Below are 144,179 nucleotides of genomic sequence, written 5' to 3'. Positions count from 1 at the left end.
TTAACAAATCTTTTTCAAGGCTCTTGAGCTCTCATAGAAGCGTTTTAAAGAGGATGAGTATACACAGGCTGCACATGTAGAAACTGCATGCTCTGAGTCGAAAATCTATCGCTCTATGAATCAACCTCATATTTTTTTTTTCAATTTAGTAAGAATAAGCGCGTCCACTCTCTGCTCCAATAGATCACCTCCTGTTCATTTGTGCTGTGCAATTTGTCTTCTCTTAGAAAGCTTAGGACACACTTGTATGAATTTATAAGGGTCCTGTACCATGACTTGGTAATATTAATATTTCTTGCTTGGGTCAGAGAGTTAGAGTGCATGCAAAAGGGGCCAACAATGGCATTCCAGATAAAGTCAGATTTGGAGGGGTACTAGATTTACAGTCACATTATTTCATTCCTTGTAATATTCTTGTAATATACTTAAGAATGCATTTCCAAATTGGAAGGAATCTTGCTTTTGTTTTGCTATAACAACACATGCTAATAAAGCAAAGTGATACTGATGCATCTCTAATATAAAGCAAGAATCATTTGAGTTTTATATTCAAGTAGACATTTTGCTCATGAGACATTAATTTCTGTTTCAGCATATGTCATCTAGCCATGAACGGTGGAAGGTGCTGTGTTTTATAAACCTGTAGACAGTCCAGATTCAGAATTAAGAGTACAAGGCTTATCTCTCTTTGAGAATATACTCTGAAAGCTAAACATCTAGGTTTATTAATTCTTACTGTACTAATATGACTAGTACTCTCTACCTACAGATGCACGGACTGTATTTCATGTGTAGAAACGACACCCATTGTCTAACATTACAGTAGTCAGACAGCCTTGAGGTGGGATCAAATTAGAGATGTGCGGCAGGCACTTTTCGTGTTTTGTGTTTCTGTTTTGGTTCTGGTTCCATACTCGTGTTTTGGATCTGGATGATTTTTGAAAAAACAAACAAACAAACAAACAAACATAAAAACAGCTAAAATCACAGAATTTGGGGGTAATTTTGATCCTATGGTATTATTAACCTCAATAACATTCATTTCCACTCATTTCTAGTCTATTCTGAACACCTCACTCCTCACAATATTGTTTTTAGGCCAAAAGGTTGCAACGAGGTTGCTGGATGACTAAGCTAAGCGACTCAAGTGGACAACACAAACACCTGGCCCATCTAGGAGTGGCACTGCAGTTGCAGACAGGTTTGCACTTAAAAAAAAACTATTCCCCAAACAGCACATCATGCAAAGAATTAAAAGAGGTGCAATGAGGTAACTGTATGACTAAACTAAGCGACACAAACGTGCGACACAAACACCTGGCCCATCTAGGAGTGGCACTGCAATCCCACTGCACTAATGGCGGATACCGGACGCACGTCTAATACCAGCATAGTTGTTATGGCCTCAGTTATCCGCTTTGCCACAGGGTGACTGCTGTCATATTTCATCTTCCTCGCAAAGGACTGTTGGACAGTCAATTGCTTAGTTGAAGTAGTTCAAGTGGGCTTCCGACTTCCGCTCTGGAATGATGATCGACTCCCAGCAGCAACAACAGCAGTGGCAGCAGCAGTAGGAGGAAGTGGTTCTTGATCTTTTTCTATTTCATCCTCCAAATTTTTGTTCTCCATTATTTTTCTGGAGTTATATAACAATATGTGGTACAGGAGAGCGTACCTCTACACGTCACAGTGCAAACCCTGTATAAATTATTTGGATTAAATATTAATAACCCCTTTATTTGGAGTAACTAATATACAGCACAGGTCAGCACCACTGAACTTATATGGCAGCACCAGTGGACTGGACTTATATGGCAGCACCATTGGACTGGACTTATACGGGAGTACCACTGGACATATACGGTAGTACCACTGGAATTATATGGCAGTACCACTAGACATATACGACAGTATCACTGGACTGGATTTATATGGCAGTATCACTGGACTTATATGCCAGCAGAGGACACCACCACTGTGACTGGACTGATGCAGCACAACACAGTGTCACGGATACTAGGCTTCCCTGTGTGTGCGTGCGCAGGAGGTTCATGAAATGAGGTATACGAAGACAAAAGGAAAGTATATAGATTTATAAATGCAAAATAACAGGATCCATAGGCATAAACTGTATTATCACAGATAAGAGACCAGGCATGTAAGCAAGTAGCTGTGAACATGCAGGATACCAGAGTGCTGGGAGAATGCAGGCCAGCTACTCTGTTACTTGTAGTTACCAAGAGTAGACCATTAGTGAAGAGCTGGGACAAAGCAGGTCAGCTATGCAGGATAGCAGGGTACTGGGAGAATGCAGATCAGCTATGCAGGATAGCAGGGTACTGGGAGATAGCAGGTCAGTTATACAGGTTACCTGAGTACTGGGAGAATGCAGGCCAGCTATGCAGGATAGCAGAGTACTGGGAGAATGCAGGCCAGCTACTCAGTAGTCCATTAATGATGAGCTGAGAGAATGCAGGGCAGCTATGCAGGATAGCAGAATACTGGGAGAATGCAGGTCAGCTATGCAGGTTACCTGAGTACTGGGAGAATGCAGGCCAGCTACTCAATAGTCCATTAACGATGAACTGAGAGAATGCAGGTTACCTGAGTACTGCGAGAATGCAGGCCAGCTACTCAGTACATTAATGATGAGCTGAGAGAATGCAGGTCAGCTATGCAGGATAGCAAAGTACTGGGAGAATGCAGGCCAGCTACTCAGTAGTCCATTAATGATGAGCTGAGAGAATGCAGGTCAGCTATGCAGGATAGCAGAATACTGGGAGAATGCAGGTCAGCGATGCAGGTTACCTGAGTACTGGGAGAATGCAGGCCAGCTACTCAATAGTCCATTAACGATGAACTGAGAGAATGCAGGTTACCTGAGTACTGCGAGAATGCAGGCCAGCTACTCAGTACATTAATGATGAGCTGAGAGAATGCAGGTCAGCTATGCAGGATAACAGAGTACTGGGAGAATGCAGGTCAGCTATGCAGGTTACCTGAGTACTGGGAGAATGCAGGCCAGCTACTCAGTAGTCCATTAATGATGAGCTGAGAGAATGCAGGTCAGCTATGCAGGATAGCAGAGTACTGGGAGAATGCAGGTCAGCTATGCAGGATAGCAGAGTACTGGGAGAATGCAGGTCAGCTATGCAGGTTACCTGAGTACTGGGAGAATGCAGGTCAGCTATGCAGGTTACCTGAGTACTGGGAGAATGCAGGCCAGCTACTCAGTAGTCCATTAACGATGAGCTGAGAGATTGCAGCTTCAAAGGTAGACTTGATGAACTGGCATAGGAGTGCCAAATGAGAACATTTTTATCTGGAGCTGTCCAAATAAGAGTACTCCATAAGGAAAGTAGGAATGATGGCATAGGGCCCCATATAAAAATGAGATACAACCCCTTTATTATTCGATAAAGGGGTTATGTCCTCCTTCAGTATTTAACAACCGATGTTTGTCACTGTATCCGTTATGCCATCTATAGACGGCGACAGGGATACGGCCCCTATTGTCGGTAATGGGGACTCAGCAATAGCCTTTCCGGCTTGTGCAAAGCATTCCAAGCATTACTGAGACCCTCTCGGCGGGGCTGGGTGAAATGGTCATGCGCATGGCAGTGATAGGCTGTCTGCAACAGAGCAAAGGATGTCACCGAGGAGGGGGGCGTTGCTGGCCCTTGCCGGAGAGATAAGTAATGTTAAATACCAATGGCATATTTATTAGTATCACAGTGATACTAAATTAAATATGCTACTGGAAATAAGCATTGTTATTAAATGGGGCAATTTTTGTGATTTCTTAATGATTCCCATTTATTTCATATACTGTATATTAAATAGTTTGTCATTTAGTGAATGGTAAGAATCCAATCACAAACGACTAAGCTTGTGGTGGCTCAGACGTCATGAAACATAAAAGAAAAAAGATTGCTATATTTTTATTGTATACTCTTCAACATAATAACGTATTAATCAAAAAATTTAACTTTGTTCCAAATAAATAATTCTTGTTTTCTATTTGCAAGACAGTTTTACCAAATTTTTCTATATGCAAGACAGATTTACCAAAATTAAGCAAAATATTAAAACAAAAAAAAGTTTGGAAAAACAAGAGAGCTATGCACACTGAATTCCTGAGTCATATACATCTTTATCCATGAGCTTAGATTGTTACCGACAATCATCATCATCATCATCATCATATGTAACCACTTCCACCATCAGCCTGAACTTGGAAAATGTGCACCTGGAAATAAGCATATGTCCGCTTCCGTCAAACACTGCATAGCCCACAATTGTTTACATGCTCTCACTAAAATTGCTTAGGTAATATCGTAAATAATAAACTTCTTCTTCCATGGCTATAAGTGTAGATTTGAGTGAAATGTGTACAACTTGCATGACCAATTAGTTGCGTACACTTATTTCTGCAGCATGCGCAGTGTGACAAAAAAACATAGATGTGCTCAGCAAACAGGTGTACGTTCTTTTCTGCTTCAGCACATTCTAAAGCTTGGTACACACTTGTCCAATCCTCAGGAGATTCAACTACTGACCAACTAGTTGGTCCAACATTGGATAACTGTGTACCCTCCGCCGCCGACCGACTTGTTCACCCGATCTTGGCTGCCTGTCAGATCTCCTGGTTTGTACACATGCTTAAAAACCAGGAGACCCAACTGCCGTCTGGCCGACCAATATTGTAGTGTGTAGATGGCTGAGACTGGAGCTAGCAACATACTGTATCTCCAGTCCCAGCAGCTCAACACACCATCAGCGTGGCAACACGGCCTAATCCAGAAGGATCCCAGCACAATTCAATAATGGCACCATAAGCTGGCAGTGCCATTTTTAAATTTAAAGAAAATGTCTGTGGTGAGCCAATCACAGTTATCCATGTCATCGTCCTGCCAGCTAATATTAGCCAGAACGAGGCAGCAGCTGTCAGTCCGACAGTGACGTAGGAGCAAGAAAGAGCTCCTGAAGATGTCACAAGCCCTGGCGAGATGGCAGTCATGCAAAGACCTTACAGACCACCACCTCCCAGGTGGAGGTGCAGGAAGATGACACTGAAAAATCCTGGGGAGGTGCGGCAGTAGTTTTTACAAATAGCTGACCACCAGGTGAACAAGACACCGGAAAGTCATGGGTAAGTGGCAGCCATGAAAAAAAGATTGTAGGTCGTCACCCCCCAGGTGAAGGTGCGGGAAGATGTAGGAAAGTCCTTGGGAGATGGCGGACATTCAAAAGAGCTTACAGACCACAGCCCTCCAGGTGAAGATATGGGAAGAAGACACCAGAAAGTCCTGGCGAGGCATTGGCCATGCAAAATTAGCTTAGAGGATGCCACCCCCAAGTGAAGGTGCTATCTAATAAACTATTATAACATTAAGTGTCCTGATTTTACTCAGCTTGGTGCTGGTTATTGGAAAAAAAGGGGGAACTCCACGCTGGTTTTTCCCTCTAATTTCCATTTTACCAGATTAGACTCAGAGGTCCAGGGCTGGTTATTGATTTTTTGGGAGAGACTCAACTTTTTTTTTTTTTATATGAGAAACAACCCCTAATTATTAAAATCCCATCTCCATCCCCCAGCCATAATGATGTTAATAGCTCTAACCCCCCCCCCCCCCCCCCCTTCAACATTGTCATCAATAAATTCCTTCCCTTTCCCAACCAAATTATCATTAGAAAATTCCCCCTCCTCCCAGATTTTCTATTTTTAGCAGACTATTTCAGCAGACGCAGATTGGAGGTCTGCTGAAAAATTGGACAAGTACAAATGGATTGGATGTAGAATCTGCAACCAGGTCTACAGCAAGATTGTATAAACAGTTTTTCTCCTGAGAACTGGACAAGTGTATACCAAGTTTTACGCTTATAATTATCCATTTATTCATCTACACTATGTGCTTGTGTTCACATATACATAGCGTCTTATGTAGCGTTGACTGTATCCGTGTTATTTTGTGTAAGGTAAACATTTCCATGCCATGCCTGTGCACCAATGGCGCACACTGGGGTGTCCAGAGTAAACAGAAACCACCCCCAGGCAACTGATTTTTTCCCTCTACACTTCCCACATACAGGAAGCAGAACCAATTTGGCTAGCTCCATTCCCTTTGCCATATCCCTCATCTTGCAACATATTTATTTATAGGAACCCACCTGTCATATCCTGCATTTGCTGCTGTGCATCTTCTGCTTGCAACTACAGTAGTTAAAGAGAAGGAAAAAGAAAGACTCTGTGTTGGGGCACACTTAAATGAAAAATATTAAAACTTAACTTTTAATTACGTCAAGTAAAATGAGATTCATACACAGAAAAACACAAAAACTTAAAAGGTTTCCACCTCCACATTCAGTATGTTGTTCAATATTATTAAAACATTATGTTCTAGAAAATCCCCAGAACATAGCCATAAGAGTGTGCCAAGGCGAAAGTATTAAAAATTAAAATGAAAACACAGTGGATATCCAGAAGGAGATACGTATTAAACTATAGGCACACTTACAATCATATAGACCTTGTAATTGTCAAATATAAGGTGCTTCTTAGTCCAAAACATGGATATCCAACAGGTGTATGTTAATATAAATATAAGGGAACAGAGGTAAATATATGGTAATAAGGACTATATTAATGTCCAATAAGTAGTACCCTCCATTCCAAAATCCCTGGTATAAATAGGATGGCTGCCTATGAGTCTGAAAAACACTGGATATGGGGTTAGTGCTTATTTTTGTGGACAGAGAAAGGTGCAGGTAAGGTCAAAGGTTTCTCCAGCACTTCTGCTTTTTGTCTTTAGTGGAAAGTGTAATTACTGCACCCAATATTCCCTAGTGGTCCCCCATCTAGGTACTGATCAGGCTTCTCACTGCTTTGCTTCCAAGATCAAACGAGATTGGGCGTGGCCAGTGAAATATGTGCCCCAACATAGAGTCTTATTTTCCCTTCTCTTTAACATTGTTTACCACTGACTCTGGGAACACCACCAACTATTAATACTCTAAGACCCCTTCTGGATCTTCTATTCACCTTCATACCGTTGGTCTTTAGAGCCATATATAATAAATAGAGCTCTTTCATAAGATTATTTATTCCTGTGCGGTACCAAACCAAATCTTCTCCATGCAACTACAGTAGTAGCAGACTTACCGCTAGGCAAATAAATAGCTGCTTAGGGCCCAGTGGGTCTCAGGGGGCCTGCTGTTGGCGGGACCTATCAATTAACTGTTTTAATCATTTTAACATGTAGCTTCCTCCTGCCGCCCCTATCTCTGCCTGGAATACCATTGGGATACAGAGGCGTTTCTAGAGAGGAAGGGACCTGTGTGCTGACTCCGTGTGTGGGCCCCCTCCTCTCTTGTAGCCATCACCGCTGCTGTTAGCGCCCTCAGCACTGACACTCTGGCACAGTGCCATAGTCTACAGCGCATGCGCAGGACTCCAAAAAAATGGCAGCCGCAACATTTTTCCGGAGTCCTGCGCATGCGCTGTAGACTCTGGCACTGTACCAGAGTCTCTAGTGCTCAGTGCGCTAGTAGCGGCGGTGACGGCTACGGGAGAGGAGGGGGCCCACACACAGTCACCGATGGACGCCGGAAAGGTGAGTATAGAAGAAATGGGTGCAGTGCACCCATTATAGATATGCCAGTGTTAGTACCAACAGGGCAAGCACATGCTATTTATTGTCGCAATGCTATCAAACATCCATGTAAGTCAAATTTTGCCCTACTTTATTTAACATATTGTTTTACATATTGTTTTACAGAAATGGAACATGCTTTTCCTGAATTGTGACAGGTAATGTGTTTCATAACTGGGTCTTATGTTCATGGCAGCCCAGCTTGATTATTCATTTAAATCTTCTGTATCAATTTACTTGCAATTACATAATCAAGGGTTTCTTACACAAATACTCCAGCTGCAGAGGAGGTCCCACAGCCCCCAGCCACAGAGGTGTGAGGGGAAGTGGAGCAGGCCTCCTCCATTCTTCTATCTCTAAATTTGGAGGTGGTAGAGGACGAGCTAGCTGTGTTCACCCAGCAAGGTAATTACTGTATATTTACTATCATGGTCTTTGTCAGTGTTATGAATGTGATTGTATATGTGCTGCATACAGTATGTGCAGCAGGCTCCTTTTTCTATGGAACCCAAAACACACCCTGCCATCTTCCCTTCCTTGCCATGGTCTCCATCTTTTTCAAAATCATGTTATATGTTCTGTTATATGTTCAAAAATAGTGTTGTGATATAGATATATATATATATATATATATACACTATATATATATATATATATATATATACATACATACATACATACACATATATATGTATATATATATTTATTTATTTTTAATTTATTTATTGTTATTTTTTAGAAAGGGTCAATTTTGTTTTCAATTATATGATGAAATAAAGGTTTAATATATATATATATATATATATATATATATATATATATATATATATATAGTATATCTCTCTCTGAGAGAGAGATTACAGATATTTAATGGCAGATCCTGTAGTTCATATTGGCTCTCATTCAGCATCAGTTGCAGTTTTGCTAAAAAAAAAAAAGCAAACTGCAACTGCAATCGGTCGCATGCTGGGAGCCGCCCAGCACAGGGAAAGGCTGCCTAGCATGCCAATTGCGGCCAGCGATGTGATCACAATGATGCTCCCAGTAGATATGCCCCCAGTTAGCAGATATGACCCCAGTAGATATGCCCTCAGTCAGTAGTTATGTCCACACTAGATATGCCCCAAGTCAGTAGATATGCCCCCAGTAGATATGCCCCCTATAGTTATGCCCCAATAGATATGCCCCCTCTAGTAGCCCCGCTTACACACATACAAACACAAACAAAAAAACACAATACTCGCCAGCCCCGCTCCTGCTTCTGGACTGCTGCCCTCTGCCGGGCCACTTGCTCCTCGGAACTATGGAAGACACGTCATGACATCTCTCCCATAGTGCACAGCCGCGCACTGCAGAGCCGGAAGCTGGAGCTCAGGAGTGAGCTCCTGCCTCCGACTGTAACACAATCTCAGCGGGTGCTCTGCATCTCACTGCACGCCGGGCATCTCCCTCAGGTGAGTCGGAGATGGCAGTACTGGTTCCGTCTCCAAATGGAACTGACGGAAGGCAGTTCCGGCCAGTGCTGGATGACTTTAACCTCTCCCCCCCCCCTTCCCCCAACATTTCAGCACATTTTATCTCACATGCAGATTCTCCCCTAGCACATTCTATCCCTCACACAGCTCTGCCCACCAGGACATTTTATCCCACACAGAGATCCCCCCACCACATTTTATTTCACATGCAGATCCCCCAAGCACATATTATACCGCACACAGATTCCCCCCCAGAACATTTTATCCCACACACAGATCCCCCCCAAGCACATATTACACCGCACACAGACCCCTTCAGCACATTCCCCCAGCACATATTATACCACACACAGATTCCCCCCAGCACATATTATACTGCACACAGATTCCGCAAGCACATTTCCCCCCTCCCAGCACATATTATACCACACGCAGATCCCCCCCAGAACATTTTATCCCAAACACGGATCCACCGAGCACATATTATACCGCACACAGACCCCCCCAGCACAAATTATACCACACACATATCCCCCACAGCACATTTCCCCCCAGCACATATTATACCGCACACAGATCCCCCCCAGCACATTTCCCCCACCAGCACATATTATACCGCACACAGATCCCCCAGCACATATTATACCGCACACAGATCCCCCCAACCGAGCAGATTTTATCCCCCCCAGCACATCCCTAGCTCTGAGCACATCTTCCTTCGTCCACTCACCACCATATGCAGCTCTTTTCACTGTCAGTGTGGGTCCTCCTGTCTCTGACAGCTCCTCTTCATTATGTGGCAGGAGAGACCGACCATGCAGTGAAGGCACCACATCGTCTCATTCCCGCAGCCCGCGGCCAGCAGGGGGACTAAGTAGGCCTATCTAGTGCTGCCAGCCCGCCCCTTTTTTTAATGTTGGCGGCACATAGCGCTCCCTGAACAATGTCTAGTGGCCGGGTAAGGTGGGCTGGAGGTGGTGGAACTGGTTCCGCCTACCAATGCAACTGACGGAACGCAGTTCCACTCAGTTCCGGCCTACTTTAACCCCTGTATATACCACTGTCTATATATATATATATATATATATATATATGTATTTATTTAATTTTTGCCACTATTTATATATATCAAACACACACACTTTGCACATACATACTAGAGATGAGCGGGTTCGGTTTCTCTGAATCCGAACCCGCCAGAACTTCATGTTTTTTTTCACGAGTCCGAGCGACTCGGATCTTCCCGCCTTGCTCGGTTAACCCGAGCGCGCCCGAACGTCATCATGACGCTGTCGGATTCTCGCGAGGCTCGGATTCTATCGCGAGACTCGGATTCTATATAAGGAGCCGCGCGTCGCCGCCATTTTCACACGTGCATTGAGATTGATAGGGAGAGGACGTGGCTGGCGTCCTCTCCGTTTAGACACTTGATTTACTAATTTTGGGGAGCATTAGGAGTACTCAGTAGTGTACAGTGCAGAGTTTTGCTGATAGTGACCAGTGACCACCACTTTTATTTATAATCCGTTCTCTGCCTGAAAAAAGCGATACACAGCACACAGTGACTCAGTCACATACATACCATATCTGTGTGCACTGCTCAGGCTCAGGCCAGTGTGCTGCATCATCTATATATATTATATATCTGTCTGACTGCTCAGCTCACACAGCTTATAATTGTGGGGGAGACTGGGGAGCACTACTGCAGTGCCAGTTATAGGTTATAGCAGGAGCCAGGAGTACATAATATTATATTAAAATTAAACAGTGCACACTTTTGCTGCAGGAGTGCCACTGCCAGTGTGACTAGTGACTAGTGACCTGACCACCAGTATATAATATTAGTAGTATACTATCTCTTTATCAACCAGTCTATATTAGCAGCAGACACAGTACAGTGCGGTAGTTCACGGCTGTGGCTACCTCTGTGTCGGCACTCGGCAGCCCGTCCATAATTGTATATACCAGTGACCTAACCGTGGTTTTTTTTTCTTTCTTTATACATACATACTAGTTACGAGTATACTATCTCTTTATCAACCAGTCTATATATTAGCAGCAGACACAGTACAGTGCGGTAGTTCACGGCTGTGGCTACCTCTGTGTCGGCACTCGGCAGCCCGTCCATAATTGTATATACCAGTGACCTAACCGTGGTTTTTTTTTCTTTCTTTATACATACATACTAGTTACGAGTATACTATCTCTTTATCAACCAGTCTATATATTAGCAGCAGACACAGTACAGTGCGGTAGTTCACGGCTGTGGCTACCTCTGTGTCGGCACTCGGCAGCCCGTCCATAATTGTATATACCAGTGACCTAACCGTGGTTTTTTTTTCTTTCTTTATACATACATACTAGTTACGAGTATACTATCTCTTTATCAACCAGTCTATATATTAGCAGCAGACACAGTACAGTGCGGTAGTTCACGGCTGTGGCTACCTCTGTGTCGGCACTCGGCAGCCCGTCCATAATTGTATATACCACCTAACCGTGGTTTTTTTTTCTTTCTTTATACATACATACTAGTTACGAGTATACTATCTCTTTATCAACCAGTCTATATATTAGCAGCAGACACAGTACAGTGCGGTAGTTCACGGCTGTGGCTACCTCTGTGTCGGCACTCCGCAGCCCGTCCATAATTGTATATACCAGTGACCTAACCGTGGTTTTTTTTTCTTTCTTTATACATACATACTAGTTACGAGTATACTATCTCTTTATCAACCAGTCTATATATTAGCAGCAGACACAGTACAGTGCGGTAGTTCACGGCTGTGGCTACCTCTGTGTCGGCACTCGGCAGCCCGTCCATAATTGTATATACCACCTAACCGTGGTTTTTTTTTCTTTCTTTATACATACATACTAGTTACGAGTATACTATCTCTTTATCAACCAGTCTATATATTAGCAGCAGACACAGTACAGTGCGGTAGTTCACGGCTGTGGCTACCTCTGTGTCGGCACTCGGCAGCCCGTCCATAATTGTATATACCACCTAACCGTGGTTTTTTTTTCTTTCTTTATACATACATACTAGTTACGAGTATACTATCTCTTTATCAACCAGTCTATATATTAGCAGCAGACACAGTACAGTGCGGTAGTTCACGGCTGTGGCTACCTCTGTGTCGGCACTCGGCAGCCCGTCCATAATTGTATATACCACCTAACCGTGGTTTTTTTTTCTTTCTTTATACATACATACTAGTTACGAGTATACTATCTCTTTTTCTTTGCGTCATGTGCTGTTTGGGGAGGGTTTTTTGGAAGGGACATCCTACGTGACACTGCAGTGCCACTCCTAAATGGGCCCGGTGTTTGTGTCGGCCACTACGGTCGCTAATCTTACTCACACAGCTACCTCATTGCGCCTCTTTTTTTCTTTGCGTCATGTGCTGTTTGGGGAGGGTTTTTTGGAAGGGACATCCTACGTGACACTGCAGTGCCACTCCTAGATGGGCCCGGTGTTTGTGTCGGCCACTAGGGTCGCTAATCTTACTCACACAGCTACCTCATTGCGCCTCTTTTTTTCTTTGCGTCATGTGCTGTTTGGGGAGGGTTTTTTGGAAGGGACATCCTGCGTGACACTGCAGTGCCACTCCTAGATGGGCCCGGTGTTTGTGTCGGCCACTAGGGTCGCTAATCTTACTCACACAGCTACCTCATTGCGCCTCTTTTTTTCTTTGCGTCATGTGCTGTTTGGGGAGGGTTTTTTGGAAGGGACATCCTGCGTGACACTGCAGTGCCACTCCTAGATGGGCCCGGTGTTTGTGTCGGCCACTAGGGTCGCTTATCTTACTCACACAGCGACCTCGGTGCAAATTTTAGGACTAAAAATAATATTGTGAGGTGTGAGGTATTCAGAATAGACTGAAAATGAGTGTAAATTATGGTTTTTGAGGTTAATAATACTTTGGGATCAAAATGACCCCCAAATTCTATGATTTAAGCTGTTTTTTAGTGTTTTTGGAAAAAAACACCCGAATCCAAAACACACCCGAATCCGACAAAAATAATTCGGTGAGGTTTTGCCAAAACGCGTTCGAACCCAAAACACGGCCGCGGAACCGAACCCAAAACCAAAACACAAAACCCGAAAAATTTCAGGCGCTCATCTCTAATACATACATACTAACATGCTTAACATTCTGCATACATACTATAAATATCCTATAATACAAACATAGATACATACATACACAAGCAGACATACCCAGGGCTGTAAAGAGGAGACTGGCTGCCACGCTACTGTAAGAAGCCGATGGAGCTCAGTCCCATGTGCAGGGAGCTCAGCAGATGAGAACTCCCTGCAGTAGTAACAGTAGCTGTGATCGGTAGTGGTCGCAATCGTGGTTTGGATTGAAACGGAAGACAAAGCTGTCTCTGTCTATAGAAAAACAATTTGGCCCATCGGGGTGGGGGTGCGGGATTCTGGGTAAACCCCTCTTGCGTGCGCTACTGAGAATGCACGTAGAATGCAACAGATGACATTGCTGGCAGTGGAGTAAGCACACTGGCTCTATACATGTAGCAGTATAGCGGTATGGAGCAGTGGCTTCTATAAGGCTATCTCTTATGTAAATATTGCTGGAGACTCTTAGGGGCACATTCTTCTAGCATGGAGGACAAACGTACTCTGGGGTCCTAACACTGGACAGCGACAGCATAGGGCTTTTTATTTTAATTGATTTGCCTGTTTATCAGTATTTAATTTCACTAGATATTATTATGACATACAGTATATATGGAAATGTAGTCTTGTCCCTTATGGTGCAGAACTGTTTAAAAAGTGTATAATTAAAGTACACAGGTACCCAAATGTATGCCAGACAACCTGTAGTTTTAAGGATCATCATGCAACCCTTTCATAGCCGTCAAGAGTCTAGGTTGCTGGGGCATTTTATATACACATGAGGGCAAGGTTATGCCCCTTTGTAATAGTCCCCGATTACCTTAGGACCACACAAGAAGACTGGAGCACATTATTAAATTCTAGCCAGGAGCCCCAACATTCTTAGGGGCTCTGACACATATCAACAGATGTAGACACACTAAGCTTTGCACGATGTGTATGCATCATGGCATAGCTGGTGCTACTATTGTGCCCCACGACTAGGACGCGCACGTGTATACGCACAAGCATTTCCATAGGAATTAATGGAGCGATCGCTGCCTGCGAATAGTCGCAGCCTGGTGTATCATGCAGCAAGCCGCAATGCAGCATGTCGCATCACGGCAAAGAGGAACATGACTACATATGAAAATCACCAGAGTGGGGAGTACTGTGAGATACGTGAACAGAGGCTTCTATGTGACATAATGGTAAGTGGGGGCATTACACTGTATTTAAAACTTTTGTGGTGCTGCGAGTATTTACACATTATTTTTTATAATAACATTGCCAGTATATCATATAGACAATTGTATTGATAAGGGTAACTAGTGCAGGACTGGGGCATAAAGGGCCCACCAGGGGAAATCCAGTGGTAGGGGCCCATGTGTAGTGGTGTGGCCAGTCTCCACAGAGGTTTGGATAACCATTTGAGAGTGCATGGTCTGGGCCCAGGGTTGGACTGGCCCACAGGGATACAGGGGAAACCACCGGTGGGCCCCACTGCCTGAGGGCCCACTCCGTCCTCTATGGATCAGTTTCCAGACTGTGCACATGTATTATACATGGTAGATATGTTGCATTACACTGCACAAGACAATTGTGTATTTCAATCCTCCGTGGAGGCTGGCCACACCCACTTTGTAGGCTGGCCACACCCCTAAGTATGGGCCCCTATTACTGCATTCCACCTGTGGGCCCTTCATGCCCCAGTCTGACATGTCTGGGCCCGTTTATAAGTATATATAGTAAATACTGATAGCGCATGCAATGTACCAGATTAATAACAACAATGCACTCTAGAAAATACACCACAGTCCTGTGCAGTATAAGAATTATACTATAATATATGTATTATGTATAATTCAAGTGCACAGCCTGGAACCTGATCCTTAGAAGAAGAGGCAGTGGGGCCCACCGGGGGTTTCCTCTATACCCCTGTGGGCCAGTCCAACCCTGGGGGTAACTACAAGTTAGCTGGCCCTGGTCTCCCACAAACCTTAATCTGGCCCTGTATACTCAGGTAAGGTATGAGATTGATAAAAAGAGTAACTGTAGCTCTGGTTTGATTAATAGAAAGAAAATACATATATTTATAGAGTATAGTATATATAGGTTTTTGCAACTAACTTTATAAACTTAACATGGAAGTGCTATACAAAATATGGATTTAAATGTATTATTTAATACATGAAACACAAATAAACATTTTAATGTACAGTACATCATTAATGTATGTCATTCTGTTTATAATTTTATAGCTTTAGATGTTTAGATAAAAAATGGGGATAACGTTATGTCATGAAATGACTGAGAATATATTTGATTAGAAAACGTATGGCGCTTCCTGCCTTTAGCCGACAGTCTGTGTGCATGGATGTCAATGTGCTTCTCAGTTGCACAACATGCACAGTATAATATGCATCTTTGTGTCCTAAACCGATTGTTAAGTGGCTAGAGACATGTGCTGTAGGACCTGGTAAAGTGTGGGGAACCTTACTTAGCTAGGAAATCTGCTTGTCTACATTAACGGACTTTGTGACCCCCTTCTGAATACTTATGACACACAATAATAGCTGTATAACCTAGTATAATTGCACCATAAAAAGCTCTGTTTCTATAGATGATCTATGAAAACAAGATTTTTTTAAACATTTTATTGCAACGTATACTTTATTAGTTTAATGTTATAGAAGTATCTTTAATAGTTTCTTGTCAGGTTGACATCAAATGTTTTTATTATAAATGTACAAGCCATGCAGTTATTTTTCATAAGCTGCTTCTATAACCTGGCACTGTCTAGCACTAATGTGATTACTAGAGAGTTAAACACATACAGCATCCTAATTCTAAATTAGCCTTATTTAAATAAAATCAGCACGGCGAAAAGCTGAACTTGCTAACCTTGGGTTCTTTCGGTTTTCAAAGGTGATGCATTTGACAGCAGATCTCTTTGAATAGAAACTAGAAAGCAAAATTACTCTTAGAAGAGAACTCTGTGCATCTGACAGACAGTAAACGCCAGGGCAAAAAAAGCTTCTCGCAATTATAATTACCCTGCGTAAATAGAGAGAAAAATCCATAAGTGCTGGACAGTTTGAGTTAATCTGGAAAAAACTTAAAGTCAGTGTACTGTAGCTTCCAGTTCAGCTCTAAAACAATTAGCAGAACATGCACTAATGGTCTAATTCAGCTAAAAACATTACTTGCAGGAGTGACACATTCAACCCTTTAATTAAGTGATTGTAATTGCAATTACTGATGGTACACTAAACAAATATTCAGGTCCTCATAGGTCATACTGCAGAACCAAGTGGAAAAAAACACATCATCGACCTGAGTCGTATGTCTTACATGTAAACTGTGTTTATATTTGTGCCATGGATAAAATGTGGATAAAGAAGTTGAATAAAAGAATATTAAACTCATCCTGACAGAACAATAACATCTATAAACATTAAAACTTCTGTTGTAATTAAAGCTGGGCATATACACTATACAATTATCTGGCAGATAATGTGACAGATCCGGCTGGTTGGAATAAAAATCTAGTAATGGATGAGATTAAATGGCAATCGACCATTTTCTCCCAAACACTGGAAAACAGACAAAAAGTGTCAGTCCCACAAATTGGTTAAAATACGGATTTAACTAATTTTCATTATCGTGTGATAACACATGGAATCTGGAATAAGAATCCGTACCCATATGTTATCGCGGTTCTGAGGACTGTTTATCGGGCATAATCCCCGATAAGTGCCAGGTATCAGGGCTAAATCAAGTAGCTGAGGTAACTTACTGCAAATTGAATACCGGACTCAGACTGTACAATGTAGAAACTGAAATTGAAGCATAAAACATCTACAATAGGGCAATTCCACTGGTAACAGAATCACCTTTCCACAGTGAGAAACTCTATACAGCTGCCACCACTAATGTGAACAAAACATCATAACCTAACAGCCCACAATGAACCCCATATAAAATACTATCAAAATATCTTAAATGCTAGATTGGGGGATATTTAATTAGCCACAATGTTCACCTGCTAACTGCTGCACCAAAGCAATTAAATTAGCAGGGATTTCCCCACATGTGAATGCCTGATGGCGGACAAGTCCATGAGAAAATGTCAAAATCAGGTGTTTGCACACAGGAAAAACCCATTGATTCAACAGTTTACGTGGAAACAGTGGGTGTTCCACAGCTGAAAAATTGGCCTTTTCTGGTGCTGCGGGGATTGTAGACGGCAACTAACTGCAGGGTTTGAATATACCCAGTATTCTTGATAAATCAGTCTACTTTCGAAGTCGCAAATGGAATCACCATTCAAGAGACACGTTACTAAGGGTCCAATTTATCACAATTTATACTTATTAGCAAACATAATTAAAAAAAAATAATGGTGTGAGGCTGATTGCCTTCAGTTAGGCTCTGGATTTGTCACTGGGGGGGAAAAGCTCAGATGTGACCACTGTGTGCAGTTTTGTTAAAATTCTACTATAGTCTTAGGTCTTTCGCCAAATATAACTCACCTACCATCAAGTATCTAAGACTGTGTTTAGTGTCAAAAGTCTACTATACTGTAGCATAGCATTTAGAAGAACATTTTTAATTTATTATTCCTTACTGTATGTAACTTTGCAAGTTAGTTGCTCTGTGTTAAGCAGACATATGTGTATCGACCATTGTCACGTCGACCATATAAACCTATTGACCTTTTGAACCTGTCGACCTTTTCCAGTATTGACATATCATATGTTAACCTTTTGTCCATGTTGACCTTTTGTCCATATCCGCCTTGTGTGTGTCAACTATATGGGGTCAACCTAATGACTGTTGACCTAACGTATGTAAAACTACAGTCCAGATCCCATAACATTTCTGCATTTATATTTTATGGGTTTTATTTCTCCCATTTTATTTATTAGTTCGGATCACATCTAATCAGATCAAGTTATCTTCTGAAGATAATGTTATGACATGGATAGCCAATGAAGGGACAAGTCCTAAAACATAATAAAAAAAACAAGAAAACATGTTGACCATTTTTGTGTTGACCATAGTCTTCAGAAAAAGTATAACACAACTGCTCTGTATGTATGTATATTTAAGCAGCTCAGCATAGTGAAAGAATCTATTAAAATTAAATAACGAGCGCTATAACATCTAAATGACTGTATAAAATATAAATGTAAGGTCAACCTTATGACTGTAGATAGGGAAGCCATCAGGGGAGGACTGTGGGGACTGGTGTCCCGGGCCCTTTCAGAAAGGGGGTCCATCCCTTGCTCCTACCGCCACAACCTCTAGAGCAGCACCTTTCTGTGAATCAGGTGAAGGCTGATGCACAGGGAGGACTTCTTAAATCAAGCCTTATCTGCACATCAGCTCTCTGTAAACTATTCCTGTAGGTCCGTAATACTCCACCTATATGTCACAATGTATGACATCACATAGGTGTGGAGCAGTGGGGAGGGAGGGGCCCTGTCTATTTTGTCAGGCCCGGGCACCATAATTGCTGATGGCAGCCCTGACTGCAGAGCTAATGAATGTAGATCTCCCATATCTCACCCACATTTTATTGCCATGTAATTCTATAAAAATGAAAGAATTAACAATAATTGAAATAATACATTAAAGTTAGGCACATATGCTGTTCAATAATGTCAAAAAAGATTTCACTGGTTACATACATAGTAACATAGTAACATCGTTTTTGAGGTTGAAGAAAAACAATTTGTCCATCGAGTTCAACCTATTAGTCTTAAAATATTGCACTATAGGAGATCACTAAATTTTAACTTTGGGGAATGTTTAACTGTTATGTCCATTCCTCTATTTTTTATAGTTATTTTATTTTATTATTAAAGTGCATTATTTACCCACCATAACCCTGAATATCCTTATCCATTAGGAATTTATCTAGCCCACTCTTAAAAGTAGTGGCCGAGTCCGCCATTACTACTTTCTCAGGCAGGGAATTCCAAGTACGTATTCTCCTTACTGTGAAAAAAACCTTCCATCTCAGAGTGCTAAATTTATTTTCCTCTAACCTATGCGGGTGTCCCCGTGTCCTTTGTGGTGATCTTACCAAAAACAAATCCCCCGCTAGTTCTGTGTATTGACCCCTTATATATTTCTAAATATTAATCATGTCCCCTCTTAATCTCATCTTTTCAGTGTAAACATGCAAAGCCTTTCCTCATATTCTAACGTCTCTATCCCCTTAATCAATTTGGTTGCCCATCTTTAAACCTTTTCTAGTTCTAGGATATCCTTTTTACAGTATGGTGCACATAGTTGTGCACAGTATTCGAGATTTGGCCGCACCATTGATTTGTACAATGGGAGTATAACACTCTCATCCTTTGCATCAATTCCACGCTTTATGCATGCTAATACCTTGTTTGCCTTTTTTGCTGCATTGCTACTTTGGGTACTACTGCTAAGTTTGTTGTCAATGTGAACACTAAATCATGTTCCAGTACAGAATCCCCTAATTCTCCCCATTTACCAAAGTGCATTACCTTACATTTGTCTATGTTGAACCGCATTCTCCATTTTGCTGCCCATGTTTCTACTCTAAATAAGTTGTTCTGTAGAGAATATACAGAGTGCTCGGTTTAGTGGTAAACAGCAGTAAGAGGAAATGTTTTATGTAGGAGCACAGTGGTAATGCAGTGGTTACCAGCAGTACTGTAGTATCAAACACATGGTAATAGCAGGTATCTGGGAGTCGTACCTCAGGAGATAAGTACAGTATGTCTACACAGCAACACTGTAGCTCTACATTGTCAAAATGACTGCAGTCTGCACATGTGCAGTTGCACATCAGGTCGGAGGTCACGCTTCCCTACAGGCTATGGGTCATATTGCTCAGCATGTTTTAGTACATGGACAGAGGCAGCGCAGAGTGCCTGTCCTTCAACAGCAATATTTATTATATTTTATTTATCTGACATCCCAAGGCTGTAGCACCATATATAGGGATGAAATGTATGGGTGGCAATAATCCTATGGGTTAGATTTTTAGTATGGACTAATCTACTGTATAATATAATCTGTAACATTAGTGATGTTATAGATTATGTACTAGATATGCTTTTACTACAACTCTGGTTTACCCTTATATATTGTTGTACTTTTGTAGTTTAAAGTAGTAATTCTTTACTGACCAGCAGCCATGTCCTGGCTTCATTACAGTTCAGAGTTAGTACAATAACAAAAGAACATTTGGGAGTAAATGAACAAGTAAAGCATGGGGATGCAGCCAGGATCCCGGCAGTCAGAATACCAACAGTGGGATCTTGATGGTTTGAATCCTAAGGTATCCCAAAGGTACTGTAAGTACTGGCCTTGAGGTTAGGGTTGGGCACTAGGGGGAGGTTAAAGTTAGGCTGCGGAGAAGGGTTAGGCTGCTGGAGGTGAAGGTTAGGGTTAGGCTGCGGGAGGGGGGAAATTTGGGCTGTCGGAGGTGTGGGTTAATGGTAGGGTAAAAATGCTTATCACGATCTGTCGGGATAACACTGTCAGTATTCTGTCTGCCAGGATTTTATATTCAATCCAAAGCATGTGAGTGTCTGAACAACTATAATGTGATTTGGGTGCATATAAAAAAAAAACAAATTAGTCCGCAGAAGAAAATGCTGAAAGCTTCCAACTAAACACAGGATCGCTAAACACTAAACAGATCCTCATAGGTGAGAAGTTAAACCACCTGTACTGACCAACTTTCATTTTCAGACCTTCTCAAATACAACATTTACAGACAAAATGCTTGGTGACATAAAAAAGGTTAATGAAATAAAAACAAAAAGAAAACAAATAGCATTTCCTATTTTAAATATTCATATCATAATCTAGATACCCCAATATCACAATATTAATGCTACAAGCCTAACTAAACTTATTTTAACCCTCCGTTTGCCAAAGGGACTGTAACACTTATTTTGCAAAAACAACAGCTACAAATGCAAATGTGTTATGTTGCTAATCACTTACATGTGGTTGTAGGTTCAACATATGCAGAGACTTGGAAGTGTCCTTTTAATTCCCTGCTGTCAGGTGTTGTAACATAACAGCTTTGTTTAAGAATTCCTTTCCTGCTGGTAACCTTGTTACACCCCAGAGGTATCTGACAGTGTATAATTACCCCACCTGTTCCACAGTTCTTCCATAATTCCACAATGCTTTTCATACACGCTCTCAGGATTTCCTTCTGTGAGAACTACTGCACCCACAATACTCTTTCAATACACATTACCAGTTTTGGAATATCCCTATTTGTTCCAGAAATTAATTTTCTATAATATATAAACATTCTTAAATTGTTGTTATTGTTTTGTTCACTGCAGAATGAATCCGATAAATTCATTGTAGAATGAAGGAATGCCTTTATACAAAGCAGTATTATATTAATAAAAATTATACATTTGGAAAATAAAACTAAAATAGTAAGGGAAATCTCAAATTAATGATAGAGTTATTAGGTAAGATACTTTAGATTGCAGAAATTAATTAAAATAAATATATTCCTAACCATGTTATATTTTATCTTATCATTAAAATGTACATAATTCCAAATACATACACTATATCCAGCCAGCCTTGGAAAAGTCTACAAATTATTCCGACTGGCACCAATGGGCCAGTGTGTCAGCCTCAAGTGTTGTGCCCTTTAAATATTTCTGCCATCAAAAGAAAATCAGTAACGTCCTTTACTCTATGTATTTTACATTCTGCTTTAGAACTACATGTCCCAGCATGCTCTTCATACTATGGATTTATAGATTAAGGATTTGAATACAATCACATACCTCTTACTAGCAGGGATGGCTTCAAATTTTATTGGTACAAAGGGTCATGGTCAAGTGTGTGCAGAGGTGCCCTTAGGGGGTTTCCTGTTGCCCAGAAGCCCCCCATGTGGGTGTTGAAAATGAATTTATTTCTCCTCTGTCATGCAGGAGCTCTACCCCTTTCAGAATGGGAGGGGTGGGATATGTGCTTGAAGTAGCAAAACAGACCAATCTTGTGCCAAGTGTTTCCTCTACTGTATGTCAGTGAGTCTATCCCCCAGCACTGCCAGCGTGTCTGTCTGTCCTCTTAGTGAGTCTGTATACAAGCTCTGTAAGTGTTTCTGTATATCCTCTCAGTGTCTGTCTCTCCTCTCAATGCTGCTTGTGCTTCTGTCCTCTTTTTTGATTGCTACTTGTAACCCTATATCATGTGTGTGTAATGTACACACAGTGGCGTCAGAAGGGGGGTGCGGTCCGCTCCCGGGTGACACCCGCCGAGGGGTGACACCAAAATGCTGGCTCCTGCACAGTGACAGGAGCCGAGTTCTGCACTGTTATATGATGTGCAGCACTCAGCTCCTGTCACTGTGTAGGATCCAGCACTGCGGGGACAGCACTCCCCGGGAGTCAGCCCTCATCTCCCACATCCCCCAAGTGACAAAAAAACCGGGTGTCGGGATGTGATCCCCCACACCTTCCCGCAAAGCCCGCCCCTTTTTTGGTCCTTCAATGGACTAAAAATGGGTGCCACCAGAGATGCCCCGCCCATCTAATTAAGCCCCACCCATTCACACAAAGCCCCTCCCCTTTTCGGGGCTGCATCGGGTGTTAAGGAGGTGAGTGACGCCTCTGTGTACACACTTGTAGCTATAGCTGAAGATCAATTGCTTGCAGTGTGTTGTGTATACACACTACCCGATCCATCGGGACTGACATCACAAATTGGGTAGCTATTTACATGCACCCGCCCAGTTGTGCTGTCAATCACCGCCGGCTGCTGCATCATGTGTATGGACGGTTAGCTAACTGCCCTTACACACAGCACAGTGCGCCATATATCGTTAACATATATTGGCCGTCAGCTGTGCTGCAGAGCCGACGCGATATGTCTGTGAACGATGGTGTTCACAGACATATCGCTCGTACACACTGACCGACGGACCTGCGATATATCGGCTGTTCAATAGAACGCCCAATACAGTATATCGGCCAGTGTGTACACACCTTTAGTTTCCCACTGCAATCTATTTAGTGTACATTGACTGCAAATGAACATTGAACAAAACATAAATAGAAAATGATCAAGTTTTTTGCATTCAAATCAATGCACACATTGGTCACTATCCCTTTAAAAGATTGAATGGAAATATGTTTTATTGCAAATATCAATTGATATGCAGCAATAAAGCATTTCCATGCTATATTTTAAAGGGGAAGTGACCAATGATTGAGTAGAATGTAAAAAAAACCCTATCATTTCTATTTATGTGTTTTTAATTTCATTGTACATGGTGAGGGCGACTTTTAGTTATTATTAATAACACTGACATTTACTAAATTTCATATGAATTAAATATTATAAATGGCTGTTAAAGGGGAATTGTCATCATCATTTATAATATCATTTAAAAATAAATAGCATACTTTGCTTTATTAGAAAACTTGATTTGGATTTGAAGCTAATTATGTATTTTTCCATTGAACTAAATGGCATAATTCTATTATATATATTTCCACATAACATTTAAAAAAAACCTGTGTTTTTATAATAGCTTTCCTTGAAGGAGGATTGGCATTCACAGAGTAAGAATACTGTACATGCAGCAACATTATTAAACAATGCAGCATGTTAATGGGAAGTCCTGGTGCTTTTCATGAACCATTGCTGTAGGGTAGTAATTGTTTTTAATGAATAAGGGTTGCCAGGAGCCGATGACGAACAGAGAACGAGTTATCTTTGATCCTCTATTACAAATAGGTGCTTGTATTTTCTATACTTCTATCATTACGTTTACATCACAAGGACATTCTGAAAATGTATTTAGAATTCAATAAGTGTGTTTACAGGCTGAGGAAAAAGACTCAATCATTCTTATTCTTCTATTGTGTTAGAGTAGTACCAATTCACCCCTAACACTTCGTCTGCTTATTGCATGGTTGACATCAGTTCAGCATTTAGTATGTTACAAGGTGGCTTATGTGTGAGATGCATTAACCTCCAACATGACTTCAAAAACAGCCTTTTAATGCTGAGCTAAAGAGTGATAAAATTGGATGCATAGTGAGCTAGAACTTCTACAGATCTGTTAATGACCTTTAAACCAGCTCTTTTATGTGAGATTGATGATCATTCTGCAGTCCTTTAGAAATAAAAGCGAATCTGGTGATATCCTTGAAAAGCATAGTTGTAAAGAGAAAAGATTAAATTAATAATAGTAATTTTGCATTGAATGAAACATTAAGCTATTAGACATTATGGTTTAGCCATCTGTTAGCCCTTTTACAATTATTTCATGTGGTAAATTTATCAAGCTTTGACTTTATAAAATTGCAGATTTTTTGTGTGTTTTGGGGGGGTTACAAAGTCCTGTTATATTTAATTTAAAAAAAGCCTGCAAATCACTGCAAGATCTGCATTCTAAAAGTTGATGCACTGCAAATCGATATCCTCATTTTCTACAAGCAAAAATCCAAACAGCACATTAACCTGCAACCTGCAGCATCAAGAATACTGTGTAAATCGACTGCCTTGATTTGAAACTGTCACCACTTTGACATCAGAGGTCATATGACAGCCAGCATAACTAAACCACTGCACACCTGTCCCCATAGGAGAGCAGGGTGATGACAGCAGTGAGGGCAGCAAAGCACCATGGGACAACCAACATCAGACATAGGGGGAGATGTATCAAGCCTTGGAGAGAGATAAAGTGGAGTATTTGCCCAAAGTACCCAATCAGTTTATAACTGTCAATGAAATGACTATTAGTTTTAGGCAACTACTTGACTTTATCTCTCTCCAAGGCTTGATATAGCTCATCTTGAGTGAGAATATGCTAAGCCACACCCATGGCAATTTGTGATATTACCCCCCTCTTAGGGGTTGTCTCTGTAGGTGATTAAGAAAATAATAATAGTTGAAAAATTGCATAAGTCGAGAAGCATAAATGCGGAGGCTTTAATCAAATAATTCTCTTCATATTTAAAGCCCTTCCAATCAGCAAGAAAATGGAGAGTCCTCTTGTAGTACCTGGGATCCAGGAGTAGTTTCACCTGAAATTCTGTTATTATTGCACCATAACTGTAGAAGGAGGACTACCAGCAGAAGAAAAAACATTTAACTACTGTATGAGTGGTTTGAGTAAGGACATGTGAAATGTCACGTGGAAACATTTAATATTTTCCTGTTTTAGAATGTTTACAAGATGCCTGAAGAATTTTTTATGACCTTATTTTAATTGCAGAAAAGTTTTGTATTTCTGTCATTATTGATATTTTGGAAGAATTGGACGGTAGGCATATTGCATATGAAAGGTGAAGATTAAGTAAACTCATAATAATGATCATTATGGGCGAACTCTTTCCATGGGAATAAGTCCACCCAGTTGTTTTGTCTCGATTTGCTGAGACACAAATTTTAAAGATGGTATACAGAACCTGGTTACTCATTTGACTAGGGGTCAAAGGCTAAGGAAAAATTTAGCTAGATGATAATTATTCTACAGAAGTCACGCCAAAATGTAGAAACAAATTGTACTCCTTAGTCCTAAACAATTTCCTGTGAAAAACACGAGTCTCTTTAAAAATGTAAACCACTAGGTGGTGGAAGGCTTTTTGATGGAACAATATATATGTATGTCTTAGAAATATAAGTTCAAATAATGTTTAAGTACCGATGGCAAGGTAAAGGTATAAAGTAAATGGCAATATGTGAAAAGGGACACACAGTCATCTGTCAAGGAGTTTTGTGTGAGTTTTGTGTGTTTTGCAGATTGAAAAGACGGAGATGTAATTTCACATTGTGTGCCTCCTTTTCTATTTTTTGTTTCTTATGAATTTCACGTTGGAGATTGATTTGAATTGAAAAAGAACCATTGTAGAGATTGGATCCGAAAGAAATTCAAATTATCACCAGTTCGTCGAGATCTCATGTGATGTATATTTAATCATTTTCTCTACCTTGTTTTAAGTATTTAGTATCGCCTTTGATTTCCCCTCAACGACCTTTATTTCCTATTATTGCATGCGGTTTGAGATTGGGCAGACCACAAGAGGAGTGAAATTGGGCTGACACTTTAAACCGCACCAGAATACACACACTATATTTGTTTTAGGAGATGTAACATACATCTGCATGTGTAGAATATCAACAATAGTAGTGGGATAGGAAATTCAAGGATTTGTTTTGCCAACATGTCCAATAATTGAATAGATAAGAGCCCATAGAAGTAATTTTGCGCATAAGTCTGGTGTAACAAAATACCTTTCTGCAGGAGGTTCACAACAGGCAGAAATTATGAATACAACATTGGGGGTACATTTACTAAAGTGTGGATTTTAAGAAGAGGAGATTTTGCCTATAGCAACCAATCAGATTCTAGCTATCATTTGTTTAGTACCTTCTAGAAGATAATAGCTAGAATGTATTTGGTTGCTATGGGCAACATCTACACTTCTAAAAACCTGCACTTTAGTCAATATTCCCCTTAGGGTTGAGAATGGGCTTAATCTTAGTAACTGGCTCTGGATCTCAAGAGTCAAATGATAAAACCAAAGCATCTGTTTTTTATTCTTGTTCTTGGGATGATGGGTTAAATGTACTAAATTTGTCAATTAAATTGAATTGAATGAAGGAAAGAGAAAAAATGTCCTTGCATGGAATTACGCATTGTACAATTTGAAGAAACAAGATTTTTATGGCCAGCGACTAGGTGTACAATCCCCTCAAGTAAAAATCACCTCTCTTCAAGTGCTAGTTTTATAATTAGGAGCAATTTGTCCCAAATGCAGTAATTCTTTTCTGCTGCTTGGATATTCCAGGAAAAAATATCATGGATGATATTTGATTAATATTTTTGGGACATACTGTAACTACTCCAGCAGTGACTGCAGGCGTTCCAGGGAAACTGCCGGAGTGGCTGGGCGAACGCTGGCCGGGTGTGTGATGTCAAATCTGGAACTGAATAGTCTGAAGTGATCGCAAGCGCTGAGTAGGTTTTGAGCTACTCTGAAACTACACAAAAAAATTTGTAGCCGGTCTGCGATACAACCGTTCGCACTTCTGCTAAGCTAAAATACACTCCCCATTGGGCGGCGGCATAGCGTTTGCAAGGCTGCTAAAACTAGCTAGTGAGCGATCAACTCGGAATGACCCCCGTTGTGTCTTGGTTATACAGTACCAACTAAGTATATGCAAGAGATAAGAATGGTCCATGCAATGTGGTGCTAAGCAGTGACTGGTACATTTTTTAAATGGATTAACATTTGGCAGCAAACACCCAGTTTATGGTATCCTTTTTACAAGCCTAAGTCACAGAGATTCAGTCTCTCCCAGGGCCAAGAGGACTGATTTCAAAATGGTGCCTGCTGTATATATATGATTGAAGCATTTGATGACAAATGATAGGACTCCTTGGAAAGGAATTGAACTACCTCTGAAGTTAAGAAGACGATGATGCATCTGTATTTCGTGATCACATAGACAAAAGATGAGTAATACTCTAATTGTTATTTGTTTGTTTCTTTGTAGTGTTTGTTCATTTATAATCAGTCAACCAGGGACGTGCAGTCAGGGGAGGCAGGGGAGGCAGTGCCTCCCCTGTCATTAATGATTAAGATAATACAAAGAAGATGCATATGACACATATTCTGTGTCATATGTATCTTCTTAATATTATTCTTTACAATGCTCCTCTTTTTATGTGTTTGGGAGGCACCGATCGTGGTGCCTCCCGTTGTCACTGGGGACAGTATGGGGAGCGGGGGGCGGGCACGGGCGGGGACTAGCCATGGGCTGTAAAAGCCCATTGAAAATATATGGGAAAGCGGCACCATTAGTGGTGACGCTTTCATACAGGGATGTGCTTTCAACCTATGAAAGCACGTCCCTGTCAGTGAGGCCACAGTGATTGGCCAGCGGATCCGTCACTGGATCCGCTGTCAATCACTGTGTGGGCGACGCTGGCGGAGGAGGTGCGGGCGGCTGGATGCGGCGATGGTGCGGGCGGCGGGATGCGGCGGTGGTGCGGGCGGCGGTGGAGCAGGCGGCGGGTTGCGGCAGCATTGCGGTGGCGGAAAATTACCTTGATCCTGCAGAGTTTGGCAGCGGAGCGGTTCCAGTTTCAAAAATGGCGCCTCAGCGTCATTTTTGAAATTCAAGATGGCCGCCGCGAGCCAATCACGGCTCGCCGCATCATCGCCCCGCCCCCTCCGGCTGACTTATATAAGTCAGCGCGAGGCGGAGGAGAGTCAGTCCGACGGCGGAGGAGGAGCAGTGAAGAGCTCCTGAAGAAAGAAGACGGCCGGAAGTCCTGGCTGGGCGACGGCTATGCAAAAGAGCTTAGCAGCCGCCGCCCACCAGGTGAAGACGCTGGAAGCCCTGGGGGGGTGGCGCCCCCCAGGTGAAGACGCCGGAAGCCCTGGGAAGGCGGTGGCCACGCAAAAGAGCTTAAAGGCCGCCGCCCCCAGGTGAAGACCCAGTTTAATAAAGCTTATTTTCAAGACGTGTGGCGTTTTATTTTAATATTTTCTTTACAGGTGGACTATAGGTGCCAGCGGGCCCTTTATGTCCGGGCATGCTGGCACTTGTGGTTCTCCAAGTGCCAGCATGCTGGGGCAGGCTTGCTGGGACCTGTAGGCTACCTGTAAAGAACAATATTACTATTCTTTGCAGGTGGACTACAGGTGCCAGCAGGCCCTTTATGTCCGGGCATGCTGGCACTTGTGGTTCTCCAAGTGCCAGCATGCTGGGGCAGGCTTGCTGGGACCTGTAGGCCCCCTGTAAAGAACAATATTAACACACAATGAACCCCGCACCCACCGCCACCAGGGGTGCGGGGCATAGCACTGGGCTATCAGCCCAGTGCTGGTTATTGCTCGGGAGGGGGGACCCCATTTTTATTTTTTGGGGTTCCCACTTTCCGAGGAATTCCAACCCTGGGCTGACTGGCTGGGGGGGCAGATTAATGTTATGGCAGGGGGACCCCATACTGAGTGTCTCCCCTGCTATGGCATTACTCCCCCTGGCTGGTTCTGCCTAGTGCTGGTTTCCCTGATGTGTTGGGGGAAAAAACTTTTTTTTTTTTCGGGGGGGGGGGGGGGGGTCAGGGGGGCTTGTTAGCTGCCAGTGCCTCCCCAACCAGTGACCTCACCGCACGTCACTGCAGTCAACCTGTGTCAAACTACTGTATTTCCTTTGTTCAGAGGAATGAAAAACCCACACAATACATATACATATACTGTAATGCAGAAACGTTCATATACACTATGTATAAAGAAACTATCTGTGGTTCTGATGTCATCACTTCAGTGTGCATTGGGTAAAGTTGTTTGTCATAATGAAAAATACTTTCATTTTCTGGAGCTATAGGGGCCCATTTATCAACAAATGATAAAACTCATCGTGAATGATTAAACTAATTTTGAGTGCTAAAACTTGTTGCTATGATAAATGGTGCTCCAACCAATCAGCTCCCCGCTGTCACTTTCAAACACATGATAGTTAGGATCTGTTCACAATAGGGCCTAATTCAGACCTGATCGCTAGGCTGCGTTTTTGTACAGCGGGCGATCAGGTCTAAACTGCGCATGTGTATGCACCGCAATGTGCAGCACATCACATGGATACAAAGCGGATCGCCGATCAGCGATGGGTTTGTGCGAAGGATCCATTCACACGGGCGATCGCAAGGAGATTGACAGGAAGAAGGCGTTTGTGGGTGTCAACTGACTGTTTTCTGGGAGTGTTTGGAAGAACGCAGGTGTGTTCATGCATTTGCAGGGAGGGTTCCTGACGTCAATTCCGGTCCCTGATAGGCTGATGTGATCGCAGAGGTTGAGTAAATCCTGGGCTACTCAGAGACTGCACAAGATCTGTTTGTACAGCTCTGCTACACATGCGTTCGCACACTTGCAAAGCAAAATTACACTCCCCTGTGGGCGGCGACTATGCAAAAGCAGGACTGCAAAAAAAACCTAGCGAGTGAACAGGTCTGAATTAGCCCTATAGTTAGATGCTTATTGGCTAGAGACCATTTATCATTCACAACACGTTTTATCACTTGTTGATAAATGGGCCCCATTATGTCACCTTGTATTTTTTTGACCTGTATACAACCAGGCAGCCTGCGACACTGTTGACTTCTAATAACCCTATACTAGTATACAGGAATTATCCCAAATATTGTGGTCTATTTATGCAGCAGTGAAAAAGCCCTTTATCATTCTCCCACTGAGATAACAGGGCTTTTTACTGTTTCGTCCCATTCAGAGAAGGAACTAACAAGGAGAATTTTAAGATTTCTCCAGCGGTACCCCTGATTAGTGTACAGATTGCTTCCCCATGCATTAGTATTGGGTAAGCAATTCAGACAGGATAAAAAAGCTCAGCTCTCTGTTTCACTTCTCAAAAAAAAAAAATTTGACATCTGTGGATGGTATAATGAATCTCCTGAGGGGAGAAAGCAGTGAGGACTGCCTCCTCCCCATCCTCTCCACCCCCTCCAGTGACACCAGACAATCAGAAATGCCCAGGGAGAAAGTTGCAAGAAAAAATATTTGGCCACTCGCAATAAAAGTTTGCCCAGAATACACGAGACAGCTTTGTAACTGCTTGCACTGTGCCCTGTATCTTCAGTGGTGCAGAGAGGGAGGAGAGGGTACTAATTACCTGGGTCCAAGTCTGATGGAGGGGCTCAGTGGGGGCCCAGGTTCCACCCCCCCCCCCTCCCCCAACCTTACCTGGAAGAAGCAGCTCTAAAGGTGAATGGCCACATGTAATTAGGCCACCCCCTCTGAAAAGTCCCTGAGTCCAGTCAGGCTCTCTACTGCCCTGCATATCCCAGTTCTGTTAGTGCCCGCACTGTGCCCCATATCCCAGCTCCAGAACTGCCTGCACAATGCCCAGTATCCCAGCTCTGTAACTGCCTGCACTGTGCCCCATATCCCAGCTCTGGAACTGCCTGCACTGTGCCCTTTATCCCAGCTCTGTAACTGCCTGCACTGTTCTCCATATCCCAGCTCTGTAACTGCCTGCACTGTGCCCCATATCCCAGCTCTGTAACTGCCTGCACTGTGCCCCATATCCCAGCTCTGGAACTGCCTGCACTGTGCCCTTTATCCCAGCTCTGTAACTGCCTGCACTGTGCCCATATCCCAGCTCTGTAACTGCCTGCACTGTGCCCATATCCCAGCTCTGTAACTGCCTGCACTGTGCCCATATCCCAGCTCTGTAACTGCCTGCACTGTGCCCATATCCCAGCTCTGTAACTGCCTGCACTGTGCCCCATATCCCAGCTCTGTAACTGCCTGCACTGTGCCCCATATCCCAGCTCTGTAACTGCCTGCACTGTGCCCCATATCCCAGCTCTGTAACTGCCTGCACTGTGCCCCATATCCCAGCTCTGGAACTGCCTGCACTGTGCCCTTTATCCCAGCTCTGTAACTGCCTGCACTGTGCCCATATCCTAGCTCTGGAACTGCCTGCACAATTCCCAGTATCCCAGCTTTGGAACTGCCTGCACAATGCCCAGTATCCCAGCTCTGGAACTGCCTGCACAATGCCCATATCCCAGCTCTGTAACTGCCTGCACTGTGCCCCATATCCCAGCTCTGTAACTGCCTGCACTGTGCCCCATATCCCAGCTCTGTAACTGCCTGCACTGTGCCCCATATCCCAGCTCTTTAACTGCCTGCACTGTGCCCTTTATCCCAGCTCTGCAACTGCCTGCACTGTGCCCCATATCCCAGCTCTGCAACTGCCTGCACTGTGCCCCATATCCCAGCTCTGAAACTGCCTGCACAATGCCCAGTATCCCAGCTTTGGAACTGCCTGCACAATGCCCAGTATCCCAGCTCTGGAACTGCCTGCACAATGCCCAGTATCCCAGCTCTGGAACTGCCTGCACAATGCCCAGTATCCCAGCTCTGGAACTGCCGACACTGTGCCCCAAATCCCAGCTCTTTAACTGCCTGCACTGTGCCCCATATCCCAGCTCTGAAACTGCCTGCACAATACCCAGTATCCCAGCTCTGCAACTGCCTGCACTGTGCCCAATGTCCCAGCTCTGTAATAGCCTGCATTGTGCTCCTTATCCCAGCTCTGGAAGTGACTGCACTGTGCCCTGTATCCTAGTTATGTAAGTGCTTGCACCGTGCCCGTATCCCAGTTCTGTAAGTGCCCACACTGTGCCCCATATCTCCTGACCTATCCATCCATACTGTGTAAGTAGATTATACATATAAGTACACTATGGGTTTTATTTTCTTTAAAAGTAAAGGTACATACTGTACCACACTGCAGTATGTACTTACTGATTTGCCCTTGCAGGTAGTGTCGTAAAAATAACCTCCTCTCCATCAATATTCATACTAAATACCAAATTGAGCAGTAAATAATAACTTGCCATAAATGTCTAAATTTAATTTGGTCCATATATAGCATACGTTTCCATTCCAATGCTGTTTCTAATTTCCTATACCTGCGCTAACAACTCCACAGGAAGATGACACCATGCAAATAACAAACTCTTATTTCCCATATGAAGCTTCAAATGCTACAGAAAATGTTACTTAAATAATTTCAATATCAATAGAATGGAAATTAAACATAAATATTAAATTTAATTACTCTTGTTTTGCTTATGTTGAGCTGAAACATTACAGCAATTCATTGAAAACTTTTCCCACTGTTTTCCTAGGCCAAATGATGCTCTGCGTGATGCCTGAATTAATTCCAATTACATTACCATAAAGTTCTATTTACTGTAACACTGTTGTGATTCCTGGTGTTTATAAATTGTGGAAGAGCACCTGACACTTCAGAGATATTCTGTTATCTGTGAAACACAAGGGAGAGTGCACCTGATATTCTGAGCCCGCTCTTCCACTTATTGAACGTTTGGTTCGAATGAATAACACACACAAAACGGAACTTCAAAAGCAGAACTTCGAGGAGGAAAGCAAAACTTCACTTTACAATCTGTATAACCTTCAAAAACACTTTCAGATAAATAAAATAATTAAATAGCAGAAATAGCATATATTGCTGATGATACAATTTAAGCTTCACCATTCATTTTTTATTTTCATTTAAAATTGTCCATTTGCCTGTAATGTATTCTACAGCCTGACATTTTAAGTGAAGTCACCTATCAATTTCCTCCACTTTTACTAACACACAAAAGAATATTCACACCGTTATATAAAGTACACACAGGTATAGCTTAATGGGTCCATAATTCCGGGATAATCCTCTCTGATCTGGGAAGTCATCATATTATTACAGTGTGACACGGTATGCCAAAGTGTCCTTACTGTGCACCTTGCAGATATACTTTCACTTTATTATTTGGCTCAGAATGAACAGATCACTGGCCAAAACTTCTGCTCACGCAACAGCTTAGGCATTTACAGATGTGTCCTCCTCATACATCTTTGTTGAAAAGGACTGCATGGCCTGGCCACGGTCACGCCATTGCAGTCCTTTGTTCTGTTAAAATTTGCGGGTGCGTGCGCCACCCGTGAATGCCGATGAGGAAACCACATACAGGTTGAGTATCCCATATCCAAATATCCGAAATACGGAATATTCCGAAATACGGACTTTTTTTGAGTGAGAGTGAGATAGTGAAACCTTTGTTTTCTGATGGCTCAATGTACACAACCTTTGTTTAATACACAAAGTTATTAAAAATATTGTATTAAATGACCTTCAGGCTGTGTATATAAGGTGTATATGAAACATAAATGAATTGTGTGAATGTACACACACTTTGTTTAATGCACAAAGTTATAAAAAATATTGGCTAAAATGACCTTCAGGCTGTGTGTATAAGGTGTATATGTAATATAAACACATTCTGTACTTAGACTTGGGTCCCATCGCCATGATATATCATTATGGTATGCAATTATTCCAAAATACGGAAAAATCCCATATCCAAAATACCTCCGGTCCCAAGCATTTTGGATAAGGGATATTCAACCTGTATAACCGTGGGTAACAAGAGCATACCTGCCCACTACCCGTGCCCATACACTGTGGCAGAGTCCCCCTTCATATGTAGTGTAGCAGGAGTGTCTTACTCCCGCTGCCTGAATACACACACTGATTCTCTGCATACTTGCGCGTGTGCTTGCATACGTGTGTACCCGCAAACGCCATGTTGTGCATATGTTTTGCAGGCAAAAATGTATAAGGACACATCTGTATAGTAGAGGAAAGGAAGGACACAGAGACGGATTCAGAGGTGGGCACATGTGTCTGAGCCGCACTGCGGATGTGTCCTGACGGTTACCACCGGGGGGGTCACAGAACGTGTTTGGATGCAGAGAAGTAGAATGTGAATTGGCATCCCTGGGAAGTAACAGGGAGGTGGCTACTCAGGAGCGGGCATGCCGTGGCCTGTGACTGCATACAAAGACACAGTCGCCGGCAGCAATGTTTAGACAGACATTCTCAGCAATGTCACCATTTGCACTCAAATATTTAGTAAAGATTTAGAGGGCATACATCATTAAAGATCTTTCAAGAACATGGTGCACAAAATTATATCTTTTTTTTTTTAACTATTCTTATTTTATAAAGAAAAGACTCAGGTACTTTTCCTCAAACTGGAAGACTATCATTAGTTCTTTATGTGCAAACTGTTTTATGAATTGCAAAATTTATGGTTTCCTAGGACAATATTACAAATGTACAAATTAAGGGGCACTCCCATTCCCAGTTACAAATCAATGATCACATTTAGGGGCACATTCAATTGTGCGCTTGTTTTTGGAAAAACTGCAACCGTGGATTTTCCTTTTTAATTGCAGGAAAGAAAATAAGATGCAATGATTTCCATAGAAAGTCTGAGTTTCATAAAGTCAATTTTTTGAAAAAATCAACGGAATTTGCTCTGGCACCCTTGCAGCACGACCCTCCCCCCCCCCCCCCCCCCCCCCCCCAAGGACTAATTAAGCAATTGGAAGTTTCCAATTAGTATCATTAGTCAGTAAATACTCCGCTTCTGAAGCTGTGTCTTCTTCCTCCGACATTGGGATCCGGTCCTCTGCAGCATCAGTGTGTGTGTGTGTGTAAGTATGCGTGTGTGTAAGTATGTGTGAGTGTGTGTGTGTGTGTGTGTGTGTGTGTGTGACCCAACCCCCCCCCCCCATTTCAGCAGCGGGGAGAGCTACATCTCCCAGCAGCCACCTCCCCCTCCCAGCAGCCCTCTCACCAGTGAGAATATGGAGGGGAGATCACATGGAGACCGCCGGAGATCACCACACCGGTAAGTACCTTTTTTGTTTTCTCGCACTGCAGGGTTTTCTAAGCAGACAACCCCACGTGCATTGTTTTTTTTTAATTGCATACTGCGGGTTAAAGATGAGTGGGTTCGGTTTTACTCGGATTTACTCAGTTCTCAAAACGGCATCTTATTGGCTCACGGATGTCACGTGTTTTGGATATCCAGTAAGAAAATTCCAGATAAAACCAAACTGGCGTTAATTCTGGCATTACATCCTAACCCGCTCATCTCTACTGTGGGTATTGGGAGCACAAATACACTTGGTAATTCAAACAAAATTGAGCGCGGGTACCTCAAGGTTTTTGTGTGGGTAAAACCTTGCGCCCAATTTAATTCCCCCTTAGTCTATAAATTTACTTACAATGATTTTGTCTATGACAATATATTTGTTTTGTTATCTTGATCTTAAATTGCATTATAAGTATTTCTATTGGCTATATCTAACCCCTTGGCTGCAGAGGACTAGTGATTCTAGTCCTCGCATAGACAAAAACAGGGGCTGATTCTGAATTTCTGTTCACGGATGCAAATGGCGAGAATTTGTATGGAGTGCACGCACAAATGTGAATTTACGCATTTTTGTCTAAGGACCCTACTCAGCTTCAGTTGCAGTTTTGCTAAATTAGCAAAACTGCAACTGAAGCTGAGTACAGTAGGTTCCTCAGGCAAAAATGCGTAATTTAGCAAAATTGCAACTGCTAGCAGTCAAATGCTGGGTGCCGACCCAACACAGGGAAAAGCCAACCAGCATGCAAATAGCCACCAGCGATGCGATGCAATTCAATTTGACCCTGCAAAACATGGTTAGCGTCATGCCTGCGCAGCCTAGCTGTGAAGGCAGGCGCACCACCACCATGTTTTGCTTCACAGCAACCGCGTCTGGCATCATGTGGCCACCCCGAAAAATGTCTTGGACCCACCACAATGCCTCCGCAATGCCGCATCGATGCCCCCAACTGTCCCCAACCTCCCCGCAAACGCCTCTGCCTGTCAATCAGGTAGAGACGTTCTCGCAGAACAAGCCCTGCACATGCACACTGACCAGAATGCTATTGAACAAAGCCCAATGTCAGTCCTATTTTGAGTGAGACACAACTTGGCAGGATCTGTCTTTCCATGAACTGGGTGGTGACAATGCAATCGCTCTTGAAGAAATTAGAGATGTGCAGTTAAGTTTTTCAGAAATCCAAACCCGCCCGAATATTATGAATCTGAACAGAACAATAATCTAGTCCGCATCTCCAGAGAAGACTCGAACCAAACTGAGCCCCAGTTTTGATCTTTCTGCGGTTCAGAATTCGGATTTTAAGTCCGGGTTTTGGATTTAGTTTGGATTTGCACTTGAAAGAGGGGACATCCACATAAAAGCTAATGTCTGGTTATCACACTGTATTACAGAAAAATAATGTAGTCCAGGCATGGGGAAGATCTCTAGCAATAATTAAGGGGCACCCATTTTCAAAATAGGTGTCCACTCTTAAATAATGGGTCCCCTTAGTCAGGGTCGGACTGGCCCACAGGGGTACAGGGAAAAACCCCTGTGGACCCTGTCCAGGGACGTGCAGTGAGCTAAATTGCTCAGGAGGCACTGGCTTGCACCAGAGCCAGATTTACACGCAATATATGAGCCAAAGGGTACATGGGGGCATCATACACAGGTGCAGCAGTATAAACTCCTGGAAATTTTGTGCGTTTTAATTAGAGATGTGCTGAAAAGATAAGCAGGTGAGGCACTGCCTCACCCGCCATAGACTTTTTACTCCACAGTTTTGGCTATAGAAATGATTAGAATAATGCAAAGAAGATATTTCAAACATATTCTTTGTATTTTTCATATACTTTATACAGTAAAAACTCTGGCACAAACGAAAGTATGACAGGAAAGTCTCTCCCTCACGCCACCGCACGTCACTGGGCCCTACTGCCTGGGGCCCCCACCTCCTCCTCTAGGGAAGAGGTTCCAGACTGTGCACTTGAGTTATACATTATGCATACTGTATTATAATGCACAGGACTATGGTGTATTTTTTATCATGCATTGCTGTTATTAATCTGCTACGTTATCATGCATGCACTAGCAACATTGACTGTACAGTATACTGTATATATCAAGTGTATATATATATCAAGGGCCCCAGCCCATGCAGTCTCCAATGGTTATGTAAACCAATGTGGCGTCTGGCCACACCCCTAAGCATGGGACCCTACCACTGCATTTCCCCAATGAGCCCTTCATACCGCAGTCCGACACTGATGAGAGCACCCTGCTTTTGAGATAGTGTAGTCTCCTCTTTCAAAAGATGTGCCCCTTAGTAGTAATTGGGCCTGATTCAGATGTTGATGTAATGCCGATGTTTATACAGTTGAGCAATTATTTGCTCAAAAAAGTTCTGAAAACTCCCACGGCACATGCAATCCCCTGAGTCTACTCAGAAATCACTGTTGCATACGGAGTCGCTGGCATAAGAACTGGAGCCAAAAAAAAACCATGGCTGGGATGTAGTTTGCAGATATATAGAACATTGGCTATGCTGCACAGCCAACATAATATGTCTTTGAACAACGTTGTTGACAGACATATTGGGTATACACATACAACAACCGGTTTGCGATATATCGGTTGTTCAATCAAATGTCCAATATATTGCCCAGTGCGTACCCAGCTTTCGCTATCCCATAGGTATAGTTCAGTATGTACTGCCATTTATTGTATGCATTCAGTGCACATGAATAAATGCAGTTATGTCCTGACTTTTATAAACACATATAACGAGTGTCACAAAACTGATAACATCTGAAGCTGATAATTGATGAAATTATCCTTATCCACTTTCCTTTCACAAAAGCTCTTATCTGTAGTTTAAACATATTATTGCATACACTGCACTTAACTCATGTGCAACACTCATTGCTTGGCTGCCCTTTAATTGCTTGCTGGAATAAATATGGGCTGTTAACCGATTATGGGGCATTATGGAGCTCCTGTATTTTACTATACAGGATAAATAGCTAATATTGTAGCATTCATTTTGGTAGAAAAATTTAAATCGTGAAGTTTTAATCTGCTTAGATTGTGAAAGAGTCCCTTTTTTTTTTTAGGTCTCATAAATGGATAATATAAAAGACTACTCAGTGTAATACAAAATCTGGAAGTAGAGTATTTGCAAAAGACTAGTATGAACGAAAAACACTATGGCTATGGTGACTGGGACCCACACAACCACCAGAGGACTTCTCAATACATTCCATTTGTATATTTTCACACAGCCGCTACGTACACATTTACAGGTGCGGCAGCATTAGCGTACATCTCTTATTCAGGTCCTTAATTGCTTTCTGACACAGTAGTTATTCTTGCTCAAAAGTAAGTGGGCTTTCCGTCTCATTGTGTTGGGATTATGGGATTGACACCTACTAAGTGTGGATTTTAAACAGTCTCGTAGGAGGCTATTCAAATGTTATTGCCCCCTGATCACCCATCTAAAGTGACAGGAGATCACAGGGAGCGATATACAATTGATGTCCCCTATTGCGCTGATCGCGCCCATAAGTGTTGGGTTTTGCTGTGTAAAGCAACTAAACCCGACTAAACTAATGGGCACGATCTGGAAAAGAGTAATTTGGGTGCCCAAACGGATGACTTTTCACACATTTCAGCTCGCCACCCCTCGGCGGGTGCGAGCTGAAATGTAAACACCGGCAGCCGAAAGGAGCTATATTACTGTAGAATAGCTCTGTTTGACGCTATCTAGTGGCTGCGGGTAGGAATACGATTTGAATTCTGCCCTTATTACCCGAGTAATTTTTTTCAGCCTGTTTCAGTTAACTCCTACAAACCACATAGCCTGATCCTGCAGAAGCCATATCTGCTCTCTGAGGGTGCTGCATTCCATTTGGCATTGCTCACCCCACCCGCCACCCTGATGCTTCCTTACTTAGCAAGTCCAATTGGGATCAGCTTTCTCTAGTTAATAATCTGTTAGTGGGGCACATGGCTGTGTCATCAGAGACAAGTACAGTACCACACTGCCAGTATAATATTAACATGTAGAAGCAGGGTTGGACTGGCCCACCGGAGTACAGGGAAAAAACCCCAGTGGCCACTACTGCCTGGGGGCCCACCCCTTCTTCTAGGAATCAGGTTCAAGTCTGTGCACTTCAATTATACATTATACCTATGTTACATTAAACTGCACAGGACCATGGTGTATTTTTTACAGTGCACTGCTGTTATTAATCTGGTATATTGTGTATGCACTAGCAGTATTAACACTCTATTTATATATATTTATAAAGGCACCAGACCCCACACTCTGTAATGGTTAGCAAGCCTCTGTGGTGGCTAGCCACACCCCCTCTGGAGGCTGGCCACACCTCTAAGAATGAGCCCCTACCACTGCATTGCCCAAGTGGACCCTTCATAGCACAGTCTGGCACTGTGTAGGAACAAGATCACTCTTTGTAAGGTTGTCACAGGGATATTAAAACAATGGGGGCAGGAGGCATCAAGCATTGCATGTTGCAGGCGATTACATCCTGCCACTCTCCACATGCATATTGGTGTTTATTAACACCATATGCAAAAATATTTTAGCAAAGGAGAGCTGGTAAGAGCTGTCCTTTGCGATGTCGAATCTTTAGAACCTGGGAGTCCATCTGCGTAGGCGTCATATGAGGCATGCACCATAGGAGTACTGGAAGGTATCCGATTGGATCCCTTTCACGTGGAATTGAGAAGGGAAGCCTATAGGTTTCTATAGGGTAACACCATCTAAAGTTAGCGTTGCCCACTGGATCCAAGCCTCGGAATCTATCGCATTTTAGTGCCTAAAACCTCAGAAGACTGCATTTTCAGAGCTTTCACCGCATTTGGCAATGTCGCCCTGGATGAGTGACATAATTTCTCATCCACTGATTTTAATGCCTCAGTTTGTAAATGGCAACTGGTGTGTCTGTGTGACTGTGGTGGAGAAATTAGATTACTCCACTGAGAAAGGACCAAAATAATGTTTACTGTAATTTACTGTATGTTCTTGCTGTCACACCATCTATGTAAAAATTTCATGAAAATGGTTTAATAATCAGTGTGAGAACGTTATGTAGCACATTAATATTTACACTATAATCTGAAATTCATAATCAGATTGTGCTTTATATCTAATGAGAAATAAGTTTAAAAAGACTTTACACAATCATAAAATATACACCTCATATATATAATACAGAACACATCCAACTTCTCAATTCACCTTTGTGCCTGCCTGGCTATCAAACTTGTGATGCATTAATATGAGTAATATTACTTATTTTTCCGGGAAGTTGATTAAAATTCACCAGTAATATTGCTTGGAACAGATGTCCCTTTTATATATATATAAAAAACTCACTTGTCCTTTAAAAAGAGGTACAGGTTAACAGCGCTAGAGTACATTAGCTTGAGTACCAGGGAGGACCTTGTGCATAAAACGATGTAAGGCAATAATAAATTTCAGTGTATCATTGGAAGAAAGAATTTCAAGAAACGCCATGTCTTTCCCTTAAATTACTTTTTCATTACTTACTAATCCAATTTTGCTTTGCTCTTAATAGGGTTGGAATGGAATACCTGCTGCATAGATGGACATCCAAATGGAACCCAGCCAGATTAAGAAAATCTTTAAGAGTTCATATATTCATAAGTTTTATACTTATGCTTCTTAACACTTTCATGCGTGTACTTGAATATTCTCCATGAAGTAGCCACTCTGCTTCAGGAGTACACTGACATACAAAGATGTCAATTTAACATGATAGTGAAGAAATGTAGCTTGACAGTTAGTAATAAATAAATGCTTTACACAATATAATGCAATAAAATGTTATAGACGAGAGAATGAGAATTGTGTCTTGACAGTATTATGAATAATTGTGAATGTCTCATTTTCCATATAAAATGTAAGGAAATACAAACTGTTGCCTTCTGAGAAGAGTAACTGGAAATGCTTCTGAGTCTCATTAAGTTGCATCTCCATATTGCCCTAAATGGACTCCACTTACACTAGCATGCCAGGTTCTGTCTCTCCTTGACACAATTCTAAGGTATGCCAAATCTAGACAGAGATGCATTTTGGAACACATGCATAGTACAGAAAGTACACCACAAAAATGTGCATACCTGTCTGACCATCCCAAAGGAAGAACCGCCAGCGCGTCACAGACAGATGCAGTTTACCATAATCCACCACAGCCCACTGCACTTAGCAATGTAGCGGGGAGGGCCCACCGGCACATCCAAGCCCAAGCTAGCCACAGCCCTCACAGCCCACTGCACTGAGCATTGGTGCGGGAAGGGTCGGCTATCGCTGCCCAGCCACAGCACAATACAGCAGCCGGTGGCACAGTGCAACACCCAGCAGTAAGGACTGGAATCTGGCTGGGAGTCTTTATTCTGATATACTGTATTGGAATTTATACCAATTCTTCAATATTTTATTTTTAACTACTCAAAATAAATCCATAAATACAGAAGACGTCACCGTTAGATTACCACCACCCTGCCAGCACCACCCTGCTGTTTACCGGCCAACAGCCACTTGGCAGTAGGACCGAGCAGCTCTCTATGGATGCAAGACCTTAGACATTCACTTTACCATCACCCCGTGACGCTGACAGGAAGAGAGGTGTATGGCAGATGGCTGGTCCCGGCGACTGTGCGCGGCGGGACGGCGACGGGCGCGGCTATGGAGGAGCTCGGATCCGAGAGAATTCGGGTTCCTCCAGTCAGCACCCAGGAATTCAAACCCGGCGCCAACCGCGAGCCGGATTGGCGTCCAATAGAAAGCCGCCGCGGCGAGCCAATCATCGCTCGTCACGGCGGACCAATGAGAGCCCGCCGCATCATAGCTATGCCTCTTCCCAGCATCTTTTATTAGGCGCTGAGCACTGGCGGAGCTCAGTCGAGCGCCGGAGAGGGAGCAGTGAAGAGCTCCAGAAGACGGAGAAGATCCAACAGTGACAGAAGACGCGGTGGTGGCGAGAGAAGATCCGGCAGCGGGAGAAGACCCAACAGCAGAAGTGGTGGCGGCCGAGAGGACAGAAGAGGCGGAGCCCGGCGGCGGAGGACCGGCGGAGGGTGCTGCAGTGTGTGGGAAGCAAAAGAGCTGACAAAGCTCCCCACTGCAGCCTCTCCCACTGATCCGGGTAGGCGGCCTTGGGCCCTCACCTCTTTCTTTAAGTCCCCATAGACCACCGGGTTGCCAGGCATTAGGCCTGTGGGCACAGACAGGCAATAGACCTGAGCACTAGTTAGGAGTAGGGGGCCACCATCTTTTATATAGTAATCTTGGCATTAGGCCAAGATTACTTTTCTTTTGTTAGGCAGGCACTAGGCCTGTGGTGCAATACAGGCTCTAGGCCTGAGAGGTAGATAGGAGTACGGGACACATTTATATCAGTAATCTTGGCACTAGGCCAAGGTTACACATCCTCTGCTAGGCAGGCATTAGGCCTGATGGGCAAATACAGGCACTAGGCCTGCGGGTAAGCTAGGAGAATTAAGTTTCTGGTAGTGATCTTGGCATTAGGCCAAGACTACTGTTGCTCAGGTAGGCGGGCACTAGGCCCGTGGGTGATCACAGGCATTAGGCCTGAGCCTCCAATAGAGGGCACTAGGCCCATGAGTGTATAGCAGTGCTCCACCCTCACAAGTGGGAAAGCCCATACAGTACAGTCCCCTCTCCGGCAGGGTCCCCGCAGCAAGTGGGCTGTGAGGCAGCTTGCTCAAGGCCTGTTGCTGGTTGGGTGTGAAGGGCTGGCTGGCCCTCACTTCTGTACTCTGTTTGGTATTGGGGAGGCTGAGGAGAGTTGGTCCAGCCCCACACGCCCTACCATCCCGTGAACCTAAAGTGGACGGCTGTCCACGACAGAGAGCTAGTTTGCGTAGGCGTTTATTAGTCGGAATGAAGTGGCTAGACCATTCACCAAACCAGACACAAAGGTAACTCATACTGTACTTTGTTATACATTATTACTGTTGTCGCCTTGTATGTATATGTTCTGTTAGTTGGAGGCAGGTGTAGCAGTTTGTCCAAGTTATATTTGTTGTTTAGACTCAGTTTGTAGTAAAATAGGCCAGGTTAGTTGTTAGCCTATTTACTAGTTTGTAGGGAGGCTGCTGTCATTTTCTCTCCAGGAGCAGAGACCCGCAACAGGCAAGGTGACAAGAGTGGCTGTGTGAGCATTCCCCTCTCTGTGTGTCTTGGTCCACATTGGGCGCCACTTCACGAGACTTCGCTAGTAGTGCGCCAGTACCAACAGGTGATGATTGGGCGGCTGAGGCCCTAGGGCCAGTGATGACATTCACCTAACCGGTGAAAGTCGCTGCCACCACTGTTGTGTCCTTTTTTTCTTGCTGTGGAAAGAGTTGATACTCGGTGACTAGTACTTCTCTCCCCCGAGCTTGTCTGGACTCCCAGGCCGAATCGCAGTGTCGAGGTTCCTGTAGAGGTTCCTGATCTAAAGAGGTTCTGTGGCTGGAAGGCGAGAAAGGCATCTTGCGGTAAGAATTGAATCACACCTGCACGGCAGCAGGCACTACACCGCACCGCCACCCTTACAGAGAAACGAGAAGAGAAGCGTGCTATCTGTTCAAGAAAAAGTTAAGTTGTAGGGGAGAGGTGACGCAGGAGGCTGGAAGGGGGCAGGAGGCTATAGTTGCATGCAGTCAGGAAACTGGTATAGTAGGGGGCAGAAGGTAGGAATTATGTGGGGACAGGACGTTGGAGAGACATGGTGACAGGGTGCTGTAATTACAGGGGGAGAAGGCTGGAGAGACACAGGGCAGAATGCTGGATAGACACATTGGGCAAGAGGCTGAAAGGATGGGGAAGGAGGCTGGAGGGGTTGGAGGTTGAAGATATGGGGCAGGATTCTGGAGGGGACACAGGGCAGGAGGTGACACGGAGTTTGGTTGAACCTATGTTGTATGAGGATGACTTTGTTATATTACTACACAAAGAGGCATCTTCTGGACCATGTGATCTCCTACATGAATAGTGAATACAGACTGAAGACACTGTCTGCCCAAGGAGGATATATTTCTGCAGAGGCTCCTATTTCCATTGAACCCCCATATAGGTAAGGAGAATTTTTATTTAGTTCACACAAAAACAGTATAGCTTTTTTTTAAGGGGGGACCAAAGAGATTTTTGGCCTACTTGATCTAAAAACAGCCCTGTCCACCTTCCACCATTGACCCACTCTGGAACTTATTAGTGACTCACCTTTAACTGGTCCAGCTTTGTTCAGGTGGAGATGGGTGGAGGTGGGAATACTGTGTGTGTGAGGTGAGCTGCTATTACACTGACGGAGAGGAGAAGGTTGTGTGTGGTTATTAGAAAACAGGAGGCAGACTAAGGGGTAAAGTTGGAGGGGCAGGCAAGAGGTAGGGGTAAAATGAGTGGTAGAGGTGAAAAGAATGGAAGAGGGGAGAAGGGAATGAGACAAGTACATTGGCTGCAGCTAAAACTATTGATTCTGTTAAGGATGGGGAGAAAATGGAAATGAGTGAGGTAAGGAAAAGGGTGATGGGTATGAGGGGAGAAGTTGTAGAGTCAAGTAAAATGGGACTAGATATGTAATGAAGTAATGTAGCTTAAGAAGGAGGAAATAAAAATATAGAGGCTGGTGTTGAGGGAGGAGAAAGCAATATAGGCACACAATGAGATTGTTGAAGGGAATGAGAATGAGAATGAGTCAGTTATAGAGGGAGTAGTGAAGGGAATGAGATGGGTAATAAGTATGTGTTGAGTGGCTAAGGAGGAAAAAATACTGAGGTAAGTGAAGAAGGAGATGTAAAGGAAATCAGGCAGGTAAAGAACGTAACACAAAGGCTCTCTCTGCTGGTTAATGAGACTGGTCAGTCATCCAATAGGAGAGGACAGGGGCACCAGATTCAATAATTAAGCAGGAAGAGACGGAGCAGGTTGCAGTTACTCAGCATATGGGGGGACAATTTTTTTTAGGATAGATACTGTAGATAGATAGATAGATAGATAGATAGATAGATAGATAGATAGATAGATAGATAGATAGATAGATAGATAGAGATATATATTTATACAGGGGCCCTAATTGACAATCTTGCCTAGGGTTCCATGGGGACTAAATCTGTCTCTGCCCATTACACATGGGAAAATGCTAGTTTCTGCATATTTTATGTAATGACCCATTTTAGGGGTCTTATAGGGCTGCCTATTATTCAGCAATCTCAGAAAACGTTATGTTTTTTAATTTGCCTACGAGAACAAATGCCACCTTCAGATGGCACTGGTTCTCAGAGGCCTGCTTCATCCTATGTGAAGGAGTTCTGGGGTTACGAAGAGGGACCCTTTGTCGCCTCCTCACTGTTTGACCAGCGGCTCTACGCAAGCATGACCCCAAGTCACACATGCACAGACAGGAATGGTAATTAATGCTGCTAGTAAAGTAGCCGTATTACTGATCATAGGGACAGCTTCTTTTCCGAGCAGCTATCCCTGCACTGGAGCAATGCCGAATTGCTCTGGTGATAAGTAATACCCACTGCAACTCACAGCGATTTGGATATTTAATCATCAGGGACCATTCAGCCCCTGATGATGAATAGCCCCCCCAAGGATATGAAAACATACACATAATTAATATTCTTCTGCACCTGCATATTTTTGCTTTTACACATAGACATTTTAACTCATGACAAAGATACAACCTAGACTTAGCAGGAAATGTATGAATTGAGCCTATACAGACTGATTGTGCCTCATTATTCTCTGCTGCAGTCAGCTGTCTTTCAAAATATGACCATTTGTTGAACACAATATTTTTTTTTCAATGTTAAGAAAATTCATAATACACCAACAGTTGGCTTTGTTATAACTCTTCTCACCCCCATAAGCACAACTAAAATGAACAACCGCTTTTATTTCTTTGCCTGGTGCTAAACTTTAAGAAAATTTATGGTTTATTGAACTTACATTAGCTCTCTCTCTCTGCCACTGTTGGCACTGGATCCTATCATCTGCCCTTTCCCTTTTAAATCAAACCTAAGCAACTGTGCTGCACTAATTTCCCCTGTTAATCATATACTCCTTAACATCCATCAGAGCCTCTCTCCTTGGATGTAATACAACATGAATAATGTTCTGCAAAGTGACTAAGCCATTTATCAGTAAGACAAAACTTTAGATAAAAGAGTCATTTTGTGACAAAAATGTTAAATGAATTTCTCTTGCTCTGACAAAGGGTACAAAGTGTACAACATAGAAATGCCAGTTTGATATTGAACATGCGACAAGACCATTTTTGGAATGGGAAGGCAAGTACATACATGCTACAGTAACCCTTAATTGACAAATCCACCAATTCACTTAGAAGTTTTATAGTTTATCTTTAATATTATTTTTGTCTGAATATGATTTTTGTCTTCTGAATTTATACAGTGCTGACTTTCTGAGGTGGGTACAGCTTCTACTCACTTTGCCAATGACTGTTTAGCTTATCGGTGCATACTGTCTCCTCCAGAAATACTTGGTTACCCACATCTAGTGGTTCAACTTCATCATTAGTCATAGCCTATGTATTTATGGTGTCTCATAATCCATTGAGAGTAATCTAGGTTTTTGAGCCAGTTGCTCATTCTGCTGATAACATTCCATTGTCACAGCACAGCGGAGCCTAGCATTCACTTACCCAGTCTGGTTGCGCTGGTGTCTTAGTGCTGCAGCAGGTCTGCCCTATGTGAGCGGTCTTCAGCACTTCAGTGAGATCTTCTGTCCGGCTCTACTCTCTGCCTCCTTAAACAGCATCAGTTCAGTCCCTGGAAATTGATAGGTGGCCATGGCTCCCATAGGGATGTGCACCATTCTGTCTTAGATTTAAAGAAGAATGCACGCCAAACGTGATGTCACGGTTGGTGCCAATTATTAATGAATTTAAGTGAGTCTGTAAGCACTGGCAAGAATATAGGCTCACATACACAAGACTCCAGCTTCTAGCCCTTGTGCTTCTTTGTATATTCCTCAAGGTCATGTCTTCCAGACCCTGCTCTATCCCTGCCTGATCTCCGCCTGATCCATGTCTGATCCCTGCCTGTTCCTGAACCCGAGTTTCCCATTCAGTCCTGACCCAGTCTGATGACTACTTACTTCTTGCCTCTTGGCAAACATCAATTCCAACTCCAGTGTATACCAGTCCCGTTCTTGGGAACCCAGACAGAGAGCCACAAACAGTGTCGGACTGGGGCATGTAGGGCCCACCGAGGGAATACAGTGGTAGGGGCCCATGTTTAATGGTGTGGACAGTCTCTAGAGGGGGTGTGCCCAGCCGCCACATTGGTTTGACTAACCATTTTGCAATTGTTGGTCCCCTAGAAAAATATATACAGTAAATACTGTTGTGCATGCTTTATAACGTACTAGATTAGTAACAGTACAGTCTGGAACCTGATCCCTAGAGGAGGGGGTAGGGCACCAGGTAGTAGGGCCCACCGGTGGTTTCCCCTGTACCCCTGTGGGTCAGTCCAACCCTGGCCACAAAGCCCAAAACTCCTTGTGGGGTTCCCTGGTGAATACCACCAGCAAGTTAGACTCCATGCTACTATAATATTAAAAAAATGTAGTTTGTGTTTAAAGCTCAAAATGGGGACACAGACTGTTACATTTTAATATAATAAAAATAACATTAACGGAGGTGTGGCCTAGACGCAGGGCCGAGCGGACGTCTGGCTCTGGAGCTCCTGCACAGGGGACACAAAGAGCCCTTTCCCTGCAGCAGCTGAGAGGCCTCCCTGTGGTGTAGAGTGGCTTGCGGGATGGACCTGTGGACCCGGGCGGCCTCCTGCTACCTCCGGCCACCGCGACCTACTCCGTGACCTGAAGCCGGGGCCTCGAGTTTGGGGACGCCCCGACCGTGAGCTCCGGGATCGGAGCACAGCTGCGACAGGACCCCCGGAGCACTCCGTGGACCCATGCTTCCTCTTCTGCACACTGCTGAGCGGATCCTAGCCCTAGGGGTCCTTCTGGATTACAAGGCTCCCCCTTCACAGCTTCTGGAAGCTCAGGTACCTCCTGCAGTCCTTGGAGGGGCTCCCTGTCAGTGGCCATCTTCCCTCACCCACAAGTGGGCTGCTTCTCCCCTCACTATACCAGTGATTGCCCCCGCACACTGGGTACACCTGTAGCTCTCTAGCTCTTCCTGTATGGGCTCTCACTGCTGTGGCCCCCATCCTTGTAGTGCTGTGCCTTGTTGTATATTGCTGGGGCTCCCTGATATATTACTATGACTTTGAGCGTCCTTACATTAAAATCTACAACCCTGGTGCGCCATCTCCTGGCATCCTGCTACACCTGAATTATGCTTCAGCCTTCTATGATACTACTACGCAGGGGAATGCTCTGCTAAACCATAATGGATGCTGCCCTGGGGGCTTCATGTTTAATGGAACACTAACTTTCTACGCTATTGCTCAGTTATGATTTTTGATCATTCTTCATTACCGGGACTGTCATACGCCATGCCTAGGTCCAAAAAATCTGCACCTTCCGCGAATTTGACTTCCTTTATTTCTAAAATGAAGCCTAACTCATCTAAACCGCCATCCGCCCCACAACCTGCTCCTATTTCGGAATCTGAGGAAGAATCGCCTGTGCTAGACTCTTCCATGAAAGACTGCATTTCCTCTATCCTTAATGAGATGAAGTCGTTGAAACAGGCTTTTCACTCGGAGATCCACAAGGCCCTGGTCTCAAGGATGAGATCTCGGACCTCGGTGCTCGCACTAATGACGTCGAACAGAAAATTTATGAAGTTATCAATTTCCAGCAAGAGATGGAACACTCTGTCTATGTTATGCAGGAAGACATTTACTTCCTCCAAGATCAACAGGAGGACGCAGATAATCGCGCAAGACGTAACAATCTGCGTATTAAATATATCCCTGAGTCGGTGGAACCTGGTCAACTGGAAGATTTCCTCATCCGCTTTTTTCAACATCTCCTTCCAGACACTCCACCTGAGCTTTTCCTCCTAGATAGAGCTCATCGCTCCCTGCACCAAAAACCGTCATCATCGTCCCCTCCGAGAGATGTGGTCTTACGTTGTCATTATTTAAAAACTAAGGACAGAGTTCTGACTACTGCTCATAACAAGGACTTGTGTCTGTTTGAAATGCATAAGCTGCTGGTGTTTCAGTACTTATCCCCTATTACTCTTAAGAGGCGCTTTGATCTGAAGGAATACACCCAGATCCTCAGGGAGAATCAAATCCGCTACAGATGGGGTTATCCCTTCGCCTTGATAGTGCAGCTTGATGGGAAGAGGCTACTGGCACGATCCAAGGAAGATGCCCACTGGCTTCTTTTGAAACTTAACTTGCCCCCCGCGGCGCCAGACAAGCCTTCTCCCCCACAGGCTGTACCGGGTCTTCAACGCACCCCAAGCTCACCTCTCCCACAGCGTGCACCTCGACGCCTTTGGTCGACAGTTCCAGCAAAAACCTCTTCCAGACGTGACCCTCCATGAACTTTTTTCCACAAGCTGCCTTGATGGGTTACTATATATTACTATATACTATGGTGTTTTGTATTTTAGAGGATCTCTATTTTCTTTTTACTGAGCTTATCTGATTGAGTCCATGTTTTTACTGTTCACATGGTTCTGATGTGATTTATTGTTATCAAATGTTGCTCCGACCCCCCAGGGTCACCCTGTTCATTTTCTCTTTTTTCTGTAGGTTCATAGGTGTGTGACGCCATGCCCTCCACTGAGCCATTATAGCCGGTTTTGAGCGTAAGGGAGATACTTTCACCCTTAATTCCCCATACGGGAGTGCAAACGTGTGGACCCGTATGATGAGTACAATGGCTCTTTGGCTCGGTTTATTGTTGCATTTGTTCCGTTTGTATTGTTCTCGATGTCTTTCTTCTCTTTTTTTCTTTTTCCTACCTTCTGCCTCTCCTCTTACCTTTGTTTCTTCAGGAGACCAACCATGTGTCTTTAGGGATGATGTAGCACTGCTCTTATATACACTGTTATGTCGGTTAACGTAATAACTTACAATGTGAAGGGTCTCAATAGCCCCCAAAAGAGGACTAAATTATTTATTTTTCTAAACCAGGTTGGGGGAGATCTGGTGTTCCTTCAGGAGAAGCATTTTAGAGGTACTTCCCATCCCGAATTGCGCTCTAGACGTCACCTGGTAGTTATACATGCATGCGATCATACCCAGAAGAAACGGGGGGTCACCATATTGATTCCCGCCCACTTACACTTGGAGTCAGAAAAAATTATTAGAGACAAAAGGATAGATTCCTCAGCATTGTGAGCAAGCTTAATAATGTTCCTATTACTCTGATTAATGTATATGCCCCTAATGTTAATCAGGCCTCATTCATCACCTCTTTAGATTCCAAGATTACCCAATATAGAAAAGGTGATATTTTAATTGCAGGGGATTTCAATACTATACTTCACCACAGCCTCGACCGCTCTCATTCCCTTCCCCCTTCCCAGTCCCATACAAGTAATCGTAATTCTAGAGCCCTGTTGTTACTACTTAAAAACCACCTACTCTTTGATTCCTGGAGAGTTCTCGACCCCCTAGTTAAAGACTATACTTTTTTCTCACCGGTACATAATCTTTATACGAGGATCGATATGATTATGATTGGGAGAGATTTAACCGCTAAGATCCAAAAATGTTTTATTCACCCAATTACATGGTCTGACCATGCCCCGGTATCTTTGATTCTCTCTGGTTTGTCCCGCACTTTCCCCCCCCCCCCCCTCCTGGTCCCTCAGTGACGCTCTTCTCCAACGTACTGATGTTCTGCCACAAGTCACTCAGGTACTGACTGATTATTTTAGCTTGAATCAGACCCCTGGTATGTCCAATATGACCTTATGGGAGGCTCATAAGGTGGTCCTTCGGGGCCACTTCATACAGATCGCGGCTAGGCTCACTAAACAGCGCTCCCAAAAGATTTTGGAGTTGACTGACCAACTCCATCGTCTGGAGGAAATTCATAGGTCTTCCCTGAGCTCAGCTGACTTAGATCGGCTACTTAAAGTTAGGGGTGAACTCAATATGTTGTTATCTCATAAGACGGAACAATGCCTTAGACGCCTTACTCAGATTTATTATAAAAAAGGGGATAAGGCAGACAAACTTCTTGCCAGGAAGTTAAGAGCCCAAATTTCCTCCAAGAATATCTTGTCTATTCGTACTAAACAAGGAGTATTGACACATGAGCCTGACCACATTCTTAGTGAATTTGAGGAATACTATAAATCATTATACAATGCGGATGCGGCTTCCTCATATTCACTGAGATTCAATGAGGGGATTGAGTCCCTTTTGGATAAATTCAATTTACCGTCGTTGAGTGGTTCGATGGTGTCTCAGTTGGGTTCAGAGATAACTATTGAGGAAATAGACAATGCCCTTAAGATTCAGAAGCCAGGCAAGGCCCCTGGGCCTGATGGTATGTCTATTATGTATTTTAATATATTCAAGGGAAATCTCCTGCCCCACCTTTGCAGGCTCTTTAATGGATTCCTCTAGGGTGAACCTCTGTCTCCCCGTACACTGGAGGCTCGGATTGTCTTAATTCATAAACCCGGGAAAGACCCCAACTCGTGTTCTAGTTATCGCCCTATCTCCCTGCTAAATAATGATATTAAACTTTTTGCCAAAATCCTAGCTCTGAGGTTAAACTCAGTTCTCCCGCAATTGATACATGTTGACCAGGTGGGCTTCATCCCGGGCCGACAAGCTAGAGACAATACCCGAAGAACTATTAATTTAGTTCATCTTATTAACAAAGCTAAAATGCCTTCTATCCTTCTCCGCTTGATGCAGAGAAGGCTTTTGATAAAATACTGTGGCCCTTTATGTTTGCTACCTTGCGTAGGTTCGGTCTGGGGGGAAGCCTACTCCAGGGCATTCAGGCACTCTACTCCAACCCTTCGGCCAGAGTTCAGGTAAATGGCAAGGACTCTTGTTTATTCCAAATTACCAACGGTACGCGTCAGGGGTGTCCCTTGTCACCATTAATTTTTGCTATGACCATCGAACCTCTGGCATGAATGGTTAGGGCCAACCCTGATATTAAAGGTATATTAGTTGAGGATGTGGAGTTGAAATTATCATTATTTGTGGATGATGTTCTGTTAACTCTTTCCTCTCCCCATACGTCCATCCCTAACCTATTCCAAACTCTATCATCATATTCTTTTTATTCAGGGTATCGCATCAACTATTCCAAATCGGAAGCCCTTCCTTTGCATCTTAGTGAGGAAACCAGGTCTCTCCTTGCCGCTTACTTTAATTTCTCTTGGCGCTCCAAGAAAATTAAATATGTAGGTGTGTTTATCATGAATTCCTATGGGTCTCTGTATTCCGAAAATTTCCCAACCCTTTTTAATTGTATTGAATCTGATCTACGAGCTTGGGACAAACAGATCATGGCCTGGTTTGGACGTATAGTCTCAGTGAAAATGAACATCCTACCCAGGCGTTTATATCTGATCCAAACAATTCCGGTACGCATCCCCGAAGAGGCTTTGTGCCGAATGCAGAAATTCTTCTTAAAATTCATATGGTCTAATAAACCCCCTAGAGTTAAGACCTCCAAACTGGTAAGGGACCTGGTGGCTGGAGGCAGTGGTTTTCCGGATATCCGCAAATACTATCATGCAACTCACTTAAGCCAGGCACTAACCTGGTTTTCTCAAACACCCCACTTACCTTGGATACAAATTGAACTCTTGTCGGCCAAGGTTTCCACTTTGGTTTACCTACTTACACCTGTTAAACCTACTCAGAAGATACAAACGTGCGTTCCCACTACAAAATTCATTTGCTCCCTATGGTTTTTCTGCATTCGGCATTATGGTCTCTCTACTTTCCCGTCCTCCATCACTTCTATTTGGGATAATCAGGATTTTCCGCCTGGCTCCGCCTTACGTTCCCATTCGTGGTTTCACATGAACCCATGTCCGGGACTGGTCTTTGATTTTATTGAAGGTACTTCCTGGTGCTCCTTAGATTCTTTAAGTGACAAATACGGTATCACCCAACCTGTACTATACAAATTTCTACAACTCCGCTCTTTCTTAAGTTCCCTTCCAAAATCCAAGGTCATTCGCCAACTCACCCCTTTTGAATGACTCTGTGTTTACTCTCCTATGCGACAGGGTATTATCGCTATACTGTGTGGTTTATTATGCTCATTGAAATCAGCAGACACACTGCCTCATGAAAGTAAATGGGAGCAGGACTTGGGCCCCCCACCTGGGGAGGATTCCTGGGAAATCATTAGACAAAATGTCGCCTAGTCTTCAATTTCCTCTCTAGTAAAGGAAAACTCCTATAAAGTATATACCAGATGGTATCTGGTCCCAGCGACATTGCATAAGATTTTCCCTGGGTCCTCTCCATTGTGCTGGCGAGAGTGTGGTCAGATTGGAGATATCAAACACATTCGGTGGTCCTGTCCCAAAATACGCCCTTTCTGGGTCCAAGTGGAGAATCTTATTGGGTCTATTCTTTGCACCCAAGTAACATTGGGTCCTTGGACGGCTTTGCTGGGCCTTCCTTTGTCTAATATTAGCAGCCATGCGGGTAGTCTTGTACTCCAAATTCTTCATGCTGCCAGACGTGTGCTAGCTAAATGCTGGAAAAAGCCCAATATCCCCCCTATGAGCATGTTGCTGTCCAAAATATGGTATATCTCCACGATGGAGAAAATCTCAGCTTCCTTACGTGATAGGACGGATAAATATATGAGGACTTGGGAACCCTGGTTCACTTATGTTAAAACCTCTATTACCCGGGTGTGATATACTGTGTCGAAGTTTTATTGCTTAGGTTCCAAACTCAACGAGCAATTGTTCACTATGTTTAGGTCTGATGGTAGTGATGGCTACCCCCCATATAGCAATCTAACCTTGGATACTCCCCTTAGTGGTCTCCCTTTCCTCCACCCCCCTCCTTCTTCTCCCTTTCCTTCTCTTTTCATCCCTGATCTTTTCTTTCCTTTTCTCTTTTCAACTTTTGTTAAACCATAGAAAAATTGTTGTCGACATTTATATTGTATTGTTGATGTACCCCTCTTTTTCTTGTTTCTACATATCCTATGGGATATCATGTATGTTCTTTTGAATTTATTTGGTGTCATCATCTCCTGTTTAACCTGTATTGACTTATTCGACATCTCTTCAATAAAAATATTGCATTAAGAAAAAAATAATAACATTAACACAGATCTGTCAAAAGAACATGCTAGTTGTTGCTTTCAAGAAAGGGATATCTAAGCTCCATTAAATAACAATTTAAATGGAGGCATTATGAAGCACAAAAAGCATGGGAAAAAATGCATAATTAGTATGCAACACAGAGCAATAAATAAATGTAGTAGTCTAGCAGTGACTTACCTGGTCAGTGGGTCTGGTTGCTCCAGCAGTGTCTTCCGGGTACAACGGTGACTTACAGGTGTTCCAGCCGTAGTTCTATTAGTGAGTGTTTCTAACCCCGAACACTGCCCCCTAGTGTCAAACCCTAACCTCCCCTCCTCCACCCTAACCCTAACCCTTGTGTCTACTGCAACACAGAGGAAGGGAGGATCAATGGAAATCTGGATGATAATCAGAGCACCTCCATACACGTTACATACATGTTACATGATAGCACCTCTGATGCCGACATAAGTTATACCTGGCAATGGCCATCGCTGCAAAGGTTTGTAATAAGGGAAAATCCCTAGGGTCATCTGTTTTAGGTGGATTTACTGTAGGTGATTTTTCCTTTTAGATGTTTAGATTTTAGGTTCTTTATTTTAGTCGAATGAAAAAGCTATGACACGGTGGGAATTCAAACAAAGATAATGCACTATTAATAACTTTTTCCATAAGTTAGTTGATGGAAAAGAAAGAGAAATCAAATATTCAGAATTCTATGAAATTAGCGGTTGTTCAGAAAATAGCAGTTGTTTTAAGTGGTAGAAAATGTAATTTAAGAAAAATAGATAGCGCTATGCAGAGGATACAGTAAAAAAAACACACACATATAATCTATCTTAAAAGAGCCTAAAAATAGAACAGGGAGGCAGTAAATTTTCCGGCTGTCGGGATCCTGGCTGTCAGGTTACCGACGCCGGAATCCTTGTCCAACTCTGCCAATCTAGAACACTTTAACCTGAGCCTAATGTCCAGGGTCACTCATCATTTTAATATGATTGCAGTGGCCTGGGTTTGATGCCCAGGTTATGGGGACTCAGGCCTATTGGCTTGCCTGCTACCGGAGCAGTGATCTGTGCCTAATGCTCATATCACTTTATTCAAAAAGAGGCTCAGGGCCTTAACCTGTCTTCTCAATGATCTGTTACCTTGGCCTAATACCCACAGTCACTTACTATTGTAATAGTAATAGGATCAGGCGGAAAGCCTGCCTGCTGAAGATCACTGCAGGGAGAACTGGGCCTTTTGTCCAGTTCACTTTGTTTTTGAGGCTCAGGACTAGCACTTGCCTATTTGGGTGCTATTAAGTGACTAGGACGTAATGACCAGATTCACTAAATAAACTGCCCAGGCTCACTGCCTGCCTTTTATCGCACAGGCCTAAGGCCTACCTGTGTACCTCAGACCTAGTGCTTGACATCTGGTGGTCTAGAAAGGGGTTAACAACAGTGGGCCTCACAGCTGACCTACCCGTTCTGTTGGGAGAGACTGCAGTAGAGAGTTTCACAGTGCACTTTTGCTTCCCTCTACCGCAGGCCACTCCGGTCCTCAGCTTTATACTTCTGCTGCTGACTCGTACTGGTCAGTGGCACCACCTTTTTTGCTTTATCATATATGGGGGCTGACTTCCACTGCTTTGTGGTGTCTAATAAAAAATCCTGCGAGTAGGTGGAGCTACGATTCAGCGAGGCATGATTGGTTCGCAAACTGTGATTGGCTCATGGGCAGCGTCAAATTTAATAGACTGCCACATGACCGGCACTGTCTGCGGCAGCTGTAGGATCAGCGCTGGAATCAGACACACTGTCCCAGCGCTGGCTGCAGATGTGTCCCACTCCACAACATTACACCTTTCTGCCCCACGTGCAGTGCAGTATTATTTCACAAAGTACAAAGTTACTTGCTCTTTTTTTACTTTACTCTCAACTGAGAATCAGCCTCTATGTGTTCTCAGTTTAATAAATTTGTGTTTCAAGCATACTTGTTGCTCATACTGCATATGTTACCATAAATCAACAGCAAATTACTCATCCCATCAGAAGGTCACACAAAACCACTCCATACTCAATTACAGCTTCTCTAACTGAGTCACACTCATTACAATTGTCCAAACTCACTTTAACACTCATAGCAACGCACCATAAGGGACATGTTTGTGCCTTTGTACCCAACATAATTAAATCATCTAACACAAGTTTATTATTCTGAATTTCTTTATTAAAATCAATAAACCAGAATTGAATTGGTCAAGAGTTTTTTAATAATACAAAAATCAACAAATTCCGAGCATTCATTATGTGTAATAATAATAATACATATTCCTCTCTAAGCAGTACCTTCATTTCTATAGAACTGCAATGCAACAGCTAGGAAAAAACTGCATTTCTCCATACTATCGTCAAACAAATGTAAGAGAAAGGGCAAGCATGATCTGAAAGAGATGATTGTTTCCTTTGTAGGGGGATGAAGATACCTACTGAGAAAAGACGTACATGCATTCTGATTTGCAATCATTTCCACTATTTATGAGGTCAGTGGGCTTCCTCCTGCTGTGCTCAATCTAGCAAAGTCTCTGGTGGGATCATCGGAGAGAGAATATTACAATCACATTGACTTGGTGATGTCCCTAAACAAAAATATAAAGCTGCACACTCAAATTTCTTATCAATACCCAGTTAGAATGATCCATACTCATCATTCTGTGCCCACATGTGAGCAGAACAAGTGAAATTGCCATTGACTGTTATGAAAATGTCTTGAAAATGCAAGATCTGAAACAAAAGTTTCTAATTTGTTATACAATTACTCTGCTTCAAAGAATAACATTGTGTCTTCTTGGAGCTGTATTCAGGAAATGTTACTGCAGGATGTTTCTATCTTACAGCTGTAGAATACTAGTTTGTTGCCATCAAGCTACCGGAGCTGCAGTGCGCATGTGCCGCAATGGTCCTTCGGCTCCAGACGCAGTGAGGGGATGGGAACGGGGTACATTTCATAGTGTGTCTGAGGCCAGATACTGCATACTCTAACATAGGGCCTAATTCAGCCCTGATCGTAGACGTGCAAGAAAACGCACATCTACGATCAATTTCTTTGACATGTGGGGGGACGCCTAGCACAGGGCAAGTCCGCCTCGCATGCCGGATCCTGCTCTCCCCCCACACATATGCGAAAGCACCGAATGGAAGTGATGCTTTCACATGTTTCGAATAGCCCTCTGCCTGCGCAGCCTATCTGCAAAGGCAGACGGCTACCCACCATGTTAAGGGTCGCAGCAGCTGCATGTAACATCATGCAGCCACCACGGCCATTCCAACAAATGGTCCGGACACACCTGCGTTGTCTGGACCGCACCCCTAAAACTGAGCATCGATGCCCACAAAACGCATCGACGCCCAGTTCCTGTCCCCTCCAGGTCTTAAACTGTGGTCTGAAGAGAATGCAGTTTAGAGCCTTGAACATGCGCGTATCGGTGTACGCGCATGCGCAGATGTGACAAAATCACTTTATCTACCACAGGGTCTGAACTGGAACCATAGATTCTCTAGGCCAGTGTTTCCCAAACTTTTTTTAATTACAGAACCCTAGAGTAATAGAATTTTTCAACAGCACCCCTCGCCTAAAAGTTTCCAAACAAATGCAATTAAGTAATCTGTGTTTATATGTCATCCTTAGGTTTAGTTATGTGGGAAGGAAGAGATTTGCTTCTGCTTGTCCACGTTTTATGATTGGAAGCCACGAACACTGGTTTTCCTTATTACATTGACCATAAATAATTTGAATTACTCCTGGACCACCAATCCAAGGCACCCCTGCAAGTGTCCCTAGGCACCCCAGGGTGCCACAGCACACAGTTTGAGAACCCCTGCTCTAGGCACATTATTTGTAGTAAAAATAAAAAGATACAATGTATAGGGAGCGCTATTTGATCATATACATATGAAATTTAATAGTAGCAAAGGTAAATAACACATTTGATATGCAAACACATTGGATACAAACATTTCTAAAAATGAACCATATATAAAAGTCACTGGTTTCTGGACCCACCGCAATAATTGGATATATTAGTCCAAAGAGTTAATAAGTAGCTGTGTAAATTCCATTAAAGAAGGAGCTGAAGCTTTTGAAGCTTTGCTACCACCTCTGACTCACCGCTCCTTAAGATTTAAATGCTGGAATACATCTGCGGCACTGTTGATATATGTGACTGCAGGAATTGTTGGTAACCACCGGCGTGAGGAGAGGGAGGGCTCAGCTGTTAACAGCTCTGTAGAGTGGCTTCTGTTCATGTCTCTATAAAGCAGCTCCTGATGCAAACTAACAGCCCACAGAAGCTCCATGCAGCGGCTTTACTAGCGGCGCTTGAAGCGGCTCTTTATATGGGCTGGATGCCCAGCACGGAAGTAGTGCTCAGGTAGTAGGAGACTCAGAGAAGTTGTATGGTGGATCTCTGTAGTTCCTGTTAAGTCCGTAGTTCATTAACACAGCAGTAAGCTTGTCGATGAAAGTCAGCACACCAGAGATACTGTATAATTAAAAGAGAACCTTGACATGTTTCTTTCTCCACTAAAATGGCGTGCAGTTTCCTCAGAAGGCATTCTCAATGTACATGGTAACAGATATTTAAGCAACAGGTATCCAATCAAAAAAGGCTGCTGATTAAAACACAGGTGGCCATTCTAAGTAAGCCTAGGGTTGCTCCAAGAACCAATGTTTGCAGCATGGGTGATCTGGTGCAGTGGATCTGAGAAGTCGTCAGTGGGAGCATAACTTCTCAGATCTGCTGCTACCAAAGATACAGCCCCAACACGACTTGCGCCACCAAAAACAAGCAAGTTACTTTGCACCTTGACAAATCCATGTTACTCTGCAGAGTCTGCACTCATGTATAAAGTGTCTGACTACTGTATATGAAAGGGGGATTTATCTAAAAGTTATTATTGACAAGGTGCACAAACGTTACACTGGTACTGATGGCTCACAAGTTAAGTGTATGAAAATGGTATAGATCTAATAAGTTTGGTGCAGAAATCCCTTGCTCAGAGTTTTGCTAATTAGCTAGTTGTTTTCAAACAAGTAGAAACATCGGAATCCATCAGTGTTTCTGAACTAGTGTTCAGATCTAAATAATGCTTTATGACCAATGTTAAAACATCGATGCTACCAATATTTCTTTCAATGTCCCATCCCTATTCACAGATGTCAGGGGAGGTGGCAGTGCCAATATGATGCAATTATTTTAATCACATAATTTTGGTTCCACTCCCTCCCCATATACAGTATATAAACCCAACTTTGCAAATCCTGTGTTTTCTTCAGGGGATGTGTTTAATTTGCCAGCTGTTGGGATACCAGCGGTCAGGATACCGATGCCAGAATCTCGACAGACCACAATGCCACTAGCCGCAATCCTGATGCACCAGGGCTATTCCCACTTGTGGATGTCCACAACACCCATAGAGTGGGAATAGATACTGTGGCGAGCGTAGCTAGAGTGCAGTGATTTGTACAGCTTGAAAGGGTCATGTTAGAAGGACTGCAATGACAACACAAAATATTTTAATGAACTCTACCCCATAGGAAGCAGATCAGAGCTCTGTGATTTGCTAACAGTAAGATAAGGCAGTATACCAGGGGAATTAAAATAGCCATGTCTAGCAGAATAGGTTCTGACAAAGGAAGTAAGAATGTACAAACCCTTTATTGTACAGCTTATTCACCTAGATGTTTGAAAAGTAGTGTAGCTCGTTTGTACCCATGGCATGTAATAACCAGGGAACTACAGGAGCTATATGTGAATAGACTCATCCATAGTAGTGACCCCCTGTGTGGTCTTCCCCAAAATGGCTGCTGCTTGATCACTACAGAATCTGCAGCACTGGCTAGGAGGATTTAACAGCCGGGGATGCAATCAGAGGTATGGAGTACTTTGTGTAAAACAGCACCCCGCAGAGGTGATCCGATTTGGTGCCAAAGACAGAGACTACAGTAACGGAGAGCAAGTGGAGCCAGGAGGCTGCTTGTCTGAGTGTGTGGCTGTCAGAGAACAAGCGCTGACATGCTATCTATCCCTAATACAGTGTAACAAAACACACAACCCGATATAATCCAGATTATAAAGAGACAATTGCATTTACGCTTAAGGGTTGAGCGATCTGTATGCCCTTTTTTAACTCTACTTCTAAGTCCGCCCCAGACTTCTGTGAAACTAGCATGGTGGCTTCATACAGCGCTGCCAATCCTCAGGATAACCAGCCAACACATAACTTGTATGCTGATATGTGCTAAGCAGCTCCCCCCCCCCTCCCCTCCCCCCGCACTGCATGGTCGGCACTGCAGCCACCGCTTGTAAGAATAGAAAAAAAGGAACACAGCATTGTAAAATAGTTTTTTTAATTTCAATGGTTTTAAATGACACATGGTTAATTATCTTTATAAGCAAAAAGTGTCTTCTAACATCTACGCTACTCCATGTATTTCAGTTTTTCAAATACTGTCTAACTTCCCCAATGCTTCTGGAAAGTGCAAATGTTTTGGAAGATATACCCTTCCTGCAAAGACCATCCATTATTCCTCTGTATTCTCATTCATCCTACAAGCTCGAATACTGCCAGCCAATTAATTCATTAAAAGCATGGAAACATAATGTGTTTGCCCTCATTAGATTTATGGAGACATCTGAAATTCATTTTGAAAGCCTTAGGTGCTTAATATAACTCTCCGAAACAAAGTGTATTAGGTGAGGTGAGAAGATCCATAAAACAGTTTTACTTACTTTTTACAATCATGATGCATGGAGAGAATGCAAAATTGATCTTTTTTATAAACTTCTAAAGTATATCTTGATCTTGATTAGTATTCACAAGTGAAACACACTAATATGTTCAACAGGCTTTTTTTATGATGTAACAGAGAAGCAGACAAGGCAGCAAGAGCTTGGAACCACTTAAACTACTTACAGAAATGTCTACTGTTATGGCGGTCATCATCATGGGTGACAAATTGATGAGGGTCATATGCAGGGCTAGGTTTAACTTTTTGAACACCCCCCCCCCCCCCTCCACACACACACACTGCTTTGCCAATACCTTCTACTGATTTCTGCACATTTCATGTTTCCAAACCTCCCCATATTTCTTCCATATTACATGGAAACAAAGAAACATAGAATTTGACGGCAGATAAGAACCACTTGGCTCTTCTAGTCTGCCCCTTTTTTTTACCATATATTTAGCTAAATCCTTATTTGATCCTTATTTCTTTGTAAGGATATCCTTATGTCTATCCCATGCATGTTTAAATTGCTCTACTATCTTAGCATCTACCACCTCTGATGGGAGGCTATTCCACTTGTGCACTACCCTTTCTGTGAAGTAATTTTTCCTCAAATTTCCCCTGAACCTACCTCCCTCCAGTCTCAGTGCATGTCCCCGTGTCCTATTGCTTCTCTTCATTTGGAGAATGTTTTCCTCCTGGACTTTGTTAAAACCCTTGATATATTTGAAAGTTTCTATCATGTCCCCCCTTTCCCTTCTCATATTAAAGTACATGTCATTATAAGTGTTCCCCAAAAAGATCATTGGATTATCTTTGGCAGGTATGCATTGCATAAGCAGTAGTGTTATCACACAAGAGAAAGCTTTTACCCATATTCACAACAGGTCATGTGTTTGCCATTTTCACACTGCAAAGAAATAGTGGCTGGATTTTTTGGCAAATGCATTTGTATTTGAATTAAAAAATTCATACTTTTTTCTTAAAGAAACAAAACTGCCTTCCAGAAATTTAGTTTTATTAAATAAAAAGTAGGTAAGTCTAACAAGTCCGACCACGTTCAATATATCCGCATTGAACAAGTTTAAGATTAGATTAATACATCTAATTGTTTTAAAATGTAAATTGTAATCCCCAAGCATGAACTGTGAACAGTGAACTTTGAATGTAAACCTTGAATAGCAAACTCAGACAAGAAACCTTGAATGTGAATGGCAGTCCTCATACATGTTCATTAGATGCAAATTTCAATCCATAAAGTCAAATTAGTCTATTAAAGATTGCACAATGTCAGTAGCCATTAAACTGGTTAAAAGAGAATTTCAAACCAGTTCGAAATGATGGAACATCCCTAATCAGCAACTTACCCAACAGAGCGCTGGAGATACTTGGGGCTAAACGTAGAAGCCTGCAAGAAGCCGGACGTGCGCGACTTTGTGTAAGAATGCCCATATTTTTAAAGTGGCAATCATTTACAAGGCAAAACCAACCTGGTCTCGACTTGTCAATGATTGCCGCTTGAACATTTAGCCCTTAATGTTTACTGGCAGATTGCTGGCACTAGAATTAAGGGTCTGATGCAAAGTTAAATGCACAATGGGCCTGATTCAGGTCTGGTTGTGACTTGCTATTAGGTAAAAGTTGCAATATACTGATGTTCAGTGCATTGTGTATACGCAGGACCTGTATTGCTCACATCATGTGATTGACAGTCTAAAGCCATTTGGGGATGGGTAGGCGGTGGCGATAGCCTTCATGTCACAAAATGGATTTGTGTCACTTCCATTTTGTGTTAGTGCTGAGGCCAAGGTCTCAGTTTTCCTATGGGCATTTCCTGGTCTCAGTGATGGACCTGTATTGGTCTGTGTGCGTAACCTCAGGGTTACTCAGCCGGCCTATGGTGTCACAGCAGTGTATCACACATGCATGCATGGTGTCTACTTATACCAGAGGAAGAAAGTAGTAGCTATGCTTATAACAACAGCACCTGAATAAGACCCATTGACTGTACATGCCTCCACTTTGCATGCACAGAAATAAATGCATGTATTCATACCATTCACCCATATATGCATTGTACACATCTTGCAGTGTTCCTGCCCCCTGTCTGTCCCCTTAGTATGATACTTGTCATAATCATGATTGTGCATTAATATAGATACATCTGGAAACAGGCATACAGTACTTTACTTAGTCCACAGTTTTGTCAACACGACCCACACTGAACACTTTGACTATATGAGAATGCCCGTTATAGCCTGGATACACCTCTTCAGTCACAAGTGGAGATACAAATGAATTGATTACAATTCTGCATCACTTCTACTTGTGAATGTTCGTCTGTGAAGTATACACAGTGCAAAAACACGCACGATACAAATAGGCGTAAGATCCTAAACCTGTAAAGTTTTATTAGATAAAGGCAGCTACACACAATAGGAATAAAACAGCGCTAATAATTAACAAAAATATATGAAACTAGCTGAATACCCATGCTTCACTATGGAAATTGAAGTTTAATCACAAAGAGATGAAAAGCACTAGTATTTAAGCAAAGTTAATACTGCTTTCAAAAATGTTTACATATAAAACACAAAACTACACAGATTATCACAAAGATCAGCAATTAGACTTACAACAGGACATGCTCAGCCCAATCTTTGTCAGGCCACACCTCCAGACTGGCCTTCCCTGTATTGATGCTGTCAAAAGGCTGGCACTGAGGAGAATAATCCGCCTCCTTCTCTGCCCCATCCCGCCTCTGATACTTCCCTGCTGAGTGCTGTAAGAGTTGGAATGACAGGCCAAGCTCTGCCTGTTGTATGTTAAATATGTAAGGTTTGCAGGGATAGGCTATCTCTATTCCAAAGGGCCCTGGGTCTCCTTGCTTAGCTTCTTGCTCTCCTTAGGGCTCCTCTTTTGAGGTAAAAAGGTAAAGATTTTCGCACAACGCTTAAGGTCACTGGGAGAGCTGTTGGGACCCTTTACACAGCAGATAAGCAGTTGCTGACTATCAAGCTTTCCTTTAATGCATTTAATAGTCAAAATATCTATCTCTCCTTTCCTCCTATTGCTCTCTGAGAGGTTCAGCAATGTTTAAAGAGACAGGTTAACCTCTGATAATTGAGACACTATCCTCTCCTGACTGGAAATAGGTTGATTAAGTACTTATATCTGAAATCTATATATATAAAAGGCATATACCACTGACTCATCACAAAATCTCCTGAACCAAAAGGCTGGACTTCCTTGCCAGTGGCAGTTGCAGAGCTGTCCATTATTCAAAAAGGGGAGCAACACCCAATGATGTTTGACAGTGTTTAGGGGTGGCAGTTGATGTGGCTCTCCTATATGAAAAATGGACTGCTGTGCAACTGCCACTGGCAAGGAAGTCCAGGAACAGAGCATTATGCCCTCCCAACATGGTATCGCCGGCACCCAGGGGTGTATCTTCCTATTGGCCAGGATGGCACTCGCCAGGGGCGCCAGCCGAGGAGGGGCGCCATCCAGAGGTGCCACCCGCGGGCAGTAGGTAGATTCACTTTTAGAGGCATCAGCTATCCCCCCACCCCTGTGTAGTTCCTTACCAGCAGGGATGCCAAGTAATGATCACGGTATGCAGCAGCGGCTGCTGGAAGGTGTAGTTTACAGTATGTAGAGTTTCTTGTCTGTATTGTGGTGCGGTGCTGGACCCCGGCGCCAATTACAGTGGCTGCTGCTGCATTCTTTGATCATTAACGGGCATCCCTGCTGTTGAGGAACTACACGGGGGTGGGGGGATAAAGCTGTTGCCTCTAAAAGTGAATCTACCTAAAAGTGCTGCCTTTAATAGTAAAATCAACATGGGGGCATATGTGTCTCTGACACTGTGTGGGCATACGTGTATCTGGCACTGTGGGGGCATTTGAGTGTCCGGCACTGTGTGGGTATTTGAGTGTCCGGTACTGTGGGGGCATACAAGTGTCTGGCACTATAGGGGCATACAAGTGTCTGGCTCGGTGGGGGTATGTGTATCTGGCACTGTGGGGGCATATGTGTATCTGGCACTATACTCGGAAGCATAATGTGTATCTGACACTATACTGGGGGACATTATGTGCATCTGACACTATACTGGGGACATTATTTGTAATGAGAACTACTGTGGGTATTGTGTGTAAGGCTGCTAATTGTGTGTGTGCGCATGTGTAGTGGGTGTGATTATATATTTATAGGTTGATATCATAATATAAAATTCCCAGGAGCATGCTAGCCTTCCCATACATATATATATATATATATATATATATAGATAGATAGATAGATAGATAGATAGATAGATATATGGGCACTACTGTGTGGCATAATGTGTATAAGGGGTACTACTGTGTAGCATAACGTGAATAATGTACATTACTGTGCTGTGTAATGTGAGTAAGGCACACTACTGTGGTGTAATTTGAATTGGGGTACTATTGAATGGCCACGCCCCTATTTCAAATGTGGGGGGAGGGCACCAGTCCTTTACTTTGCCAGGGGCGCTTGGGCACCTAAATACACCCTTGCCGGCACCATGCATTTCTTATAGCCTCGGCTGGTTGGGCTGTCTTAACTCTCATCTGTGAGGGGGGGGGGATTCCCAATAATCATCTCACCCCATTTAACCCCTTTGTGGGTGGAAATTTGAAAAATCCCTTCTTAGTGGGTGCCAACATCACAAAAGCAAGCTATTGTCCAAATGTCACGTTCCTAGTCCTTATGGTTCAGGAGATTTTGTGATGAGTCAGTGGTATTTGCCTTATATATATAGATTATCTTATATGTGTGCCTTTAAAAAATAAACATATACAGACCACAAATAAAAGTAATGTAAATATATAAATGAACAAAGTAATATAATAAAATAAACAGAATAAACAATAAAATGATTACCTAAATAAATAAATTAATTAATTAATAATGTTGTACACAAAACATAATTGTATACTGAATATGAGACCTCACAGATATGAACTCCATTCTTATAAAAGCAGTAAATAGGTTTCAGGTAATCTCCTGTGAAAGTAGGTCCTACATGTTTTAGTTACCAGTCATAAAAGTGTGGCTGAAGTAAAGAACATGTGACCAGTAAATCAAGATATACCTATTTTTGATATGTGTGTGCTATTTGGTGGTTGTAAGTATAGTATCAGTACAAGCGAGCAATATGTCTTGGTGGCCAGTATCTCTGAGAATATCACGCAGGGTCTCTCTGGACCTATGTGGAACAAGCCCATGTTCCAATGTGGTGCTCTTTACCAGTGACAAGATGGTGACGCGCATGTGAAAATAACCAAACTGACAGCCATCTTGGTAAAAGTTAGATGCTTACCTAAAGAAGCATCATGAAGATAGCACAGTACACACCCCATATTTAAACACCTATAAGTGAGTGCTGTACAACTTGTTCCTGCAGCAGAATGGGGATGAATCTCCACTGTGCCCTGACACTATTGCCATACTGGGCCATAGAAATGCTTGCAGCGGATGAGGTGAAAAGCTGGCTTCTCTTGGTTCTGACCCTGGTAGTTGGGAGTGCTGCCAGTGCCGCAGTGAGTGGAGATGAATGAATGAAGCTTGAATAGAGACATCAACACCTATTTTAGTAATAATATGTACATTTTTATTTTTCATAGTCACAAAGATAAGCATTCTGTAACCACTTATATGGAAATACAAATGCAGAATAAATACATATCAAAAAACATGACACCAAATATACAGTTAGTCTACTCAGATATCTGTGCGCTCCTCAATATACGAGAGGGGAGAGCTAGTGAGCGCTTTGTAGGTTAGGATGAGCAGTTTGAATTGGTTTCAGTATCTGGAATTGCTTTGTGGTCATCAGTGTCGGCTCCAGAGGTGGGGCTGCAGGTCAGTTCAAATTTCAAATAGGGGAGCCACACCAACTGTCACCATCTGCCATTTGAAACTGAATCACTGGCAGTTGGTGTTGCTCCCCTATTTGAATTCTTGAACTGACCTGCAGCCCCACTTCTGGAGCCACACATGGTTGTCATGTTAGTGAATTCAGAAAAGATTTGAGAAGGAAAAGACTTGTGAGGGTCGTTAGATAGGAGGTGGTCGCAGTAATTAAGATGGGATAACATGATAGAACACGCATAGGTTTCTGGCAATGTTTTGAAGGAATAGACAACAAGATTATAAGGCTATAGTTGTGATGCAGCATACCGTCACAGGTGACTGTTACACCGACCAATGCTTGACACAAGCGCTGAAAGCCATTTCCTGGCGCCATCCGAGACCTCATGGCCGTGGTGCCTTTCTCCTTCATGATAAGACACCTGCCCACAGGTCCAGGAAACTAGTGAATTTTCGGGCCCATAAATGCATCCAGTAGCTTGGTCATCCACTTTACAGTTCAGACCTGGGCCCCTACGACTTCTTGGTCTTCCCACAAATCAAACTCACGATGTGTAGACTTCATTTTGAGTCACTGGAAGCTGCAGTGGAGACCTTCATTCAGCATGTAGAAGACATACCTGCTTCAGACTGGCCCAGCTGCTTCACCAGGTGTTTTGAGCGCATGCAACGTTGCATAAAACTCCTCCGGTGAATACTAAAAATGTAATGTTCAGAGGCTGAGAGACTCACAAAATAAGCACAGTTGGGGAGGTGAAGTAGAAGCATATGAGTTCCCAGAGAGAGAGAATAACAATGAAGGAAAAGCAGGGGGATGATATCAGAGCCTTGAGGTTAGAGGAAAAATAGGGGAACTTGAGTCAAAAGTAGGGATACAGAAGGAGTGATAAGAGAGCTAAATGGCGAGTCACCAGAGAACAGTGCCAAGGGAGTAAAGGGTGTTGAGGAGAAGAGAGGGGGTGAAGTGACCATATGAACAAGAGTAGTGTATTATTCACTTTAGTCAGTGTGCCACCAGCTTCACTATTTCATAGGTTATGTGCTCATGGATTATCCCCAGGTGTGCTATAGTATAGATTTAAAAATAAAGACTAGTGGAAAAAACGAAGAGTAGAGACTACAGTATATCCCCGAGGCAAGGAAAAATACCATGTTTTTCAAATCTGTTTATTTCTACAATAAGAGCTCACCACAAAAGTATCTTCTTACGTTCTTCTTTGTGTTGCTATTATTGAATCTCTGGTGCACTGCCAATTTACAGAGATAATTATTTTCCTAACATTGTCATTAATTTAATTGATTTAATATCTAATGAACCTATATTATTAGCTAGTGCGGAATCTCCCCTTTTTAAAAAATAAAATAAAACATATGCAAGCAGAGATACAATTAACATGAAACACCAAGGATAATCCAATAGAACAATAAAATATTTGATCAGGTTACAAAATCATTGGGGGTCACAAAAGAGCAGTCAGGGAAGGTGACAACAAGCACAAGTAGAGGTCAGGGCAGGTGGCATTGGATTCCTGGCATGTCTGTCTACATCCCAAAAGGTCTGCCGCAGCTGTTCCTAAAATACCTGAATTTCTATAATCTGCAATTACTCTGTTTTCTGGTTTCTACTATATATTAGATATGTGCGGCGGGCACTTTTCGAGGTATATGCAATTCCGGACGAATTGCGCCTTTTTTTGACCGTTTTAGGATTCGACACTACTCGACAACCGAAACCCTCCACCCGGGACCATGAATTCGACATATTCAATACATAACTCATTCGACACTCCCCTTGTCGAAAAACGGACCAATCGTCGAGTAGTGGGCGTCCTGGATTCGACTTCCCGCCGTTTGGAGCCCTTTATAGGGCTTGTTTGCTGCGTGCTCAGCAGCCATTTTGTGAACCAGCAGAGAGGTGTGTGGAGGTACAGAGCTAGCAAATTGGTTGTTGTTTGCTGTGGTATCATTTGTACACCCAGCAGGCTTTAATCCAGGATGGACAGGATACCTGTTACCCCGGAGGAGAGTCGTTTTTGGAGCGATTTCTACATTTGTAGGTAAGTACTACATGTGGTCTGGTGTTGCATGTATGTGTTTGTGTAGTGGGGGGGTGCCATGAGGTGTACATGTGGCGTTGCTTTGGGGTGTTTGGGGTATGTATATGTGTGCAGGTATGTGTATATAGGTCCTGTTTGGATTGCTGCAGGTCCTACTTGTATAGCTGCATGTTTTTTGGGGAGTTTTGTGTTTGGGGTAGTTTTTCACTGTTGTTTTTTTTTCATAAAATGTTTTTTGGGTCATGATTTTGCATTGTTGTACCTCCAGCATGTGCAGGGATGCTTTTTGGCTTATTTGGGGTGACTTTTGAGTGTGTCAGTATCTGCCATGTGGCCGACATGTGTTGTCGTTTGTTTCCAAAACATGTTTTTTTTGCTCCTATTTTAGCACTGATGCATCCCTGCACATGCTGGAGGTACTTTTTGGCTTGTTTGGGGTGACTTTGAGCGTCTCGGTATCAGCCATATGGCCGACATGTGTTGTCGTTTGTTCCCAAAACATGTTTTTTTTTCTCCTACTTTAGCACTGGTTGATCTCCAGCATGTGCAGGGGTGCTTTTTGGCTTGTTTGGGGTGACTTTTGAGTGTGTCGGTATCTGCCATGTGGCCGACATGTGTTGTCGTTTGTTTCCAAAACATGTTTTTTTGCTCCTATTTTAGCACTGGTGCATCCCTGCACATGCTGGAGGTACTTTTTGGCTTGTTTGGGGTGACTTTGAGCGTGTCGGTATCAGCCATGTGGCCAACATGTGTTGTCGTTTGTTTCCAAAACATGTTTTTTTGCTCCTACTTTAGCACTGGTGCCTCCCTGCACATGCTGGAGTTACTTTTTGGCTTGTTTGGGGTGACTTTGAGCGTGTCGGTATCAGCCATGTGGCCGACGTGTTGTCATTTGTTTCCAAAACATTTTTTTATTGCTCCTTTTTTAGCACTGGTTGACCTCCAGCATGTGCAGGGATGCTTGTACGGGGATTTTGGCTTGTTTGGCTGAGGTTTTTTTCAATTTTTCAGTACTGGGGTCCCAGCAGCATGACGTGTGGTTGCATGTAATTATGTAATTATGTAATGTGTGTTAAATTTGTAAAAATAATTTTTCTTTTTACAACAGAGATGTCCAGGGACAAGCGGCCCCGATCCCCCCATTCCCCCCACCCCTCAGAATTTTTCCTGCACAGCAATGAGGAGTGGGAGCCGACCCAGGAGGAGGATACGACCAACCAGGCATGCAGTGACCAGCCGCGGTCGTCAAGGGACCAAAGGGAGAAGCAAAAGAAAAAGAAAAGGCCTAGAAAGGTAAATACGGTCAACACCTGCAGACACAATAGCATCCAAATTGACACACCCTAGTTTGCACACTGCCATGCACACCTACAGGTATCTTTGCGCACTGTCAGGGATACTGACACACTCACAGGTACATACCGATCTTATTAAATACATGTTTTTTTTATCCCTAAAGGCAAGAAGCCAGCCAGAGGATCAGTCGGAGGAGAAAGCCTCTGGTGAAGACGCAGGACAGAAGAAGCCGCGTGGACCCAGATACACTGAGGCGGAAAACTGTGCCCTAGTGGATGGCGTCGACAGGTCCTACGACGTTCTGTATGGACCAAGGGCACAGACCACAGCAGCTAAGACCAAGCGAAACATCTGGGATGCCATCGCGAGACAAGTCACTGCAGTATCTGGAAACCGCACCAGAAACTGCATGAAGCGGTACAGTGATTGCCGCAGACAGACCAAGAAGAAGATGCGGATTCAGCGCCGACATGAGACAGCTACGGGAGGTGGTCCGGCTCTCAATCTGAAGTGGCTACCCTGGGAGAACGTTATTAAAAGGCGCATGAACCCTGTTATGGTCCAAGGAGTTCGCGGTGGTGTGGACTCCAGCCGTCCTGCTGGCTTTCCCAAGGAGGAAGAACCACCCAGAAGACGGAAGACGGCGGGAGACAAGCAGTCCAAAAGGAGGCCTGATGGTAAGAATACATTCAGATGAGCTGTACTAAATCTTTTTTTTTTTTTATTTGCTGATGTGTTTGTTCTTTTTCCCCAGACACGCCTGCCTAGAGGACATCACCTGCGTGCAGGACATCGTCAGCGCGCGGACCATCACCTGCGCGCCACACATCGTCAGCGCACAGAAAGTCACCTGCGCGCCAAACGTCATCAGCGCGCAGAAAGTTACCTGCGCGCCAGACATCATCAGCGCGCAAACCATCACCTGCGCGCCAGACATCAGCGCGCAGAATGTCACCTGCGCGCCAGACACCATCGGCAACCATCGCCATTTTTGTATAGTTTATTAACTTTATTTAATTTTTTTCTTCTTTTGCAAACAGAGGTGCCACAGACCAGCAGCGGACTTGCGTCGGGGATTGGTCCCTTCTTCAGGCCGGATCTCCTACAGGATTCGTCGGACGACGAGGTGGAAGTGCAGCAGCCCGCTGTTTCTACATCCCTGTGTGAGTAATTATCAAATTGTGAGCCTTCAAACAAATGTATGAATGTGTATACTAATTTCTAATTTTCTTTTCAGCTGCACAAATGCAATTGGTGGCAGATGTAAAGGAAGGGCAGGATCCCTCAAATGTTCAGAGGGTACACATCCTGGCAGCAGAGATGACTGCACGCCAGGATAACTACACTAATGTCGTTGAAACCAGACTGGACGCCATTGAGAAGACAATGGAGAAGATGGCAAACGGTCTGGTTGAAATGCAAAAGGCTCTTGCCAACAGCACGGCAGAAACGCAAAAGACCAGACAAGAAGATCACAGGGAGACTATGGACATCCTTCAAGTTCTGGCCACATCCATCCGGCTGGTGGATAACACATCATGCCTGGCACACAGCGTTGACAACATGTCGGAGAGCCAACGACATTCGGCAGCCAGCCACCAGATCATCGCAACCGCACTGCAGATGATGTACGATAAGCTCCCAGAGCCAGCTCATCAACACGCTGGTGAACCACCACATCCGCCATCACAATCTACACGGACGCATCCTGCCCTTCCTCCACCACCATCCTGGTATGGACGGTCACAGCTGTGCCAAGGATATACAGGGATGTACCCCACCTACCAGATGCCTCCACCACCAACACCGGCCTCATCATCTACACCAGCACGGCCACTGAGGCCAAGTCAACGCACTCCACAGCCGCCCAGGGCATCGACGCCCCATCAGGAGGAAGAAGAGGATCCGGACGGACAACCACCATAAGCCCGGTCATATTGTTTTATTATTTACTCTTTATGTTTTTCATGTTCCCTTTCTCCCCCTCCCATTAGTTTTTTTTTTCTTACTATTGTTTTATATTTGTGTTGGGCTCCCCCACCCACGACCGGATACTACCAAGGAGCTTTATGTCTAGGCATACATGCGCGGGCATGTATGCGGGCGCGTGTGGTAACTGATGAAAGCTCCTTGTGGTTACATATATGATGGGCCAAAGAGCTATTCTGATACCACTTTTTTTTTAAAAACAAACTCTTTTTTTGTATTGGTGTATTAGGCTTTCACTGTTGTGTGAATTTACTATTCACTAGTGTTTGTTTTTGGCTTCTTAATAGGATTGGGTGGAAAATTGAAGTGGACGGCGTAGTTCGTGTTGTGCGTACCAAGGTGAGTAAAGCCATGTTTCAATGTATATATTCAAGAAACTTTGGACCGCCTGCCCTTGGGGAACAACACAGTCCAGCAATGGGTCATGCTGGACTGCATGGTTCCACAAGTGCAGGCGTGTCAAAGTGCTGAACACTGACAACACTCTGCAACTTTGGACCGCCTGACCTTGGGGAACAACACAGTCCAGCAATGGGTCATGCTGGACTGTGTGGTTCCACAAGTGCAGCCGTGTCAAAGTGCTGACCACTGTCTTGACTCTGCCACTTTGGACCGCCTGACCTTGGGGAACAACACAGTCCAGCAATGGGTCATGCTGGACTGTGTGGTTCCACAAGTGCAGCCGTGTCAAAGTGCTGAACACTGATACCACTCTGCCACTTTGAACCGCCTGACCTTGGGGAACAACACAGTCCAGCAATGGGTCATGCTGGACTGTGTGGTTCCACAAATGTTCTTGGGAAAGGAATGAACATGACATCATTAGTGTCTTTGCTTAATATGGAATTTCTTTTTTTTCACAGATATCTACACAAGAAAAGAATGTAAAGAAGAACAAACACTACTTTTTTGTTTTATTACATTTTATTTTTTAATCCAAAATAAAATACAATTATATTTCTTCAATAAATTTTTAAAATTAGAAGTTTTGTGTGTATTTCTTTAAATTATTAGTGAATAAAATGTAAAATATGGCATTTCAGAGATGCAGTGGTATTGTGTTAGGTCGCCCATGGTACATCAGGGGAACTGTCGTGTCCCTTCACATCCACGCAACTTGGGAAGGAGACTCCGCAAGACCTGTGGAAGAGAATTGTATGAGGTTCCAGGTATTTGTGTCATCCAAAGACAAGGTACAAGCAGGTTACATCGGCCTTTGTCCCAAATGCAACCCTCCGGTACTTGAGAAACTACACATCCAAGCATTCCCTGACACAGCGTAAGCATTGCTGTGTCAGGGCATGATTGGATGTGCAGTTTTGCAAATGCCAAAGGGCTGCACTTTGGACATGCCGGGGTTACTTGGTCAAGAGGGAGTTTTGGGCAATACATCTCACCTGAGGGGGGTTATCTGCTACATGGTGGAGGTTCAGGTCCACATCACAAGTAGGTCGCCCATGGTACAGCAGGGGAACTGTCTGGTCCCTTCAAATCCAGGCTGGTTCCTGCAAATCAGGAAGGATACTCCACAAGACCTGCGGAAGAGAATAAGGAGGTAATTTGAGAGTGTTTTTCTTCCACCCTGGGAAAGAACAAAAGGTGCCAGCAACACTGCGCATATACACAGGTTACTCAGACAAGATGGAGTTTTGGCCAATACATCTCACCTGAAAGAGTGACTCTAACATGGCGGTGGTTCAGGTCCACATCACAAGTAGGACGTCCATGGTAGAGTGGGTTAAACTGGTCCATTACTGGAGTGGCTTTGCAGAAGTGTATCCTGGGTAAAACTGTTGAATCATGGGTACATTCCCCTCAGCAGAGTGAAGAAAAAAATATTCTTTTTAAAAATCTATAAAAAAATACTTGTGGATCAAAAATTGACAAACCAAGTAGATAATCCCTTCAAATATAAATAGATATGCTATTATCAATCCAAAAAGCTAAAAAAATATATGTTTTAAAAAAATGTAATCAGCTCTCGCCAGCAAAGTGAGGCGGAATGAAATTGACGAAATTACTGTCGAAAAGCACTGCTGTCAAATCGACATTCTTCAATTGAATATACTTTTGTCGAAAAGCCGCATTTTGACTGTTGCAGACATGTCGAATTTTGAAAATGTCGATTTGCAAAAAGTCGAATCTGAAACGGCAGGAATTTTGACGAAAAGTACTGTATTGCATTGTCGAATCCAATTCGACAGTTTTTTTTTGTCGAAAATGCCCCGTTTTTCGAAAATTTCCTGAAATCGACCGCAATTGCATATACCCTTTCGTGTTTTGTATTTTGGTTTTGGATCTAGATCTTCACTTGTGTTTTGGATCTGGATATGTTTTTGCCAAAACCACCCTTTCAGGTTTTGGTTTTGGATCTGGATGATTTTTGAAAAAAACATAAAAATAGCTAAAATCACAGAATTTGGGGGTAATTTTGATCCTACGGTATTATTAACCTCAATAACATTCATTTCCACTCATTTCAATTTTTCCAACTGCATCTCTTGCACGCCCCTGTCATTTTAATAAAAATTCTGCACCACCAAATTAATTGTATGTACAAAACATGGGACGTGCTGGAATTTGTCCAGATGTAATGCACGCACAATATTGGTGGCGTTGTCCGATATCACAAATCCCCAGGAGAGTCTAATTGGAGTAAGCCATTGTGCGATGATGTCCCTCTGTTTCCGTAAGAGGTTGTCAGCGGTGTGCCTCTTACTGAAAGCGGATATACATAGCGTAGCATGCCTAGGAACGAGTTGGCGTTTGCGAGATGCTGCTACTGATGCCGCTGCTGTTGTTGCTGTGGGAGGCAATACCTCTACCCAGTGGGCTGTCACAGTCATATAGTCCTTAGTCTGCCCTGTTTCACTTGTCCACATGTCCGTAGTTAAGTGGACAGTGGGTACAACTGCATTTTTTAGGACACTGAGGACACTTTTTCTGATGTCTCTGTACATTCTTGGTATAGCCTGCCTAGTGAAGTGGTACCTAGATGGGATTTGGTACCGGGGGGACACTACCTCCATCAATTCTCTAAGTCCCACTGAACTAATGGCAGATACCGGATGCACGTCTAACACCAACATAGCTGTCAAGGCCTTAGTTATCCGCTTTGCAACAGGAACACTGCTGTTATATTTCATCTTCCTCACAAAGGACTGTTGGACAGTCAATTGCTTAGTTGAAGTAGTACAAGTGGTCTTCCGACTTCACCCCTGGGATGACGATCGACTCCCAGCAGCAACAACAGCAGCAGCGACAGCAACAGCAGCAGTAGGGGTACCATTCAAGGATCCTTCAGAGGAATCCCAGTTAGGAGAGGACTCCTCAGTCTTGCCAGTGACATGGCCTGCAGGACTACTGACGTTCCTGACTGAGGAGGAAGTTGACGTTGAGGGTGTTGGTGGTGTGGCTTGCAGGAGCTTGGGTACAAGAAGAAGAAGGGATTTAGGTGTCAGTGGACTGCTTACGCTCTTACCCAAAGTTTCACAACTTGACACTGACTTTGGATGAATTCGCAGCAGGTGACGTATAAGGGAGGATGTTCTTAGGTGGTTAACGTCCTTACCCCTACTTATTACAGATTGACAGAGGCAACACACGGCTTGACACCTGTTGTCCGGATTTGTGGAGAAATAATTCCACACCGAAGAGGTGGCTTTTTTGGTATTTTGCCCAGGCATCACAATGACTTATTCATCCCCCGGACAACAGGTGTATCCCCCGGTGCCTGACTTAAACAAACCACATCACCATCAGAATCCTCATTCTCAACTTCCTCCTCAGCGCCAGCAACACCCATATCCTCATCCTGGTGTACTTCAACAGTGACATCTTCAATTAGAATATCAGAAACTGGACTGTGGGTGCTACTTCCAGCACTTGCAGAGGGCGTGCAAATGGTGGAAGGAGCCACCTCTTCCTGTCCAGTGTTGGGAAGGTCAGGCATCGCAACCGCCGACTCACTTGGACTCTCCTTGGGGATTTGTGATACCATCTTAGAACGCACAGTTCTTTGCTGTGCTTTTGCCAGCTAACTCTTATCATTTTTCTAGCAGGAGGATGAGGGCTTCCATCGTCATGTAAAGCTGAACCAATAGTCATGAACATAGGCCAGGGCCTTAGCCGTTCCTTGCCACTCCGTGTTGTAAATGGCATATTGGCAAGTTTACGTTTCTCCTCAGACCATTTAAAAAAATATTTTGGGATCTTTTTACTGAACTTTGGCTTTTTGGATTTTACATGCCCTCTACTATCACATTGGGCATCGGCATTGGCAGATGACGTTGATGGCATTTAATCATCTATGTCATGACTAGTGGCAGCAGCTTCAGCACTAGGAGGAAAAGGTTCTTGATCTTTCCCTATTTTATCCTCCAAATTTTTGTTCTCCATTATTTTTCTTGCGTTATATAACAATATGCAGTACAGGAGAGCGTACCTCTACACCACACAGGGCAAACCCTGTGAAAATTATTTGGTTTAAATATTAATAACCCCTTTATTTGGAGTAACTAATATACAGCACAGGACAGCACCACTGAACTTATATGGCAGCACCACTGGACTGGACTTATACAGCAGTACCACTGGAATTATACAGCAGTATCACTGGACTTATATGGCAGTATCACTGGACTGGATATATATGGCAGTTTCACTGGACTTATATGCCAGTACCATGGAATTATACTGCAGTACCACTGGAATTATACGGCAGTATCACTGGAATTATACGGCAGTACTACTGGACTTATATGGTAGTACCACTGGACTGGATTTATATGGCAGTATCACTGGACTTATACGCCAGTACTACTGGAATTATATGGCAGTATCACTGGACATATTCTGCAGTATCACTGGAATTATATGGCAGTACCACTGGACATATACGGCAGTATCACTGGATTTATACAGCAGTACCGCTGGACATACACGGCAGTATCACTGGACATATACGGCAGTACCACTGGACATATACAGCAGCACAGGGCCACCACCACTGGACTGATGCAGGACAACACACTACCAATGCAATGGACTGGACTTATACAGCAGCACTTGACATATGCTAGCAGAGGACACCACCACTGTGACTGAACTGATGCAGCACAAGACACTATCTCTGTACTGATGCAGGACAACACAGCACCACTGCAATGGACTGGACTTAAACAGCAGCACTGGACATATGGCAGCAGAGGACACCACCACTGTGACTGGACTGATGCAGCACAATGCACCACAACTGAACTGATGCAGCACAACACAGCACCAATGGACTGGACTTATACAGCAGCACTGGACATACGGAAGCAGAGGACACCACCACTGTGACTGGACTGATGCAACACAATACACCACCACTGGACTGATGCAACACAACACAGCACCACTGGACTGGACTTATACAGCAGCACTGGACATATGGCAGCAGAGAACACCACCGTGACTGGACTGATGCAGCACAAGACACTACCACTGTACTGATGCAGGACACTGAGGACGGAGACACGTCCTTTCGCTACACTCTCCAATGCTGGAGTGAAAATGTTGGTGACGCGCGGCTCCTTATATGGAATCCGAACTGCGCGAGAATCCGACAGCGGGATGATGACGTTTTGCCTCGTTCTGGTTTTCCGAGTCAGGCGGGAAAACCTGTGCCTGACTTGGATGCGGGCACGGGTAGTGAAGTTCAGGGGGGTTTGGTTCAAAGGGAACCAAACCCACTCATCTCTACTATATGCGCATATACCTGGACAAGTCTTCCACCAGTATCACCTCAGTCTGCAAATATGTGTTCTAGTCTTGTCATCTCTGTATTTTTCTGGGCAATCCAGTTGTTAGCATTACCTCAGTTTGCTATATCTTGTGTTAAGTTTTCTGCCATACCTGCATATACCTGGACTATTTTTTACCTGTATTGTCTCAGTTTGCAAATATACTGTGTTCTAGTAATCCTTCACAATAAACACCCTGAATTACCAGCAACCCTATATTCTTTGGATTCCTGACTAACTTTGGGAAAGTAAGCGCAACAGGGCATGTTATGGGAGACCATAACTGGAGACCAGATATAAAATCTGCACCTAGCATAGGGCTTCTGCAACTGATGGTGGTGTCTAAGGACGCAACAGGCGCTATTACAGCATCTACAGATGCTCACAGTGGGAATCTCAGTCTTTACACATTCATGCGCACGGATGTACACCAGTGCATGGCTTTGTAGTGGTATAAGCAAAAAGTTGATGAAGAGTGACTGCCATAAGCTGCTACAGCTTCTCAGTGCTGTAACTAGGTGTGTGCGGAGAGGGCAACACACACAGCGCAGTCGTCCTGAGGGCGGAACCGGCCACGTTTGTGATCTGTGTATGTTTCTGCTGCAATGTAAAGTATATTAGCACCTTCCCAATCTCTATCTGATCCGCAGTTCCCTCTCCTGCTCCCGGCCTGCCGCTACAGAGATATGCACACTAGAAGCTCCAGTTTGCGTGGCACGCTGCGCTATTCATCTCATTCCGAAACCGTTGGAATTGTGCACGCTGCCGATGCCACCCTGTGCTCCCTGGCAGCTACACCCTGCACTCTGGCGCCACTCTAGCCAGCCCGCAGTCCTGGATTCCACCGCCCCCACTGTCATCCTGTACATGTCCTGTGGCCGCACGGCAGCTTTACTGGTGGCTCGTCCTCACACCTCAAATGCCGCAGAAGCCGGCTGCGGCACCTGCGACTATGAGAGCACCAAGCTGCTGGTCGGTCACACACTGAAATGTGGGTTATTTTAGATTACAGTTTTTTTTTCTGTGGTGCTCCCCCTTTTAGCCCTTTCTCTCCCCCACCCCCATCTCTCTCCCCACCTCACTCTCTACCCCAACATCTCACTCACTTCCCACATCTCTTTCTCTTCCCCACGTCTCATTCTCACTCTCCCCCCACATCTTGTCATCTTGTCACTCACTTTCCCCCACATCTCGCTATCCCCCGCGTGTCGTCTCTCTCGCTCTGCCCCACATCTTGCTCTCCCCCGCGTCTCGTCTCTCTCGCTCTCCCCCGCTTCTCATCTCTCTTGCTCTCTCCCGCGTGTTGTCTCTCACTCTCCCCCGCGTGTCATCTCTCGCTCTCCCCCTCGTCTCGTCTCTCTCGCTCTCTCCCCCATGTCTCTTCTCTCGCTCTTCCCCGCATCTCGTCTCTCTCTCTCTCCCCTTGTCTTGTCTCTCGATCTCCCCCCAAGTCTCGTCTCTTGCTGTCCTCCCCATGCATCTCTTTCTCCTCCATGTCTCGTCTCTCGTTCTCTCCCCCACGTCTTGTCTCTCGCTGTCTTCCCTTGAATTGTTATTATTTTGAGACCACGCCCCTTCCCCACGAAGCCAGTTCCCTACATTTTTGGCACGTGCCTGCGGCGCCACTGGCCCCGTTTTATATATAGGGGTGGGGGGGGGCGCGCCGATGCTGTTTCTTGCACACAGCGCAAAAATGTCTAGTTACGGCACTGCGGCTTCTGCATCCACTTCTGAATCAGGCCCAAGGTGAGAAAGAATGAAAGGAGATTGTAGTCAGAGCAGGAATAAATAGTCATCGGGGTATATTTACTAAGTTTAATTTTGGTGATTTTGCCCTTGGAGATTTACTGAAGGCAAATCGAATGTAAAATCAAATATAAAACCATGTTCCACTCAAAATCGAATATCGGCAAAACATTGGTACTTTTACAGAGACGAATATAGGATCCCCTGATTTACTAACATTCAAATTAAAAATCGAACACAAAGTCAAACTACTGTACAAATCACCTAAATAACCGACTAATTACAGACAGGTGATTAGACAGCATTGTAGTCCTAAACCATCATTATGCTGCCTATTAAAGTAGAGATGATGGATGCTATGTCGATGTTTTTGCAATTGAGCAATTATTGGTAAATTGCGCATGCAAATGTTTCACACTGCGCATGCACCAAAGTTTAATAGCGATGCTGCTCGCAGCGCTCACCTTTTACACAGATTGACAGTCAGGCACCGTACTGATAAAGCGTTGTTGCTCAGGCTGCCATGCTGCATGGCCATTGATTTAATCGAGCTGACGACTATCGAAGCATCTGCGTGTGTGCTGGGTATGTGTATGCAGTTACTGTGCCTTTGAGCAGAGCCGTAACTAGACTTTTTGGTGCCCTGTGCCAGAGATAGAATTGCCCCCCCCCCCCCCCCCATTTTTCCAGTAGGGACACAATACACATGCCTTGCGGGTAAGGGGCATGACAAGATTGACCCCAGAGAAATCCAATGCTATGATGGCCCTTCCCGCATTATATATATATATAAAATACACACACATTTTTAGTAGAGATGAGCGGGTTCGGTTCCTCGGAATCCGAACCCCCCCGAACTTCAGCCTTTTTACACGGGTCCGAGGCAGACTCGGATCTTCCCGCCTTGCTCGGTTAACCCGAGCGCGCCCGAACGTCATCATCCCGCTGTCGGATTCTCGCGAGGCTCGGATTCTATCGCGAGACTCGGATTCTATATAAGGGGCCGCGCGTCGCCGCCATTTTCACACGTGCATTGAGATTGATAGGGAGAGGACGTGGCTGGCGTCCTCTCCGTTAGAATAGATAGAGACACTTGAGTTGATTTACTACTAACTTAGTAATTTTGGGGAGCATTAGGAGTACTCAGAGTGCAGAGTTTTGCTGATAGTTACTAGTGACCACCACCAGTTTTATTTATTATTTAATATAATCCGTTCTCTGCCTGAAAAAAAACGATACACAGTCACATACCATATCTGTGCTCAGCCTCAGTGTGCTGCATGATAATATCATCTATGTATATCTGACTGTGCTGAGTGCTCACTGCTCACACAGCTGAATTGTGGGGGAGACTGGGGTGCAGTTATAGCAGGAGTACAGTGCACACTTTTGCTGCCAGTGTGACTGACCAGTGACCACCAGTATATTGTCTGCCTGAAAAAGTTAAACACTCCTGTGGTGTTTTTTTTTTAATTCTATAAACGCATTCTGCTGACAGTGTCCAGCAGGTCCGTCATTCATTATATTATATAAATATTTACCTGCAGTAGTGTTATATTTTTTTTGTTCATCTCTATCATCTTTATCATCTCTATATTAGCAGACGCAGTACGGTAGTCCACGGCTGTGGCTACCTCTGTGTCGTCAGTGCTCGTCCATAATTGTATACCTACCTGTGGTGGGTTTTTTTTTTCTATCTTCTTCATACTAGTAGTTTAGGAGTCTGCTGACAGTGTCCAGCAGGTCCGTCATTATATTATATATACCTGCAGTAGTGATATATATATATATTTTTTATATCATTATCATCTCTATACTAGCAGACGCAGTACGGTAGTCCACGGCTGTAGCTACCTCTGTGTCGTCAGTGCTCGTCCATAATTGTATACCTACCTGTGGTGGGGTTTTTTTTTCTATCTTCTTCATACTAGTAGTTTAGGAGTCTGCTGACAGTGTCCAGCAGGTCCGTCATTATATTATATATACCTGCAGTAGTGATATATATATTTTTTTTATATCATTATCATCTCTATACTAGCAGACGCAGTACGGTAGTCCACGGCTGTAGCTACCTCTGTGTCGTCAGTGCTCGTCCATAATTGTATACCTACCTGTGGTGGGGGTTTTTTTTCTATCTTCTTCATACTAGTAGTAGGAGTCTGCTGACAGTGTCCAGCAGGTCCGTCATTATATTATATATACCTGCAGTAGTGATATATATATATTTTTTATATCATTATCATCTCTATACTAGCAGACGCAGTACGGTAGTCCACGGCTGTAGCTACCTCTGTGTCGTCAGTGCTCGTCCATAATTGTATAGCTACCTGTGGTGGGGTTTTTTTCTCTATCTTCTTCATACTAGTAGTTTAGGAGTCTGCTGACAGTGTCCAGCAGGTCCGTCATTATATTATATATACCTGCAGTAGTGATATATATATATATTTTATATCATTATCATCTCTATACTAGCAGACGCAGTACGGTAGTCCACGGCTGTAGCTACCTCTGTGTCGTCAGTCACTCGTCATCCATAAGTATACTAGTATCCATCCATCTCCATTGTTTACCTGAGGTGCCTTTTAGTTGTGCCTATTAAAATATGGAGAACAAAAATGTTGAGGTTCCAAAAATAGGGAAAGATCAAGATCCACTTCCACCTCGTGCTGAAGCTGCTGCCACTAGTCATGGCCGAGACGATGAAATTCCATCAACGTCGTCTGCCAAGGCCGATGCCCAATGTCATAGTACAGAGCATGTAAAATCCAAAACACCAAATATCAGTAAAAAAAGGACTCAAAAATCTAAAATAAAATTGTCGGAGGAGAAGCGTAAACTTGCCAATATGCCATTTACCACACGGAGTGGCAAGGAACGGCTGAGGCCCTGGCCTATGTTCATGGCTAGTGGTTCAGCTTCACATGAGGATGGAAGCACTCAGCCTCTCGCTAGAAAAATGAAAAGACTTAAGCTGGCAAAAGCACAGCAAAGAACTGTGCATTCTTCGAAATCACAAATCCACAAGGAGAGTCCAATTGTGTCGGTTGCGATGCCTGACCTTCCCAACACTGGACGTGAAGAGCATGCGCCTTCCACCATTTGCACGCCCCCTGCAAGTGCTGGAAGGAGCACCCGTAGTCCAGTTCCTGATAGTCAGATTGAAGATGTCAGTGTTGAAGTACACCAGGATGAGGAGGATATGGGTGTTGCTGGCGCTGGGGAGAAAATTGACAAGGAGGATTCTGATGGTGAGGTGGTTTGTTTAAGTCAGGCACCCGGGGAGACACCTGTTGTCCGTGGGAGGAATATGGCCATTGACATGCCTGGTGAAAATACCAAAAAAATCAGCTCTTCGGTGTGGAAGTATTTCAACAGAAATGCGGACAACAGGTGTCAAGCCGTGTGTTGCCTTTGTCAAGCTGTAATAAGTAGGGGTAAGGACGTTAACCACCTCGGAACATCCTCCCTTATACGTCACCTGCAGCGCATTCATCATAAGTCAGTGACAAGTTCAAAAACTTTGGGCGACAGCGGAAGCAGTCCACTGACCAGTAAATCCCTTCCTCTTGTAACCAAGCTCACGCAAACCACCCCACCAACTCCCTCAGTGTCAATTTCCTCCTTCCCCAGGAATGCCAATAGTCCTGAAGGCCATGTCACTGGCAATTCTGACGAGTCCTCTCCTGCCTGGGATTCCTCCGATGCATCCTTGAGTGTAACGCCTGCTGCTGCTGGCGCTGCTGTTGTTGCTGCTGGGAGTCGATGGTCATCCCAGAGGGGAAGTCGTAAGACCACTTTTACTACTTCCACCAAGCAATTGACTGTCCAACAGTCCTTTGCGAGGAAGATGAAATATCACAGCAGTCATCCTGCTGCAAAGCAGATAACTGAGGCCTTGGCATCCTGGGCGGTGAGAAACGTGGTTCCGGTATCCATCATTACTGCAGAGCCAACTATAGACTTGTTTGAGGTACTGTGTCCCCGGTACCAAATACCATCTAGGTTCCATTTCTCTAGGCAGGCGATACCGAAAATGTACACAGACCTCAGAAAAAGACTCACCAGTGTCCTAAAAATGCAGTTGTACCCAATGTCCACTTAACCACGGACATGTGGACAAGTGGAGCAGGGCAGACTCAGGACTATATGACTGTGACAGCCCACTGGGTAGATGTATTGACTCCCGCCGCAAGAACAGCAGCGGCGGCACCAGTAGCAGCATCTCGCAAACGCCAACTCTTTCCTAGGCAGGCTACGCTTTGTATCACCGCTTTCCAGAATACGCACACAGCTGAAAACCTCTTACGGCAACTGAGGAAGATCATCGCAGAATGGCTTACCCCAATTGGACTCTCCTGTAGATTTGTGGCATCGGACAACGCCAGCAATATTGTGTGTGCATTAAATATGGGCAAATTCCAGCACGTCCCATGTTTTGCACATACCTTGAATTTGGTGGTGCAGAATTATTTAAAAACCGACAGGGGCGTGCAAGAGATGCTGTCGGTGGCCAGAAGAATTGCGGGACACTTTCGGCGTACAGGCACCACGTACAGAAGACCGGAGCAACACCAAAAACGCCTGAACCTGCCCTGCCATCATCTGAAGCAAGAAGTGGTAACGAGGTGGAATTCAACCCTCTATATGCTTCAGAGGTTGGAGGAGCAGCAAAAGGCCATTCAAGCCTATACAACTGACCACGATATAGGAGGTGGAATGCACCTGTCTCAAGCGCAGTGGAGAATGATTTCAACGTTGTGCAAGGTTCTGCAACCTTTTGAACTTGCCACACGTGAAGTCAGTTCAGACACTGCCAGCCTGAGTCAGGTCATTCCCCTCATCAGGCTTTTGCAGAAGAAGCTGGAGACATTGAAGGAGGAGCTAACACAGAGCGATTCCGCTAGGCATGTGGGACTTGTGGATGGAGCCCTTAATTCGCTTAACAAGGATTCACGGGTGGTCAATCTGTTGAAATCAGAGCACTACATTTTGGCCACCGTGCTCGATCCTAGATTTAAAACCTACGTTGTATCTCTCTTTCCGGCAGACACAAGTCTGCAGGGGTTCAAAGAACTGCTGGTGAGAAAATTGTCAAGTCAAGCGGAACGCGACCTGTCAACATCTCCTCCTTCACATTCTCCCGCAACTGGGGGTGCGAGGAAAAGGCTCAGAATTCCGAGCCCACCCGCTGGCGGTGATGCAGGGCAGTCTGGAGCGACTGCTGATGCTGACATCTGGTCCGGACTGAAGGACCTGCCAACGATTACGGACATGTCGTCTACTGTCACTGCATATGATTCTCTCACCATTGAAAGAATGGTGGAGGATTATATGAGTGACCGCATCCAAGTAGGCACGTCAGACAGTCCGTACTTATACTGGCAGGAAAAAGAGGCAATTTGGAGGCCCTTGCACAAACTAGCTTTATTCTACCTAAGTTGCCCTCCCACAAGTGTGTACTCCGAAAGAGTGTTTAGTGCCGCCGCTCACCTTGTCAGCAATCGGCGTACGAGGTTACTTCCAGAAAATGTGGAGAAGATGATGTTCATTAAAATGAATTATAATCAATTCCTCCGTGGAGACATTCACCAGCAGCAATTGCCTCCACAAAGTACACAGGGAGCTGTGATGGTGGATTCCAGTGGGGACGAATTGATAATCTGTGAGTAGGGGGATGTACACGGTGATGAATCGGAGGATGATGATGAGGTGGACATCTTGCCTCTGTAGAGCCAGTTTGTGCAAGGAGAGATTAATTGCTTCTTTTTTGGTGGGGGTCCAAATCAACCCGTCATTTCAGTCACAGTCGTGTGGCAGACCCTGTCACTGAAATGATGGGTTGGTTAAAGTGTGCATGTCCTGTTTATACAACATAAGGGTGGGTGGGAGGGCCCAAGGACAATTCCATCTTGCACCTCTTTTTTCTTTCATTTTTCTTTGCGTCATGTGCTGTTTGGGGAGTGTTTTTTGGAAGGGCCATCCTGCGTGACACTGCAGTGCCACTCCTAGATGGGCCAGGTGTTTGTGTCGGCCACTAGGGTCGCTTATCTTAGTCACACAGCTACCTCATTGCGCCTCTTTTTTTTCTTCTTTGCGTCATGTGCTGTTTGGGGAGTATTTTTTGGAAGGGCCATCCTGCGTGACACTGCAGTGCCACTCCTAGATGGGCCTGGTGTTTGTGTCGGCCACTAGGGTCACTTATCTTAGTCACACAGCTACCTCATTGCGCCTCTTTTTTTTCTTCTTTGCGTCATGTGCTGTTTGGGGAGTATTTTTTGGAAGGGCCATCCGGCCTGACACTGCAGTGCCACTCCTAGATGGGACAGGTGTTTGTGTCGGCCACTAGGGTCGCTTAGCTTACTCACACAGCTACCTCATTGCGCCTCTTTTTTTCTTTGCGTCATGTGCTGTTTGGGGGGTGTTTTTTGGAAGGGCCATCCTGCGTGACACTGCAGTGCCACTCCTAGATGGGCCAGGTGTTTGTGTCGGCCACTTGGGTCGCTGAGCTTAGTCATCCAGCGACCTCGGTGCAAATTTTAGGACTAAAAATAATATTGTGAGGTGTTAGGTGTTCAGAATAGACTGAAAATGAGTGGAAATTATGGTTATTGAGGTTAATAATACTTTGGGATCAAAATGACCCCCAAATTCTATGATTTAAGCTGTTTTTTAGGGTTTTTTGAAAAAATTTAGACCACTGCAAGATAATGGATTTGCACACAACTCCTCTCTATATCACATTCATGCACTTAACTTGTGAGCTCATTGTTATTCAGTTACAATACCCTTTATTATATAACACATTTCAATATACTGCCATGCTCAGGATTCAAACCTATAACCAATTGCATTCCAGTCAAACACCCTATTCATTGATCTAGTTGATCCTGCATATAAATTATGAACACTATATGAGGTAATTTTATGATCAGTTTGAAATGGAAATCCGAACACAAAATCACTAGTCAAAATCGAACAACATTGAACTCCATTTTTTAATCGATTTCAAAAAAGAAACCTTAGTAAATGTGTGATTTGATAAGTGAAAAAGAATGTCAATTTACTTCGGTTGAATTTAAAATTTAATACAAAATTGAACATTAGCAAATATACACCATCATCATAAAACTTGCAAAAAATAGGACTTGCGGCCAAGACTAAAAGTGAGGCCCAATGTTTCACCTGTGTTAGAGCTCTTCAGTGAGGAGTGGGATTTTCCCGTCAGCATGTGAAGTGTTATAGAGCCTGATTCAGAGGTGAATGCAGTTAAGAGAACGCATGTTATAAATGATAATTAGCAAACTTGAATGAATACTTACTGTGCACATGCTAAAAACAGAGTGCAATATCGTATAAAATAAGACTGCTATTAACTGAAATGGCTTTTGCGATCCATGGGCAGTTCAGAATTCAGTGACTGGAAGGGGACCTAAGTCTTCTCAAATCATGGGCGTGTTTCAACAAGCTGCATCGAGCTTGTCTGCAGCATCGCAACCACAGTGGCCGTATCTTAAGAAAGTTACAAGGGACACTGTGCACCAGGTAAGGGTTGCTTGAGGAGTCGATATTGCGTAGATGGTGGGGAGATCGGAATCACCATTGCACTTGAGCATTTTTCACATATGCGTCGCAGGGCTTGCAAAGTCTGTTGCACATTAGGAGTGCTTAGGCTCCAATTTGCATATTTTCGCATTTGAGAATCCGTGAAAAATCGCAGCTGCACATAATACACATGCACCTATGATTCAGGCCCCTGTAGACAGCCTCACTATTCTTTTGTAGCTCATAGTAATTATATATTTTCTGAAAAGAAGATTTCTCTTACTAAATCCTACAAATACCCTTAATATATTCTGCAGCTATGCCTACATAAAGAGACTAGTACACTGGACACTGAGCACTGACATAGTTAAATTTGTCAATTGTGCTTTTATACCAAACTTTTGTTCTTATAGTTCCATTTTGTTCCAAACGCTAAAATGTGTAGTTTGTATGAGCAACACATAGAGAAAGAAAGAGGACTTCTGCACAGACAACAAGGTGTAGGGAAGTTATTTGTATGCACATGTCAAAACATGTCAGTTATGTTGAATAAATCAGATTTATTGCACCTATTTATAGCACTCCCCTAATGACTACAAGCCAGGGTCTCAGAAATAGAATCTAAATAAGAAAACAGAAAATACTTTTACACTCTATGCCCAATCTGTTTTAGAAAGTTATTATATGTGATGGTTGCATCGTTTCCACGTAGACAGTATACATACAGCATATAGTATTGTTGTATACTTGTAACGGCAAAACAATGTATATGCATAGTCAAACAGCACCTCTACAGTTTCTGAGTTCTATGGTCTTCAAATATACTTATTATTAATATGGTACATATCTATAAGCATGTACAGAAAGCATGAATGCATTTATGTGTACGTTGGCATATTGTGTAAATATTTATTGAAATACATTATGACCATAGCCAAGGCTATGGCTTATGATTAGAGATGTTTACATTACTAAAACCAATTTGAAATTAGCTATAATTTTGTTGGTTTGATGCTTTTGTTTGCAATCTGATAGTGACTTCTAGGCCAATAAAATGAGGCTGGTGTTGGACTGAATTGGTTGAATTTGCAGTTTGATTTTTAAGTTCAAAGTCATACCTCACAAAAAACTCAATCATATATATGCTCAGATATTATTAATAATACATATCCCCCAACTGCTGAAGAATATAAAACAAGGCCTGGTGCGCCAGAGGTGCGCCCGTGACTAAAAGGGGTGGGGCTTCAGGAGGAGGCCTGGTGCGCCAGAGGTGCGTCCGTGACTAAAAGGGGTGGGGCTTCAGGAGCCTTGACCCCCATTTTTGTCATTTTGCAAACAGCATCTATTCAGTGTTCACCAGCTGCTTTGCAGAGCAAAGTGGGACAGTGCCCGAATAGTGTGACTGTTCCTCTGGAATTATTATAATAATCTAATATACAGGTTGAGTATCCCTCATCCAAAATTCAAAATCCCACATTTTTGGGTCCCCTACTGAAATAATGACATATGTATTATATATATATTATCTTTAAATATGTATATTTTATAAATAATATATAGAATGTTTATGTCATTATCTCAGTAGGGGACCCACAAATTTTGGATTCTGGATAAGGGATACTCAACCTGTATTAATTCTATTTTGAGAGAATGGCTGAACATACAAATATGGTTGAGGTACTGTATCAAGATAAATGCCTTACCATGTAGATGTGCCAGACAAAGAGAAAAATTAGAATGAGGCAACAATTTGGGCGTTGCGGATCAGCAATGTTCCCATGTAAAGTCTATGGGAGAAGCGTGCACAATGTAAACATTTGCTCTACCACTAGATCCAAAATATCCATTTTATTTGTTTTCCTTGCGAAGGAGATCACTGCCCTTATCTACATAAGGCGCTCAGCCCAGTCAGACTTGTGTGGTGATCTATGATCAGTTTACTAAAGTCTTTGAATGAATTTGTAACTTCTTTTTGTCAATCAAATAAAGTTTACATATTTTGCGTGATATGAGTTTATTATTCTAAAAAAAATGATAATACATTTTGACAGGCTTCCACTAGTAATAATAACAATTTTATTTATATACTGTAGCTCTCTTTTTCCAATCAACTCAAGGCACTTAACAGATAAACAGAATGAGCTTAATACAGTACAGAAACAATGATGTAAAGAAAGACCATGAAGGGAATATGACATGACAGTAGTGGTGTAACTACTGAGGGTGCAGTGGGTGCAGCTGCTATGGGGCCCTGGCTGCTTCCAGGGCCCGCAGCTCCCCCTGCACCCTGCCACAGGCTACCTCCGAGGCCCGGCTGCAGCTCCCCTTTCATCCTGGGCTGCAAGGCAGAACAGCGAACTGTCGAGGCGCAGGAGAGGTAGCCAGAAAAAAGCAAACATTGTCCCAGGCCTGTCCCACCCACTCTTCCCTGTCCCCTACCTGACCGTCAGCAGTAAGTGCAGTACCGCAATTTGCGCGTATTTAGGGAGCGGAGTCTAATGCTGTGAAGTGCCTGCCCCCATCAGAGGCCAGTGCAGTGTGCTATAATCAGGTAATGTCAACTCCTGCTCGCCCCCCCCCCCCCCCCCGTTCATTCCCTTATCTCTCCTGCACCCTCTCTCTCTCCCTTTCTCTCCTGCTCACTCCACCCTTTCTCCTCTCTCCCCCTCCCTCTCTCCTGCTCACTCTGACTCCCTCTTTCCCCCTCTCTCTCTCCTGCTCACTCCCTTCTCCTCCTTCTCTCTCTTGCTCACTCCGACTCCATCTCCCCTCTCTCTCCCTCTCCTGCTCATTCCCCCTCCCTCTCCCCCTCTCTTCTGCTTATTCCCACTCTCTCTCCCCTCTCTCTCCTGCCCACCCTCCCTCTCTCTCTAACTCACCCCCTCCCTCTCTCCTGCTCACTGCCCCCCCCTCTCCCCCTCTCTTTCTCTTGCTCACTTACCCTCTCTCTCCCTCTCTCCCATCTCTCTCCCGCACACTCTCTCTCTCTCTCTCTGCCTGACACCCCTCTCTCTGTCTCTCTCTGACACACTCTCTCTCTCTTGTTCCCCTTATTCTCTCCTTCCCTAAAAATCTGTCTCTCTGCCACTCACTCCCCTCCCTCCCTCTCTCTCTCTCTCTCTCTTGCTCCCCCTTCTCTCTCTTTCTGATACTGTCTCTCTCTCTCCCTCTCTCTCTCCCCATAAAACTGTCTCTCCATCTTTCTACCTGACACTGTCTCTCCCTCTCTCTCCTCCCTGACACTGTATTTCTCTCTTGCATGCAATATTTTTCTCTCACTCTCCTTGACACTGTCATTTCATCTGTGTCTCTGTATCTCACTCTCTCCCTGACACTGTTTCTGTCTCCATGACACTCTGCCTGACACGCCCCTCTCTGTACTTGACATCTTTTATCTCTCCCTCTCTCTCACACTGACACTTTCACTCTCTCATTTCCCTCTCCTTCTTTTTCCCTCCCTCCCTGACACTCTCTCTCTCTCTCTCTCTCTCTCTCTCTCTCTCTAACTCCTGCTCCCCTCCCTCTCTCTCTTGCCCTTTTTATGACTCATGATAACAATTTACAAATAGTCCAATCACTTGGATTTAGAGTGTGTGTCAGGCCTGAGGAGTTTAACTGCTATGAGCCACCACAACAGCTTGTTCTCCAGCAGGTCCCGGTTGTTGCTAAGCGACCGGTATGTCACACCACTTCCGCTCTGCCTGACAGTCACTAGACAACCGGGACCCTGCGCGGCTGTGGGGAGTTTTGGGGTGGTTCTCACAGCCGGCTTTTGTGTGAGATGTGCAGTGCTGCAGCTGCATGGAGTTATTAATTAAAGTGTCCATCCTCCAGCGCTGCTGATTGGTTCCAGTGTCTCTTAAGAGCCTGTCAGTACTGTTATGCCCTGCCAGTTATAGTTTATGCTGTTGTGAAGCTGCTGGTTCTTGTCCCAGGTTTCTGCACCTTGTGTCTATCCTGTGCATACTCAGCCCGTCTGCCGGATTCTCTGCCTGTCACAAGTCTAGCCTTCCCTGAACCCTCGTACTGTTCCAGTGTTCATAAAAACCTCTCATTTGTCTCCTCAGTGTTTATATTGTGTTCAGCCTGCAAGATATTTTTCAACTGTATATTGCTCCTATTCCACCTCACAGTACCTCATCTGCCCTCACTGAGATCCTGACCCAGTCCAGATCTTAACCCTCTGTGTACTAGTCCTGTCTGTTGCTTGTTCCTAGTCTACTACTCCAGCCAATTATCTTGCATTCTCCAGCCTATTATGTAAGCCCCTACTGCTAGAGGTTTAAGTACTGGCGGCAAACTAAGTACTAATGTGTACATCATACACTAATGCTAGCCAAACATCTGACCAACTTCAGACCAACTTTTCTCCAACTCTCCAAACAGGTGGTTTTCAGTATGCCGAATGTCGGGATCCTGGCGCACAGTATACCGGTGCCGGGATCCCGACATCCGGCATACCGACAGCTATTCTCCCTTGTGGGGGTCCACGACCCCCCTGGAGGGAGAATAAATAGCGTGGCGCGCATAGCATGCCACCGAGCCCGCAAGTGGCTCCTTTGCGATGGCACACTGTAGGTATGCCGGCAGTCGGGCTCCCGGCGCCGGTATCCTGGTCGCCGGGAGCCCGGCCGCCGGCATACCATACTACACCCCTCCAAACCTCTAGCCTTCCACCTTGTCTGTCCACAAAATCAGTGCTCCACACATCTAACCAATTTTTCATCAGTGCCCCACACATCTAACCAACTTTTCATCAGACCAACCAACCTGCCAACTACTGTCCAACTTGTGATGTCACCGAAGTAGGTGGATAGTGTCAGTGAAACTGGGCTTTTCTTTCACCACCATACATTTATTAAATTGACTTATTTTTATAGTGAACTATGGATCCCAGCATGGTTGGGCTGCCAAGGCATGTTGGAACTTGGAGAAAATACAAACTTGCCCTGGTACATGTACTTCAGTATCTCCTTTTTATTTTTGATCTTTTTAATTTGTAAAAGCATACCTTTTGAACTCCCCTACATGCTTGTACTTGGAGAACCACAAGTACTAGCATGCGAGGCATTAATGGGCCCGCTGGTACTTGTAGTTCCACAGTAAAAGAAGTATAGAAATAAACACCCACACACCAACACACACCTTAAAAGTATAAATGTATTTACACACTTACATATACCTACCTACATCCCACACCGCCATTCATCTCCCCTTGTCCAGTAGAATCCATGACGTACCTGTAAAAAAAAAAATACTCACCTATTTCCAGTGAAAATCGGCCCTCTTCAGTCCATGTAGGCATCCAGGGGTTAAAAAAAGTTTTCCTGTTAATTATGCAGGTATCAGCTCCACTATAGCTGAAGATTGTATCTCATTGTGGATACATTTCTAATTGTAGACTTACAATGTAACAATTGAAAAAAAAAATAGATTGTTATGTTCAGTTAGGAATGGAATTCTCACTGCTCAATTATGAGCAGCTTAATACCCCTTTTGCATGTGAATGTGCATCAACCTGGGTTTTTGGTATGTTTGAAAGGAAACTAGCTGGGACGCAGTCAGGCTGAGACCTGGGAATTTCTTGCTTGACAGACCCGGTAAATTGGGGTGTGAGCTGATGGAGGACAGATGATGATGAACAGGAGGTACTGGGCGCTGCAGCCGGCGAAGGACGCAGTCCCGGTCTCTAACTCTCTCCCATGCTGTCACCAAGCACCATGTGTCCGTCACCCTGTGCCCTGTCTGTCCTCACTGAGCGGCGGCAGCTCCGGTCCCGTCTTCTCAGCTGTCTCTCCTTCTATCCCTCACAGGTTGGTGCCCCATTCCCGCTGCTGCTGTGTTTACCTTCTCTCCTCCTCACAGCAGCAGCCGATCCTTCCTGTCTCCTCCCCCGGCCTCCTGCATCACACAGAGCCGGCTCTCCTGCACCACCATCCTCATCATAACCTGCGGCTGGAGGATGGAGGCTGCCGGCTGTGAGGTCCCTGCAGCTGGAGCAGGATGGAAGCAGTGAGATGTGCGTCAGCCGTAGCGGGATGGAAGGGGGGTCATCCTCTGTCCCAGAGTGTCGAAAGTAGGCGGACACTAGCAGCCAGTGTCCGCCTACTTATCGTTCACTTGGGGGGACAATTCCCCCTACACCTGAACGATTAGTTGGGAAAATCAAACAGGTTTGATTTTTTTCAACTAGTTGGACAGACCTTTTCTGGCCATTTTTTAGCGTGTGGGAGCAAACGCCTGATAATCGTTTGCTCCCACACACTGCCAGATTATCTTTCCAACCAGCTAACTAGTTGGCTGGTTGGAAAGATATCGTCCTGATGTATGGCTAGCATAAGGGAGCAACAGAGGGATGATAGGCAGAAGACCCTCTCACTGGCTCTAGGGGTTTCACACAATTGTGCTGGAGTTCCCTCACATTATCGGTCAGATGTACAGTATTTAGCTTTGGAGAGAGAAAGTGGAGACGTTGCCTGAACAACCAATAAGGCTCTATCTGCCATTCCAAAGGCGGTGCTAGAAAAATGTCAGAAGCAGGGCTTTATAATAGTTAGTGATCTCCCAGCTACCTTTTCCTTGCCACTATATTTCCTCTTGCCTAGTTTTATAATTTTAATTAAATAAATTGATTACCAAAAGTTAACATTGCTTATATGGATAAGTTACATTGCTTTTATAAGGGCTTATCTGCTGTTATATAGTTTATGCTTAAAGTACAGTACAGTACCAGTGATGCAAGACTTTTGTATGCTATTCTCCAGTAAGAAGCACACATAGGGGCCCATTTATTAACAAGTGATAAAACTCATTGTGGATGATAAAACTCATTGCATATGATAAATGGTGATCCAGCCAATCAGCTTCACCTGTCATTTTTCAAACACATGACTGACTGATTGGCTGGGGTATCATTTGTCATACGCAACAAGTATTATCACTCGTTGATAAAATGAGCCCCATGGTTTGCTCCAATCTGAGTATATGCAAAAAGGGGAGTTTAACCGAGGTTAAATCAGGCGCAAGGAGGGCTGTTGTGCTAATTTTGAGCAGCTGCCACACAAGCAGGACTAGTCAATCCTGCGATTATAGAAACAACAAATAACAAACAAAATAGCAGCGCTAGAATCAAAAAATTGGATGTAAAATCAACATAACGATATATATCACTTGGAACAAATGGAGATGAATGGACTGAAAAGGAAAGGTACCAAATTATTTAATAGCATGAATAATTAAAAGTGCACAGCATTGCCGAAGCAATAATAAAATTAGTAAATAGTAATAAAATCAAAATACAGATCACCAGGGGGCTATTTTGTGTATGTCCGTTCCTTAATTGATGTGGACGTCAGATGATTGGATCAGAATAAACATTAGAACTGGTGGCACAGTTCTGTTGGTGATAGTTACCACAATAATTACCGCTGGAGAGAAGGAGTCCTCTAAATAGCGTCCCTTTGGATGGATGGGATCTTTGGGGTCCTTAGTCCTCACCAGATTGCGGAATCCTCACTGCTGAGTTAATAATTGCGGTGTCACCAATGTGTTGGAATGGATCATCTGATCATCTGGTAGTAGTAGTCCACTAAAGGTCCGGATGTAGCTCATACAGCTTCCCAATAGCAGGTGATCTGGAATACCTGACGCGTTTCGCTGCAGGGCCTGCAGCTTTTTCAAAGGTGATCTAGTCAGTCTGAAAGTTGCCATATTTATACTCTAAAATGGCTGCTAATTGGTCCACACCTGTTCAGTCCACTCATCTCCAATTAAATGCTCCAATTCACAAAACATAAACATTTTGAATTCATGATGTAATTAAATCAAAACACCTTCATGATACATGGTTAGTTACATATTTTTATATCTATATAACAGGATTTATAGTGATTTTTTGTATATATAAATCACATCCAGGTTATTGTAACAGTGGTTCAATTCCGGGTCACATCACAATGTTGCCTAGCAACCATATTAAACTTTAGCGATCTCTAGCTTTATAATGTGTATTTCATCTATGTCTTATTTTACCTCAGTTAATCGCAATCCTTATTTTTTGTTGTTTATTTTTATTCTCTATTGTGACAGTATTTATGGTATCATTATGTCTGAATAAATCATCTCTTAGAAGACGTCATTTCCGGTTGTGAAGAGAGCTCATACCACACTGATAGCTGAAGCAGTAATCTCCAGTTGGACCCCCAGATCTATCTCCCAACTCATATATATGTCCGGCGTCCGGGGTCACGTCCGCGATTGCTATCTGTGGGAAGCGACCGCATCTGTGTACAGAATGTGTCACTTCCGGTCGCGGAAAAAATCCCCGGTCCGTGTCTAGGCAACCATAAACAAATGGCTGTTGCTAGATCACGGACCGCCTTAGGGGAGTCCCCATTTATAGGCATGTATAATGCCAGAAGGAGTGGGGAACACATCACTTCCTGGTTACGGAGGTTACTCTCAATCCGTAACTAAGCAACCATAAACAATTGGCTATCTCAACCATATCGCTAAGAGGACACAGTGTTAGAGATCTATTTATATGATTCTCATTCTAATAAGTTATCATAAAGATATAATTAAGAAACCTGTTATCATAAGGATATAATTGACATATATATAGTGTGAAAGTACATGAATCAACAAAAGAGGGAGGGGGGGGGATGAATTATTTTGAAACAGAATAAAGATCTTATTTTAAATTATCTGAGTATACTCTGTTTTACAGACACAAGATTGTTGCTAAAAACTATAGTCAATAAGGTAAAACACATGATTGTTTTGTATGCAAGAAACCTGATCACCTGAAGGTCATCTGACGGGTTTAGAAAGCTAGAATTAATCAGATGAAGAAGCAAAGAAATCAACAGTAGAGCAAAACTGCATTATCAAAGCATGCATGGCATATTGACCCTGGATCCGGGAGCTTCTTCTTTCACCTTGACCAATGTATAAAAAGTTTTCTGAGCTAATGAACAGTATATGACTTCAGAAGGAATTATGGGCCTAATTCAGATGCGGTTGTTCTTGCTGCTGCTGCTGCTGTTGCTATCTTTTACCTTACGCAACTTGGGCATAGGGATGTATACTGCTATTGCATAATTTCCATTTGATGGCGTATAATTGCTGATTCATCGGTACCATCGTCGCCAATCGGGTCATGTTGCAGATTCTGAGTGCTGCTGTTCCGGGATGCAGAGGGCTCTCCAGTAGCAAGCAACATCACAACTGTTCATTTATGCATGCCCAGAAAATACCGCCTGAACGGCCTTGACATGCCTGCTTTACCCGATGACTCTCTGTTACCACCCCCAAACGCTGTCTTCCTGTCACTCATTTTCCAACTAATTCCTCAGTGCAACCGCAACTGCAATTCACTCGCTGCGCATGTGCAGTGTGGCTTAGACCCATGCACAGTAACAAAATATTGACTGATATACAGATGTGTCCACTTACATCTTTGCTTTTTTACAAATTTGGCACAACATGCAAAACACGGCTCAGCTGTTTTTCACGAGTAGCGAGTGGATTAATTTTTTAATTTTTGTTTGCCATAATAGAATATGTGTAAAGTAACATATTAAAAAGGCAAATTCAGAAAAATCACAAGGCATGGCTAAATCTCTGAGTCTATGGCATGCAAAACTGTGCCATACATGGCGGGATATAGCAAAGATGTATGTGGACACATCTGTATATACAATAGCCACTTTGCGACTGCATCTGAATTAGGACCTGTATGAAGCAAGTATTGAAAATAGCCCATTGTCAGTCAAGAAACTCACAATACAAAGGCAAAGTTGTGACATTGAAGGATGATAGTTTTGCATCATCATTAAGGGGCCTATTCGTTTTATTATTTATTTGGGTCGGGCTAGGATTGCTGGAGCAATTCAACATTGCTCCTGTGCAGAGACAGGTGAGCAGTGGTGAAACTTAGCACTGCCAAGTCTGACTCTTGGGTTTACGCATGCGTGACTTCCGGCGGAAGGAGCCAAGCAGTGGCGGAGGGATCCAAATAGATCCCTCTTCGCAACCAGGACTTCTTCTGATAGGGAAGGAGCGGGGTGCAGGAACAAATGCCATCTGAAGATGGCAAATGTTCTTGCAGTCAAGCTCTGAAAGTGATTTATTTTTTGGAGCTTGATGAATTTAGGTCCCCGTACTAGTGTATGGGAACAGTGGATGGGCCAGATCATGACTGTAAGGTAAGCAAGAGATATCCATGATATTGCCTGTGTTACCTTTATAATAAATGGCCTTGATGCTTAATTAATACAAATAAGTCATGATAAATACATCTCTACGGCTAGGGCTACACATAGCCGCTAAGGAGGGGGGTTCTGTGTTGACACGGATCCTGTTGAACGGGACCTGTTTGGCCACTATGTGTGGCCCTACATTAAGGGAGGTGGACTCTTGAAGAAGGAAAAATCACTTATGAATTGTACCATCTGAAGTGCACAAAAACAGTTGCAATCCAAAGCAGAATGGCAGGCATCCATATGTGGCATTGACATGTAGGGCATAGGAACCTCAATGCAATAAGATACTTACTGAAAGGACAGTTGGGTATACAGTAGGTATCAGAATTAGTCGGTGCAGCCAGGTGATGAAATGTACTAGTTGCATGAAAGGGACCATGAAAAATGATCCAAAACCTAGAAGCAGGTCTGAATTGCCTCTTGGTTTGATAGATATAAATATGTGTGCGGACCAATGAATATTGAGATTCCAAGGGGATAAAGATTTATTTTTTACGTTTAAAAGGATCTACATGGTTCACGGCAAGGATAAATTATCAGAGAAATTAAATTAGTATTTTGCTCAAGAAAACTAGAAATTTTGCAGAATGACAAAGATACTGCTGTTCATGCAGATTACTAGACTGAGATTGAGAACAAACAATATAGTAACATAGCTGGGGCGGATCCAGAAGAAAATGATAGGGGGGGCACCATGGAAGGGGCAAGTACATTTGCGTGCGGCTTCGGTGCATGTGAGGTGGCGCTTCTTATACAATGCCCACAGTTGTAGCGCTCATTATGCAATGTCCACTGTACTGGTAGTGCCCCTTATATAGACCCCATAGTAGTGGTGTCCCTTATGCAATGCCCGTATTGCCCCCAGTAGTAACGTTGCCTGTAGTAATGCCCCCAGTCATTATGCCCCCAGTGGTAATGCCCCTGCAGTTATGACCCCAGTAGTTTAGCCACCAGTAGTAATGCCCCCCTATAGTTTGCCCCATTGTAGTTTAGCCCCTGTAGTTATGCCCCCCTTATAGTTTAGCCACCAGTAGTAATGCCCCCCTGTAGTTTGCCCCATTGCAGTTTAGCCCCTGTAGTTATGCCCCCCTTATAGTTTAGCCTCCAGTAGTAATGCCCCCAATAGTTTGGCCCCTGTAGTTATGCCCCCAGTAGTTTGGCTCCCCCTGTAGTTTAGCCCCCAAGTAGTAATGCCCCTGTAGTTTAGCCCCCAAGTAGTAATGCCCCCAATAGTTTGGCCCCTGTAGTTATGCCCCCAGTAGTTTGGCTCCCCCTGTAGTTTAGCCCCCAAGTAGTAATGCCCCTGTAGTTTAGCCCCAAAGTAGTAATGCCCCCTGTAGGTGCCCCCCAGTAATAATGCCCCCAGTAGCTGCCCCCCCAGTAATAATGCCCCCAGTAGCTGCCCCCCCAGTAGTGATGCCCCCAGTTATAATGCCCCCAGTAGTAATGCCCCCCCTCAGTAGTAATGCCCCTTGTTGATGCCCCCCAGTAGTAATGCCCCTTGTTGTTGCCCCCCCAGTAGTAATGTCCCCCCGTAGTTTCCCCCAGGAGATGCCCCCGCTGCATTAAGGAAGAAAAAAACATAATACTTACCGAGCCCCGTTCCCGCGCCGCTGCAGTCCTCCTTCTGGCTGGCGTCCTCTCCTCAGTACTATGAGAGAGACGTCATGACTGACGTCTCTCCCATAGCGCACGGCGCAGTGACAGCGCCGGAAGCCGGAGCTCAGTACTGAGCTCCTGCCTCCGGCTACCGCTGTGCAGGGAGACGGGCGCCCGCTGGTAACACAATCTCAGCGGGCGCCCGTCATCTCCCTGTGCGGCGCCGACGCCGCGGAGGGGGGACAGGGGGGGAAGCCACAAATGACAGGGGGGGCACGGGCCTGAGTGCCCCCCCCCCCTGGATCCACCACTGTAACATAGTAACAGTAATTGAGGTTGAAAAGAGACAAAATGCCCATCGTGTTCAACCTGAATTCTGTATTAAGTTGAGTTGATTTTACTGTACCTGCTGAAGAATGTTTTTATGACTAGTTAACAACTATAGTCATGTTACACCCAGATTAACAACATCAATATTTTAAATGTTGTAGCCTTGGATATCCTTTTTAATCAGAAATTCATCCAATCCTTTTTTAAATTCATTTACAGAGTCCGCCATTACCACTTTCTCTGGCAAGGAATTCCAAATCCTGATAGCCCTAACAGTAAAGAACCCTTTCCTCCATTGTGTACAGAATTTTCTCTCCTCCAGCCTCAGCGATTGCCCACGTGTCCTAAACAGAGTTATTTTAATAAATAATTCCTCTGATAACTCTTTGTAGTACCCCTTTACATATTTGAAGACATTAATAATGTCTCCTCTTAGACGCCTCTTTTCTAGTGTGTACATATTCAGCCTAGTTAGCCTTCCCTCGTAATCCAATCCCTCTAGCCCTATAATCAATTTAGTAGCTCGCCTTTGAACCATTTTGAGTTCCCCGATATCTTTTTTGATACAGTGGTGCCCAAAACTGAACACAATATTTCAGGTGTGGACGTACCAATGCTTTGTGCAGTGGCAGAATTACATCCTCGTCCCTTGTCTCAATTCCCCGTTTTATGCATGCTAGCACCTTACTTGCTTTCTTTAATGCGCTTTGACATTGTATCGAGTTATTAAGCTTATTATCAATGAGTACCCCCAAATCCTTTTCCAATACTGTTACCCCTAGACTTTCCCCATTTAATATGTAGGATGCAAGTTTGTTTTTAGTCCCGAAATGCATAACCTTGCATTTTTCTATATTGAACCTCATTCCCCATTTAGACGCCCAGATTTCAAGTTTAGATAAGTCATTCTGCAGAGACTCCACATCCATTTCTGAATTTATTATCTTACACAGTTTAGTATCATCTGCAAAGATTGAAACTGTGCTTTCCAGGCCTATTTATGGGTCATTTATAAATATGCTGAACAGTATTGGCCTGAGTACGGACCCCTGTGGTATTCCGCTGACTACTGGTGTCCAGCATGAAGACTTTCCGTTGACCACTACTCGCTGTACCCTGTTGTCCAGCCAGTTACTTATCCATGTACAAACAGTTTTTCCTAGGCCAAGCTCCTTTAATTTGCTGATTAGTCTCCTGTGAGGCACTGTATCAAAGGCTTTTGCAAAATCTAAGAAGACCACATCCACTGCTTTGCCTTGGTCAAGATTGTCGCTCACTTCCTCGTAGACGTTAACTAAGTTAGTTTGACATGATCTGTCCCTCACAAACCCATGCTGGTTCTTGCTAATAATCTTAGTAGTCTGCAGATACTCCTGTATGCTATCTCTTATAATTCCTTACAATATTTTCCCCACTATAGATGTCAAACTAACCGGTCTGTAGTTACCCGGATGATTTTTGGATCCCTTTTTAAATAATAACACTACCTCTGCCATACGCCAATCCTTCGGTACTATGCCAGATCTAAGTGAACTATTGAAAATCAAGTATAGGGGTCGTGCTAGTTGTGACCTAAGCTCCATAAGAACCCTCGGATGAAGTCCATCTGGGCCAGGTGATTTGTTAATCTTTATTTTGCATAGTCTCTCCCTGACTACTTCTTCACTTAAACAAGTATCTAACCATGAATCCTTACTGTCATTATCGCTATGCACTACTCCCTCTGTCAGTTCTTCTTTGGGGAACACTGATGAAAAAAATTTATTCAGTATTTCCGCTTTTGATTTATTATCATTTTTCAATACTCCAAATTCATCTTTTATTGGACCTATGCTCTCCTTTTTTAATCTTTTGCTGTTTATGTACTCAAAAAAAATTTAGGATTGGTTTTACTATCTATGTGCCATTGTTATTTTGCCTGGAGGTCCACCTCCGCCTCATCGAGTTCACATCGGCATCAGTGCTGAACGGAGGTAGAGGTAAAGGAAGGAGCCCGTCCCTATGGTTTCCCTTTATTCTCCTTCAGTGAGACTGTGCATGCGTGGTCTACTGAGCATACATGCGTGAGCAGTGAGTGCCGGGGAGGGATCCTCCTAGTACTTTTGGTGATCTGTAGCCCATAGGTTGGGAGTTATGCATGTTGCTGTGAACTTTACAATTATCTTATTTGTAATAAACTCTGGACATCCTAGGTAAGTAGGAGACAAAAACTAAATACATATAAGCTGCTCAAACCTATTTTTGTTTTTATTCTTGATTTGAATAGGGGATTTTACATTTTGTCCATACATATTCCTAATCCTACCTAACCCATGTAGTACATCATAACAGTTCTATTTCTAAAAGCAATATACCTGTAACAGATACATTACAGAACAGAAGTCTGTTAAATGGTGATGCAAAAGTAGAAAGTGAAGATTGTATCATTGGACTATGCGTGACTGTGAAATTGCTGGTTCTACCTTAAAATCAGATTTAGGCAAAATTTTGCAGCAACTCTGCTAATATCTTTATGAAGGGCTAAATAAATGTAAAAAACTCAATACACCAGTGTAATCGGTAAATATGAGAATTGATTACGGCACTGATAGCCATAGGGCCCTATAGATGCTGGCTTCTTATCCCGGAATTAGGTATCAAGTTGACATTGTAAGGCAATGAGCACCACTATGAGAAGGGTTATCATGATTATACTATCGGTCTGAGGAATGTCCACTCCAAGGTCTCTAGGTGTTTAACTAATGAGTTATTGATCACCACTCATTTCTCAAATTTGAAAATTAAGTGACAGTCTGTTCAGACTTTACTATATAACTATTGAACACAAAGATTTGTGTTATGCAAATCTACACAGACCACCATCCTGAGTGTGGGGCAAATTAGGACAGAGGCACGCAAACTGTACTCCTGACTCAATGACTTATTACTCAGTCACTCCTTATTTTGCAGAAGGAACGAGAAATACTTGTTTATAAGGAAGGGTCTCTTTAAGTTAGAGGAAGGCACACATAACCTCCTTTTCCGACGGAAGATGTGGCTCACAACAGGTGAGCTCGACATTGTGCGTATACACTGGACAATTTCAACAATGTGTCGTTCCGATCCGTCGGAATCAGGTACATCATTCATAATATCATCAAGTGTGTATCCAGCATAAGATTAGGCAGTTACCGCAGCAAAGCGTGTAATGATCGGCTCTGAACACAGTACTACTGGGTCTCATTCATCCAGCCTTCCTGACTCAACACAGGGTGTCATAGACCATGCCCCTTGCAGACTCATCAGCTAGGCCCAGCCCACACTATTTATAGCTGATGCTATGCCATGCCCACTCCTGACAGCAGCCAGGAACTGGTATTAACCACTTCTCTGCTAGTGAATGAATGCAGAGCTACAGTGCCATTCTAGTCACTGGCAGAAACCAGTTCATTTATTATGCCGATGAGAGTATGTGACCACTAAATTTGATTGGCAAGAGGTCAAATTTTGATGCAGTTTCCATAGAAATGAACCCATGTTTACCCAAGTTTGTCTATGGTCCTGCTCCACCATGTAACTGATCCTCTAATCAAGTAACAATGTACAATTCAAGTGCATAGTCTGGAACAGTGGTGGTGGGGTGGTTGATTGGGGGGTTCTAAGCACATTGTAATACCTAGATGTATGTAATATGTGTTCTGGCATGTATCCAGGATCGGCAACGGCATGCTGTATCACACAAAAGATGCAGCCGTGGGTTATTGGGGAATTGTCCCCATAAATGTGATTGCCAAAGTTACATGGAAATTTGAAGTAAATGACTGAGGGCCTGCTGGCTTGCTTGGCTCCCAGAAGATTTTGATATTGTAACATCACAAAAAACATATTGCTGGTCCACCTAGCAGTAGCTACTGACATCACAAAGGCCGTATTGCTGAGCCAGCCATTAGTAACTGCTGACATCACAATGGCCCTGTTGCTGGGCTACCCATCAGTAACTGCTTACATAATGTAACCCCTTTTATTAGCTCCCCGAGGGGGTTACTCCTATATCCTGATATCGAGTGCCTCCACCCAAGATATTTAGGGCTAGCTTGGGACAGCCCTTGTTATAAAATGGTAATAATTTTATATAACAATAAGAATATTAGATTCCCTCACCTGAGACCGTTTCCTCTTTCTTTATTTTCAGATAATCACCAGGGATGGGTTCGGGATTCTCCGTATACAGGTAAGTTTAAGAAATCACAGAAATATTCCACCAATCTAATGTTTAATCTGGGTAGGTAAATAGTATTCATATACAGTACTTACGGAATATCTAAAACACATTTAATTTCAATAATACTATTTGTGTATACAATAGTAGATGCATGCAATACAAAAAACACTGGGTAAACCGGTTATGCATAAAAACACCCAAGTCATACATAAAGATATGAATTTGGCTGGCGCAATGGTACCACTGTCTCCTACCAGTTGAGGTTTCAATTCGTTGGTGCACAAGTTGGGGCCCAATCCTAGGGAATCAATAGTAGGTGAGTCCGTTAAGCAAATGATGATCCGACTTAGGTCATATCTTATCTCTCCCCAGTAGGAATTAGTCTAGTAGCAACAGTTTTCTGTAATGAATAAGATCCACTCGATGTCAGCTATCTTCTTGGCCATCGATACTATGATAACATGGGCCGATGTTAGATCTAATATAATTCCTCTTCTATCACTGTCAGTAGGAGGATAAGCATCCACTGAAATATCCTATCTAGATTATGCAGTGCATCGCTTTATATCATAGCAGGATTGTCACTGGTCAGTCCCATAACAGGGTGAGCTCAGATGATAGCAATATATATATGGGTAGAAAGGTAGTACCCCTACAGTAGACTATAGTTCATCTAGATCAGATAGTAGCCATTCTGTCCTAGCTGATGTCCCCAAATATTTCTCCTCAATACAGCGGTGTACCACAATATGAGCGGATATCTAATGTATATAGATGATCCCCTACCGGATATATTGGAATGGCCGACTTTATATGTGCATGAGAGGTTAATATAATAAGTATTAGTCCTTATAAGCAGGGCATATACTCCCCCAGGGGATCAAATTGTTATCAGTCTGACAAATAAACTCCCTCTTTTATGGGTAATATACTGTGCTGCTTTGCACCTTCAATGCTCTTTAGAGGGTTTAGTTAATGTCTCCTCCCCCAAATATGAGGCTTCATATTCATTACTCACTCCTCCCTGCCGTGCTCATAATGCCAGTAGAGCTACCTCAAGCCGCTCCTCTCCAGGGGGCGCTGCCATATGCCGATAGTGAGGGGAGTTCTGACAGTCCTTCCACTGCTCTCGGTTATCCGGAGACGGGGGGTACCACAGGAGTTGGAAGAAAAGGTCCCGTACCTCCGGATTCTGGTATGTGGTGTACCGCGGTCACGGCTTCAAACACCGCTATCGTCGTATTCCTTCCACCACACTCCTCTCATGCGTCTCCTCACACACTGCTCTCCCGCTCAGCTGCTCGTGCTGCCGCTCTCTCTTAGTCTGCTCTCCCTCCGTCTTGCCAGCTTATTATCGACTAGGGCTCAGGCAGCTCTCCGCAGCACCGTATAGAGAGGTGCTCCTTATCTCCCTCTACCGACGCTTCTCCTCAGCCCCGTCCCCTGCCTCTCATCACAGCAGCGTCTTGTCGGGCTCACCTCAGCTCCGTCACCGGTGGCTCCCTAGTCCCGCTCTCCTCAGCTCCGTCTCGAGCCTCTCTCAACGGCTCTCCCAATCCGGGCATCAGTCAGCACGAGTGCTTCTGGCAGCTTCTCTCTAATCAGGCTCGTGTCACGGTACCACAGTACCTATTAACAACCTTAATGTTCCCTGTCCCCGTTCACCACCACAAACCCCAAATATATATATACAGTACAATGGTTACATCAAACATTGGGAATACATTACATATATTTACAAAGGCAGTATTTACATATTATATAGTTGATATATGTACACAGGCATTAGATAAATATTAATATACTATATATATTTAATATAGCCTCATAGACAGAGATCATCATGTATCTCCTCATTAGTATTTCTGTATGTTTACAGGGCTACAATAACAAAGGCCCTATTGATGGGCTACTCAGCAGTAACTACTGACATCAAAAAGCCACTATTGCTGGACTACATAGTAGTGACATCACAAGGCACTATTGCTGCACTACACAACAGTAACTGCTGACTCGTGCCATAACTAGAAGTCTGGGGAACACCTTGAAAAGTGAATGACTACACCCCCCCCCATCCCCATGCACACACACACACACACACACACACACACACACACGCACACACGCACACGCACACGCACACACACCCTGCAGAAAACTAAATGCCTCCAAGTGCATGATCATTCATTGGAAGGGGTGCCGTCATTATTACTGTACCTTTAAATATTATTCCCTACTTTTCACAAGCAGAGGGGTTGCAAACTAAAGGCCTCAAACTCCGATTGTGACCCATGTTAAGTTAACACAAATTCTGTAATTGAATAGAAAAAAAGTTGCAACCGTGGGTTTTTTAGCCACATTAAGCAATTTTCATACAACTCTCGGCTAATTGAATAGGCTCCATAAATGTGATTTTCAAAGTTCCCAAAAAATACCCAAAAAGGCTGCCAAGTGCATTTGCAGTGACAGAGCTTTCTCGCAAGTTCTGTCTAGAGATGAGCGCCTGAAATTTTTCGGGTTTTGTGTTTTGGTTTTGGGTTCGGTTCCGCGGCCGTGTTTTGGGTTCGAACGCGTTTTGGCAAAACCTCACCGAATTTTTTTTGTCGGATTCGGGTGTGTTTTGGATTCGGGTGTTTTTTTCAAAAAACACTAAAAAACAGCTTAAATCATAGAATTTGGGGGTCATTTTGATCCCAAAGTATTATTAACCTCAAAAACCATAATTTACACTCATTTTCAGTCTATTCTGAATACCTCACACCTCACAATATTATTTTTAGTCCTAAAATTTGCACCGAGGTCGCTGTGTGAGTAAGATAAGCGACCCTAGTGGCCGACACAAACACCGGGCCCATCTAGGAGTGGCACTGCAGTGTCACGCAGGATGTCCCTTCCAAAAAACCCTCCCCAAACAGCACATGACGCAAAGAAAATAAGAGGCGCAATGAGGTAGCTGTGTGAGTAAGATTAGCGACCCTAGTGGCCGACACAAACACCGGGCCCATCTAGGAGTGGCACTGCAGTGTCACGCAGGATGGCCCTTCCAAAAAACCCTCCCCAAACAGCACATGACGCAAAGAAAAAAAGAGGCGCAATGAGGTAGCTGTGTGAGTAAGATTAGCGACCCTAGTGGCCGACACAAACACCGGGCCCATCTAGGAGTGGCACTGCAGTGTCACGCAGGATGTCCCTTCCAAAAAACCCTCCCCAAACAGCACATGACGCAAAGAAAAAAAGAGGCGCAATGAGGTAGCTGTGTGAGTAAGATTAGCGACCCTAGTGGCCGACACAAACACCGGGCCCATCTAGGAGTGGCACTGCAGTGTCACGCAGGATGTCCCTTCCAAAAAACCCTCCCCAAACAGCACATGACGCAAAGAAAAAAAGAGGCGCAATGAGGTAGCTGACTGTGTGAGTAAGATTAGCGACCCTAGTGGCCGACACAAACACCGGGCCCATCTAGGAGTGGCACTGCAGTGTCACGCAGGATGTCCCTTCCAAAAAACCCTCCCCAATCAGCACATGATGCAAAGAAAAAGAAAAGAAAAAAGAGGTGCAAGATGGAATTGTCCTTGGGCCCTCCCACCCACCCTTATGTTGTATAAACAAAACAGGACATGCACACTTTAACCAACCCATCATTTCAGTGACAGGGTCTGCCACACGACTGTGACTGATATGACGGGTTGGTTTGGACCCCCCCCCAAAAAAGAAGCAATTAATCTCTCCTTGCACAAACTGGCTCTACAGAGGCAAGATGTCCACCTCATCTTCACCCTCCGATATATCACCGTGTACATCCCCCTCCTCACAGATTATCAATTCGTCCCCACTGGAATCCACCATCTCAGCTCCCTGTGTACTTTGTGGAGGCAATTGCTGCTGGTCTCCGCGGAGGAATTGATTATAATTCATTTTAATGAACATTATCTTCTCCACATTTTCTGGATGTAACCTCGTACGCCGATTGCTGACAAGGTGAGCGGCGGCACTAAACACTCTTTCGGAGTACACACTTGTGGGAGGGCAACTTAGGTAGAATAAAGCCAGTTTGTGCAAGGGCCTCCAAATTGCCTCTTTTTCCTGCCAGTATAAGTACGGACTGTGTGACGTGCCTACTTGGATGCGGTCACTCATATAATCCTCCACCATTCTATCAATGTTGAGAGAATCATATGCAGTGACAGTAGACGACATGTCCGTAATCGTTGTCAGGTCCTTCAGTCCGGACCAGATGTCAGCATCAGCAGTCGCTCCAGACTGCCCTGCATCACCGCCAGCGGGTGGGCTCGGAATTCTGAGCCTTTTCCTCGCACCCCCAGTTGCGGGAGAATGTGAAGGAGGAGATGTTGACAGGTCGCGTTCCGCTTGACTTGACAATTTTGTCACCAGCAGGTCTTTCAACCCCAGCAGACTTGTGTCTGCCGGAAAGAGAGATCCAAGGTAGGCTTTAAATCTAGGATCGAGCACGGTGGCCAAAATGTAGTGCTCTGATTTCAACAGATTGACCACCCGTGAATCCTTGTTAAGCGAATTAAGGGCTGCATCCACAAGTCCCACATGCCTAGCGGAATCGCTCCCTTTTAGCTCCTTCTTCAATGCCTCCAGCTTCTTCTGCAAAAGCCTGATGAGGGGAATGACCTGACTCAGGCTGGCAGTGTCTGAACTGACTTCACGTGTGGCAAGTTCAAAGGGCATCAGAACCTTGCACAACGTTGAAATCATTCTCCACTGCACTTGAGACAGGTGCATTCCACCTCCTATATCGTGCTCAATTGTATAGGCTTGAATGGCCTTTTGCTGCTCCTCCAACCTCTGAAGCATATAGAGGGTTGAATTCCACCTCGTTACCACTTCTTGCTTCAGATGATGGCAGGGCAGGTTCAGTAGTTTTTGGTGGTGCTCCAGTCTTCTGTACGTGGTGCCTGTATGCCGAAAGTGTCCCGCAATTCTTCTGGCCACCGACAGCATCTCTTGCACGCCCCTGTCGTTTTTTAAAAAATTCTGCACCACCAAATTCAAGGTATGTGCAAAACATGGGACGTGCTGGAATTTGCCCATATTTAATGCACACACAATATTGCTGGCGTTGTCCGATGCCACAAATCCACAGGAGAGTCCAATTGGGGTAAGCCATTCCGCGATGATCTTCCTCAGTTGCCGTAAGAGGTTTTCAGCTGTGTGCGTATTCTGGAAAGCGGTGATACAAAGCGTAGCCTGCCTAGGAAAGAGTTGGCGTTTGCAAGATGCTGCTACTGGTGCCGCCGCTGCTGTTCTTGCGGCGGGAGTCCATACATCTACCCAGTGGGCTGTCACAGTCATATAGTCCTGACCCTGCCCTGCTCCACTTGTCCACATGTCCGTGGTTAAGTGGACATTGGGTACAACTGCATTTTTTAGGACACTGGTGAGTCTTTTTCTGACGTCCGTGTACATTCTCGGTATCGCCTGCCTAGAGAAGTGGAACCTAGATGGTATTTGGTAACGGGGGCACACTGCCTCAATAAATTGTCTAGTTCCCTGTGAACTAACGGCGGATACCGGACGCACGTCTAACACCAACATAGTTGTCAAGGCCTCAGTTATCCGCTTTGCAGTAGGATGACTGCTGTGATATTTCATCTTCCTCGCAAAGGACTGTTGAACAGTCAATTGCTTACTGGAAGTAGTACAAGTGGGCTTACGACTTCCCCTCTGGGATGACCATCGACTCCCAGCGGCAACAACAGCAGCGCCAGCAGCAGTAGGCGTTACACGCAAGGATGCATCGGAGGAATCCCAGGCAGGAGAGGACTCGTCAGAATTGCCAGTGACATGGCCTGCAGGACTATTGGCATTCCTGGGGAAGGAGGAAATTGACACTGAGGGAGTTGGTGGGGTGGTTTGCGTGAGCTTGGTTACAAGAGGAAGGGATTTACTGGTCAGTGGACTGCTTCCGCTGTCACCCAAAGTTTTTGAACTTGTCACTGACTTATTATGAATGCGCTGCAGGTGACGTATAAGGGAGGATGTTCCGAGGTGGTTAACGTCCTTACCCCTACTTATTACAGCTTGACAAAGGGAACACACGGCTTGACACCTGTTGTCCGCATTTCTGGTGAAATACCTCCACACCGAAGAGCTGATTTTTTTGGTATTTTCACCTGGCATGTCAACGGCCATATTCCTCCCACGGACAACAGGTGTCTCCCCGGGTGCCTGACTTAAACAAACCACCTCACCATCAGAATCCTCCTGGTCAATTTCCTCCCCAGCGCCAGCAACACCCATATCCTCCTCATCCTGGTGTACTTCAACACTGACATCTTCAATCTGACTATCAGGAACTGGACTGCGGGTGCTCCTTCCAGCACTTGCAGGGGGCGTGCAAATGGTGGAAGGCGCATGCTCTTCACGTCCAGTGTTGGGAAGGTCAGGCATCGCAACCGACACAATTGGACTCTCCTTGTGGATTTGGGATTTCGAAGAATGCACAGTTCTTTGCTGTGCTGCTTTTGCCAGCTTGAGTCTTTTCATTTTTCTAGCGAGAGGCTGAGTGCTTCCATCCTCATGTGAAGCTGAACCACTAGCCATGAACATAGGCCAGGGCCTCAGCCGTTCCTTGCCACTCAGTGTGGTAAATGGCATATTGGCAAGTTTACGCTTCTCCTCTGACAATTTTATTTTAGGTTTTGGAGTCCTTTTTTTTCTGATATTTGGTGTTTTGGATTTGACATGCTCTGTACTATGACATTGGGCATCGGCCTTGGCAGACGACGTTGCTGGCATTTCATCGTCTCGGCCATGACTAGTGGCAGCAGCTTCAGCACGAGGTGGAAGTGGATCTTGATCTTTCCCTAATTTTGGAACCTCAACATTTTTGTTCTCCATATTTTAATAGGCACAACTAAAAGGCACCTCAGGTAAACAATGGAGATGGATACTAGTATACAATTATGGACTGCCTGCCGACTACAGACACAGAGGTAGCCACAGCCGTGAACTACCGTACTGTACTGTGTCTGCAGCTAATATAGACTGGTTGATAAAGAGAAGATGTCTATGTAACTATGTATGTATAAAGAAGACTGAAAAAAATCCACGGTTAGGTGGTATACAATTATGGACGGACTGCCTGCCGAGTGCAGACACAGAGGTAGCCACAGCCGTGAACTACCGTACTGTACTGTGTCTGCAGCTAATATAGACTGGTTGATAAAGAGAAGATGTCTATGTAACTATGTATGTATAAAGAAGAATGAAAAAAAACCACGGTTAGGTGGTATACAATTATGGACGGACTGCCTGCCGAGTGCAGACACAGAGGTAGCCACAGCCGTGAACTACCGTACTGTACTGTGTCTGCAGCTAATATAGACTGGTTGATAAAGAGAAGATGTCTATGTAACTATGTATGTATAAAGAAGAATGAAAAAAATCCACAGTTAGGTGGTATTACAATTATGGACGGACTGCCTGCCGAGTGCAGAGACACAGAGGTAGCCACAGCCGTGAACTACCGTACTGTGTCTGCTGCGACTGGATGATAAATGATATAAAAAATATATATATATCACTACTGCAGCCGGACAGGTATATATTATATATTATATAATGACGGACCTGCTGGACACTGTCTGTCAGCAGAATGAGTTTTATTTTTATAGAATAAAAAAAAAAAAAACACACAAGTGAAGTCACACGACGAGTGTTTAACTTTTTCAGGCAATCACAATATAAGTATACTACTAACTATACTGGTGGTCAGTGTGGTCAGGTCACTGGTCAGTCACACTGGCAGTGGCACTCCTGCAGCAAAAGTGTGCACTGTTTAATTTTAATATAATATGTACTCCTGGCTCCTGCTATAACCTATAACTGGCACTGCAGTAGTGCTCCCCAGTCTCCCCCACAATTATAAGCTGTGTGAGCTGAGCAGTCAGACAGATATATAATATATATAGATGATGCAGCACACTGGCCTGAGCCTGAGCAGTGCACACAGATATGGTATGTGACTGACTGAGTCACTGTGTGTATCGCTTTTTTCAGGCAGAGAACGGATATATTAAATAAACTGCACTGTGTGTCTGGTGGTCACTCACTATATAATATATTATGTACTCCTGGCTCCTGCTATAACCTATAACTGGCACTGCAGTAGTGCTCCCCAGTCTCCCCCACAATTATAAGCTGTGTGAGCTGAGCAGTCAGACAGATATATATAATATTATATATAGATAATAGATGATGCAGCACACTGACCTGAGCCTGAGCAGTGCACACAGATATGGTATGTGACTGACTGAGTCACTGTGTGTATCGCTTTTTTCAGGCAGAGAACGGATATATTAAATAAACTGCACTGTGTGTCTGGTGGTCACTCACTATATAATATATTATGTACTCCTGGCTCCTGCTATAACCTATAACTGGCACTGCAGTAGTGCTCCCCAGTCTCCCCCACAATTATAAGCTGTGTGAGCTGAGCAGTCAGACAGATATATATAATATTATATATAGATAATAGATGATGCAGCACACTGGCCTGAGCCTGAGCAGTGCACACAGATATGGTATGTGACTGACTGAGTCACTGTGTGTATCGCTTTTTTCAGGCAGAGAACGGATATATTAAATAAACTGCACTGTGTGTCTGGTGGTCACTCACTATATAATATATTATGTACTCCTGGCTCCTGCTATAACCTATAACTGGCACTGCAGTAGTGCTCCCCAGTCTCCCCCACAATTATAAGCTGTGTGAGCTGAGCAGTCAGACAGATATATATAATATTATATATAGATAATAGATGATGCAGCACACTGGCCTGAGCCTGAGCAGTGCACACAGATATGGTATGTGACTGAGTCACTGTGTGCTGTGTATCGCTTTTTTCAGGCAGAGAACGGATTATAAAGTAAACTGCACTGTCCTCACTAGTAAACTCTCTCCACTCAGTCTCTACACTTCTACAGTAACAGTACTCCTCCTAGTCAGCTCCAGTAAATCACTCTCAGTCTCTTATAATCTAAATGGAGAGGACGCCAGCCACGTCCTCTCCCTATCAATCTCAATGCACGTGTGAAAATGGCGGCGACGCGCGGCTCCTTATATAGAATCCGAGTCTCGCGATAGAATCCGAGCCTCGCGAGAATCCGACAGCGTCATGATGACGTTCGGGCGCGCTCGGGTTAACCGAGCAAGGCGGGAAGATCCGAGTCGCTCGGACCCGTGAAAAAAAACATGAAGTTCTGGCGGGTTCGGATTCAGAGAAACCGAACCCGCTCATCTCTAGTTCTGTCCATGCATGGGATTACTGATACATCCCTGCAATGTATTCAATAATCACATTACGGATTGGGCCAATTGTATCACATCACATCCTCAAGCATCCTCAGATGTGGATTGTGATAAATCAGCCCCTTAGTGACTTTGAGATTGTAAAGTAAAATGTACAGTAGATGTTTTTTTAACACTACTGCTACCAACTGAGAGAGAATGTGAGGCCACTTAAAAAGTTCACATTATATGTCACACTATGCATGCTGCTAATTTACACAGTATGCCACACTGCGCATGCCTTAATTCACTTTATATGCCACACTGCACATGCCTTAATTCACTTTATATGCCACACTGCGCATGCCTTAATTCACTTTATATGCCACACTGCGCATGCCTTAATTCACTTTATATGCCACACTGTGCATGCCTTAATTCACTTTATATGCCACACTGCGCATGCCTTAATTCACTTTATATGCCACACTGCACATGCCTTAATTCACTTTATATGCCACACTGCGCATGCCTTAATTCACTTTATATGCCACACTGCGCATGCCTTAATTCACTTTATATGCCACACTGCTCATGCCTTAATTCACTTTATATGCCACACTGCGCATGCCTTAATTCACTTTATATGCCAAACTGCGCATGCCTTAATTCACTTTATATGCCACACTGCGCATGCCTTAATTCACTTTATATGCCACACTGCGCATGCCTTAATTCACTTTATATGCCACACTGCGCATGCCTTAATTCACTTTATATGCCACACTGCGCATGCCTTAATTCACTTTATATGCCACACTGCGCATGCCTTAATTCACTTTATATGCCACACTGCGCATGCCTTAATTCACTTTATATGCCACACTGTGCATGCCCCAATTCACTTTATATGCCACACTGCGCATGCCCCAATTCACTTTATATGCCACACTGTTTTCCCCAATTCACGTTATGACACACAGGTGGAAATTTAATTGGGCGCAACGTCAAAATCCCTGCGACTGCAGTAAAATTCCCGTGCCATAGGTTTCTTAAAATTTCCCGCTGTTCTGCACCACTCTATCTTCTACTTATATACAACACTGCCTCCCCCCTTCCCCATTAGTATTTTTTTTTATAACTTTCTGATCTCACCTGTGAATGCTGCAGCAGCTCAAGTCCTGTCTCCTGTCCTGTCACTTTTTCCAAGTGATGTGTTGTCACAAAGGAGGAGGAAGAAGTTTATCAATATATTGGGTGCCATCCTGGCAAACCTGTAGTCAGAGCCGGCCATAGGCATAGGCAAACTAGGCATTCCCTAGGGCATTTGATATGCCTAGGGGCATCAGCAGCTTCTGCTGATTAAAATGATATGTGGCATGCCTATATTCTGTGTTTAGCATTTCATGTGCAGATACAGCCACAGTCTCACACAGTATATAGGCATGCTGCATATCAGTTTAATCAGTAGAGGCTGCTTGTACATCCTAGCCACATAGCAAAGCAAATAAGATGCATTTTCATTAGAAAAAGGTGCCAGACGTTAGCATTGAGGCAAGATTTATGAGGACACATCTGTATCCAGGCAGAGGTCACACTGTTAGTGGCAGTGTGATTGCTATGTGCATGTGAGTGGGTTGGTTGTGCAGTAGTGTTCGGAATATGTGTAAGGAGCATTATGTGTGTCATGTAAAAATGCATTAATAATGTATAACATATGTGTAAGGGTCACTATGCGTGTCATTATGTGTATAAGGGCATTAATAATGTGCGGCATATGTGTAAAAGGGTACTACTGTATGTGTGTCATTATGTGTATAGGGGCACTAATAATGTGCAGCAAATGTGTAGGGGCACTATGTGTAAAATGGCATTAATAAAGATTGTCATAATGTGTAAGGCGCATTATGTTTATAAGGACCTTAATAATGTGTCTCATATGTGTAAGGGGCATTACTGTGTGGAATTATGTGTATAAATGCATTACTAGTGTGTGGCATTATGTGTATAAGGTGCTCTACTATGTGGCGTTGCGTATAGAAAGGGCACTACTGTGTCGTCTAATGTGAATACAGAGCAATAGTGTCGTCTAATGTGAATAAAGAGCAATAAGGTGTGGTGTAATGTGAATAAGGAGCAATTCAGTGTGATGTAATGTGAATAAGGGGCTCTACTGTGAGGAGTAACGTTTATAAGGTAAAGTGATACTACTGTGGGATGTAATATGAATTATGGACACTATCACATGATCAAATGTGAATGTAGTTGCAGTACTGTGTGGCGTAATTGGAATTGGGGTTACTATTGTGTGGCCATGCCCCTTGCCAGCAAAAACACACCCCTTTTTGGGCTGTGCATCAAATGTGCAAACTGTTCCTTTTTAAAATATAGGGGGTGCAAACACCAAAATAAGGACTGCTATGGGTGAGGGGTGATGGTGCTGGGAAAGAGGTGCAAGCTCAGAGGCGGAACCAGCGGTGGTGCTAGGGGGCACAAGCCAAAATCTTGCCTAGGGCATCATATTGGTTAGGGCCGGCTCTGCCTGTAGTTATGGCCCTGATGGTTTCACTCATGATCAGGGAGTGGTTTAGCTGGTTTAGGTGGTTTGTGCAGTGTATTGTAGTTCTTTCTGCACAACTGGTGTTACTTTTGCTATCTTTGCATGCTTGGAGCACTTTATGAAAACTGACACAATTAAATTGATAAAGATATGTAAATATATATATATATATATATAGATTTATAGATATATATAGATATATAGATTTGTACAATAACAGTGGCAAACGCATGATTTCTAAGGCCTTGCTCAGTGGTTCCACTTGGATATGATGTCTTGATGATGACTGCGTTCTATGGTCGATACTTCAATATGATGACATGACCTGTATTTGTGAGGTGAAGTAAAACTTTGTTAAAAGTCCCTGGTGAGTGCACTTTATTGGATTCTGCTGGATTGTATGGATGCCACCTTTATTGGTAGCATTGAGGAGCACCCCAGGCGTTTGGGAACTTTTTGTAGCGTGTACCAACCGATGACTATAATGTATATATATATATATATATATATATATATATATATATATATACATATATACATACATATATACATACATACATACACACACATAAAATATACATAATCAACAAAACATACACATACAGTCCTAACTTTTGCTGCAAAACAGTGCAGCCAACTGCCTACCGTTCCGCAGCTCTGTGTAACTGAGGGCCTGCATATCGCCCCACTGCCGCCACCGCTGTCGATTCTGTGCTTCTGCCAGTGCTGCCGAGTGCCCGACACTGCCGACGATGCAGCCATCTGCTGTAGTAGTCACACGCGGCTATGCTGATACGGGCTGCGGCAGTCACTGTCACTGTAACAGTGTAAAGATCTGTCTCCGTCCAGCTTCCACCCAAAAAAATTAAATAAAAATACGTGTTCATCAGGGGGAGTTTCTGGGTATCCAGAAACCTCTCCTGCATATGCCACTGAATAAATGTGAAATAAAAATAAAAAGGCAGGAACCAGATGTGTTTGGATACTGGTGTCTGTGCTAACTGTGAGTATAATTCAGAGATGTACGCAATCCCAAATTATTATTCGCAGCTGCGCAATATCGTCCTACTGCACATTCATATAACTCACACTGCACATGTGCTGCTTTGGTCTTGCAACGGTGTACTCTGATTTTTACATATAATTTTACAGTTGTAATTTTTTATAAACTTGAAAAGTTTAACGCAAAAAAAATAATTAAATAATGAAATACATAAAATAAAGTATCAAAATTTTTTTTTTTATTTGTACCTAATTTTGGGGCTTATTTCTCAATAAGTGCTAAAAGTCATTTTGAATGATAAAACCCATTGCGTATGATAAATGGTGCACCAGCCAATCAGTTCCTATCATGTGTATGGCTCCTAACTGAAGAATGACAATTGTGAGCTGATTCGTTGGAGCACCATTTATCGTTTGCAATGAGTTTTATCATTCACAGCGCGTTTTATCACTTGTTGATAAATGGGCTCCTTTGTATTATATCTTTAATTCATTATACAGGGAGTTCAGAAAGTCCCTCTGCAGTGAGCACTGGTGGTCATTTCGAGTTGTTCGATCGCTGCCGATTTTCGCACTGCAGCGATTAAGTTAAAAAATGGCAAAAATGCGCATCGCATGGTACGCAGCGCGCATGCGCTAAGTACTTTCACACAAAACTTTGTAGATTTACACAAGGTCGAGCGACGTTTTTCATCGCTCGAGTGATCGTAGTTAGATTGACAGGAAGTGGGTGTTTCTGGGAGGAAACTGGCCGCTTTCAGGGAGTGTGCTAAAAAACGAAGGCGTGCCAGGTAAAAACGCAGGAGTGGCTGGAGAAACGGGGGAGTGGCTGGCCGAACGCAGGGCGTGTTTGTGACGTCCAGGAACTAAACAGACTGAGGTGATCGCAATCTAGGAGTAGGTCTGGAGCTACTTAGAAACTGCAAGGAATTATTTAGTAGCAATTCTGCTAATCTTTTGTTCGCTATTTTGCTAAACTAAGATACACTCCCAGAGGGCGGCGACCTAGCGTTTGCAATGCTGCTAAAAGCAGCTAGCGAGCGAACAACTCGGAATGAAGGCCACTGTCTCTGTGTGTGTTCAGCTTAGCCATTTCCAATGGTCAGAGACCAGTTTTTTGTGGCACATCCCAAATTATTTAGAGATGTGCACCGGAAATTTTTCGGGTTTTGTGTTTTGGTTTTGGATTCGGTTCCGCAGCCGTATTTTGGATTCGGACGCGTTTTGCCAAAACCTCCCAGAAATTTTTTTGTCGGATTCGGGTGTGTTTTGGATTCGGGTGTTTTTTTTACAAAAAACCCTCAAAAACAGCTTAAATCATAGAATTTGGCGGTCATTTTGATCCCATAGTATTATTAACCTCAATAACCATAATTTACACTCATTTTCAGTCTATTCTGAACACCTCACACCTCACAATATTATTTTTAATCCTAAAATTTGCACCGAGGTCGCTGGATGGCTAAGCTAAGCCACACAAGTGGCTGACACAAACACCTGGCCCATCTAGGAGTGGCACTGCAGTGTCAGGCAGGATGGCACTTCAAAAAAATAGTCCCCAAACAGCACATGATGCAAAGAAAAAAAGAGGCGCAATGAGGTAGCTGTGTGACTAAGCCAAGCGACCCAAGTGGCCGACACAAACACATGGGCCATCTAGGAGTGGCACTGCAGTGTCAGACAGGATGGCACTTCAAAAAAATAGTCCCCAAACAGCACATGATGCAAAGAAAAAAAGAGGCGCAATAAGGTAGCTGTGTGACTAAGCTAAGCGACCCAAGTGGCTGACACAAACACCTGGCCCATCTAGGAGTGGCACTGCAGTTTTCTAGCAAGAGGATGAGTGCTTCCATCCTCATGTGAAGCTGAACCACTAGCCATGAACAACATAGGCCAGGGCCTCAGCCGTTCCTTGCCACTCCGTGTCGTAAATGGCATATTGGCAAGTTTACGCTTCTCATCAGACGCTTTCAATTTTGATTTTTGGGTCATTTTACTGAACTTTTGTTTTTTGGATTTTACATGCTCTCTACTATGACATTGGGCATCGGCCTTGGCAGACGACGTTGATGGCATTTCATCATCTCGGCCATGACTAGTGGCAGCAGCTTCAGCACGAGGTGGAAGTGGATCTTGATCTTTCCCTATTTTAACCTCCACATTTTTGTTCTCCATTTTTTAATGTGTGGAATTATATGCCAGTATCAATAGCAATGGCCTACTACTATATATACTGCGCACAACTGAAATGCACCACAGGTATGGATGGATAGTATACTAGATGACACAGAGGTAGGTAGAGCAGTGGCCTTCCGTACCGTACTGCTATATATACTGGTGGTCACTGTCAGCAAACTGCAAAACTAAAATGCACCACAGGTATAGAATCTAGATGGATAGTATACTTGACGACACAGAGGTAGGTAGAGCAGTGGCCTTCCGTGCCGTACTGCTATATATACTGGTGGTCACTGTCAGCAAACTGCAAAACTAAAATGCACCACAGGTATAGAATCTAGATGGATAGTATACTTGACGACACAGAGGTAGGTAGAGCAGTGGCCTTCCGTACCGTACTGCTATATATACTGGTGGTCACTGTCCGCAAACTGCAAAACTAAAATGCACCACAGGTATAGAATCTAGATGGATAGTATACTTGACGACATAGAGGTAGGTAGAGCAGTGACCTTCCATACCGTAGTGCTATATATACTGGTGGTCACTGTCAGCAAACTGCAAAACTAAAATGCACCACAGGTATAGAATCTAGATGGATAGTATACTTGACGACACAGAGGTAGGTAGAGCAGTGGCCTTCCGTACCGTACTGCTATATATACTGGTGGTCACTGTCAGCAAACTGCAAAACTAAAATGCACCACAGGTATAGAATCTAGATGGATAGTATACTTAACGACACAGAGGTAGGTAGAGCAGTGGCCTTCCGTACCGTACTGCTATATATACTGGTGGTCACTGTCAGCAAACTGCAAAACTAAAATGCACCACAGGTATAGAATCTAGATGGATAGTATACTTGACGACACAGAGGTAGGTAGAGCAGTGGCCTTCCGTACCGTACTGCTATATATACTGGTGGTCACTGTCAGCAAACTGCAAAACTAAAATGCACCATAGGCAGGGGCGGAAGTCCGGGAGGCAGCGGAGTCGGCTGCCGCCGGGCTCCTGACCTGCAGAGGGCGCCTCGCAGTGGCGCCACTGACTTTACACAGATTGACATGCGGACATGTCAATCTGCGGTCTCCCTCCCTGCTGTGTTGGAGGGACACGGAGCGCATAGAGCGTCTCTCCTGTGTCCCTCCCTGGCTCTCTCCCCCGGCCGGTCTAATACAGAAAGTGCCGTTCGTGAGCTCTGATTGGCTCACGAACCGGCACTTCCTGTATTAGACCGGCCGGGGGAGAGAGCCAGGGAGGGACACAGGAGAGACGCTCTATGCGCTCCGTGTCCCTCCAACACAAGGGGGGGGAGCAGGCACTGGGGGCATATACCTGGCACTGGGGGGCATATACCTGGCACTGGGGGGGGGGAGACCTGGCACTGGGGGGCATATACATGGCACTGTGGGGGAAGACCTGGCACTGGGGGGCATATACCTGGCACTGGAGGGCATATACCTGGCACTGGGGGGGAGATCTGGCACTGGGGGGCATATACCTGGCACTGGGGGGGAAGACCTGGCACTGGGGGGCATATACCTGGCACTGGGGGGCATATACCTGGCACTGTGGGGGAAGACCTGGCACTGGGGGGCATATACCTGGCACTGGGGGGCATATACCTGGCACTGGGGGGGAAGACCTGGCACTGGGGGCATATACCTGGCACTGGGGGGCATGTACCTGGCACTGGGGGGGAAGACCTGGCACTGGGGGGCATATATCTGGCACTGGGGGGCATATACCTGGCACTGTGGAGGAAGACCTGGCACTGGGGGGCATATACCTGGCACTGTGGAGGAAGACCTGGCACTGGGGGGCATATACCTGGCACTGGGGGGCATATACCTGGCACTGGGGGGGGAAGACCTGGCACTGGGGCGGGGGGCATATGTGGCACTGGGGAGGGGGGTATATTTGGCACTGAGGGTATATACCTGGCACTGTGGGGGAAGATCTGGCACTGGGGGCATATACCTGGCCCTGTGGGGGAATATCTGGCACTGGGGGCATATACCTGGCACTGGGCGCATATACCTGGCCCTGTGGGGGAATATCTGGCACTGGGGGCATGTACCTGGCACTGTGGGGGGAAGATCTGGCACTGGGGGCATATACCTGGCCCTGTGGGGGAATATCTGGCACTGGGGGCATACACCTGGCACTGTGGGGGAAGATCTGGCACTGGGGGCATATACCTGGCCCTGTGGGGGAATATCTGGCACTGGGGGCATATGCCTGGCACTGTGGAGGAATATCTGGCACTGGGGGCATATAGCTGGCACTGTGGGGGAGTAGGCACTGAGGGGGCATATGTGGCACTGTGGTGGAATATTTGGCACTGGGGGGAGCAGGCACTGAGGGGGCATATGTGGCACTGGGGGGGGGGTATATTTGGCACTGGGGGCATGTACCTGGCACTGGAGGCATATAACTGACACTGTGGGGGAATATCTGGCACTGGGGGCATATGTGGCACTGGGAGCACGGCCCTAGCAACAAGCACTACCCCCTAGCAACGAGCATGACACCCAGTGCATGAACCCCCTGGTAACGAGCATGACACCCTGAGCATGAAAACCCCTGGCACCGTGCATGGAACCGCTGGCAACGAGCATGACACCCAGTGCATGAAACCCCTGGCAACGAGCATGACACCCTGAGCATGAAAACCCCTGGCACCGTGCATGGAACCAAGAGCATGAAACCCCTGGCAACGAGCAGGTAATTTAAAAGTAATTAGAAGCCTTACTGTAGAACTTAATGTATAATGGGCATTACGGTGTGTGGCATAATGTATCACGGACATTGCGGTGTGTGTCATAATGTGTCGGGCATTACGGTGTATGGTATACTATATCGCGGGCATTGTGATATGTGGTATAATGTCTCAGGCTCGTTGTATGTGCTATAATGTATCAAGGGCATTGCAGTGTGTAGCATAATGTATAACGGGCATTGTGATTCCTGTCATAATGTGTCACAGGCATTACGGTGTGTGGTATAATGTATCAGGGGCATTGCAGTGTGTAGCATAATGTATAACGGGCATTGCGATTCCTGTCATAATGTGTCGGGGGCATTACGGTGTGTGGCATAATGTGTCGGGGGCATTATGGTGTGTGCATATTGTGTCATGTGCATTATTGTGTGTGGCATAATGTCTAAGGGCCACTGCAGTATGTGGCATAATGTATACTGGGCATTACTATAAGGAGGAAAAATTACAAATAATGTAAGGGGCATGAATCAGGATTATTTTTCTTTCCCGTCTGGGCGTGCAGGTTGGAAAACTGGGGTATAACGCAGTCTTTTCCTGCAATGTCACGCCCCTTTATGGTAAGCCACGCCCATCCCAACTAAGCCACACACTCTATACTGCCAATTATGGAGGGGGGGGGGGGGGGGGGGCGAATAATTTTTTGGCTTGGGGGAGAAAAATTTCTAGTTACGTCACTGAACTGACACATTCCTGTAAGCCGCCACTACAGCGCAAATCCCAGGAGAGTACGCTGGTGCGCGCCTGCTGTGGGAGGTAGGAGAGGAGCTGCTGCTACCGTTGCCCCGCTGCTGTGGGGAAGGGGGGGACGGGATGGATGGACACACGTGCGAGGCGGTGTTTAAGAGCTGGTACCACGCTTGCCTTGGATTCCACTTCCTAATTGCGCTCTGCCTCCTGTAATTGGGGAGGAGAGAAGAGCCTTCTTTCACTACACAAGGTATCCATCTATGCTCCCTTTCTCCCTGTATAAGTGCACTGCCAGTATACTGTATGTATGTTTGTATATATAGATAGAGGTAGGGGTCTGGCACAGCCACATAATAGACTAATACATTGGGTGCCCTCACAGCAAAGTAGTTTAGCAAAATAGAGGTGGTGCGGCACTCCAATGATTTGCACACTGACACCAATTGAAGTAGTGCACCGTTTCAATGCCCGTTTAATGAATCTGCATTTTTGTCATATATACAATGACCCCCATTCTGCCTCATCCCGTCCTCCAGACCTCTGTTACTCCATCTGCCCCCCCCCCATTTGCCAAGTCCTTCTGCCCGCCCGCGACCATCCCTCCCCATCTTCCTCCCATAATTAATTGTCCTCCCGCAGGGAATACATATGTTTTACCGACAGACGGGATGCCGTCTGTCAGCATCCTGACAGCAGCATCCCGTCCGTCAGAATGCTGGCAGGGGGCGTGCGCAATGAAGGCCCTTGCTTGTTGCGCTCGCAACGCAGTGGTCTCGGTGGTTCCCATCCCACTCTATTGGTGTTGTGGACACCCACGAATGGGAATAAGACCTGTGAGACGGTATTCTGGTGTCGGTATCCTGACCGCTAGGAATCCCGACAGCCAGCAAAATGATTGCCTCCCCTCCCGCAGTATCGATCACATAATAGACTCACTTTCAGCTCCAGGCCCATGTGGACCCTAAACTGGCACTGGTCTGCTGGGATGTATCATTAGCACAAGGTTAAAAATGCAGCCAAACCTCCAAAAATGCAGTTTTCAGAGGTTTGGCGGCTTACTACTTATCCACCAAGCCTAGACCCCAGGGCTTGGATGCGGTGGGCAACACCATCTTTAGATGGGCTTCTATCACATTTCCCATTGGACCCCTCCCAGCACCCCCCAGTGGGGCGCATCAGCCCACGCATGCACAGATAGGACTCCGGATCATACACCGGGAAGTTCTACTGTATCATGGCAAAGAATAGCTCTCACCGCAAGAGCTGTCCTTTGGAAATTTCTTCATGCATACGCCATTATGCTTGCAAAGAATGGCAGGATATATATATAAATATATATATATATATAGCCTGCAGGATCAATATTGGTGTGGTGTGTATATATATATATATATATATATATATAATTTTATTTTTTTACCTCTATATAGGGGGGCACCTGTATTTATATTGCCTCCGGGCGTCTAGGACGAACTTACGCCACTGACCACAGGTATAGAATCTAGATGGATAGTATACTTGACGACACAGAGGTAGGTAGAGCAGTGGCCTTCCGTACCGTACTGCTATATATACTGGTGGTCACTGTCAGCAAACTGCAAAACTAAAATGCACCACAGGTATAGAATCTAGATGGATAGTATACTTGACGACACAGAGGTAGGTAGAGCAGTGGCCTTCCGTACCGTACTGCTATATATACTGGTGGTCACTGTCAGCAAAACTCTGCACTGTACTCCTCCTATATAACACTGCTGGTCCCCAGTCCCCACAATAAAGCAGTGTGAGCACAGATATATGCAGCACACTGAGCACAAATATGGAGCGTTTTTCAGGCAGACAACGTATAATACTGGTGGTCACTGGTCAGCAAAACTCTGCACTGTACTCCTCCTATATAATACTGCTGGTCCCCAGTACCCACAATAAAGCAGTGTGAGCATAGATATATGCAGCACACTGAGCACAGATATGGAGCGTTTTTCAGGCAGACAACGTATAATACTGGTTGTCACTGGTCAGCAAAACTCTGCACTGTACTCCTATATAATACTGCTGGTCCCCAGTCCCCACAATAAAGCAGTGTGAGCACAGATATATGCAGCACACTGAGCACAGATATGGAGCGTTTTTCAGGCAGAGAACGGATAAAACTGGTGGTCACTGATCAGCAAAACTCTGCACTGTACTCCTCCTATATAATACAGCTGCTCCCCAGTCCCCACAATTAGGCAATAAGCACAAATATTTGCAGCAACATTAATAAACGGAGAGGACGCCAGCCACGTCCTCTCCCTAACATTTCCAATGCACGAGTGAAAATGGCGGCGACGCGCGGCTCCTTATATAGAATCCGAATCTCGCGAGAATCCGACAGCGGGATGATGACGTTCGGGCGCGCTCGGATTAACCGAGCCATACGGGAGAATCCGAGTATGCCTTGGACCCGTGTAAAATGGGTGAAGTTCGGGAGGGTTCGGTTTCCGAGGAACCGAACCCGCTCATCACTAAAATTATTAACACCAAAGAAGTCTGCTTTTACATTGAGAATTTTTATACTACTGAATACTGTATATGACATACATGTAAAGACATATTGGCCACACAGAGCATACTGTCACATCTGTATGTACAGTATAAATCACCGTACCTTTGCCAAAGCATTAATGCAGAACACTGTCCCTTTTTAATAACAGCTCTGACCGCAACAATGGACACTAACAAGAAATCAAATCTACCTTCATGGGGATATTGGTACCTTTCAATTATAGTTTTATAACAGAAAAATGCAGTGTGTGTTTTAAAGGTATGAAATGCTTAAAGAATCACCCTGTTCTAAGGAGCTAGGTGGAAGAAAAATGTGTCTTTATAAACAGACCAGTAATTTGGTTTAGCCCCAAATATAAAATATCTGGAGTCAAGGTGGCTGCGATTATTATCTATTGTGATGTTTGTGACACTGATATACAGAGTTTTATGGCTCCTACCAATGAAGATTAAAAAAAATGCTTCAAACTCCCACTTGGTATATTCGTAATACTCCTTAATATTTTCATTTTGATGTAATTTGCGGCCCTGGCTTTTTAAATATCCGCTGTGTAATAATGTTTAATTTCAGGGGTCACTCCGCCAAGGAGTATATTAAAGCTTATAAAACTCATTTCCAGAGCTCAAATATCATGCTGTGATCAGGTTAGTAGGGCAGGATCTGGGAATATTTCATCTTTTATCATGCTGATAATAAGGAGATGACAGAGGCACATTATTACAATGAGAGAATTGCTCATTTCAGGCCTGGCTGCTGGAAGCTAAGGTCTGCAGTGTGTGTTACTCAATAAAAGCAATTCTGATATGAAAAGCAAGTCTACTGAGCCTCCACTGTGTCTTATTTGATTGCGATGAATAATATATGGTGGAGAGGGTGTGTGGCAGGTGGAGGAAAGGGAGAGGGAAGAGAGGAGATGGAGGAGGGGGAGGTTTAAGTTGAGAGGGGCACTTGAGTAGACAGCAAAATAATTTATCAAGAGCTGTATGTTATTGTCTGAACATAAAGTGAAGGAATCCACGCTTTGTTTGAAATGATTACCTCAAGCAAAAAAAAAAAGCATCCAAATAGATCACAATTCTACATTATGGGTGCTTTTCCATGTACGATTAAAGTAATGAGTGTTATAAAGACTCACACATACACGTATGCTTAATGTGAGCCTTTATTCATCTGCCATATTTATGTGTATCTCAACACACACAAAGAAAAAGACATTGTCACTGGTCTTCATGTATAAACAAACGTAGACAGGGGTGATCATCAAAGACAGAACTACCACTGTAGCAGGAGGTGCAGCTACTATAGATCATGGAGATCACAAGTGGCTCTTCGCTTGTCAATGACAATGCCCAAAAGTGTATTTATTTAGGTCCACTTTTTGTCAGCAGCATTACATGTGTGTTTCTGTGTTAAGGGAATCGAAAGGGACACAAAGAGCTCCTGTGACTCAGCCCAACTAGTAGGAGGAGTGAAAGGAAGTACTACAGCAGTGGTACTCAAACTCAGTCCTCAGGACCCCACAGGGTTCATGTTTTCCATGTCACCCAGCAGCTGCACTGTGTATCACCAACTGTCACATTTTAAAAATCGACAGGTGACCTGCAAAACATGAACCGAGTTTGAGAAACTGTGTACTACAGCAATGTGTGTGACATCCCTGCAGCTTAGCCAACTATGGAATCTATTTATTAAGCCCTGCATGGAGATAAGGTGAACCGAGATAAAGTACCAGCCAATCAGCTCCTAAGTGTTATTTTTCAAACCCAGCCTGTGATATGGCAGTTAGACACTGATTGGCTGGTATTTTATCTCCGTCCGCTTTATCTCCATCCAAGGCTTAGTAAATAGACCCCCATGTGCAAATAGAAACCCCAGCCCCAAGGTCACTTTCTGGATGGGCTGGTGGTGGAAAAGTTAGGCTACATGGTTAGGATGTCATTGGGTGATTGCCACACTCCCACACCCCCACTACTATGCAATATACTGTCTATACTGTATGGAAGACATTGCAAAATATTACTGTGGTGCCCACAACAGTTTATTTATGACCCTTATGATCAATATCACTTTGTGACAAGAACACTTTGGGACAAAGTATTACAAAGACAATGCTGTGTGAGCTATTTGAAATCCCTAATATAATACAGCACACCATAATGTTGCTGAGTAAACTGTGGCCAGACATATCAAACCATTATTAATCAGGACAATTTTATATATATATACACACACACACACACACACACACACACACACACACACACACACACACACACGCTGAGTGGCCAAATTATTATGACTGGCAGGCGATTTTATGCAAATATATAACAGAGCGCTGAAGTGACCGTGACAGCCTGTACACTTTGAAGCTGCAACAGGTTATGTATAATGTGTCATTGCATTTGCACTTATTTTTTGATTATGGCATAGTGCCATATTGCTCAGCCTATAGCTGTGTGGTAGGCAGCAGTGGCGTGCGGTGAGGTCAGTGGCTGGTGAGGCATGCCCGCTACCACCACTATAGCTGGCGCCAGAGCCCACTACTGTACTGCTTCCACGCCAGCTGCCAATGCCTGCTAAAGTTACCACCAGCTATGGCCCCCACCGCTAATTCCCAGTCCGATGCTGCCGCCAATGCCCACGAAGTCTGGACAGCAGAGGTGCCCCGGGTTAAGGAGAGCAGCGGAGAGTCTGCCTGGAAGTATAAGAAGCGGGATTACAGCTGCAGGCCCCTTATACCCCGGCACAGATGTAGTAATCATCCCCCCCCCATCCCATTATACCCCAGCACAGACATAGTTATCACCCCCCTCCCCTTATACCCCGGTACACACGCACTATACAGCCCCTCCCATTACACACCGGCACACATGCAGTAATTACCTCCCCTCCCCTTATACCCCGGCACAGACACAGTAATAACCCCCCCTCCCCTTATACCATGGCACAGACACAGTTAGCACCCCCCCTCCCCTTATACCCTGGCACACACGTAGCAACTAGCAACCACCCTTCCTCCCCTTATACCCCAGCACATAGCCACATATCCCCTTATACCCCAGCACATAGCCACATATCAGGTAATCTCCCCCCACCCAACCCCTTTTCCTCCCTGGACATGGAGCAATTGCACCCTCCCCCCTTCATCACAGTGGCACATCTCCATGCTGAGTACTGTTGTTTACAGACCATGGGCTGCCCGGAGCACTGAAACACAGAGCGCAGGGCAGCCCATGGTCAATACACAGCAGCATTCAGCACAGACACCGGGAGATGACATCAGCTGGCTCTCTGGCCGTGCTGCTAGTACAGCGGTGGGGCGGAGCAGCCGATGGTAGTGGAGGCTCGACTCTCAAGACAGCATGTCTGGCTGCGGCGCCCCCCCCCTAATTGTGATGCTGACACTTACCTGGAATGGCCAATTCTGGGGGCAGTGAGAGCGGCTACCCCTGGCTTCCAGCGGTAATGAGAGGTGAGGGGATCCGGATTGAAAGTCGACAGTAACTAGGTTGACAATGTCTAGGTCGACCACTATTGGTCGACAGTAACTAGGTCGACAGGATGTCTAGGTCGACAGGGTCTTTAGGTCGACATGTTCTAGGTCGACAGGTCAAAAGGTCGACATGAGTTTTTCACAATTTTTTTCTTTTTTTGAACCTTTTCATACTTAATGATCCACGTGGACTACGATTGGAACGGTAATCTGTGCCGAGCAAAGCGGTAGCGGAGCGAAGGCACCATGCCCGAAGCATGGCGAGCGAAGCGAGCCAATGCGAGGGGACGCGGTGCACTAATTGGGGTTCCCGGTCACTCTACGAAGAAAACGACACCAAATAACATTAAAAACTCATGTCGACCTTTTGACCTGTCGACCTAGAACATGTCGACCTAAAGACCCTGTCGACCTAGACACCCTGTCGACCTAGTTACTGTCGACCAAAAGTGGTCGACCTAGACATTGTCGACCTAGTTACTGTCGACTTTCAATACCACACTCAGAGGTGAGCGGGAGCAGCAGCGGCCTCTCTCTGGGTGGAGAATAAGGAGTCCCAGTGAAGTGGTGGGCTGGACCAGGGAGAGCTCTGAACCTGGTGCCCAATCATTTCTGCCTTAGTGACAGGAGCGGGCTTTCACATGGGCTGCAACCACGCCCCTGTCACTGAGGCACTCATACTAGTGACGCTTACCCTGCTTTTTTTAAATGGGCTTTTTGCTGCCCATTGTTTGTCCCCGCCCCCCGCTTCCAACCCTTTATCATTGGCTGCAGGATGCACCACTCTTGGTGCCTCCGAAACTAATTTTCTCTTACGTCCTAGAGGATGCTGGGGATTCCGTAAGGACCATCGGGTATAGACGGTCTCCGCAGGAGACATGGGCACCTAAAAGAACTTTCTAGTATGGTGTGCACTGGCTCCTCCCTCTATGCCCCTCCTCCAGACCTCAGTTAGATCTTGTGCCCAGAGGAGATAGGGTGCATTACAGGGAGCTCTCCTGAGTTTTCTGTAAAAAGAATTTTGTTAGGTTTTTTATTTTCAGGGAGCTCTGCTGGCAACAGACTCCCTGCATCGTGGGACTGTGGGGAGAGAAGCAGACCCACTTCTTAAGAGTTAAGGGCTCTGCTTCTTAGGCTACTGGACACCATTAGCTCCAGAGGGAGTCGGAACACAGGTCTCACCCTGGGGTTCGTCCCGGAGCCGCACCGCCATCCTCCTCACAGATGCCGGAAAAAAGAAGCCGGGTGAGTATGTCAGACATAAGAAGACATCAGGCGGCAGAAGACTTCAGATCTTCATGAGGTAAGCACGCAGCAGGAAGCTGCGCACCATTGTCCCCCACACTTACACACACACATGGCACTGATGGGTGCAGGGCGCAGGGGGGCCCCCTGGGCAGCAATAAACCTCGTTTTAGGCAAAAAAGTATGTAGTTAGGCAGTAAACTACAGATCCCAGCCATTTTTTTTCAAATTCACGAGCGGGACCGAAGCCCGCCGCGCGAGGGGGCGGAGCTTGATCCCTCAGCACTAACCAGCGCCATTTTCTCCACAGAGGCTGCAGAGAACGCTGGCTCCCCGGACTCTCCCCTGCTGAGCATCAGAGGGCTGAAAATAAGAGAGGGGGGCACATAATTAAGGCGCAGTGAGCGGGGAAATCTATATACATTTATATATATAAAAGCGCTATCTGGGGGTTTTTTTTCCTGGGTCAGTTGGCGCTGGTGTGTGCTGGCATACTCTCTCTCTGTCTCTCCAAAGGGCCTTCTTTAGGGAATTGTCCCCTTATAGTTATATCCCAGTGTGTGGGGGGTGTCGGTACGTGTGTCGGCATGTCTGAAACGGAAGGCTTATCCAAAGAGGAGGTGGAACAGATGAGTGGTGTGTCTCAGTCGACGGTGCCGACTCAGGATTGGATGGATATGTGGCATATGTTAAATGCTAGTGTAGCATCACTGCATAAAAGACTGGACAAAGCAGAGTCCAGTGCGTCGGCAGGTAATCCATCTACGGATTATACCGACTCACAGGATCCGTCGGGGTCTCAGAAATGTCCCTTCTCACAAATAAGGGACACAGATACCGACACGGACTCTGATTCCAGTGTCGACTATGATGAAGCAAGATTGCACCCCAGGGTGACAAAAAGTATTCAGTGCATGATTATTGCAATAAAAGATGTGTTACATATCACTGATGAGCCCTCGGTGCCCGACACGAGGATACACATGTTTAAGGGAGAGAAACAAGGTATAAACTTTCCTCCTTCCCATGAAATTAATGAGTTATGTGAAAAAGCATGGGAAACTCCAGATAAGAAACTGCAGATTTCCAAAAGGGTTCTTATGGCGTACCCTTTCCCTACACAGGACAGGGTACGTTGGGAATCCTCTCCCACAGTGGACAAAGCCTTAACACGCCTTTCCAAGAAGGTGGCGCTACCGTCCCCTGACACAGCGGCCCTCAAGGATCCTGCGGACCGCAGGCAAGAGACTACACTAAAGTCTATCTACACTCATTCTGGTACTTTGCTTAGACCGGCAATTGCGTCGGCATGGGTATGTAGTGCAGTAGCAGCTTGGACGGATACACTGTCAGCTGACCTTGATACCCTAGATAGGGATACAATTTTGTTAACATTAGCTCATATTAAGGACGCAGTCTTATATATGAGGAACGCTCAAAGAGACATTGGTTTACTGGGTTCAAGAGCCAATGCTATGGCTATTTCAGCAAGAAGAGCCTTATGGATCCGCCAATGGACGGGGGATGCAGACTCAAAAAGGCATATGGAGGTTTTACCTTACAAAGGTGATGTATTGTTTGGGGACGGCCTCGCGGACCTGATCGCTACAGCTACCGCGGGTAAGTCAACCTTTTTACCTTTTGTTCCCCAACAGCAAAAGAAACCCCCACAATATCAGATACAGTCCTTTTGGTCGCATAGATCCAGAAGAGGTCGGGGCTCCTCTTTCCTCGCCAGTGGTAAGGGTAGAGGCAAGAGGACACCTGCTGCGACTGGTTCCCAAGAGCAGAAGTCCTCCCCGGCTTCCGATAAGTCTACCGCATGACGCTGGGGCTCCCCTGCGGGAGTCCGCACAGGTGAGGGCACGCCTTCGACTATTCAGCCAATTTTGGGTTCAGTCAGACGTGGACCCTTGAATGATAGAAATAGTCTCCCAGGGCTACAAGCTGGAATTCGAAGAGGTGCCCCCACGCCGATTTTTTAAGTCGGCCTTACCAGCTTCTTCCCCAGAGCGGGAAGTAGTGCTAGCTGCAATTCAAATGCTGTGTCAACAGTGAGTGATTATCAGGGTTCCCCTGAGCCAACAGGGAAAAGGGTATTATTCAACCCTATTTGTGGTTCCGAAGCCGGATGGTTCAGTAAGGCCCATTTTAAACCTAAAATCCCTGAACCTGTACCTGAAAAGATTCAAATTCAAGATGGAATCGCTCCGAGCGGTTATAGCCTACCTGGAAGGGGGGGATTTTATGGTGTTACTGGACATAAAGGATGCTTACCTTCATGTCCCCATATATCCCTCTCATCAGGAGTACCTGAAATTCACGGTACAGGATTGTCATTATCAGTTTCAGACGTTGCCGTTTGGGCTGTCCACGGCCCCGAGGATTTTCACCAAGAAAATGACGGAAATGATGGTGATCCTGCGCAAGCGAGGAGTCACAATTATCCCATACTTGGACGATCTCCTGATAAAAGCGAGATCAATAGAGCAATTACTGGAGAACGTGTCACTCTCTCAGAGAGTGCTTCAACAACATGGGTGGATTCTCAATCTACCAAAGTCACAGTTGGTTCCGACAACTCGACTACCATTCCTAGGCATGATACTGGACACGGAACAAATGAAAGTTTTCCTCCTGGTGGAAAAAGTCCAGGACCTCCAGAACATGGTCCGAGAACTACTAAAGCCGAAAAGAGTGTCAGCTCATCAATGCACTGGTGGCAACTTACGAGGCCATTCCCTTCAGCAGGTTCCATGAAAGGACGTTTCAATGGGATCTTCTGGACAAATGGTCCGGGTCCCATCTACAATTACATCAAAAAATAACACTGTCCCCCAGGGCCAGGGTGTCTCTTCTATGGTGGCTACAAAGTGCTCACCTTCTAGAGGGTCGCAGGTTCGGCGTTCAGGACTGGATCCTGGTAACCACGGACACGAGCCTCCGAGGATGGGGAGCAGTCACCCAAAGAAGAAATTTTCAGGGACTATGGTCAGATCAGGAGTCCTGTCTACACATCAACGTGTTGGACCTAAGGGCCATATACAATGGCCTTCGACAAGCGGAGAATCTTCTTCGCAACCTACCGGTTCTGATTCAATCAGACAATGTCACAGCAGTGGCTCATGTGAATCGCCAAGGCGGGACAAGAAGCAGAGTCGCGATGGCGGAAGCCACCAGTATTCTTCGCTGGGCGGAAAATCACGTAAGCGCTCTGTCAGCTGTCTTCATTCCAGGAGTGGACAACTGGGAAGCAGACTTCCTCAGCAGACACGATCTCCATCCAGGAGAGTGGGGACTTCATCAAGAAGTCCTTGCAGAGATAACGGGTCTCTGGGGAGTTCCTCAAATAGACATGATGGCGTCACGCCTCAACAAGAAGCTTTGGAGGTATTGTGCCAGGTCCCGGGACCCTCAGGCAATAGCAGTAGACGCTCTGGTAACGCCATGGGTGTTCCAGACGGTCTATGTGTTTCCTCCGCTTCCTCTCATCACAAAAGTGTTGAGGATCATAAGACGAAAAAGAGTACAGACAATACTCATTGTTCCAGACAGGCCTCGAAGGGCCTGGTACTCAGATCTTCAGGAGATGCTCACAGAAGATCCTTGGCCTCTTCCTCTAAGAGAGGACCTGTTACAGCAGGGGCCCTGTCTGTTCCAAGACTTACCGTGGTTACGTTTGACGGCATGGCGGTTGAACGCCGGATCCTAGCGGAGAAGGGTATTCCGGAGGAGGTCATACCTACTCTAATAACGGCTAGGAAGAAGGTGACGTCAAAACATTATCACCGTATCTGGCGGAAATTTGACTCTTGGGGTGAAACCAAGAATGTTCCTACGGAAGATTTCCATCTAGGTCGTTTTCTCCACTTCCTACAGACAGGAGTGGATATGGGCCTAAAGTTAGGCTCTGTTAAAGTACATATTTCGGCTTTGTCAATATTCTTTCAGAAGGAATTGGCTTTTCTTCCAGAAGTCCAGAGTACTGTACATCCAGCCTCCTTTTGTGCCCCCAGTGGCACCATGGGACCTGAACGTGGTGTTGCAGTTCCTTAAATCACACTGGTTTGAACCCCTTAAAACGGTGGAGTTCAAATTTCTCACCTGGAAGCTGGTCATGTTGTTAGCCTTGGCATCTGCGAGGCGTGTGTCAGAATTGGCGGCCTTGTCTTACAAGAGCCCTTACTTGATTTTTCATGTGGATAGAGCGGAATTGAGGACTTGTCCTCAATTTTTACCCAAGGTGGTGTTTTCATTTCATATGAACCAGCCTATAGTGGTGCCTGTGGCTACGAGTGACTTGGAGGATTCCATGTCCCTGGATGTAGTCAGGGCCTTAAAAATGTATGTAGCCAGGACGGCTAGAATTAGGAAAACAGATGCATTGTTTGTCCTGTATGCTGCCAACAAGATTGGCGCGCCTGCTTCGAAGCAGACTCTTGCTCGCTGGATCTGTAACACGATTCAGCAGGCTTATGTTACGGCTGGATTGCCGTTACCGCATTCAGTAAAGGCCCATTCCACTAGGAAGGTGGGCTTTTCTTGGGCGGCTGCCCGGGGCATCTCGGCATTACAGCTTTGCCGAGCAGCAACTTGGTCGGGGTCAAACAACTTTGCTAAATTCTACAAGTTTGATACCCTGGCTGATGAGGACCTAGCATTTGCTCAGTCAGTACTGCAGAGTCATCCGCACTCTCCCGCCCGATTGGGAGCTTTGGTATAAACCCCATGGTCCTTACGGAGTCCCCAGCATCCTCTAGGACGTAAGAGAAAATAAGATTTTAAACCTACCGGTAAATCTTTTTCTCCTAGTCCGTAGAGGATGCTGGGCGCCCGTCCCAGTATGGAAAATCTGCAAGACTTGTATATAGTTATTGCTTACATAAGGGTTATGTTACAGTTAAAATCGGTCTTGGACCGATACTGTTGTTTGTTCATACTGTTAACTGGTTAGGTGTATTCCAGGTTATATGGTATGATTGGTGTGGGCTGGTATGAATCTTGCCCTTAGATTAACAAAATCCTTTCCTCGTATTGTCCATCTCCTCTGGGCACAGTTCTCTAACTGAGGTCTGGAGGAGGGGCATAGAGGGAGGAGCCAGTGCACACCATACTAGAAAGGTCTTTTAGGTGCCCATGTCTCCTGCGGAGCACGTCTATACCCCATGGTCCTCACGGAGTCCCCAGCATCCTCTACGGACTAGGAGAAAAATATTTACCGGTAGGTTTAAAATCTTATTTAAACCTGCTTTAACATTGTAAAAATTATTACAGTAATATAAAGCATACAGATGGGTCCATGTGTATCTTGACCTTTAATAGGATTAACTGAGACTGGGCAGTCGGATTTAGGGGGTAATTCCAAGTTGATCGCAGCAGGAAATTTTTTAGCAGTTGGGTAAAACCATGTGCACTGCAGGGGAGGCAGATTTAACATGTGCAGAGAGAGTTAGATTTGGGTGTGGTGTGTTCAATCCGCAATCTAATTTGCAGTGTAAAAATAAAAATAAAGCAGCCAGTATTTACCCTGCACAGAAACAAAATAACCCACCCAAATCTAACTCTTTCTGCACATGTTATATCTGCCACCCCTGCAGTGCACATGGTTTTGTCCAACTGCTACCAAAATTCCTGCTGCGATCAATTTGGAATTACCCCCTTAATCCCCTGCTGTAATGATTTAGGGGGTAATTCCAAGTTGATCGCAGCAGGAAATTTTTTAGCAGTTGGGCAAAACCATGGGGGTCATTCCGAGTTGTTCGCTCGGTAAATTTTTTTCGCATCGCAGCAATTTTCCGCTTAGTGCGCATGCGCAATGTCATCACTGCGACTGCGCCAAGTAAATTTACTATGCAGTTAGGAATTTTACTCACGGTTTTTTCTTCGTTCTGGTGATCGTAATGTGATTGACAGGAAGTGGGTGTTTCTGGGCGGAAACAGGCCGTTTTATGGGTGTGTGCGAAAAAACGCTACCGTTTCTGGGAAAAACGCGGGAGTGGCTGAAGAAACGGAGGAGTGTCTGGGCGAACGCAGGGTGTGTTTGTGACGTCAAACCAGGAATGACAAGCACTGAACTGATCGCAGATGCCGAGTAAGTCTGGAGCTACTCAGAAACTGCTAAGAGGTGTGTGGTCGCAATTTTGAGAATCTTTCGTTCGCAATTTTAAGAAGCTAAGATTCACTCCCAGTAGGCGGCGGCTTAGCGTGTGTAAAGCTGCTAAAAGCAGCTTGTGAGCGAACAACTCGGAATGAGGGCCCATGTGCACTGGAGGGGAGGCAGATATAACATTTGCAGAGAGAGTTAGATTTGGGTGGGTTATTTTGTTTCTGTGTAGGGCAAATACTGGCTGCTTTATTTTTACACTGCAATTTAGATTGCAGATTGAACACACCACACCCAAATCTAACTCTCTCTGCACATGTTATATCTGCCCCCCCCCCTGCAGTGCAAATGGTTTTGCTGAATTGCTAACAAAATTGCTGCTGCGATCAACTCAGAATTAGGCCCTTAATCCCCTGCTGTATTGTTCTCTGTTTTGTATTGCAGCTGAGAACAATAGATGAAGTGTTTATGTTAATAAACCATGTTGTGCCTAGGCGCAGCAAACTAGCCTAGATAACCGTGGACCCATCTGTATACTTATGACACCTTGTGTCATAAGTATCTTCTTTGTATTGTTGTAATTTATATATAAGGGAAAAGGGGGAATGGGAAATTTCTGCACAAGTTTTATTTATTTGATAACTCCCCAGTTTTTCATGTCGTCTGTAATAGGATCCACAAGATGGGGGTGCTGCCTAAGACAATAGTAATAGAAGACAAAAAAAGCGAAAGAATAGAATTGTCTTTTTGTTGGCGCACTTGGAGAAGAAATTGATGTATTGATATAGTGGTAATTTTTAAGACTTAACTTTTATTATATTAACTAAAATATCCTGTTTGATGAAATATAAACATACATATGTGAAAAATTAATAAAAGTGATAATTAAAATATCTTCCGGGCTCACTGTGTTGTTATTCCTATATTATTAGTGACTATGTGATTACTGAGTCATCACTTGATTACATACAGGGGATCTGTAGTTATGTATATGATCCTTTTGGATATCCCAAATACACACAATATCCACACGGGATCCCTGGCATACTGTAGTAGACCCACCTAAAAACACCCTGTGTGTTTTTTGTAACAGGGTCTGAGTGGTAACTTCAATAATTTAAAGAGCAAAACCAGCCTGGAATTGACATTTAAATTATTGTTGCTTTAAATCTGTAGCCAAGATCGCCGGAATCATGCTGAGGGGAAGATGTATCAAAGCTTGGAGAGATAAAGTACCAACCAATCAGATCCTTTCATTTTTCAAACACAGTCTGTAAAATGACAGTTAGGAGCTGATTGGTTGGTTCTTTATTTCTCTCCACTTTATCTCTCTCCAAGGCTTAGTACATCCGCCCCTTATTTCTCTCCAAAGTTTGGATTCTGAAAACTCTGACCATATTACTTAAACCCTAAAGAGATTGGGTACTGTATAGTGAAAACACAAAGAATGAGGGAAAAACAATGGATGTAGTTGTACTAAATTAATATTTTATTAATGTTATACTTGCATTTGTATTTAAATGTATTTTACATGGTAAAGGTCACATTACTTATTAATAATACTACCCAGACACTGTCTGTCTTCTATGCATGTACAGTACTTCACTAAAGTACTATTTTGTGTACAAATTGTGTACTATTACTTAGCCTTGCAACAAAGCACTGTTGCGCCCTGTGCTGCTGCCACCCCCTGGTGGCGCTCAAGTCTTCATAAGTAATCGCCCCAGGGGGCAGGAGGGTGGGTCACTTTGATTCTGCTCACTAGCTTCTTGCAGATGCTCCAAGCGGCAGCACAGCTCCCACTTCACTAGGGGAGAAGACATAGCGTCTCTCCCCACACAGTGCGGGAGCCATGAGCCGCAGCACAGAGCAGTCACAGTCTGCAGCAGAGGATAGGTATGGCTGGTACTGTCCCCATGCCATCCTGACCTGTACAGCGGCACCGGCTTATCACCCCTCCTTACGGCGCTGCTGTTACAGATGTAGCCACGCTCAGCTTTGCACAATGGGGCAGATGTATTAAGCCTGGAGAAGTGATAAAGCAGTGATAAGTGCAAAGTGATAATGTACCAGCCAATCAGCTCCAATGTGTAAATTAACAGTTATGACCTGATTGGCTGGTGCATTGTCATCTTGCACTTATCACTGCTTTATCACTTCTCTAGGCTTAATACATCTGCCCCATTGTGTGTTATTTGCAGCAAAGCTGGCATGGCTAGTGTGCTCACGACTATGACGCAAGTATGCACCCGCACACCATAGGAATACATGGGACTGTGAAAAGACACAGCCTGGCGTACCTAGACGCACCTGCGGCATGCCACGGCATGTGTTTCCATGCGGCTGTGCCGTGGGATGGCTATACTACTGGTTTATCCTGGCCTCATCCTGGCACATATTCAGGGGCGAGATGGGCGCGGCGAAGGGGGGCAAATGCCCCAGGGTTGATCTCATATTTAGTACCTTGGCAAGCGCCAGCATTTGTGTAGCCCGAATGAACTGCAACGTCTGACTACAGCAGCTTCAGCATTGCTTTGTTGTATACAAAGAAGAAAAGAACCCAGCTCCGCCTTAGTCCCTCCCCTCTTGTTTTCAACAAGGGAACTAAGATGTGATCAATTCCCCTCTGACAAGCAACAAGAACAGTAACAGGTAAATGGGGTGGATGGAGGGATATAAAAGGGGCAAATTAATGATGCGGTTCAATAAGGCTCAGGTACATTATGTAGTTTGGGGGTTAATTATGAGATTAAAGGGTTAATGAATTAGAGACACGTGGGTGTTAAGGAAAGTTACTAATGATGAGCGAGTCCTATAAGTGGGTTAAATGTTTTCTTATTAAATAAATAATTTTTACATATGACAATTATTGTAAAGAATATATACTTTTTGTTATATGTATCTATTTTTAAACTTTTTTGTTTCCAATCAGTGGAAGTGAATTGCTTTCAGTTCACCTGCATACTGTACCTGTGATTTGACAATCTGTTCACACATATGCATATTCCTTCAGACTGCACTGATGGAGCAGTAACTTGAGCATTACCACTCCTGGCCAGTATCACTGGATAGCTGAGAATCATTTGGCAATATTTTATTAACAAATTATTGCATAGGAAGTTTTTTATGTTTGTGAAAATTGGCGACAGAAAACCATCCCTCTCACCTGTTTTATGTAAATAGACCCGACTGTGAGGAAACAGTGGGGATGAAGTACTTTGAAAAGTGAGCTAAGGTTGGAGAAGGAGATTGAGAGGTAAAGGAACAAGAAGATGATGAAAATTGAAAGGGTTTATGGAAGGACTGGTGAGTGTTATGACATGGATTGACGTGTCAAAGCACAAATCTATATGGCTCCAGGGGAGGATCCAGAAGGAGGGGATCAGTGTGTGATCATCCCCCTGTAACACTTCTTATGAGTCTGCTACTGCTAGCCGCTGTATAGCAGCCCAGCGCACATCATGCGGAGAGTGAGGAAACAGTGACAGCAGCCTCTCAGGACCCTCTGCGCCCAGCACAGCAGTGTGTGCTTGGCTAGGGAGGGAGGCTACTGCCTCTGAGCTGCTGCAGTGTCCTCCCTACCCCTTTATGATGTGCTGATGCTCTCCTATACAGCAAACAGCAGTAGGAGACAGGTAAAAATGTATTAAGCCATGATACAGGATCTGCCCCTGCCGTCTTAACCTCATTGTAGGCCCTGGGCAAAGCAAAGCAATGCACTTAACTTACTCAACCTGCAGTCCGGCGCCATCTCTAGACATTCCATACAGTGAATGTCTGATTGGTGGATAGCTCCAGCCATCCCCCAATCAGCATGCTGACAGCCATTCACTCTCTGGCTGCAGATTGGAAGACAGAAGCAGAATGCTTCACTCTGGTGGATAGCTCCAGCCATCCACCAATCAGCATGTTGACAGCCATTTACTGTCTGGCTGCAGGCTGGGAGGCAGTTAGAGAATGCTGCATGATCGTACTGATTTTGTGTAATTCACAATCAGAGTGGTCAGGCAGCATTCTCTAGCTGCCTCCCAAGAAGCTCAGGAGGCACCAGAGTGGGGGCAGATGCTCACAGCTAAACCCTCCCATGCTCGAAGGTCCGTAGAATTGTGGGGACCTTGGGCAACTGCCCATTATGCCCATAGTTAAGATGGCCTTGCCCTGCATGGCTTACCCCAGCACTTATCAGTACTAAAATGAAGATTACCAAAAATGCACATGCAGGCAGAGGATAGGTCTCTTACAATGGTCATATCATAGTACACTAGCTATACCAGTGTTCCAAAACTTCTGATGTGAATAATACCCCTTTTCTGCCAAAGTTCTGGATCTGACCTGGGATTTGGATATGGTTTAAAGCCGGGTCACACTTGGGACTAGGGTGGCCAATCTCGGGATCGGGATCGGGGGGATACCGGGATTTGAGGCCAAAAATGCCGGGATTTGAATCCCGGGATTGGAGCCTTCAATCCCAGGATTCACGTGCGCATGCACACTAATGATTCTTGACCGGGCAGCGCCGCTGAGCACTAGCGCTCGGCTCAGCCTCAGGCGCTGCCCGGACCCGGCTGCCCTGCTGTGTGCGGCGTGACGTCAGCGAGGTCACGCTGCACAGCCCCTTACCAGCTATGGCCGCTCCTTCTGCCCTCCAATGCGCCTGCCTGCCAGCCAGCCCTCCTGCCCACCATAATTTTAAAGTTACGAGGACTCTAAAGCAGGTGGACTGTGAGTGATACTCACGCTACGCTGCTCTGCTGCCTGCCTCTGGACCCCTCTACTCCATAGTGAGTATTATATTTATCTATATATATAGAATTAATTAATACGGCAACACTCTGAGTCTTTTAAACATCAAATGTGTATTGGAAAAATCACATCATGATTTTTTCAGTACACCTTTGATGTTTAAACGACTCAGAGTGCCACAGCATTCATTTATCCCATTGCTTCCATCACTGAGGGCACTTTATTCCCTGAAGCAGAGTGCCCGGCTGTATGTACCGTATATATATATATATATATATATATATATATATATAATACAATCCCGGGATCCCGGGAATCCCGGGATTGAGCATTTTTCAATCCCGATCCCCGGGATTGGAAAAACGGCCCGGGATTGGCCTCCCTACTTGGGACTTACCCCTTTTCTACTGTGGTGCCAACCCGGGAAATTCCAGGCGCTGTTTCCACTGCACATGGGTGCAGTGGTGGTCATTCCGAGTTGTTCGCTAGCTGCATTCGTTTGCTGTGCAGCGTTGAGGCAAAAAACCCGGCATTTCTGCGCATGCGTATGTGGCGCAATGCGCAAGCGCGACGTACTATTACAACGAACGATGTAGTTTCACACAGGGTCTAGCGAAGCATTTCAGTCGCACTGCTGGCCGCAGAGTGATTGACATGAAGTGGGTGTTTCTGGGTGTCAACTGACCGTTTTCAGGGAGTGTTCGAAAAAACGCAGGCGTGCCAGGAAAAACGCAGGCGTGGCTGGGCGAACGCAGGGCGTGTTTGTGACGTCAAAACAGTAACTGAACAGTCTGAAGTCATCGCAAGCGCTGAGTAGGTATTGAGCTACTCTAAAACTGCACAAAAAACTTTGCCGCCGCTCTGTGATCCTTTTGTTTGCACTTCTGCTAAGCTAAAATACACTCCCAGTGGGCGGTGGCATAGCGTTTGCACAGCTGCTAAAAACTGCTAGCGAGCGAACAACTTGGAATGACCACCAGTGTCTTTTAGCTGGCACTTTGAGATTACATAATTTCCAAGCGCCAGGAAAACCAGCTGATTGGGTCCCCAGGGGCGTGGCCTTGGTCCTGTTAGGCCACAGCACCTAATGGAAGTTGACTATGTCATGCAGCGGGCAAGCCCAGCACTGTGGAAGCTGCAGCGCTGCCCCCAGCATCCAGCACACACCTTTACCCGGACTGCACTGCAGTCTTCATAGCAGGGCAGACAGCAGCGCTGAAAGCGCGGTGCACCATTTCCCAACCTCCCGATCACCCATGGTACACTGCAATCAGGGGGTATGGGTTCTTTTTATGGACTCTTCTCTACTGAGCAAAAATCCAGGTTTATGCGCGTTCATGGGCAAAAACCTAGGTTTTTCAAGGCAGTGGAAAAGGTGTACAAGTGATGTCAAATAGCATATACAATTAATTTACATACGCTCACGGTGATTACTCTTAAATTAAACTCTGCAGAATAGAGAAACACAGCTGTATTAAAAAGTAGAAAGATACTTAAAGTTAACTGAATAACATACTAAGCCATCATCCTCATTGGGGGAATCTGCCACAATATCATCTATGGATGACAAGTGGCACTGGATTGTCAACACAGTGTGCAATGATCTACCGCAATATCAGCTACCAGTTACAGCCAAAAGTTGGTAGATCACAGTCAAGACTGAAATCTTCAAAATCTTTGGGGCACATTTACCAAGCGAGTATCCTGAATACTAACATATTTGTTTCCTTTGTTAATTTTTTTTTTTTTTAAGCTCTTGTTTTCTAGGTGATTTTTTTTTTTTTTTCAAAACAATCTGCAACTTTTAACCCAGGATCACTGGATAATTATCTTATTCCTTCATTATTCTTCCATCTATAATCCATAAATTTTGGCTTCTTCCCTCATTATTATACCACCTACAACCCATCAAATTCAGCTTGTGCCTCATGAGCCATCCTCTCAGGTCTAAGCAGCATTGGAATGTCTCCAATAGCTAATCCATCCAAATGGTTCTCTGTTGATTTGGGGTAATGCCAGACAAAGGGGGGTGTTCAGAGGTGGACGCTATTTGAATAGCTTGCATTGCACATGCACAGACTTTCATCCCACATCCCGCATTACACATCCCGGAAGGATGTGATTGCATAATGATAGACAGGCGGCAGGCGGTCAGGGGCGGCGTTGGGGGGGAGTGGCGAGGAAACGCAGGCATGTCATGGCCATTTTCAGGGTGGCCGAATGACGTCACCTGTGTTTTCTACGATAGGAAACGTGGTGGCAGTGCACCGGAATACGCAGCCTGATTGCGTATATCGATGTCTACATCAATTTCGAGGTTTCTGCAGTGCGATCACAATTGAATTGTGATTGCATTGCTGGATGGCGGTACACATGCTGGTCGGCCTTGCCCTGTGGTGGGCGGCCCTCTGCATGCGATTTTATCTATTTTAGCAAAAACTGCTACAGACTCTGAATAACCCCCAAAGTGCCAATGGTTCAATGTCTTATACTATTGCTTCATCTCTTAAATTGCTTAAATCCTATCCTTTGAAGCTCTACCATATAACCAGGCCTACCAGTATTTGTATATATGCCTTACTAGTATATCAAGCATTTAGGTGTCTGTAGAGTTGGCCTTAGCTGATTGTTAGCAACATAAAATGTAAATAAAAACCCATAGTCTCATACATTACTATGCAAAGAGAGTTATGTGGTCAGATGCACGAAAGAATATCTTATTGATAAAAACAAATGTTGCATTTACAGTACCATATATAAAAAAGGAAATACATCAACTGCACATTATTTGTGTATTACTTCAAAACTTAAATGGGAATCTGTATGGAATCTGTATGGAAATAATAAGCAGGTAATGTAACATACAGCTTTATACACAGTAATATCATACCCTCCAACTGTACCCTTTTAGCAGGTATAGTACCTTTTTTTTATGGTCTGTACCGATTTTTGGCTCTCCAAACTTCCATTGAAAGTATAGGAAAAGGAGCGTGGCCACACTCCCTTTACCCGTGGCCACGTCCCCTTTTTTGAATTTGTACCGATTTTTATGTGTAAAATGTTGGAGGGTATGTAATATAGCCATGACTGTAAGGTTTTCAGTACTATCAGCTGGTAAGATCAATCTGCAAACAGTTAATCAGAAGCTGCTACAGAGTACTGTATGCGTACACATACACTTCTGAGGCCCTAAAGTCACTCCTGTCTCAATACCCTTGCTTCAAAGCATTAAATATTATTTTAGTTCCTAAAGTTGATTGTCACTTTATAT

The sequence above is a fragment of the Pseudophryne corroboree genome, chromosome 2 (genome assembly GCF_028390025.1).
Source record: "Pseudophryne corroboree isolate aPseCor3 chromosome 2, aPseCor3.hap2, whole genome shotgun sequence".
NCBI lineage: Eukaryota > Metazoa > Chordata > Amphibia > Anura > Myobatrachidae > Pseudophryne > Pseudophryne corroboree.
Note: the sequence above shows the minus strand (reverse complement) of the source record.